The sequence below is a fragment of the Pezoporus occidentalis genome, unplaced genomic scaffold (assembly GCF_034315485.1).
Source record: "Pezoporus occidentalis ecotype Australia unplaced genomic scaffold, CSIRO_AGI_Poc_V1 ctg303, whole genome shotgun sequence".
NCBI classification, from domain to species: domain Eukaryota; kingdom Metazoa; phylum Chordata; class Aves; order Psittaciformes; family Psittacidae; genus Pezoporus; species Pezoporus occidentalis.
In genome coordinates, this window is record NW_026914975.1 from 10,507 (window position 1) to 137,413 (window position 126,907).

General features: G+C 40.1%; 4 protein-coding genes and 3 long non-coding RNA genes across 11 annotated transcripts in view; 5 read left to right on the forward strand and 2 right to left on the reverse strand.

Annotated features, from left to right (window-relative positions):
* The first annotated feature begins 26,256 nt into the window (after positions 1–26,256).
* Positions 26,257–69,798, forward strand: TRPC3 (transient receptor potential cation channel subfamily C member 3). Of its 3 annotated transcripts, XM_062627602.1 has the most exons (13): positions 26,257–26,880; positions 35,039–35,810; positions 50,486–50,671; positions 57,335–57,499; positions 59,959–60,175; positions 61,745–61,978; positions 62,557–62,821; positions 63,274–63,469; positions 65,246–65,455; positions 66,781–66,861; positions 67,827–67,902; positions 68,410–68,445; positions 68,857–68,996. In XM_062627602.1, the coding sequence occupies exons 1-12, from the start codon at positions 26,657–26,659 to the stop codon at positions 68,418–68,420; spliced, it is 2,637 nt and encodes an 878-aa protein (XP_062483586.1). In that variant the 5' UTR covers positions 26,257–26,656; the 3' UTR covers positions 68,421–68,445; positions 68,857–68,996. The 3 variants fall into 3 exon arrangements, with proteins under 3 accessions (XP_062483586.1, XP_062483584.1, XP_062483585.1); XM_062627600.1 differs by lacking the exon at positions 68,410–68,445 and having other exon boundaries at positions 68,857–69,798; XM_062627601.1 differs by lacking the exon at positions 68,410–68,445 and having other exon boundaries at positions 59,959–60,064; positions 68,857–69,798.
* Positions 69,799–69,933: 135 nt separating this feature from the next.
* On the forward strand, positions 69,934–90,286 carry BBS7 (Bardet-Biedl syndrome 7). Its single transcript, XM_062627604.1, has 19 exons — positions 69,934–70,027; positions 70,367–70,432; positions 71,382–71,444; positions 72,265–72,440; positions 73,018–73,204; positions 73,916–73,985; positions 74,899–75,015; positions 76,386–76,516; positions 77,041–77,125; positions 78,562–78,664; positions 79,225–79,417; positions 80,833–80,907; positions 81,973–82,038; positions 84,173–84,312; positions 85,417–85,581; positions 86,657–86,766; positions 86,870–86,973; positions 88,540–88,663; positions 89,635–90,286. Exons 1-19 carry the CDS (start codon positions 69,992–69,994, stop codon positions 89,769–89,771), a joined length of 2,148 nt encoding a protein of 715 aa, XP_062483588.1. The 5' UTR covers positions 69,934–69,991; the 3' UTR covers positions 89,772–90,286.
* Positions 83,275–89,252, reverse strand: LOC134168182 (uncharacterized). Its single transcript, XR_009966456.1, has 2 exons — positions 88,206–89,252; positions 83,275–83,374 (listed from the first exon to the last, which is right to left on the reverse strand). It is a non-coding gene; the product is annotated as an uncharacterized LOC134168182 (long non-coding RNA).
* Positions 90,287–90,521: 235 nt separating the features above from the next.
* CCNA2 (cyclin A2) lies at positions 90,522–98,091 on the forward strand. 2 transcript variants are annotated; one of them, XM_062627607.1, is made up of 8 exons: positions 90,552–90,825; positions 90,943–91,174; positions 91,518–91,633; positions 91,977–92,200; positions 92,778–92,982; positions 93,812–93,925; positions 94,403–94,536; positions 94,983–98,091. In XM_062627607.1, the coding sequence occupies exons 1-8, from the start codon at positions 90,694–90,696 to the stop codon at positions 95,032–95,034; spliced, it is 1,209 nt and encodes a 402-aa protein (XP_062483591.1). In that variant the 5' UTR covers positions 90,552–90,693; the 3' UTR covers positions 95,035–98,091. The 2 variants fall into 2 exon arrangements, with proteins under 2 accessions (XP_062483592.1, XP_062483591.1); XM_062627608.1 differs by lacking the exons at positions 93,812–93,925; positions 94,403–94,536; positions 94,983–98,091 and adding an exon at positions 93,326–93,603 and having other exon boundaries at positions 90,522–90,825.
* Positions 91,515–106,742, reverse strand: EXOSC9 (exosome component 9). Of its 2 annotated transcripts, none has more exons than XM_062627606.1 (12): positions 106,647–106,739; positions 106,401–106,495; positions 105,662–105,781; positions 105,383–105,485; positions 104,692–104,829; positions 104,153–104,235; positions 103,748–103,880; positions 103,239–103,327; positions 102,896–103,042; positions 102,337–102,533; positions 101,320–101,398; positions 91,515–91,548 (listed from the first exon to the last, which is right to left on the reverse strand). In XM_062627606.1, exons 1-12 carry the CDS (start codon positions 106,710–106,712, stop codon positions 91,530–91,532), a joined length of 1,269 nt encoding a protein of 422 aa, XP_062483590.1. In that variant the 5' UTR covers positions 106,713–106,739; the 3' UTR covers positions 91,515–91,529. The 2 variants fall into 2 exon arrangements, with proteins under 2 accessions (XP_062483590.1, XP_062483589.1); XM_062627605.1 differs by lacking the exon at positions 91,515–91,548 and adding an exon at positions 100,555–100,812 and having other exon boundaries at positions 106,647–106,742.
* Positions 106,743–109,808: 3,066 nt separating this feature from the next.
* On the forward strand, positions 109,809–112,462 carry LOC134168185 (uncharacterized). Its single transcript, XR_009966457.1, has 2 exons — positions 109,809–110,099; positions 110,307–112,462. It is a non-coding gene; the product is annotated as an uncharacterized LOC134168185 (long non-coding RNA).
* Positions 112,463–124,261: 11,799 nt separating this feature from the next.
* The window catches only part of LOC134168201 (uncharacterized), a 3,809-nt gene continuing 1,163 nt past the window's right edge, over positions 124,262–126,907 (forward strand). Inside the window, exon 1 of the long non-coding RNA XR_009966463.1 lies at positions 124,262–124,324. This is a non-coding gene — a long non-coding RNA (uncharacterized LOC134168201). The remainder of the gene's footprint in view (positions 124,325–126,907) is intronic.

Below are 126,907 nucleotides of genomic sequence, written 5' to 3' on the forward strand. Positions count from 1 at the left end.
GGAAAGAGTCAGTAAAACTTTGGAAAGTGTTACTTGAAGTCCCTATTCAGGAAACCTGTGTGGTTTTTTCCCAAGCAGCATGCGGAATATTTTCTGAACCTGGCACAGCATTGAGATGGATAGTTTGTAAAGGGAGCAGGGTCTCCAAGTTGTTTTCTTTCACCTGTGTTTAGGCCTTCCTCTTTCTCAAGCATTGCTCAGAAACATTCGTGAGTTTTTATGAATGCATCTACCTGGCCATGCATAGAAGTAAATGATACTATTCTTCCCAGAGATATTTTTTAATGTGCTTTAGATGACATTGCACAATGGCAAATGTAACATCAGTGTGATAGACATTAACACGTTTTCCCAAAAATGCCCAATAGTTAGCTAAAGAAATGCAACCTTTTAATATTTTGTGAGTTACTAAAACAAGCCAAAGCTTTTGAGACAATACGAGATTTACCATGACTTAAGAATTGGTAGAAAACTCTTCAAAAGTCTACAGATTTATTTCCCAATTGCTGTATGTTTCTTTGGTGAATTCCTGAAGCAAACTTCCCTTAGAGACACTAACAGAGGACAAGATGTGACATGAGGTTTTAGGGAACACTGCAGATTGTTTGGGTTTTTTCCTCTTTGAAAAGTGTACAGAGTTATTTATATTTATTATTTATATTTATATTTATATTTATATTTATTAATAACAAGGGACAGGGAAGGAGAGAAACTGAAAAGCAAGCTACTTTGAAAACTGTTGTAAGTATTCACTGTGCAGTATAAACAGCTCTACTCTTACCAAATTTTACAAGTATGACTTCAAATTCCTTAGACACTGGGCTTCTGCTATTCCTTTCTATTCCTTTCAGTTTGACCATGATAGGCATTGCTTTTGCATGCTCAGCAAAAATAACAGCTTACTCTAGCACTAGCACTTCCACAAAAAAGCAAACCTACTCTCTTTTGGTCTACTGCATTGTAGATGCCAACTCAGTATTTCAATCTACAACTATATCTTTGTCAGTCCAGAGTCAGCTCTTGCTGGCAGGGAGAAGCCCTGTTGCAGCTCCTGATGTATTTTTCTTGTTCACTGTCACCCACAGACACATCCTGTGAAAGCAAGCAATAGCCCAACAGTGATGCAGCAGATTGCTGAGCAGGGAACACCATTCAAGCATTGAATTCTTAGAGTTGCCACTGTTTTTAATCAGCTCTTTAAATAATTTGTATTGATTACAGGGAAAAATACCCCAATTTCCTTCCCCAAAAGGCTGTGCCTGGTACATAGTTGGTATGAGCACACACATGCACTGCAGCCCTTGACCTCATGGTTGAGACCTAATCACCGCAAGCAGATGAACATCCAGCTTCTTGGCCACTTCCTGATCTTCTGTAACGGTTAATTTGGCCTCAGCCCAGGCCTGTCTCTGTGACATGAGGAGAGCAAGAGGCAGCTATGCTTCCAAACAGGGTAGAAAACCACACGGGAATGGAATATTACTTTAGAACAAAGCTCCTGTGGTTTAGAGCAATAATTAGTTCTTCAGGTGTTTCTTCCTGGAAAAGTTGTTTTCTTTCTGCCTGGTTAAGACACTTATCTGAGAGTTGAAATTTAGAAGCGTCATGTTTACTTATAAGTATGAGAAGAAGGTAATAAAGGCTGCTAACATCTGTAAGCAACAGCAAAATTCAGTACATTCAGAAGGGCTGTTGTTGGGGTGTTGGGGGTGTGAGAGGGTATTTGTTGGGGTATTTGTTGAGGGTGTGTGCTTTGTCTATGTTTTAGACCCAGGCAAGAGAGTTCATTCCTGTATGTGGTGGTTTGTCTTTCTTGCCTGAACTGCAGTCTTGTGTATTTTAAACTCAGAAAGTAGAAAGCTCCAGCAAGTACTTCTAAAGATTATCACATATTCTTATTCATTCTGTGTTGGACCTGTAAGAAACACAGGTAAGAAAGTATCAGAAATTCTCTGAGCTGTGAAAGCCCTTCCTGAGCCCTCCTGGCTCAGTTCCAGTAACAAAGTGACTACCACAACCACCTGTTCAGCTAACAGCTTCCGGATGACCTTTTAACAACTTTTTGTCAATGGCTTCCTGTTACCCAGTTCCCGTAAACGACATGTAATATTGAATTAAACGTGCACGCTTCTTTTTCCTGTGCATGTGCCTTGCTAAATGACATACTCAGACAAATATTTTGCATAATTTCATTGACTGTTTCAGTAAGAGCTTTCATAATCTCAGTATTGATAGATCTACATTGCCTCAGATGTCAGCTTTGTGCTTTTCAAACATTTAAGATGTTGCTTCTGTAGAGTGTCTGGCTTTATCCAGACTGATAAGGAGTCTTTATAGCAACTGTTATTGATTCCAGTCTGCCATAGGTAGCCACTGGCAGCAGCATTTGGTGGCTGTCAGATGATCCATCTAGAAGGTCTCTCTAGTTTGACAGCAGCTGCTGTCTGCAGCAGTCACATCCCTACAGTTCAGCCAGGGAACAGACGACATGAGCTCTCCTCATCCTCTTCAGCGTAAAATCAGTCGAGTTACTACAAGCAGCCATGGCAGCAGTTCCAACTAGATGGGCTTACTTCTGTGATGCTGTTTATGAGGAGCACTCTGGTGATTTGTTCCACTAGTCAAACTGCTGGGGTAATTTCTGGAAGATAAGTTACAAGCAGTTGTAGATAGCGATGTCTTAAGCCACCACCACCCTTCCAGCAATGATTGTCAGATCATAGCTTTAGTATCAGAAATGCTTAAATTACTGTTATGATTTAAACCCCAGTATCATCCACTCAGGAGTACATGTTATCATCATAGTGCACCAGTATTTTCCAGAGCCTTCTCTACATAAATATTCCTAATGGTAAGTAGTTTAAAGGAGAAAAGGTTTGTGCAAATACCTTAAGTAGTAAAGGACTCATTGTCACTAACATTATTGATAGCACCTATTGCAAACCCTGATGCAAAATCATTATGTTTAAGTTGAAGAATGACACTAGAATCCTTACTTGTATGTGTAACTCCTATCACCTCAGTTTCTCCTGCAAAACTATGACTTCTCAGCAGATATAATCAGAACTAGCCAAAGTTAGTTTTTTCCATAACTGAAAGTTCGTAATAAACTCACATTATTTCCTGCAGTATCAGTAGTTAAACAGATCAGCTGACATTATTGCGCTTCCAAACAGCATGTGGTTCTCAGATACTACTATCTAGAAATGAGCTCTCCCGCCAGAGTACTAACATACCACGTCTAAACTTGACAGCAATGCACCACAGAAAGTAGATGGTTTAAATGGCAGAATTTGCTTTCTTTCCATTTTAATGGTTTGTAAATACTTCTAATAGCTTTTCCTGCATTTCCCAGTGTCACACACACCTCCAGCCCACAAGGCACAGCAGCCAGCATAGACACAGGTGTTTGCAGGGCCTTGGAGCTCAGCTTGCAACAGTGGACAATGGCAGCCTGGGTGCTATGGAGAGGGGGCTTTCTGCTAGCAGGAACTCACTGCTTTGGGGTGTAAGGCTAGCTACACCCAGGAAAGCTTTTTATCATCCCTTCAGGAGTGGAAAATCTTTATTATAATAATAGTTTTACCTACAACAGAACTTTGGTAGTTTTTCTCCCATCTGTAGCATTTTTCCTTTCTAACCTACCCTGCTCTTCCTGAATGCATCCTATAGGTTTGTCTTATTTTCCCTGCAGCCTATGAGAGAAAAGCACATGCAGAGTCCCTCATTTGCTGTACCCCAGAATTTCTGAATTTGATAGCTTTTTTAAAAAATTGATGGTAGTTTTTGCAAGTTCAGAGCAAATAAAATCTACAGTGACAGAGAAGAAAAACATTTTCCACCTTTTTAGATTTCTTGTAAGTTAATTACCAGTTTAAATTTAAAAACAGAAGAAGGAGGCCAAATCATTTATTGTTCGTATTGAACCACATACAAAGACAGAATTTTATTATGATACAAAAGGAAAGAATTTGTCATCATTAACTGTAATGTTTTCGGGAAGGAGGTTAGATAGGAGACTTAGAATCATTACAGGTTTTTATCTAAAGATTTCCTGCCTCAAGTAATTGTTCTGAAGAAGTAAACACAGAGGGATTATGCCATTAATTCTCTTTAATGAAGTTCTGTGCTAAGTGTTGTTTTGTAGGCTCATTTGAAGAATTGTAACAAAATCTCCAGGTTTTTATTTATGTACTCATTTTGCAGATTCTTTGCAAAACTGTGACCGAATAATGTATTTTGTTTTCACTCTATTGCCACTAGTTCATTGAGATCAAATAAGGCAGCTAGTTATGTGATTCCTTTTCATATCTACCAGTGACAATCTCAAGAAACTAACATGGATACACAAGCATGGTTACAAATATGCTGGGGTTTTTTATTTTAATTAAAACACAAATTTCCAAGTGTAAGCATCTGGTCCACTGACAGATATATCTATACACTTGTTATACTGTGTAGTCTATACAGACTATTTGCAACAGATCAGCTACTCAAACACTGTCAGCATCTGTTGCTGAGTTATTCTAAATACTCCTCCTGTTTTTTATTTTTAAATGTTATTCCCATTGGAAATAACATCTTCCATTCTGCAGGAAGCAGAATTAAACCAAGAGAAAGTGTGTTTGTTGCAGATAAACATGCAAAAGCACAGATTTGTGCATATACCTGCACAGGTGAGCCCTACTTCAAAAACTAAGAGCAGCACTATATTAAGAATATTAAACAGTTCTTATCAGAAAAGTCCATTGTCACCCATCTCTAATTCAACTGAACTGCTAACATAGCTTGTGTGTCAGGTAACAGGGCTCTTTGCTGTGAGAATTTCGTTTTGCTGATTCCCATAGCAGACCACAGGGAAAATGTTGCTCTTTGGTATCAAAAAAAAAAAAAAAAAAAAAATCAAGATAATCTTCTTCTTTGGAAAGTCCTGGTTAGCTCTCCATCCTGTGGCCTAAAGGTTTAAAATCCTCCAGGAATTATTCTTTGTGTTGTAGATGTGCCTTCTGCTTTTCATACAGAAACTGAGCTAAATTTCAGTGAGCTTGAAGGTTCCACACAGATGGTCGCTAAAGGCACATTACTAGGTGGCAGGGTTATGCGCCATCACCCTAGGGTACCTGAATGACCTTCATCTGCCTCCAAGCCTACCCATGACAGCCCTGCACTCCCTCACTTTAAGCCTTGTAGCAGGGGTCCCAGAAAACATTCCAATTTACAGCCTGAACTCTTCCCTGCTTCACGGGGTAGAAAACAGTTTAAAGCTTCCTGATGAAAAGATAGATCAAGATCACAGCATATGCACACAAAGGGACTGAATGAAGCTAGGCTCATAGCCTCAGAGGTTGATTTGGCAGTTTCTGACTTGGCAGTCTGCACTTGTTCTTCTCAGAGTTCACATTATGCACACAGCCATGCTTTTCTTTTTATTGGCTTCCTGTTGCTTGAAATACTGCAGTAAAATAAAAAACACTGCTTCCTTCAACATTTGGAATATGTGTATGCTCAACTTTTATGAGAGACTATAAAGAAATTTCAGTAAGTACTCTTCCTATAAGCAAATCTAACAAACAGAACTTCTATCTTTTTCTTTTCATCTGGTAGTACAACATTCCAATTGTAAATGCAATTTTAAAGAGTTTTCCCAAAGAGATTTCTCCTCAGATCCCTTAGGAAGATGTTTCTTTAGAGGAATCCCATGGGAACTTCTTATTGGTTCTTGAATGGCAGGCATGGTCTATTAGAAATTAATTTTAAATGTATTTTCCTGAATGGAGCTGCAGTTTAGTGGCTATTGGTGAAAGAAATATGCTGCCAATAATGAATTGTCTGATAACAGAATTTGGGATGTTCACAACTGGAGAAAATCACAAACACCAGGAGGCATGCATTGCTGATATCCTTGAAACCTTTCTGCCCCAACCAGCTACACTCTAGTAAGATCTCTGATTGAAAGACAAGACCATTTCACAAAGTTCTTTCTGTACTTGCAGAGGCTCATTCTGCTGAGAAGACAGTCCCTCACAAGACAGACATGAGAATTTCATGATCAGCATCTGTATTTCCTGCTGTGTTTTTCGTTCTTGTGGCATTAATACTTCATAGGATTGTCTGACAGCCTCTTATCACCTTCCCCTGTGCGATGTGAGTACCTTGCAAGGTATTTCATTCTTCATTTTGTGATTTGGTGTTCAGTACATTTGTTTGGTTTTGGGATGTTCAGCCCTTAGTCGATATATTATATATACTTTATTCATTATTATTATTATTTTTAATAATAATTATTATATATATAATCATTATATGTACTTCACTTTTAGTGAAGGACCTGATCCTCTAACAAAGTTTTGACCCTTCTAAATCTGCAAAGTGTTGTAAGGCTTTTCTTTACTGACTTAATTATGTCATTACTTCTCACCTGTAACTCTCAGCAAGATTTAGAAGCATGGAAAGTAAGGGGAAATAATCTTTTTTTTTTGCTTTCTGTCATTTGCTTTCTCATTGCATTCTCAGTAGTACTGAGTGGCATTGCTGGTAGGGAATCTGTAAAGCCAGTGATATCTCAAATGCTTCCATCTTCTTAAAAATTTTCATTGAATGCTTTTTCTTGCATATGCAGAAAACTGGGTAAAATTTGGTGAAGAAAATAAAATTATAACTATTTTTATAACTTGGGATAATACCTGTTTCACCTATTTGCATGAAAAATAAAAGCATGTTTTTTCTACAAATCAGCACAAAGCACATTCCTCCTAGAAAGTTATACATGCCTTAGGGGAATAACAACAGAGAATTATTTTCTTTACCATTTTTTTTCATCAGATTCTGCAAGAAATGTAAGGGGTCAGACACTGCAACACATGGAAATTGATGTCTTCAGGAGACCCCTGATCCCGCTGCACCAGAAGAAGCAGTGGTGTCAAAGCTGAGAGAGAAGCCTGAAGTCACAGCATCCAAATGGGTGCTGGTGTGGCAGGGGGAGGCAGTGACTGCTCCCTCTGACATTTTTTCTCCTACTCCCAAAAAACCTGTATAGCACCCACATCACTCCATTAGCAACGACATCACAGAAGAGACTTCAAGTGAGGCTGGTAAGAGAAGCTGTATAGCAATGGCTTCATTGCTCCTCCCTTGTGGAGACTGTAAGAGAGTGCTCCAGTTTGCCTGCTTCTTTGTTCCCGAAAGCACATTAGAAATGAGGGAGCATTTGTTCTGTGTCTGTTTCTTTCTCAATAATGAGCAGTCCTTCCTATTATCTGATTAGTGCTTGCTACTGTTCATGTTCATTAAAAATAAAATAAAAAAAAAAGGAAAATAATTATTTTATTAGCTGTAAGAGGAAAATAATTCTACACTGCTGAACACCTCAGACAGCACAGCTGCTTGACTGTATGGTTTGGGACAGCTTCTCTTGACTGATACAGTTGTGGACATGTGGAGTACAGTAATTATGGTTTTGAGCAAGATAAAAGCCATTGCTTGTGCAGTTTCTTGGGATTCTGTTTGCAGGAGCCAAAGTGCTACAGGTCCCTGTTCTCTGAGGTAAGACTCCTTTGGAAAAATACATACTCTGTTTGAGGTGTTTTGTTAATAGCATCCAAGCATGCAGGTAGGATGTAGCTCTCCTCCCACGAAGTAGAAATAAATGAACGATTAATAAAAGGTCTCAAATTCAGAGGATTATTCTGCCTGTGACTTAAGCCTGAGGAGGATCATTATCACCAGCAAGCAGAGGATCTAAAAATAGCCCATGGAGCTGAGTTTAAAGCATTAGTTTAGCCTCTCAGTAGAAATTCAGTGCATTGTCTAAGTGTGGTTAGAGGCAAATATTATCTTACAACAACTTACAATTTTACTTTACACTGGCAAGGAAATAAGCATTTCTTAGTATCAGGATGACTGACACTATTTCAGTCTATCACTAAGACTTGTGACAGAAAGGAAGAAAGAATGAGGCAAAGCTGCAGTTCCCAACAAGCACTTTTTCTCAGAAATGGGGAGGAGTGGATATGCTAATTCTGAAAAGCCTGACTAATAGGTCTGGAAATCAATTCAGTCTACCCCTTTACAGGCAGTTGGAGAAGAAGCAACAGTCGTAAAAGCATGGTGACCAGCTTACTCTCCACGGCATCAAGAACAGAACAAAAATTAATCTATTTTATTTACAGCAATGGCAAAATCCATCTTAAATATTAGGAATAACTTTCTAATTATATTTTAGAAGTAAAATAGGCTATTTTCAGAATTTGTGGAATCTGCATTGCTGGACATGCCTAAGAACAGGCTCTACAAATATCTGTGAGAGTTACTAGACTTGATACCAGAGAATGGAATTAATGCCTGTGGTTATACCCAGTCTTAGATTTCTACAGTTTCTGAGACATCTATTGTAGCAAAGTAAATCTTCATCTAAATGTGATATCCTATAATCAAGCCCATCTACACTATATTGTTACCTTAAATTGGTCATTGAATAGTTCCCTATGTAAGAAAGTTGAATGCATAATTAATAAGTTTTGTACACGAGTAATGGATGTATATTAATGTGTATTTTTCACAACCTGATTAAGAAACTTGTCACATGTGGACAGCCTACTGACCTCAGTGTTTAAAATGGCAGAAAAGAAAATACATCTAAAAGGTAGCCAGCACTGAGTGAACTGTATACGCTAAGTATTTTATAATCTGAAAGACCAGTTGTATTTACTGTTATACAAAAATGTATACCCAAAAGCATTCCCTGGAATAGAGCAGTGGCTGTTAATACAGCAGCAAAACGCCTAATCCAAATTGAAGGCAAAAGGAGCTGGGCAATGACCCAAATATATTTTCCTTAGTCGTGAATTGGTGAACGAGAAATGAATCTTTTGGTTATTTGAGATCAGCTCTCACACAGAATGTTCTAATTTCCTTATCCCCAGCCTTTCCTGATGTTAAATGTATGACAAAGTTATTTTTTATCCTAGAAAATAAATGGAAATAATTTCTTACACAGAGGAAAATATCTATGCATATTTTATATCAACTGATATTTTTTGCTTTTTGCCAATGTTTTACTTAAGAGATCATAAAACTAACGTCTCTGTTCTACTAAAAAGGAAAGCCCTTGAGACCTTGTATTCCGTGTCTGCACAGAACTGCACAGGTGAGGGCAAGCTTCTCATAAATCCCTGAAACCTGAAAGCTGTAATAAACCCTAGATTTAACTATGTTTGGGAAGACAGGAGGGGGTTGAAAGTATATGCAGCATCAAGGGATGTAACTCTGTTTACCTACATGGTCCCAAGAAACACATTCAGAAAGCAGAAGGCATCAGGTCAGGCGATTTAAGAAGCAACCTCTTCAAACAACTGCCTTGGCTTATTACTCGTGATCTTCTTTGTGATCTCCACTTTCATATTAGGATTTTCAGAAATGACTTAAGTTTCTGTCATCAGCATAAAAAGCTACCACTTTGCTCATCATTTTTCTCCTCTCCCAAAACCTTGCATATCCTATGACAGCAAAGTTGTTACTTGTGACAGCTTTTGCCTTTTCAGTGTCTTCTCTGGCTGCTGTAAAGAGAAGTGATCATCTTCTCTTTACAGCTGCTAGATATGACTACATTTAAAAGTCATTTCAAGCCTTTTGCTGTTGAGTAGATGATCTGGCCCTAAACTTCTTATGAACTTAGGTTTTGTTTATCATTTTGAGTAGTGGGCACACTATAGCAATTATTTATGTTCTTTAAGCTCTTTGAAAAGAATAAAGCACTCTGTAAGCATTAAACGTGTTTGTATAGCAATATTTCTGTTCCCAAGCTAATACATGCACAACGTTGAAAGGCCTAAAGTGAAAAAACACTTCTAAGAAGGAAAAAAATCAGATATACTCAGGTCTCCTTTTTGTACTTTGCTCAGGGTCCTTGCAAAGTAAGGCACTCTCATCATGTTTGACACTCCTCACAAGTGAAATTCTTTGGCTGAGTGTGGTATTACCTGGATGGAGGAAGCAAAACCCTGCAAGCTTTGAATAGAAAGGAGAAGTAACTCTGTATAGGTAAAATATGGAAAACTGAACCCAAAATAATCTTCTGCACCAAAAAAAAAAAAAAGGCAGCAAATAAAAGGAAAATTGAGATTCTGAAAAGAAAGTAAGAGAAAGTCTCTATTTGTTTCAGTAATTTCGTATTAAACAGAGCATTTTACTTTGAAGTCAGTCATCAACAAATGCAGGTGTGATCCCTTTTCAGTATGCATGCCCTGTAACAGGCAAGTACACAGGAATTAGTTTGGTGCAAAACCAGATTTTTAATAGGCTTAAAAACTGATTTCCTGATGCAGATTTCTCCAGGCAAGACTCAAACATACCTCTTTAGCACCTGAATTGAGAATAAATCTTGCCCATCATATATGATAGTCTCACAATTAAGCAAAGCTGTGCTTTGTTATCTCCATAAACTCTCATTTATATGAAGGAAAATTCCTTCATATAAATGAAGCAATTCCAGAAGGAAGCAATTCCAGAAGGAAGTGCAGCAGGAGGGCCAGGAGACCTCCTTGGACGGATAAGGAGCTCCTGAGGAAAATTCAATTGAAAAAAGAGGCTTATAATAAGTGGAAGCAAGGACAGGTGGCATGGGAAGAGTACAGGGATGTTGTCCGGGAAGCTAGGGACCAGGTTAGGAAAGCTAAGGCCCAGTTAGAATTAAACTTAGCTAGAGGTATTAAAGATAACAGGAAGGGATTCTACAGGTACATAGCAAATAAAAAACAGACTAGGGAGAATGTAGGCCCCCTCAGGAAGCTCTCAGGAGAACTGGCTACACAGGATTTGGAGAAGGCTGAGGTTCTGAATGACTTCTTTGCCTCGGTCTTCACTGGCAAAGGCTCTGACCAAACCACCCAGGTCTTGGAAGGCAGACACAGGGACTGTGACAATGAAGACCTTGCGACCACTGTAGGAGAGGATCTGGTTTGAGACCATCTTAAAAATCTGAACGTGCACAAGTCCATGGGTCCTGATGAGATCCATCCGCAGGTACTGAAGGAGCTGGCAAATGAAGTTGTGAAGCCACTGGCCATCATATTTGAGAACTCATGGCAGTCAGGTGAAGTTCCCAATGACTGGAAAAAGGGAAATATAACCCCCATTTTCAAGAAGGGGAAAATGGATGACCCAGGGAATTACAGACCAGTCAGTCTCGCCTCTGTGCCTGGCAAAAGCTTGGAGCAGATTCTCCTGGAAGGCATGCTAAGGCACAGGAAAATCAACAAGGTGACAGCCAGCATGGCTTCACTAAGGGGAAATCCTGCCTGACCAATTTGGTGGCCTTCTATGATGGGGCTGCAGAACTGATGGACAGGGGTAGAGCAGTTGATGTCATCTACCTGGACTTGTGTAAAGCGTTCGACACTGTCCCACACGACATCCTTGTCTCTAAATTGGAGAGACATCAATTTGATGGATGGACCACTCGGTGGATAAAGAACTGGCTGGATGGCCGCACACAAAGAGCTGTGGTCAATGGCTCAATGTCCGGCTGGAGACCAGTAATGAGTGGCGTCCCTCAGGGATCGGTGTTGGGACCGGTCTTGTTTAACATAGAATCATAGAATCGTTAGGGTTGGAAAGGACCTTAAGATCATCTAGTTCCAACACCCCTGCAGTGGGCAGGGACACCTTACGCTAAATCATATCACCCAAGGCCTCGTCCAACCTGGCCTTGAACACTGCCAGGGATGGAGCATTCACAACCTCCCTGGGCAACCCATTCCAGTGCCTCACCACACTAACAGGAAAGAACTTCCTTCTTATATCCAACCTAAACTTCCCATCTTTGTTGCTGACATTCACAGTGGGATTGAGTGCACCGTCAGCAAGTTTGCCGATGACACCAAGCTGTGTGGTTTGGTTGACATGCTGGAGGGAAGGAATGCCATCCAGAGGGACCTTGACATGCTTGTGAGGTGGGCTGATGCCAACCTCATGAAGTTTAACCATGCCAAGTGCAAGGTCCTACACCTGGGTCGGAGCAATCCCAGGCACAGCTACAGGTTGGGCAGAGAAGGGATTCAGAGCAGCCCTGTGGAGAAGGACTTGGGGGTGTTGGTTGATGAGAAAATGAACATGAGCTGGCAGTGTGCGCTTGCAGCCCAGAAAGCCAACCGTATCCTGGGCTGCATCAAAAGGAGCGTGACCAGCAGGTCGAAGGAGGTGATCCTGCCCCTCTACTCTGCTCTTGTGAGACCTCACCTGGAGTATTGTGTGCAGTTCTGGTGTCCTCAACATAAAAAGGACATGGAACTGTTGGAACATGTCCAGAGAAGGGCCACGAGGATGATCAGGGGACTGGAGCACCTCCCGTATGAAGACAGGCTGAGAAAGTTGGGGCTGTTCAGCCTGGAGAAGAGAAGGCTGCATGGAGACCTCATAGCAGCCTTCCAGTATCTGAAGGGGGCCTATAGGGATGCTGGGGCGGCACTCTTCATTAGAGGCTGTAGTAACAGGACAAGGGGTAACGGGTTCAAACTTAAACAGGGGAAGTTTAGGTTGTATATAAGAAGGAAATTCTTTCCTGTTAGGGTGGTGAGGCACTGGAATAGGTTGCCCAGGGAGGTTGTGAATGCTCCATCTCTGGCAGTGTTCAAGGCCAGGCTGGATGAGGCCTTGGGTGAGATGATTTAGCATACGGTGTCCCTGCCCATGGCAGGGGGTTGGAACTAGATGATCTTAAGGTCCTTTCCAACCCTAACGATCCTGTGATTCTATGATTCTATGATTCTATATTATACAAACACTGAGGACAGAAGCACTTTCTTAGTAAAAAATGGAAGCTAAAATCATTGGAGTGGTTCCACATGCTGTGATGTTCAGATGAAATGACAGCGATTTTCTTCTGCTCATCTAAATGACATTCAGCTACATTGTCTCTGCAGTTCTAAACAGCAACAGAACAGTAACTAGCAGCCTAAACTGAGGTTTGTAAATATCCAGAAACCAGGGAAAGGGTTTGAAAACAGTTTTAGTTTGCAAATGTTGTCTAATTTTGTATTAGAAAGAAGTCACATACTGGAACAACAAAAAATGCATGTGAGGGGTCTGATGGAAATAATTGCTGCTTAAGAGTATTCAAATTCCATGAAGAGCTTATGAAATAGTATGAAACCAGAAATTTAATTAAATTTCTAGACTGATCATTGCAAGCTTCCTTTTATTATCAGATTTAGGCAGAAATGGCCAACACCATTCTGGATCTTCCACTATTAAAAAAAAAATAATTTGGCACATCCCATCCCAGGAAATGCAATAATGCTGTTGAGCTTTCATGTATCTGAACCTGACAGATACCCTGCTCTGAAGCAGATGTTGAAGCAGGTGCCATCAGCATTTTCCTGACTTTTCTGTCAGAAGATGGTAATCTCATGGACCATCTCTAGAATATATATATTATTTTTCACTTTCTTCCTCACATCCTCTACTCATATTTTCCTCACATCCTTCTCCAAGGAAGTGTCCAAATCTGATAGGAGCCAGAACATTTTCTTGCAAATATAAAACTATATCCTCTGTCAAAGTAAGGATTTTCAATTCTTTTTAGAGCTTTCCCTTTCTGACTACAATGCACCACTTGACTTAGGGACCAAATATTGGTATCTAAATTGGAAAACTCTTGTTACATTCCGTAACATAGGTATTTAGAATGACTGTTTGGAAGAGCTGCTCCCTTTCTCCATTGATATATAAAGAGCTAGGAAGACAAACTCTTCATTCATTACTTATATTACACACCAGAAGTTAGGCAGTGTGATAGTCTCCTCTGCTCCCATTACTGCTCACTGCAGGATATTCACCTGAGCTCTGAAGTAATTTAATAATTATGATGTAAATGACTTGGAGGCAGGTGGGTTTTAAAGGATCTTTGCATTTATTACTGTGATAATTTTGTAGCTTGTGCCCTGAAAAAATGTCACACACAAATGACTGTATGGTGCTGTGTCACTGCATGCAGTCACTAGGCCACAGTGATGGTGTTCAGCAGGGAACCAGCCTTGGAAAACAAGTTATTTGGAGGTAAAGTTTTAGAATAGCTTTCTGAAACCACAGACAGGAGAAGCAGGTAGAACACCTAACAAGGACCAAGACATGTCCCTGTAAATTTAGGGGGAAGGAGTTTGGAGTTTGTAGCACTAACTGAAAGCCAGGCAACCACACCAGATGCGCTGCCTTGCCCTTTTAATAAGGGTGTGGACCTGCCTCAAAGACGACAGTGGAGAATGATATTCTGAGATACTTATGCATCCCAGCCCTGTCTTTGCCTGTGAGAAGGCTTAACTGGTTTTGATTTCTTATTTTTGGGTTAATTATGGTAAGAGCTTTAATGGCTGTGAGCTAAGTAGGTTTGTGCATTATACTTGCTGAAAGACAAAGGCAGTGATCACTGAACTGTACTTCTGGTTTCCCAAGACTATTCCCTTCATCTCAGCTAGAAATTCTTGTGTCACAAGACTGCCACATTTCTCAGCTACACAAATCTTAACACCTTATTTGCTTGTTTATGTGGCAATTTAGAAAACCAGCTTCTTCTCACATGATCTTGGTTCTAGCAAAGCAAGCTAGAAATGTGACATTAAATAATTCACCACTATTTTTCTTCTCACTCAGGCTCATCATGAATTATTGTTATTCTGAGGTCATCTGTAAATCAGAGTGCAGCACTGAAAAATCAGGCTACATAAAATTAGTCAGTTTCAACAGAAATCAGATGACTTGTAATTATTTAACTCAGGGAAGCTCAGAAGAACATACACATTTACTTTTAATACCAAATTTGTGTTTGGAATGATGCCATCCACCAGTCAGTTTTAATAGGAACATAGGATCTGCCATACTCCATTAAGCCAATGATCCATCAAGTCCAATATTCTCCACTCTGCTTGGCAAATGCAAGATGCTTCAAAGGAAGGCAAATTGTCCCTCATGCACTTGGCCAGTTTTTTAATTTCAATAGTCTGTTGTGCAAAGGCCATTCCATTCTTCATATCAAGTCCTTGTCCCATATGGTTACAAATGTTAAAGTAATCAAGTGGTGTGACTGGCCAAATGTACAGTTTAATAATATTTAAGACTCTGTTTATGCTCTGCTTGGGTCTGTTTCTCTTGAACTGTCAATTGGTTTTGTGTACAATGCTACTCACATTCATTCTCATTATATCTCTAATTCCAATTCAGCAGCTAAGCAAATTGGCAGTATTCACAAATCCATACAAGCTTATGTCAGTATTAAAAAATCAGTTACGATTTTATATCGACCTTAGCGGATATTTCTATTAAACTGCTAACTGGTGTCACAAACCAGCGTGTGCTGATCAGAGCATGACAATAGTGTTCCACTGCATTTCCTTCATTAGAATTATATTCTATTGTTGCATGGTTGTCTCTTCTAATTTCTGAGGGAGGTGAGAAAGGTTTCTAATTTATGTCAGTACTTTGCAGTTTTGACCCATGCATAACAATTGCTGATGAATTATTGGCTAAGGGACCCGGAGTGCTGTGGTTAGATACTAGAAACCACAGGAAGATATTTTTATTATTTTGATATATTTTGCCTATTTATTAATTTTTTGCTTTCTGGGCATAACATTTTTGTTTTCTTGTTCTCTGCTGTTTTCCTTAAGGATTTAATTTATTACTTGAGGGCCTGGGACATATTTTGCAAAGTTTACACCTTTCTTTCCTTTCACTGTCTTGCACCTGGGCTATAATTTAGGAATTGGGGTTTATCAAACCATTTCAGACACAATGGTTAGGTCCACCCACTAACATCAAGATTATCTCATGTTCTGGGCAATGCACAGATATCATAATGCAGAGCAATTGGGGAGGACTGGAAAGTAAAGTCAGAAGCATCACTATAGTGACTGGTAGATTTATATATATATATATATATATACATATATATACAGGATTAGGCTCCAAGGCCCTGCAAAGGGGAAAAGGGACTCTATGAGGTAGTGACTGTATATCTGTATAAAAAGCAGAAGGAAAAAACTTTCAAAAGTACATTAAAAGAGACAATTACTGGATACTATAAAATGTGGATTTTTCTTTTCTTATCTAGGCTACTTTCAGTAGAGCTCTTCTTCAGCACTGCATGGTACAGAATACCGGAGGGATCTGATAGCTCTAACGGACCATGGGAAAAAACAAATCTGAGAATATAATACAAGGAAAAGAAAAAGGTGGAGGACATAAATGGGAGAAAATGTTTCTAGAAAATAGAGTGGCTGAGAGGGCAGAGCACAGCAATGTCAATTTTGACTGAAGTCCGATAAAAAAATATGTCAAATGCAGCAAGGAGCAATCCAGAATATCCAGGTAACATTTCTCTTGACATGTCCTACGCCGACTTCAGGCAGAATCCGTGACAGTGACAGTTATTCTCTGCTAGGGCTTAGCTGCTGATCTGTCTCCAAATGCCTCAGTGAGAATTTGTTTACGCAGGAGACGATCAATGCGATCAAGTGATTGCCAAATTTATTACAAAGCCTTAACTCCTTATATACTGTTTCTTACATGCACTTACAGTGATTTGGCATATTATGATTGGATACATGTCTTGAAGACCCTTAGTGACTAACATATAATTGGTTAAGCACAGGTGTGAGAACTTGACCTCGAAAGCTTGCCAACAGTCCACAGTTCTCATTAACTCAGTGAATTCCAGCTTCTTATCTTGCTTGCTTAAGCTTCTTTGGGCCTCTCATGGCCTTGCTGCATCTTTCAGGATTATTCAGAGTTTATGTACCAATTATGCATTCTCCCATGAGAACACTGTCTCCACAAGAATTACTAACAGTTGTTGCTCCATTGCATGGGGGTGCCAACACAAGGGACGAGGGAAGATGGGCAAACTAAAGGAATATAAGTAGGGAACTTACATGGGAACCAAAAACTTTACATGCCTTGGTAGACAAAATTTCCCACTAATTTTTTTTCATGGGATGAAGAGTCAGGTTTAAGATCTCAGTTTGTCACATGGATCTTTCAGTTCCTGCAGAAGTCAATGACAGGCTAGTATGTTTTATCTGGATTAGATTTGTGGCTTCATACAAAACTGGATACTGATAACTTAATTAGCTTAATTTAACATAATCAGACAATGGGGAATCTAATGGGGCTATAGGAAGATACTATTAAGGAAAATGTTTAGCAGTATTTTCATGATCTAATGAGCTGTTTTGTATTAACTGTGGGGGTGTCACAGGGAGAAAAGGACCAAAATGCCGATACACTCATGCTTTCTTACTTCCATTCCATCTCAGTATCTACCTCATTTCTTCAGTGATTGCACCTCTGAAGATGACTGAAACAAACTGTTGCCTCCTCTCCAAAATCTCTTGTGTATATCACTGGTTTTGGACAAGTCAGCGTATCATTGTTGACCTTCTTAGAACTTTGTATTCACAATAATTTCCACCCTCCCCTTTTAATAATGCAAATGTATGTAATCTTGGGTGTCTATCATCTCATAGAGGTTCTTCATTACAAAATGTCAAGAAGAAAGAACAGAGAATTCAAGCTACATTTCTGTCACTCATATGACTTGAGACACCATTTCTATTGGTTAGTCATATATTCATGTGCAATCAATCATTTCCATTTGTGAGTGACAGACAGAAGGGGTAACATAACAGATTCATTTCTGCTAAAAAGTTTGCTGAAATTATGATGAATTATGTTAAGCACTCTCTAAATCTAAAAATGAACTGTTCAAAAATGGACAGAGGTAATAGCCTGGTTCAAAGTGAAAGTACTTCAACTGTTAAAGAAGTTAAAGGGCTCCTCTTTGATGATTTAAAATTTCAAAACTAGAAAGTTTGAAGTGAGGCTCTTGGACTGTTTTTTATCTAATACTGAAGGTAAGTTATTTTGGGGATGATTACATAAGCAAAAGAGATTTTTGTAATTTCAGAATCAAATTTTGGCCACATTTTTTTTTTTTTGCAATTTAAAAAAGAAAAAAACTTCTGTATGTCTTTTACCATATTCTTCTTGCACCCAGGATGTGTGTTTACACATGAGCTTTTAACATAAGCCGTTAAATAATCTTTGTACCTCTTCAAATGAATTCTATGCCAACATCAAAGTCCACAATGTGCAGATTCCTTATTTTCTGGCTTGCCAGACATATATTTCTGTCAGCAGCTGTTTCATCTGATAAGGAAAACATTTTCCTTTATAGCCTAATTTTGATGCTCAGTATTCCAGTTTCTGAGCATTTGCCTCCTGCTATTAAGATCAAGTTTTATTTGAGCTCTCTATTGGTATCAAATCCCTGTTAGTTGAAAGGCTAGGGTGGGGTGGGATTCCTAGACTTCATTATTGCAGGCAGTTTCCACACATCAGTAGTGACAGTGTAATGAAAAATATTGAGGAAGATGGAAATACCTCTATTATGGGGCATATAAATGCCTTCTGCATAAAAGATGTTTCCTTATGTCTGTCTGTCATATTATTGCAAAGTAGTCTGCCTTCTATGGCTCTTCTGCTGAATAAGCATCTCTGGTCTCATTTTCTGAGTTGTAATGGGAACTGTAGATGCTGTTTACTCCTAAAAACCAGGATATGGGTGTTTTAAAAATTAATGCAACTTCTGAGGGTCTCCTGAGATTTATTTTTTCTCCTTAATTTGGCAGAGATACCAACCCACCTATATTTGGCTATGTTCTGAAAACCCTGAGAAAATTTCTTCCATCTTTTCATGAACATGGGTTTCTGGTTTTATTAAAAGCCAGATATGGAATTCAGACTCTACTGAGATTGACTGCAGTGTTTTCATTGGCCTGAACTCAGGGTTTTGTTTTCCTGAAGTTGGAAAATGAAATTGGCAATGACCTCCTTATCTCTGTGTAAGCACCTGGTCACACGCCCGGGTACTACAGGGACTACTGAAAGACAAGAGCAGTGAGGTTCTTTAATCTTGCTTTCACTTCTACAACCATCTTCCTCCTCAAAACACATATTAATTGAACGAGACACCTACCTTTTACTGATCCTAGCAGAGTTATTCTAATTTTAATGGCAAAAGATATTGCATCACCACTATATTTTAAATTGGCATTCAGTGAATAATTTATAAGTACTGTCCTGTCTCCCTTTTTCCAAAGTTTTCCATTTTCCCTGTCTATGACTTTGAAGGTTGTTGTTACTAATAAGTGTAGTCTCTTCTCACAGAAGCATTCTGTTTGTTTTTTTCTTTCTTTCTATTGTTGAACACCTCCCAGCTACTAGGAACTTCAGCATTTCTTCACTCCCTTTTCTGCAAAGTGGCTTTTCTTACCTACAAGTAAGGAAAACTGTAACAAACATATATACAGGATTTTTAAAATTTCATAACACAGAATATGTATATGGGATCTCCAACCCTGAAGTTGGCAAGAGTCAGATGAGTTGCATGCTATGCAAAAGCAAGATGTTGGCATCCTGTGTCTGCTTTAATCAGACAAGTATATGCATATAAATAAATACACAAAAATATATATTTACTATGTCTCTTATATTGATTCTGATTAACTCCTAATGAATGTTTCTGAGCATATCTTACTTCAAAGACAAGATGTGACCTCTTCATAAGAAGTTTACTACCAAGAGGCTTAAGACTAACCCACCAGTTCCCACTTGGGAATAATATCTAAGTGCTCAGTGCTTCACTGTGCACTGAACAGCAAAACTTCTCAAGGGTAATTGTTATTTGGTAGAACTCGTACCATGATTTTTGCCATACTAGACACTGAACTATTTTTTCACATGGCCACAAATAACTCAGGAGCTCTCCAGGAGGATGAACTCCCACTTGCAGCATAGCTACACTCAGTGGGACCTTTTTTCAATCTCTTCTCCTTGTTGTTCCCCATTCCTGCAACATAAAAAAGGTTTTGGATGACCCACTGAGTTGCTTTCACTCAGATATTTAGTACCTGTGGTTGAGGGTTACCACCTATTCCGGAGCACCACGTGGAAGGAAAGATTACGTTTTCAATCAACACTGTGCTGTGGTACTTACTCCTCTTCCAACAAGAGGAATTTAATGTTTTAAGGTATGGCAAGCATTTAGTACCATATGGTATTTATCCAAGATTTCTGATGGGATTTAATAAAATTAGGCTCTGAACTATGACAGAATCAGGTAATCTTCCAGTCAAAATTGCCAGGCATCCTGGAAAATGGAGCTTTGAATGGTACAAATGAGGATGAAGGATCTTCTCCTCAGGGAGCCATGCTTGTCACTCAGACTCGTCTTTTACAGTGGTAAGCTGCTGTTTAAATTTCTCTCTGCTAAGGTGTTACAACGGAGAATGTGCCCACAAATTAAAATATAGTACAGTATCAATTCACAAAACAATGTGGGAAATCCACTTGTTTCTGGGTGTAAAAATCATTGTGAACTGTTTTAATTCATCACTGACCTGTTTGTCTCTTGGTATTATTTTTTTATGTCCTGTTTCCCCTATTCGGATCCCCACAGTGACTCAAACCCTGCTCTCCCACTTAGAGAAAGACTGAAATGTGTCCAAATATATTCAGACTTAATACTTGCACTGGGCAGAAAATGTTGCTAATTTGCTAAAATAAGAGGTAGTCTGCACTCCATGCATCCATTGCAGCTCTTGATCTCATTAGCTGAAATACTGAGTATGTCCATGTGATAATTTTTACTGTCAACCAGCCAAGGGACAGTAGGATGCATTGCATTCACCCACCCACATTTGAAGCACTGTCAAAAAGAAAATCTAGATGTTGAAGATGTTGTCTTGTGACAGTAAATGTTTTTATCACGTGGTTGCCAGCACTCCACAGTAGGCCAAGATTCACGTTTACATTTTCAAGGATTATTGACTGACAAAGGGACAGGGAAACTAAATTAAGGAAGAAAACCAGCCTTTTATATAAACAAGCAGTAAAGCAAATCTTATGAAAGTGTACTTTCTAAAGTTTATAAGCTCTATATAGTCCCCAGAGCAACGTACAGGCAAGGGAACTGATTCTGTAGCCCCTTTCCTAATAGCACTTCTGTTAACTTCTACCAGTATGAGTGAAAAGAGAGGAGTAAAACTTAATTGGAAGAGGCTCAGGATCATGTGGATTTGTTGAAAAGTGTGCAAATACATTGATTTGCTTAAAGACATATCTAGCTTGCCTTAGAAAAAGGGAAATAACAAGTGCAAACATATAAATGTACACACACAGCTGCCACAATGCAAAAAAAGAGCATTCGTCCATTTTGTCTAGACAGACATTCTGCAGATCTGTGAAAATGTAACTGGTATCTATCTAATGGTTTTATTGGCATGAGACTTCAACAGCCTTTTAATATCATATATTAGACCACAAAATACCACTGCAACACGCAGCTCTGAGGGCCTGGTTTCCACTAGGTGATTTGACAGCATTTTAGACCCACTCACTTTGCATGGGCCTGAATTGCTGCACAGTGTCCACGAAATTACAGCGTCAGGTCTCAGGAATTTGTATGTTCATCTCATTTAAAAGCCTTAAACCATAATATTAGTTCTGAGGCTGAGATGTGCTTACAGATCAGTGATATCATATCACCCCTCCTTTTTTCTACATGCTGATTAACCTGTTTAGACTTTATTAGAAGTCCTTGATGTAGGAGCTAAATGTCCTTGAAAACATTGGGTTCTTGGCAAGTAGGCAAATTCCCAGTATGAGGCAAAGAAGGCCAATTTTACTTTCATTACACTTCCCACCAACTTCCCAATTTTCATAAAAGTAGTACACACACGTTAGAGAAGGGTTCAGTGTACTGCATGGCCTGGATTCTATTTCTAGCATTACCAGGAGTGTCTTTTTTCCCCTCTCTTCATCCATCACCTCAAGCAAATAAAAACCAGTTTCGTCTCTTGAGAGAAGATACTCTTACTTTTTTATAAAGCAGGAAAAGAATTGTTTGGCATTATCACATACCATGCAAGGTTGTTATGCAAGGGAAATTGTTACTAAAGGTTCCTTGGATCTTGCTGATTTTTAAATGTAAATCACTTATAGTATCAACATTCCAATTTTTAACAAGCAGGTTAAATTTATTTTCAGACTAAAACTGTTGAAACGTACCTCTCAAGAAATTCTGGTAAGAGCAACCCCAGAGCACATTCACTACATGACTTTTTTTCCCCATTACTTGTCACAGTCATACTGATTTGTATATCTGCTTAGTCAGGTGCCTTGTAGATCTGGAAGGTATTCCTGCTTCTCTAGTGGAATCTAAGAATCTGATTATATTTCCTGATATTTTTGTATACTGAATGCCAGCTGTGCTGTTTGTTCCAATATTTCAGATCTTTACTCCATTCATCTGCCAATTTTAAAGAAGCTGAAAAAATGTGAAAGAGAAATATGAAACTCATGTTTTTGAAAATATTTCAAGGAAATTTATTGCTGTGGGTTCTTTAGACGCCTTATTTCAATTTAGAAAAGCAATTTTTTGATCGCTTCCTTCCAGCTGAAGAATATTGCCAATAGAAATTTTAAAATCAGAATTGTGTACTTCTCATGATTTGAGGAAGATGGATAAATTCCAACAGAGTTGTCAATCCATGTAATCAAAACCCTGTTCCATTCTTATTCCCCCCCCCGCCCCCATCTTGATCAAATCAGTCCCATGAAAGAAATGAGGGATTGTATACTGACTCCAATTCCAAGTCAATCATGAAATAGTTATGGCATTAAGTCCATGTCTTAATTAAAAAAAATAAAAAGAGCAGGGAGAGTAATCTGGCATCTTTAGTGATATAATACTATACCTGCTACATTTCTACATTTACTACTTGCTGTAAATCCTTCAGGCTTTTCTGTTCAGTCTCTGTCCATACAGCAGTACAGCTTTCAGTATTTCACTCCTGTCTAAGCAGCTTCCAGGAAGCAGTTTTCTAAATTAAAATGACATCACTTCAAACCCCTGTAAATTCAAGTCAGCATTCACAAAACATACTGGACTGGCAGCCTTTGACTGTAAAGTCTTTAACCAGTTGAAATAACACAGGACACAACGTTGTATTGCTCTGCCTGGTCTACTCATCCTTTCTCCCTTGCTTTTTGAAGTTTGGCTACATTGACATCAATCTGATACTTTGATAACGTTAAATATTTTTGAGAAGAATAATGATTCTGGAACATTGGCATTATTGACATTATGAATGTTTTCAAATACGTGTAAAAGATTTATTAAATGATTCATACCTTTTTGAGAACATTCAGCCATATCCAGAATTTTGTAGGTACAATTTCACTACTATTAGGTTTCTCATTTATTCTGCTGTTTCAGAAGTGTGGCTTCATGCAATTTGCTTATTTGAATATGGCACTTTGAGGCCTCAAGCATACCATCAAGACACAGCAATGATGTTTAAATTCGTACTGTCAAGTAAGGCAGTGATGGCTGAAGTTTAATCACACAAGAATTATCATATGTCTGTTTCAATACTGTGTTTTGGTAGCAGCCTGGTACTTCAGACTCCAGTAAATTTTCTATATATAATTTTATTGTGACTGAGATTGTTTCCCTACACATTTCAGTTGGAAATACAAAATATTTCTAAGACTATAACCATACAGAATATGTTCAAGGTTTGTAATGGATTCTTTTGTTGTCATCCTGGCTGTTTTTCAGGTAGAATTTCCTTCAAATAAACAAAGGGGAAAATTCCTCCACTATTGTTGTGCTGCAGAGTTCAAATGCAAACAAGTGATGGGCAAAAAGCAAGTAAAGCAGGAAGGACAGGATGAAGAAAAGCAATTAATCAAAAAGTGCATTAGGAACCAAGTATTTTGGCTTGATGGCTTTGTAATAGCATGGTGAGAAAGAGAAAATGTTTGGTCAATTTTTCTTACACTGTCCTTTTCCTTCAGTATCAAGAAGGAAAGCTAACTTCTCTGAAAATTTTGACTGACATTTCCTCTCTAACATAGGTGGTAAGGGGAATCGGATTTCTCAGAAGTCCATGTTGCAGGGATATTGTGTAGTAGAAAAAATGGCCTTCTAACCAGCACTTACAGTGCTATATTGTAAGAGATTTTTTCCACTGTCTCACACAGCATTCTCAGAACAGAAACAGTTCAATAGAAAGTTCTATGGCATGAAATACATACTGTAATATATAGTATTGCAATTACTTGGAGAGTTATCATTATTTCACCCCTCAAAATGGAGGGATGTATCACACAGGCTTCTGCAAGGGTGACTTGAAAATCAAGTATTATCAATACTTAGATAATGGAATAGGTAGTAGTCATTACCTTTCATTGTAGAAACAGCAAACCAATCTCTGTTTAGACAATACTCAAATAATGGAAAAAACAGCCCCTAGAACATGTAATTCCAGTTAGTGATGGGAAGTGCAACAAAAAAAGTAAGAATGTGTCTTTCTTTAAGAACCAATATTAAACCCCTCATTTATGTATCTCTGAAGAGAAAACAAACCTTCATATATGGAAGCCTTGCTCATTTGGGAAGCAAGAGCATTCCTCATTTACTTCCAGATGTACTTATATGTGTTGTTCTCAAGGGAAATTCTAGAGGCAATTGAAAGTCCATTCCTGTAGCCCACAGCAATAGTACAGGGGTTTTTGTTGGTCGGTTGTTTTTTGTTGTTGTTGTTGTTATTTTTATGTTTTGTTGGGTTTTTTTAAGGAACACAGCATGGGCAGTATCTTTTTTCAAATCAAAGGGCCTCTGCAAGAATACAAGGTATGATGCAAACAGATTGTTGCATGGCTGTGCTCTAAAATACCTAACACTGATACAGTATGTACAATTAGGTTAGACACCTAGATTGTCCTAAATGAGTAACCCCAAATATTTCAAAGCTATGGTAGCTACACAACGTATCGGTTTCTTAGAGAGCAAAACTTGCTGTACTGTGTACATAATTCCACTGAAGCTCAATAGGATTTTGCATGTGATGAAAGACGCAAGAAACTACTTCCCTAAATAGTTCAAGATGCAACCTAATTATAGTCACAAAAACAAGCCCCAATTCTTTCTTCAAAGCTGTAGCTGAGTAAATTATCTCTGTGAAACTCCTTGTTGATTTTTCCTGTGCTTCATGAGTACAAATATTGTCCACATAGAAAACAAAAAAGGCAAACCCATGGCTGACACTGAAAACAGTGTACAGTGTGAGATAATGAGCATTTTATACTAAGAGACTACTTAATGGTGCTCAGCAGTGAGAATTCTGTGTAAGCAGTCGTATGGGGATTTAAAGTCCACTTTCTCTGAAGTAACTGGAAAACTTACATCGGACTTGCCTTTGTTAATAGACTTGTGCAAATTTGTATTTATGCCACATAATGCTTAAAAAAAGGTTTAAAGCAAGAGAAAAATGGCGTCTCAGCAGTATGGAGACAAAGGAATAGTTTTGTTGTATATCTATATCAACATATAGTCTCCGCATACCTACTGTTCAGCATACTTTGTGTATAAACCCATAGATTCTCTGTCTCCATTTTAGTAGGGTTGCAGTTTTGTCATAGAATACTTTTACCTACAGCATAATGCACGGAAAATCTCACAGTAAGAAAAGATGTGATACATTTCCGTATAGCAAGAATCTTTGTGACAGGTATCAGTAGAGTATACCTAGCTCTGATTACACGCAGTGGGCGTCTTATCATCCTCCCACTGTTTTTTAGTTTAATACCAGTCAAGTTTAAACCAGTCAAGTCTAAGGCAGGGGCATCTGAAAAATTTTGGAACGGTGAGGAAGTGAAAAAAGTCTCTTTTTACCCGAAAATTTTGAACTTCAACTGTTTTCAGCGTAGGGATGAATATTTCTCAAAGTCATGAGCAAGCTTTATGCGGATTTGACCGCTTTTGTGTTTGGGCAGTTTTAAAGAAAACCACGCTGTTGTTCACGGCCACCGCCGCTTTCACCTGAGCTTCCCTCGGAGCTCGTACCGTGGCGGGCAGCCTTGTAAGGGCTCGCTGCCACCTGCGCAAGGACTGCTCAGCGGCGGGGTCCTCCCGAGGACTCCCCCACAGAGGCAGCGATACCCGCACCTGAAGAAGGGGGTACCGCGAGCAGGTTTCACCTCGGCGGGGGCGGCAGGCCAGGGCCGACGGAGGAACACTTGTAACAGCCCTGTGGTACCAGCGCCTCCCCCTCACGCCCCCCGCGCCGAGGCGGTGTTGGGCGGGCGGGCAGAGGGAGGGGAGGGAAGGGAAGGGAGAAGCGTCCTCTCCTCTCCTCTCTGGGGCGCTTGCTGCGGTAGGCGGCCGCTCCTCTTCGCGGTGGTTCGTCTCCTCTGCCTCAGTAACGATGGTGTCCTAGCGAAGGATGATGACAGGGAGAGAAGAGGGACACAGCCGCCGCCGCTGCCGGGAGCCCTTGTCTCTTGCTCGCTTCCTTGGCGCTTCCCGGCTCCTGCTGCCGGGCTGCGCATCGTGCTGCCTTCCTGACGGGCGGCAGGGGGAAAGGGCGGAGGGGCGGCGATGGTATTATGGTGAGGGTTTTGTCCTCTCTAGGTACTCTGTCCCCAGCTGGGCAGGGCTTTTCTCTTTCTCCTGTCTTCTTCCTCACCACGCACGCTGCCGGACGAGGCCGGCCGGGAGCGGGAGCAGCCACCGCCACCGCCGCCTGAGGGGTCCCTAACCATGTCGAGCAAGAGCAGGAAGAGCAAGGAGCAGGGGAGAGTGACCTTCCCTCCACAGAAGGAGGAGGAGGATGAGGGGGCAGAGGAAGAGGAGCAGCAGCGCCGGCGCCGCGGCTGGAGAGGCATCAATGGGGGGCCGGAGCCCCCTCCACCACCTCAGAGAGCCGTTAAAACGTTCCGGGAGCCCTACGGCTACTACCCGCCACAGCCCTTCGCCAGCACCATGTAAGTCGGGGCAGGGTTAAAAGGGTGCTGGCAGGCAACTTTCCAGGAGTAGCCGTGGGTGGCCGGCCGCCATCTCCCCGGCAAGTTGCGGCGCTCGACCCGGGGAAGCGACGCCGGCTGCGGGGCGCCTCGCACCGTCCTGCCGAGCCCGGGAGCTCGGCTCGCCCGGCCTGGCAGAGAACGGGGTGAGCGGTGGCGGCTTGCAATGGGCTGAGGTGCAGGGACTTCGGAGAAAGCGCCTTGAGGGGATAGTCCGGTCTCTACCTGCCCTCTTCCCCCCCTGCTGCCGCCTCCCCAACCTCTCGGCTTCGCTCCTTCGAAGCGAGGCGGTGACAGCACCTAGCGGGAAGCAGGTAGGGGTCCCCGGGCGCTGGGGCGTAAGGCATTACAGCTCTTCCTTTGTATTTTTTCCCCTTTTTCTTCTCCTGGCTACTACCATAGCTGCCGAGAAAAACTAATTATTGACTCGGCTGAGGCTTAGAGAGCCCACTGCACCCTTTTGCACTAGCAGTGCTAATGCATTTTTTTTTTTTTTTTTTTTAAATCCAAGCTGTGGGAATCCCACATTCCCCACAGAAATACAGAAATCAAGAAGGACACCTGTGCAGAAAAGCCTCAGTTCCTGAGATGTCTTGTCCTGTTTTATGTTGTCTTTGGAAATTTCAGTTTGTTGGTTTTTAAAATGCTGTTTATATACATATATATACACATAAAAATCCTGACCGATGTTAACTTTTTTTCTTTTTTTTTTTTTTTTTTGCCTCTGGCTTACAAAATGTAGGTTGTTCATAATTTATTAACCTGTTCTTGTAACACACTGAAATCTATCATAGACTTACTTCTGAGGGTCCCTTGAGGATTTTATACTTTCAGGACAGTATTTAGTCCTTCATTAAGTTTTCTAATTACCACATAAAAAACACTTTGAGTTTTAAGGTAACATATTCAGCATTTGTAGAAAAAGCCATCGTTAAAATTGCCCTAGAGACAACCATAAAGTATAAAAATAATTAAAGTAGTGCTTAGAATGGGGTAACCACAAATAAAAATGATTTTTACCACCCCAGGGTAGAAATTCTTCACATATATTCTGTACCCAGCAATCCAGACTTAAAGTGTGGGAGTCTTTCACATGTCTTCAGCTGTCTGAAAGTTAGCTGCCTTAAGTAATTTGTCTAGGCTCCCTGTGTAGTTGATGGGATGAGAGAGAAAATAACAGTAGGGAAGGCAGCATTGTCATTTGTCTTCTTTCTTGAGGTGCCTGCCTTTCTCTGTTCACCATAAAAAGAGCCTAGAGGATTAGTTTAGACTCACTTTATATTTAGACAGCTGAAGCTAGCTCAGATGAATTGTAACCTATGAGTCTTAAACTTCTGGGTCCCTTTTAGGTTAGTGTCCTCCTAGAACTGCTAGCATATTCCTGTCTTTAAGAAACAGGTGCTATGCCACCAGGGAATAAAACTGGGGTTCAGTTTGCACAGCTATAGGCATTTGAGCCTGGAGCAAGTTCTGTCTGTTGGAATTGCTTCCTGGCATATAATTCTTGTGACCCTGTCCTGGGAGTCTATGACAGCGGTGATTGCAAGACGCTTTTTGTCAGGTCAACTGTCAAAAGGGCTGACATTTATTCCTGTAAGAGGAGTGTATTGAACTGCCAGGTCATAGAGGGAAAAGACCCACAACTACTATTTCCCTTGTTATATGCCTGCATTCATCCTTGACATTAACAGTGGGTTTTTTTCTTCTGGAGTAACATTTTGTGTTTGGTGCTAATGCATAAAATCAGTGTATGTTAAAGAAATATGAGTATCAGTTTGTTCCATAATACACTCAGATTGACACATGTAAAGCTTTAGTGTGTGCAAAGTGAGTATGAGACTATTTGACTGGAAGAATTTGTAGTCCAAATATTCAGTACTGACAAAAAGTGCGAGGGGAAAGAGGCAGAAAGATGTCAAGTAGTGTGCACAAGAAGATGCACTTAGCTGGTATAGAAATGTCTTCATTCTGAAACCTGTAACCAGTGCAAGGTACCAGTCAATGTACAGCTGACTCCCACCTGTGCTAAATATTTCTGGAAAAATAATTAACCTCAGATTCCCACTAAGACTGCAGACTGGATCTAATACTTGTTTCACAATATGTCCCAGTGGGAAAAACATAGACAAAAATTGTAAATTAAATGTAGTAGGCATTGGGTGCTTGGTTTCCTAAGTCTCTGTAAAAATTGTAGCTTAGTTTCCTGAGTGGAATGACAGAACACAAATAAAGGACTGTAAAAGGAGCTTTAAAATTCTTTGCTGCTGCAGCACTGTTTGCTGTATTTGTTCTTTCCTGGTGAGATATTTGCCTTTTCTGTGTATAGATGTACTCATGTCACCAAAGTATAGCCCTTTTTTCCCACAGGAATTCAGATGCTCAGTATTTTTTGTTGAGGAGTTAATGAAGAGTAATTGTCGGAAAAAGATCTGCATAGTTTTTGGAGTGGGGGGGGGGGGGGGGGGGGGGGAAGGAACAAGCTAAGTGTGTGTACACCTCCCCCAATACCTCTTTGTGTTTTGTTCCATTTTTTGACTAATTCTTTCCAGTTCAGAGCCAGAGCTTCTGTGAGCTGAGATGAGGGCATTTTGGATGATGGATTATATCATTTCAAACCAGTGGGAGAGTATAGACTTGAGTCAGATTTTGCAGCTGGCCTGATTTATGTTCTGCTGTTCAGCTGAATTAGCCAATTAGCCTCTCTTCTGGAAAGCCCAGGCAGTTCTTCACAGAAGGGAGAAGGAAACTCGTTTAATACATTTTAGATTTGCTGCAGGGATTCCCAAATTGGGTGGAACATGCGCAAGCTTCCATGCAAGCATACATGAACGTGCACTATTTTTACCAGTGGAGAAACAAATTTACCAGCAGTCTCTTTGGCACTTGGTTGCAGCAGAGCTTGGAGGGATATCAAAGCCTTCATTTGGGAGAGTCGGCGAGGTTGGGGCGTGGGGAGGTTGCCCCTCTAACCCTGCCTGTCATCCTGCACAGGGCCAGGAGCTGCTACCTCCCATAGAACAGCTCAGTCTTTTCCTGTGATGGTAACAAAGCAAGTGTCTGAGACCATTTAGTTTAAGAGATCTCAGGAGTCATGAGCTAAAATGCTGCTCATATGTATGTGCATGTCTGAGCACTTACTTTTTTGTAAGGCTTTAATTTTAAAACTGGGACTTCAGAGGCTACTTTTGGCAGAAAAGGCACAGTCCACATCTGTGCAGCTGCTGACTGATGTTGTCACTATTAAATGTGTGTGTGCATCGCTGTTTCTGTGATGTACTTACCTGGCTATAATCACTGGACTGCATTTCCTTTTCAGGGCTAGAAAGGAATCAAGATCAATAGAGTTGTACTGCAGTAAACCTCACAAGTTTACTGCAGTGGGGTAAACTTGTAAGTTATTAATGCTCTCTTTTATTGCATTTAATATTTCAGGGAGAATAACAGCCTGTTCTTTAGTACAGATGTTAGAAAATTTCTCTATGGATCAGGGAAGGCCCAGAATGAAACCCCTGTTTCTCCAGCTTCTCTCCTTTTCTTTTAAAATTGCTTATGCAGTTTGCTGTGTTAAAAAAATTGACTTAGAAACAAGATTATAAAACTTTTGAATTGCTGTTTTTGAGATAATGAGCAGCAGAGCACAAGAAATTCTTAGGTCAATTGTTTGACCCACATTTTTGTCCTGCTGCTGCAATTCTGAAAGTTTGAATGTGAAAAGTTATAGATAGTGTAACAGAGTAGAAATCTGGAATTGAAACAATCCATGGTAGAAGCAGAGGTATCATTGTACTTATTCCAGTCCTTTGCAGCTGCAAGGCTGCTCAAATCTGTAGCCTTGTATGTAGGAACAGCTCTTCCCAGGCAGCAATATGACTCTGTGTAAGGTCACCGTAAGTGCGCAGAGTGCAAAACACAAGAAAGCAAGTTGCCATTGCTTGTTTAGTGGAAATTAAAAAAAAAAGTGTAATTGCACATACGAAGGTTATACATTTTAGATTAATATAAGGTAAATGTAAATATGTTATAATGTAGGATAGGTTTTTGTGTCTTATGACATCACCTGGTATGTAATGAATCAATTAGTTTTTCAGTGTGTATATAACATTGCTGTATCTGAAAGCTTGTGATACTACTCATTAGGTAAAGGTCTTGAAAGGTGGTGCTCTTTAGGAGCCGTGGCCTCACTAATATGAGAGTTCTCCCGTGCAAAGCTGAAATGGAAGTCTCCTGTTTTCATATTATTCTACAAGGGGCTGACTTAGGGTCATGTCACATCTTGGTTAAGTGTTAATTGTCTTGTTGTGAGTTACATTTGTTTACAGATATCACTGAAGTTTTTGAGGGTTTGCTTAAGTATGAGGCAATGAACTAAACTTAAGCTGGCAAATGGACAAAGGTAGCAGTACAGTTAGGAAATATAACTTGAGACCATCCTTGGTTTATACTGATGAATGAATGATTCTAAAGATAGGTGTTTCTGAAGTTCTTTCTTCTTGCTGATGAAGCTCTTCGGTTCCTCAAAAGAACTGCCTAACTGGTGCATGCTTAGAACCAAATGAGCGTGTCCAGATTTGGTGGAATTGGTGTACTTAAGTTAATGTGATTGCTTTTGTCCAATTCCATCCTTCTTATTTGTGTTGAGCAACAGAGGCTTGAGGCTCCTTACAGAGGCAAGGTTGAGAATATGAACTTTAAAGGCTTTAGGAAGTAGAAAACAAATAATTAATGCACTTTCAGTTCTCTTTTAATCATAAATCTAATATATTTAGAGATGTAACTCTAAATACAACAACTTGAGATTTTGTTGTTTTTTTTTCAGTTGGCAAATATTGCATATAAAATGTGCTGAAAACTGTTAAATAGTTTAAACTAAAATTTTAACAATATTCTTCATGCTTTTGGATAGTTAAAAAATATAATATGTAAGAAGAGGAGGGCAGAAAATGGAATAGGAGACCTTGTACTTGATGCTTCTTGCATGCGGTACTCTGACCAGAGCTGTGCTGGCTTCAAGGCCTTCGAATTAGCTGAGGGAAAAGGGGAAGAAGAGAGAAGGTATATGGATGAACCTAACAGTCTTCTGGCTGTGTGGTGCTGTACAAGATGTTTTGCTTTCTATCTTTTTGGGAGGTTTGACAGAATTTTCATCACTAAAATGCAGAGTCAATTTCACCTTTATTTTGAGAAGATTCTGCAGTCAGTTCAAATATATACTTTCTGTCACAAGATTTATAGCTAAGGATATCTTCCTTATTGGGAAGATATTCTAATGGAACACCTTTGGAAGGTTATATCTCTTTTTAAGGAAGTCAGATGAATCACCTCAGTCAGACAGTAGGTTTTGAAAGGAAGGTAGAGAAAACAGAAAGAAAGTGTTATATATTTTTATTTTTTCAGAATATTTTTAAGTATAAGGTAAAGTATATTGGTTTATATTTCATTAAAGATGAGGTTCTGGATAGCAGTTTAGAGTCTTCTTAAATCAAGAAGTCAGCATGAGTCAATTTGTTCTTTTTTACTTTTTCAATACCCATACTTTATTTCATAACATTACAGTAAACAAATATATCCTGTAGCTATACGTTTTTAGATGTGGAGGAAGACTAGAAATGCAACAGCGTAGCAGGCAACAATATCTTTTTTAAAAAGTAACTATGAAAAGACAGTACTTGTTGCTTTACTTACTATTTTGCTGGGGAATAAGGCAACAACCTGTGCCTGTTTACTGTGTACACTCTGGGCTCAAGTCTTTATGTCTGAATACTCCCAAATGTAAAATATGCCCGAGCTTGAAAACATTAAATCAATTTTGTGTTTAACAGGCTCAGATCCTGTCTGTTGTACAGCCTTTTTTCATGGAGTTAAAGTAGTACAATTTTGGCACATATTTCAAAGTAAATGCCAATTAGCATTGCTGACACTGCAGTGCCACCCAGGTCATTTCTGGTATTTCAGAAACACCAAGCACAGATCAAAATGTAAAAAGATCAAATGCTTCCTCCCAGGAGAGACCTGCCTTGGTAATAAGTATTACAAATCTCTTCAAGTGGTCTGCAACAGAACTGCGTTAACAGAAATGCTCAGAAGATGGACTACCTGTTAAGATATCTGTAGCTGTGATAAAGTGATTACAATTTTATGTTTGGTTTAATTTATTACAACTGATGCAGGTAGCTAGGAGGTCAGACATATTCTTACAGTCTCAGTGGAATTAGAAAGCTGTTAGGGCTGACACTGCTGCATATGGGGAAATTCAGTGATGTCAACGGGTGTATTTAGTGCAGTGGTAATATTGCTAAGATCATTGTAAAAAAAAATCACATGCACAAAAAAAAAACCACCTACATTTAAGAGGCTGTTGCTCTGGTGGTGGGTTTGAACCTGCAGCAATTAGTATATGCAGCTTTTGAAGCTGCCCATGCAGGTTCCACTAGGTTCTCTTAAACAAACAGCCTTTGTGTGTGTCAGAGGTGTGTGTGGCATTTTTCCCTTGGTTCTGTCCTTCTCCAGACTGATGGGGTTTGCTTAAAAAGGGCTGTTTAGTATTTTGCTTTGCTCTCAGCGTTCATTAGATGGACCCACATCTCTCCTAATGCACATTAACTGGCTTTTGCGTTGAGGGTAGAAGGATCAATTTCCTCTTCAGTTTTTCTCTAGCCTTCTGTTCTCGTTTCTGAGTTTCTCACCAAAGTGAATAAACTAATTTTCACAATGCTTTTGTGAAATGGCAGCAAACTGTCTTTTTTCTATAGATCATGGACAAAGGCTTATAGGACTTAAGGAGCAAATTTGAAATTTAGAAGGCCTTTTTTTTGTCTCTGTATAACATACATACATACATATATATATATATGTATTCAAAACACACCCTCCATTAACTCGTATATTTTTGATCAGCTGCCCTGGTATCTCTGTGCCCATCAAATCATCTCCAGTGATCTCTATCCCTTGGGGTACTGGATTAACTGATAGGAGCTATAGCCTGAGCTGGCTTAGAAAGTAAAGGGAGGTGGCTGATGTTTGCAGAAGGCAGTGAGGGAAGATTATGGTATCTCTTGTACCTTTCTACGCCTTTAGCCTCTGTTCTGATAGGCAAAATGCTTTTCTTCTTCACCCAGCTGTGACCACTTCAGCCTGATCCTATCTATTCTGTTGTTTCAGACCTCACCAGGCAGTTGTTTCTTGCTGTTTTCTTCAACAAGGTAGTGTCTGCTCCTCAACCTCTCATCCTAGGTCCGTTTTCTTTGTAATTCCTTGTTTCTCTTCTCTGAAGCTCATTTTCCCCCTCTAGTTTCCTTAGCTAGATCCATCTCAGCATCTGATTTCTCTGGTATTTCAGCCCATTTCTGTTTGCCTTCCGTTGTTCTCAGCCAATAGCTTCACTGGTTCATAGTTCCAGTTTCTATGTTTTCTGAATTAGCTTGTTCACTCTTTCTTTTCTCCTGTTCCCCTTCTCTTTCCTCTCTCTTTCTGCTTTTGAAACCAGTTTTTGAGGTGAGTTCACAGGCTCCCTGGCTCTCAGGACCTTTTCCAAATCTCTCTTTGCTACGCCTGTTTTTTCTTTGCAGCGCAGCCCACCATTCCAGTTTTCATTTTCATTCAGTACCTCTTTGACTTTCCCTTATTTTTTTTTTTATTGTATTACAAGAATGCATAAAGGCTTTTAAAAATATGTATATACTCATGTGATGACATTAGATAGCTTCTTCCTTTCAGTTCCTGGAATGGTAGATATATAATAGAGTATAGTACTAATTATTATTGCAAGTAGTATAGGAGATGTGATTTTATTTTATATGTATGCTGAAGTGAGTTGGGAGGGAGTTCTGAAGTGATATTTTGCATAAAGTAAGGAAAAAGGAAAAAAAAAAGTAAGATCTTGTCCATGCTAATGGACCAGAAATGGTCTGTGGCATTGAACCTGTAAGTGTCTTTAGACTGCAGACAAGCAAGCACGAAGGCAGAAAGATCACATTAAAAAATACTTCTTGTCAATAGATGAGTAAATTACACGGGACAAAAGTCATTATTGTTATAGCCACAGGAGAAGAGGAAGCTACAAATAACCAACATAGTGAAATTCCGAGAATTTAAAAAAAAAACCTTTTTGTTTTCTCATTAGGTACATTGAAGAAAGTCCATCTCTGAGACGTATGACTATGATGAGGGAAAAGGGAAGGCGACAGGCCATTAGAGGCCCAGCATTCATGTTCAACAACAGAGGCACCAGTCTTACGGCTGAAGAGGAGCGCTTTCTAGATGCAGCGGAGTATGGGAACATACCTGTGGTGCGCAAAATGCTGGAGGAGTCAAAAACACTCAATGTCAACTGTGTTGACTACATGGGTCAAAATGCCTTGCAGCTTGCTGTAGGGAATGAACATTTGGAAGTGACAGAGCTTCTATTAAAAAAAGAGAACTTGGCACGGATTGGAGATGCCCTGCTGCTTGCGATCAGCAAGGGTTACATTAGGATAGTGGAAGCAATTTTGAATCATCCTGGGTTTTCAGTAAATAAGCGACTGACTCTGAGCCCCTGTGAGCAGGAGCTCCAGGATGATGATTTTTATTCCTATGATGAAGACGGTACCCGCTTTTCTCCAGATATCACTCCCATAATTTTAGCTGCTCACTGCCAAAAATACGAAGTTGTGCACATGCTATTGATGAAAGGAGCAAGGATAGAAAGACCTCATGATTATTTCTGCAAATGTAATGACTGTACAGAGAAACAAAAGCATGATTCTTTTAGTCACTCTAGGTCAAGAATAAACGCATACAAAGGACTAGCCAGCCCAGCTTATCTGTCCCTCTCCAGTGAAGATCCAGTACTCACTGCTCTAGAACTCAGCAATGAACTTGCCAAGTTGGCCAACATTGAAAAAGAATTCAAGGTAATGGCATTTGGTGTTTTTGTTATTATTTTAAAGTTGCTGCTACTTCATGAAATCCTTAGATACTTTAAATTATTTCCTGTGTCTTTACTTCTTCCATTGCAAATGCTTTCATGATATTTATTGTCTCTTTTGCTCTTGAATATGAGGTTTTAACACGTAAGTCTTAAAAAAAGATAGTATTTAAATGAAATGAAATTGCTTTTGCACCTACTGTGTACAGGGAAAACTGGAAAAAGGGATAGTGTGTGTTCTGATAAACTCATAGCAGATGAAAACCAGTTTTGATTGCTGTAGCAAAGATCAGTTTTAGGTACAAATGCTGAATAATGTAAGTGCAATAAGCAAAAAAGTTACTCTTTCCTTAAGCATACTGCAGTATTGATCTTATTCCCTCTTTCATATTTGGACTAATTTTTAGTGGTGTCTAAATTGTTAAAAGTACAGGAAGTGGAGGTTTTGATTCACCTTTTAAAAATGTCTCTTATTCAAAGTCAGCTGTTAGACTGCTAACAGGTGTAGGTGCTGTTATCTGGTTTTGAGCTGTATCTGATTTTGTATGTCAGTGCCCTGACTCTTCTCTATATTTCAGCATCTCCATCAGACAATTAATGACTTAGTTAACTGTTGCCCAGTTCTTTTTTTAATGGTTTTGAAGTTTTTTTTTAATACCTTGAAGTACCCACCTTCTCTCTTGCCTGTCCTCTTCCCCTTCCCCCCTGTCACCTCAACCAAACCCTGCCAAGAAAAACCAAACCCCAGTATACTGCATGTAATAAGAAAAGCTCAGCTTGGGGAATGATAGATTGCTCTCAGTGGGCAGTAATGGTTAACAGCACTGTGTTCTGCAGTGTTGGGTACTACTTGTTTGTTTAATATCATCATAAACGATCTGAGAGAGGCAAAAGATGCGTTAACCTTTTGCTAACACTATGGAGTACTCAGAATAGGTATACCACCACCTGGAGAAATACAGACAGAAATTATTAAAGTGAACTATACGAAGAGAGGAAGGAACAGTTTTAAAGTCCTGAGAAAGAGCAGCTCCAGATCTGGCTGAGTGATTTAAAATGTGGTTTTAAAATGAAGTTTCAGTGCTGAGAAGGATTCATGTATTATACCACACACTAACAAAGTATAAAAGTCAGCTTAAACCTTTCTTCTCCTTCCTTTGCTGAAGGAACCCACTCATGCCATGCTCTGTATTGTGTAATTTGGCATGTGGATTGAGTACTTCCTCAATGTATTTATGTAGGACTGTAGGAAAAATGTCAGTTTTTAATTTTTTCTCTGCTGAAAATATACCATATTGAAAGTACTGAAAGTTCTGTGAAAGCTCTTTGTGAACATAAAATGGAAGAATTAGAAAATTTCACCATATGCACAGAGCCTGTTGGCTTGTGGGCTTCACACAATAACTACAGTTATGTTCCTCATTTACAGACCATTATAGAGGATTAAATCTCTGATGTATATAATAACTGTCTTATTTCCCACTGATTCCTTTTCAACTAGGCCAACAACCTGAGAATCCCAGGGTTTCCAGAATCTTGTGCCCAAGATGGAAGTTAATGTGTTTTCTAAATAATGTCTCAGTGGTTGTGGATACAAACCTTCTTTCTTTGTTTCTCTGCCCTTGTTTTCTCCTGCAGTTTATGGAAAGAACTTTTCATCTGGGTTGTACCTTAGAAACAATACCATCCTTTTTTTTTTTTTCTTTCTTTGTAATACTGCATAGAAATTTTGTTATTATACCTGTGTTCAGAAACACTGAAGGGCTTATGGACTCAATTTAAGCAGTACATAACTTCCTCGGAACCCAAAATACAATCTCTGCCACCAAAAGCTAAATTAAGGCAAGCTGTATCATGTTTTTATAAGGGAAGGATGCAGATGATTAAAACTCAATGGAAAAATTTCAGTAAAAACATAAATTCATGGAAAGCTTTTGTGACATGAATACAATTCAATCAGGGAAAAACAAAAGGTTGAAATTTTGCAGGAGAAAAGCAATGAGTTTTGCTTGAACTTTTCATTTCAAACCAGAATTGAAAAAAAAAAAAACCACCACCCCCCCCCCCCCAAAAAAAAAAAAAAATCTTCAGGTTTTTAAAATGTGAAAATATTCTGGTTTTCAATTTTTCTTTTCTTCATGGGCTTGTTTTGGTTTTTTGTTTGTTTTTTTTTTTTTCCCCTCTCAACTGTTTAGCCCCTAGTCTGGGATGACTAAGAACAAAATAAGAGAAATCTACTTTTTTCAGAGATTTGAGTATCTTTTTATAGTACTTATACAGCTGCTAACTGCATAAGATAATTTCATTTGGGCACCTATAGTAGAAATTGTTCCTGGCTTCCTGCAAGCATGGAAAGTCCAGCTTCTCATCAGCCTCAAAACATGCCAGTGAAAGATTTGTTCTCCTCATTGACCTCACATCTGTCTCTCTTCCTTGTGATTTTTATGTGCCTTCGGGAACTCTTTCTGTTTCTACCAAGCCTGGTAGGAGAGTTGCTTGTTTTCCTCTGGCATCAATGGTTGGTTGCCCTTCCTGGGGAGATGGAAGTGGAAAATGAGGGAAGGAGTAAAAAGAAGAGGCAAGGAATTTTTTAGCATCACCATTAAACAAAATCTGGGAAGGTCTGTAATTGCAAGTCTGATGAGAAGACCATGTATTCCACCGGGGCTGTGGGGAGGTACAATGGGGTGTTCATGGCATGGGTGTAATACAAGATGCTGCACTGAGGGCACTGAGGACTGTAAAGACAGGTCAAGGAGAAAACAAACAGCACATGTCTGTCTTACAGAACTACTTAATTGTAAGAGCTGGCCACATTTGATATAAATCTGATTTGTAACTGTCGGTTCAGAGCTTTCTTTTCTACAGGTATGTTATCTGAATGTGCTTTGTCATATCCCAGAGGAGAAGGCTCTAGTCCAACTTTTGCACTCCCTACAAGGCAGAATGACTGATAGACTTCCGGTGCACTTTGCTTTAGGATCACCCCTGGAGATACTTAAGTATTCTAATCAAATTCTATCTATATCACACCACCAACCAGAAATGTTTCAAGGAAAATGGACAAAACAGTTCATCTCCCACAAAAAACTGACAAATCTGTCTAAAGGAACTAATGGTGATATTCATGATTTATTCTTAGTAGCTATGGTGCATTAAGGTCTGTACATCTCATAAGCATGCTTGCAGCAATACACCTCCTCGGACGTGGAGCACTTATACAGAAAATACTTTCCTAGGTGGTTTTCCCACAGAGAAAGAATACACCTGAGGGCAAAGCTTCCTGGTAAATACTTGCTAAATTGTACTTCACATTTTTTGCATATGCAAAGTCCACTCTGCCTCTGTGACTTACGGTTTACACTAACAAATGTTTGTGTGAAAACTAGAGTTTACACAAGTGTATTAGAAATGTGGGAAGGCGGCTTAGGACATTAATTCATGACAATCAATTTCCTGTGAATAATAAAAAAAAAAACCTTGTAAATTGCATGGATTTTTTTTTATTATTATTTGTTGTTTTTTTTTATTTTTCCCTTAGGAGTGAGGAGAAAAGATTCAAAGAAATCAGTGAACCTTGATTTTTCCTGGAAGGTAAAAGTTGTGTAGCCAAGAATAAGTATTGAAAATGAGTACAAGTAGATGAGGAAGCTGGAGTCCTAAAGATCGTTTCGATTCCCTTTTCATTCTCAAGCTTCCTTACTTCCTACTCCTTTGTGAAATCCTTGTTCCAAGCTCCTCTTGCTCTTTTTCATCTTCCGTGCTAGCTGCTATCACACCAAATTTCAGTCTCTTAAAGCAGTTGATTAGCTTCTTTCCTGTTAGGTCTTTAGGGGTGGTTTTTTATGTAGTAGAGATAACTAGAGAGAAAGCAGCACTGCTGATGAAGTCCTGTGTCTAATATGAAAACTAGAGTTCTGCTTCACTCTAAACTTCTTCACCAATTTTGGTATTTACAAGGGCTTTTATAACCAACGTGTCTGATCAGAAAGTGTTTTCAAACTGTATTAAATGTGCTGGCTTGATTCCATTTTTTTGTTGAAAAGGACAAAACCTGTTAAGCTAGTGTCCTGGGTTCAGCAATAGCAGTCATTTTTCTCCTTCTTAGTAGCTGGTGCAGTGCTGTGGTTTTGACTTTCAGCCTGGGAACAGCACTGATAACACCGATGTTTTCAGTTGTTGCTGAGTAGTGTTTACTCTGTCTGAGTCTCATGCTCTGCCAGGGACAGGGGGAGGCCGGGAGGAAGCAGAGACAGGACACCTGACCCAAACTGACCAGAGAGGCATTCCATACCACAGCACGTCATGCCCAGTATATAAACTGGGGGCAGTTACCTGGAAGGGCAGATCTCTGCTTGGGTCAGGCTGGGTATTGGTTGGTGGGTGGTGAGCGGTTGTATTCTTTCCCTTGTTATTTCCCTTATCATAATTATTATTGGTGGCAGCAGCAGTGGTTTTGTGTTATACCTTAGTTACTGGACTGTTCTTATCTCAGCCCATGGGAGTTACATTCTTTTGATTCTTCCCCTCATTTCTCTGGGAACTGGGGGAGGAAGAAGGGAGGATTGAGTAAGTGGCTGTGTGGTTCTGAGTTACTAGCTGGGCTTAAACCATGACAGTTCTTTGTGGTGTCCAGGGTGGGGCTCAACAGGTCGAGGTAATGACAGATCTGGCCAGAATGTGTCTAATCATATTTGTGATAAGCATTCATTTTTTTTGGATTAATAGCAACTTGTCACAACGCTGATTTATTTGCTCTCAAAGTTTTGCTCTTGATTGCTCTCAAAGTTTTGCTCTTGATCTCAGTTTCAGCATGTTGTCCCTTACTTACAACTGGTATTTGCTGTTTTAGTGTTTATCAGCTGGGGGCCCTAGGCTAAAGTTCTCGTTTTGCTGTACTTTATGATAATGACTTGTAATACAATAGACTCATTGGTCATGAAACTGGTCTGGCTTGCATTCCCAGTGTGGTCATCACCTCTATACTTTGGGAGGTATATAATGGAAGTGTTCAGTAATCGTGCATCTTTTTTTCCCTCCTTGGGTTGTCAGCTTGTAAAGGAGACATACCCTTACGCCCCCTGCTCCCCCACCAGACTATATACAACATCATTTGAGAGTTGTGAAGATTTTGAATGGCCTTTGGATACCCTCTGTGTGAACTGAAGAAGAGAACAAAGGTCAAGGATGATCATCCCATGAAAGCTGCGGCTTCAGTCTCTGGTGAGCAGGTTCCCAGACGGACTGGAAGAAATTATTTTACTCCAGCTCGTGTGATAAAGAATACTAATCCCTTTCTACAAGATGTAAGTGACCAGTATTGTGATCACTATTAGAGGGGCCCTGCCTTCAGCTGGGTGGAGGTAGGGGACAATCGGATTGAACTGTGTGGGTCAGATGGCCTGGCACACCAGTCCCACAGAAGTATAAAGCTCTAGTAGATACCGGTGCACAGTGTACCTTGATGTCATCAAGCTGTCAAGGGTGGAATCCATTTATATTTCTGGAGTGACAGAGTTGACTGAACGGGAGGCTGAAATCAGCCTGACTGGAAGGAAGTGTCAAAAGCACCCTATTGTGACTGGTCCAGAGGCTCCATGCATCCTTGGCATAGACTACCTCAAGAGAGGGTACTTCAAAGACCCAAAAGGGTACTGATGGGTTTTTGGTATTGCTGCTTTGGAGACAGTGGAGATTAAGCAGCTGTCTACCTTGCCTGGTCTCTCAGAGGATCTTTCTGTTGTGGGTTTGGTGAAGGTTGAAGAACAAGTGCCAATCATGACCACAACAGTGCACTGATGGCAATATTGCTCCAACCGAGACTCCCTGATTCCCATCCATAGGCTGATCTGCAGACTGGAGAGCCAAGGAGTGATCAGTAGGACCCACTCACCCTTTAATAGCCCCCTGTGACCAGTGCAAAAGTCTAGCGGAGAGTGGAGACTAACAGTAGACTATCGTGGCCTGAATGAAGTCACACCACCATTGAGTGCTGCCGTACTGGACATGCTAGAACTTCAGTATGAGCTGGAGTCAAAGGCAGCCAAGTGGTATGCCACAACTGATACTGCCAATGCATTTTTCTCAATTTCTTTGGCTGCCAGAGTACAGGCCACAGTTCACTTTTACTTGGAGAGGCATCCAGTACATGTGGAACTGACTGCCCCAGGGGTGGAAACACAGCCCTACCATTTGTCACGGACTGATCCAGACTGCACTGGAACAGGGACAAGCTCCAGAACACCTGCAATACATTGATGACATTATCATGTGGGGTGATACAGTGGAAGAAGTTTTTGAGAAAGGGAGGAAAGTAATCCAAATCCTGCTGAAAGCCGGTTTTGCCATAAAATGGAGTAAGGTCAAGCGACCTGCACAGGAGATTCAATTTTGGGGAATAAAATGGCAGGATGGACGTTGTCAGATCCCCACAGCTGTGATCAAAAAGATAACAGCAATTTCTTCACCAACTAGTAAGAAAGAAACACAAGCTTTCTTGGGTGCTGTGGGGCTCTGGAGAATGCACATCCCAAATTACAGTTCAATTGTAAGCCCTCTCTATCATGTGACTCAGGAGAAGAATGATTTTAAATGGGGCCCTGAGCAACAGCAAGCCTTTGAGCAAATTAAACGTGAGATAGTTCATGCAGTAGCCCTTGGACCTGTCCAGACCGGGCCAGATGTAAAAAATGTACTGTACACTGCAGCTGGGGAGAACGGTCCTACCTGGAGCCTCTGGCAGAAAGCTCCAGGGAAGACTCAAGGTCGATGCCTCGGCTTTTGGAGTTGGGGATATAAAGGATCTGAGGCCAGCTATACCCCAACTGAGAAAGAGATACTGGCAGCCTATGAAGGGGTTTGAGCTGCTTCGGAAGTGATTGGCACTGAAGCACAGCTCCTCCTGGCACCCCGGCTGCCCGTGCTGGGCTGGATGTTCAAAGGCAGGGTCTCCTCTACACATCATGCAACTGATGCTACATGAAGTAATTGGGCTGCACTAATTACACATCGAACTCAAATAGGAAATCCCAGTCATCCAGGAATTCTAGAAGTCATCATGGACTGCCCAGAGGGCAAAGATTTCAGAATGTCACCAAAGGAGGAAGTGATGCATGCTGAAGAGGCCCCACCATATAATCATCTGTCAGAAAGTGAAAAGCAGTATGCCTTGTTTACTGATGGGTCTTGCCGTATTGTGGGAAACCATCGGAGATGGAAGGCAGCTGTATGGAGTCCCCAGCGAGAAGCTGCAGAAACTGCTGCAGGAGAGGGTGAATCAAGTCAGTTTGCAGAGGTGAAAGCCATCCAGCTGGCCCTGGACATTGCTGAACGAGAAAAGTGGCCAGTACTTTATCTCTATACTGACTCATGGATGGTGGCAAATGCCCTGTGGGGGTGTTTGAAGCAATGGAAGCAGAGCAACTGGCAACGCAGAGGTAAACCCATCTGGACTGCTGCACTGTGGAAAGATATCGCTGCCCAGGTACAGAACCTGGTGGTGAAGGCACGTCATGTAGATGCCCATGTACCCAAGAGTTGGCCCACTGAGGAACACCAGACCAACCAACAAGTGGATAAAGCTGTTAATATTGAAGTGGCTCAGATGGGCTTAGATTGGCAACATAAGGGTGAATTATTTTTGGCCTGGTGGGCCCAAGACAGTTTAGGCCATCAGGGCAGAGATGCAACAGAGATGGGCTCGTGATCGAGGGGTGCACTTAACAATGGGCACTATTGCCCAGGTTATTCATGAGTGTGAAACATGTGCTGCAATTAAGCAAGCTAAACAGTTAAAACCTCTTTGGTATGGAGGATGATGGCTGAAGTACAAATACGGGGAGGCCTCGCAGATTGATTATATCACACTCCCACCAACCTGCCAAGGCAAGCACCGTGTGCTTACCATGGTGGAGGCAACCACTGGATAGCTGGAAACATACGCTGTGCCCCATGCCACTGCCCGGAACACTATCCTGGGCCTTGAGAATCAGATTTTGTGGTGACACAGCACCCCAGAGAGAATTGAGTCAGACAATGGGACTCATTTCTGGAATAACCTGATCGGTATTTGGGCCAAAGAGCATGGCATTGAGTGGGTATATCACATCCCCTACCATGCACCAGCCTCTGGGAAAATCAAACAGTACAATGGGCTGTTAAAAACTACACTGAGAGCAATGGGTGGGGGAACTTTCAAGCATTGGGATACACACTTACCAAAGGCCACCTGGTTGGTCAACACCAGAGGATCTGCCAATAGGGCTGGCCTGGCGCACTCAGAACCTTTATGTACTGTAGAAAGGGTGCACATAAGGAATTTGCTGGGGAAGACAATCTGGGTTATTCCTGCTTCAGATAAAGGCAAGCCCACTCATGGGATTGCTTTTGCTCAGGGACCCGGATATACTTGGGTAATGTGGGAAGATAGGGAAGTCCGATGTGTACCTCAAGGGGATTTGATTTTAGGGGAGAACAGCCAATGAACTCAATTATATGCTGTTGCCCGCTACGTAGCAATTTTATAGCCCACCAGCTAGATGTCTTCAGGTCACCAGTGACTGGCTCTGACTTCCCTCCAACCATCATCCCAAAAAAGAATGAACTTTAACGAAACCAGAGGAGCTCAGCAGTGACCAGACGAGTTCTGCGATGTCATCAGCAAGCAACAACCCCACACTGCACACTGTCTCTCCTGCTCTGAAAGACTGTTACAAGAGACGGAGCCTGACATCATGAACCAGATGAACTCAGCAGCTTTATAGGGATTGGTCCATGGACTAAGGAATGGTATCTCTCTCTTTGTGTGTGTGTTTATGTATATATATATGTATGTATATATATATGAGACAAGAATGATGGTATTGCAAAATGTGGGATCTGAGCATGACATGAATGGTATGGAATAAGGGGTGGATACTGTCCTGGGTTCAGCAGTAGCAGTCATTTTTCTCCTTCTTAGTAGTTGGTGCAGTGCTGTGGTTTTGACTTTCAGTCTGGGAACAGCACTGATAACACCAATGTTTTCAGTTGTTGCTGAATAATGTTTACTCTGACCAAGGACTTTCTGAGGCTTAAGCTCTGCCAGGGAGGAGGGGAAGCTGGGAGGAAGCAGAGACAGGACAACTGACCCAAACTGACCAGAGAGGTATTCCATACCACAGCACACCATGCCCACTGTATAAACTGGGGGCAGTTACCTGGAAGGACTAGATCGCTGCTCAGGTCTGGCTGGGTATCAGTCAGCAGGTGGTGAGTGGTTTTATTCTCTTACCTTGTTATTTCCCTTATCATTATTATTATTGGTGGTAGCAGCAATGGTTTGTGTTATACCTTAGTTACTGGACTGTTCTTATCTCAACCCATGGGAGTTACATTCTTTCAATTCTCCCCCCATCCCTCTGGGATTAGGGGGAGGAAAGGCAGGGAGTGAGTGAGTGGCTGCGTGGTTCTGAGTTACTGGCTGGGCTTAAACCATAACAGTTAGAAAAAGTTATGGAGTGGTGTTCTACTGGTGTCTGTCTTTATGACAGGTTAGAGAGTTGTGAGTTGTACTGCTTTGTACCTCATAGACTGGCTAGGGAAGCTCAGTCTGGACCTGTATCTTATTTTAATGTAAAGAAAGTGGTCATTACCATAGTTGGAGTACCATGTTTTCCAGTCGCAGTAGGACCACAAAATACCAATATTCCCTACTTTTATGTTTTCTTCTTCTACTTTTTAGCAGAGCCTGATCACTGTAGCTGCTGTGGGTAGCTAAAGTTAATTGATATTTACCCTCCTCCCTGAGAACTTTAAAATTGCTACTGCATAGTGATGGGAGAATTTCTAGCAGTCAGAGCAGCTGATGGAACTTTCCTTTGGAGTTGCCATAGAAAAAAAACAGGTCAAGATAGCTAAAAAGCCACATGACAGTCTCCGTATACCAGCTTTCAACCAAATATTGTTCTGTTTAGGCAAACTCAGTTCTCACAGTTGAAATTGTGCTAGCTGATACCATGTCAGTATTTGGTCCATTATAGAAGGATCAAAAAAGATTGTCATCCCGCTTTATATAGGATAAATCCCTGTTCCCAGTTCTGATAAAAGCTCCTGCCGAAACCAACGGAAGAGGAGGACGTGCATCTAAAAGGGGAATCTGTCACTGTTCCAAGTACATTTACATAATGCTATCTCAGCTGAACTAACAAAGAGTGCTCAAGCTTGATCTACGGTTAGATCTAACCTTTAAAAGGCAAGTCCCATATCTATAATTGTTACTGCAATTATGTTCTTGATTAGCATATACAGTTTCTCTAGTGTTATATGCTGACTATATACATGATCTCAAAATGGTCATGTAATATGTAATACTCAACATAAATCTACAACTGTATATAATGTGTGTGATCTAGTTATGCAGTTGTGCATGGTCACAAACTGTGGTGCATACAGGAATGTGGCTCTCCTAATAGAAAACAGATCTATACATTTTGTCTGCCTGCATGTGATTGCTCAGTACAAATTTTCATTGGAATAGTTAAAATCATCTGAGTGAAATCACTTAAAGTTTTCTTTGTTCATATGATTTGTTCTTTGCACACAGATTGATAGGTTCTGTAAAATTCATAGATAAAGTCACACGGGAGTCTTTAGTGTTGTGAGTGAGAGCACATTATGCTGAGTTGAGCAGGCTGAGGTCCAACAACTGATGTGTGCCAGAGTCCTCCTGTGGGCTCGTGAGAGACAGTTCTGCAGTTCCAGTCATCCTCAGTTGTCCATTAGGTACCGGTGTCAGCTACAGTAGCTGTGAAACATGGAATACATGCTGATATTTTTGGTGTTAACAATGTATGCATAACCGATAATTTATTTTTGAGAGAGATCATTTAAGATGATATAACCAGTGAAATCAGTGGAATTAGGTTGTGAATTAATGGGAAAAGGACTTTGCTCAAGGAGGTGGAGTATTATGACAAAAACTAGGCTAAGAACCCTACTTCAGACCTAAAGTCTATAGGTGCCTTAGCCTGGTGTTCCCGGGGGGGGGGGGGGGGGGGGGGGGGGGGGTGGCATTAGCCTTTTTTAGGACATAGAAGATATGAGTGGTCTGGTGGCTTCATTTGTATGTTCTTGAGAGCAAGCAGAGGTGTGTGTGGATGACTGAGACCACAGATTCTGTTTTCTGGTCTTCATAAAACACCCTAGAGGTAGAAGATTGAAAATTGGGTCCCATGGTTACAGTGTGGGTAGTGTTTGTCTGTTTCATACTATAAAGCAATCAAATAGAAATAGACTGAGATAAACTTGATTTCCTAATACATAAGTCGGTTAAGACCTTGAGAGGCAAATCTGACAAGTTTTCCTAGAGTAAGATTCAAAGTCTGAGTTAGATTTTAACAGTGCATGTGCTTATTTTCAGTTCCCATAACAGCATTTCTAAGTAACGTAGCCTATATTTAATACTTAAATTAGAAAGAATAAAACTTAATCCATGGTATCTTTAATCTTATCTGGCAGTAAGCATAACTTTTATAAGCAAGTGCTCTATCCACCTATTCAAAAATGTGTAGCGCTGTTAATTTTCCAGTAGAACGTGGATGCGTCTTGGGTAGTAGAGAAATAGTCCATGCAAAGCAGTCTGTCCTTCAGGAACTGGCAGGGCTATTTGCAGGGTGGATGGATGTAATTTTCAGGATGCCAGTTAATACCATGTGAGCTGTGGCGGCAGGAGCTTTGCACCCTTTGCCAGTATCAGTCAGGAGCTCTGACACACTCATGGAAATGAATCTCCATTAGTGAGAGAACAGCAAAATCAAACCATCTGTAGTGTGTTGAAATAGCAGTCTTTATGTGATAGCACTACAGTCACAATTTGCCTCCCTTTTGCCAAAGCGAGGTGATTTTACACCACTTTGCCATTTGTAGGCAGTATTTCACAACTGCTCTTCTTCCTTAGTTTGTACCAATTGAGAAAGCTATGTTAATTGCTCTTTTAACCTGTACGGGTGACTATAGCAGAGACATACTTGAATGTTCACATTTTATGAATCTCATGCTAGGCTGTACTCTGCTTGCATGTGTGGTGTGGGACTTGGTTACAGCTTACACATGGAGTATCACCATTTAATTTTCCTGACTTTTATATTGAAAGTTGTTAGAGAAGTAACTTCTTAGTAATGTAACTTTTGCTATCATGTTTCTGTGTTGTTTTCAGGAAAAAAAGAATAGTTAAATAGTAAAGAAAATGGAGTGAACCCTTAGCAAGTGTAACTTATTTTCTAGATAATACAAGTCTACTATTTCTCCTTCTCTTTCTTCAGTTAGAAAAAGAATGAGAAAAGATATTGTAAATGAAGCCACTCCCCACAACTGGACTGCCTATGTTCATTGATGCAAGGACAAAATTTGGATTTTGTCGTAAAGCACTTGAATAATATACAAAACCATCTAAACTTTATTAAACTGTAATATAGTATCACCTTTGAGCATAGGATAGATAGAAATAATACTAAAACAAAGACTTTCCCCCCCCCCCCCCCCGTAAAGTTACAAGTGCCTGCAAATTCAGGCATGAAAAAATTTAGTTTCTGTTTTAGGAATATAGAACTATGATTAAATTCATTGGAGTTAGTGTATCCACTCATGTGCTGCAAACTGCAGATTTACAGCTACTTCATAATGTTGAAAGACAAATTGATTGCCAGTTGTATTCCTTTTGAACTAATATTATGCTGTATCTGATGTTTAGCATAGTTTTTGCTCAGCCATCTCATTAAATAAATGCCTTTCTTTTGCTGTAGTGAAATGTATAAGCAACTCTCGCTTGAAATTGGAAATTTAAGGAAGAGTGTTCAAGTTCTCACAGATACATAACAATTTTGTTGGGAAAACAATATAGACAGTGTCAAAAACATAGGACTTCATCTGACTGAAGGCAAGGTATTGTTTTAGGCTTCACTAGAGTTATCTTCAGTCTCTACCCTGCTTGCACTGAAGAAAGTCCCTACCTTCATTTTACCCTGCCTTACCTCATTGTGCTTTGCTTAATATCCTTTACAAGCCTGAATTCTAGCAACTTATACTTTCAGTTCTTGGTCTCTAGGTTGTCTAGGACTAGGTTGTCAAGAAAAACTGTTTCTGTTTATTTGTCTTTTTTTTAAGACTACTATTCTAGCCACCATTCTGGAGTCTTCCTCTCCAAGGCTTTTATCTTTGTGGGATCTAATGTCTCACTTTCACATCTTTTACTTTAAAAAGTACTTATTTCAGTACTTTTTACTACTTTTTACTTATTTCAGTGCTTTTTACTAATTTTAATTCTTTGCAGTTAGACCTCCATGCTTATGTTTTACTCCTTTGACTAGCTTTCTTATGAGACTGTCTTTTTAAAAGTTCTAAGTCTTAGTCATACAAATGCTTGCTCATCCTTTAAATGAATTTAATCATATATCACAGTATTTTTATAATTGGCTCTTCTGTACTGTTTTTCTTGGTTACCAAAACCAAATCTACAATAACTTACATCCTGTCGTTTCACTGGCAACCGTATTAATTTGTCCTCTATGACTAAGGGAAATGACAAGGTGCTGTTTAGTTCTATGATTATTACTGGTTGTTTCCAAGCCTGTACCTAGGATGCTGATCTTCCCTAATAAAACAGTTCCTAGTAGTATTTGTCTGTGGTAATGTTTCAGTTTGATTCATAGCTGAATCTGACCTGTGGGATTGATAACCATGATTGATTCTTGTAATTATCCTATGCAGCTTCTTTTCCATCTTTTCCCGGAATAAGTTGAAACTACTGAGAGCATGTTAGTTTCTCAATACCATTTTACAGATGTTGAGTTGAATATGTAACAAAACTAGCAGTTCAAGGACGTGAAAGTTACTTAGGCAAGGGGGAACAACTGAAGGTTTTAGGAAAAAAAAAAAAAAGACATTAAATGAGAAAACGGCAATGGCAGCAAAGCCATCATTAGAGAACAATTTGAGAGCCTAGTAGCTTTGAATGGTTCTTTGAACAAGCTGTTTTTTGTGTTGCCTATAGAGGCAATTCAGGGTATTTTGCCCATAACACTGGTGTCCAGGTTCACACCACAGTTACTCACTGCAGTTACTTTGTAACCCACTCTACATGTTGTTGGTCATGAAGTGTTCCAAGTATAAGCGGGAAGCAGAGTGGGTGGGAAATGGACGGAAATGATTACGGTATACAGCAGAATAGAGAGTAAGCGGCCATTTTAGCAGTGTAGAAAGAGCAGAAATATATTTGTAGCCTGGGAGGCAACCCTGTAAGAATTACTTCATTAATTGCGAAGTTTTTGCAAGGGTGAGGTTAGTATTTCAAGAGTTCTGGTCCCGGTTTGTTTGAGCAATTCTGATTTGTCCATTCAACTTCCCCTTGCTGCCCATCTGGGTTATTTTCATCACACTATTATGTAATGTTCCAAATGCTCTGTTAAACACCTGCCATCATCTTCTGTTCAAGTGGCTACTTTGTGTCAGAAGAGAAATTATTCAGCTGTACAAAAATTCTGTCATGTCTGATATGCTCCCACTTGACATAGTATGTAAAAGTCAAACATTATTCATTTCTAGCAACTTGTACAGGTTCCTTTTTCCTTGCCATTGACTCTTAAGCACATTCATCATGGGCTGTTTTCTCTAACCCTTCTGTTTCAGAATGACTATCGCAAGCTGTCTATGCAGTGCAAGGATTTTGTGGTGGGTGTTCTTGACCTCTGCCGAGACTCAGAAGAAGTGGAGGCCATTCTGAACGGGGATTTAAACTCCGAACCAGTTGAAGCGCAGAGACACAGAGCATCACTGAGCCGTGTGAAGCTGGCCATTAAGTATGAAGTCAAAAAGGTAATGTCCTCATAGCAAGTGCTTTCAGACAGTGTAATCAGAATGCAGTGTTACCTCATTATCCCATGGGTGTTATGGACCGGCGGTCAGATGCATTAATGAGACATAGTGTACGTAACCAAGATTCTCACAAGGCTGAAGTGGACTACAGCAAAGGAGTTGTTTAGTCTATTTTCTGCAGCTGAGAATTGGCAGGAGATTTTAATGACATAAATCAGCTGGGCTAGTAAGGTGACACACAGTTGGTCAGATCCTTCTCCTGAGTAATCCAAAAGAAGACGTTTTAGTGTGACCATGTTTTCACTCAGTGAAAGCAAGCATGAGTCTTGTTGCCGGTCTGTGTGATGATACCTAATCCAAAGAGAAGGCTGTATTGGCGAAAGTATTGGTTTCAACCAATGAAAAGATCTGGTCTGTTCATTATTTCTTTTTATTATCTTTGCTTTCTAACTGAATTGGACAAGTAAATTGTGGGAAGTAAGTCTTGCAGCTATCTACTAGCATTTTTATCATCAGAAATGTTTGTTTGTTTGTTTGTGGTGAGGTTTTTGGGTGGTTTGTTTTTTTTTTTTATTTTTTTAAAGAAAGGTCTTTTAATACTTTGAAAAAGGAAGAGTACATCTAAGTTCTCTCTAAGTATATCATTTTTTGATTTATTTTAAAGTATGACAGTAAGTCATATAGTTTATTTGCAGCTGTATGGTTTTAGTGAGAAATCCTACATGATTTACCAGAGTGTTTCTTTAAGATGTATTTTAAAATTCGGTCCTGGAAATGTATGGAAGATATTTGTGGCTAATCAATTTGTAGTTAATTAATTGATTTCAGTTCTTCATCTTTGCACCTGTATTCATCAATGTTTTGTAAAGTACAATGTGGTTTTGGTTAATGCCTCTCACGGTAATTTTTAATTACTTGTTATCTTGTGAATGAATGTTATGTGTTGAAAAGTGTAGCTGTGTATCACACACTGGACATATCCATTAATCATGGAAATTCCCAATATATCGGCACATTTTTCTCTTCAAGATCCCACTACTCTAGCACAGAAAATAGTTAATACTGTGTCATACTGTGGGAGGACTCAAGAAATACAGCAATGCCTATGCATTATTTTCAGCTACCTGTTTACATGGTTAGCATCTTTTCCATTCTTAACAGCCATTAGGTTCACCATCTCCACAAGATGTGTCTTGTGTCTCTCAGAACGAATAACACTGCCTTCTGTGGCCACCTATTGAGTCAATCTGCCATATAAAATGAATTGAAAGCAGTCTGCCAGAACAACTGGGACATACTGATGTTTATTATGTCCCCAACAGATGGTTAACAAAAATCGTGAATGCATATCCTAAACAGCAAAACACTTTTTCCAGTGTAGAATTGGTTTAGAGCAGATAAGTGCATATTAATTACCAAAATTAAAGGTAAATATATACAAGTATTAAATTAATTAAAAATAATAAAACAGGGAGAGAATCAAAGTTTATGAGCATGTTATCATACCTAAATAACACATGAATTATTTATGCTATTGCATTTTAATATGTACCAAACCCTTGCAGAGACTTATGTCTCTGCTTTCTTTCTGAAGACTGTAATTTTCTTCTAAGAGGTCGTGGTCACTGATGGAATCCATTCCTGAACAAAGGATCACACAAGTCTGTTAAGAGTAACAATAATCTATGTAGTAAAAAAAAAAACAACAACAATTCCATGTAGCAAATTTGTTCTCTCCTCTTGCAAGAGATTAAGTATTTGTATATAAACTCAAGGTTTTGGCTCCAATTTGTGACAAATACAGTTCAGAACCTGTAAGACTAATGATCTTGGTGCAAAGAAATAAATAGATGGTGCACAGTTGTTACCATATTCATGCATATGCTGCTCCCTATAAATGGCCATGTCAGGGTCCAATTGGAGAAAACCCCAGTGCCGGACCCTGTTTCAGTTCATGATCCAAAGAGTGAAATTAAGATGCTAACAAGGTCAAGTACCATAATTGACCAGTTGGTTTATTAGGAAAGGGCAATTATTACAAAAAAGGGAAATTATTGTAATAAAGGGGATAGTGATAGGACAGATTGGAAAAAAGGCAGAAAATGAAGCAAGGATTCAGGGTGCAGGGGGAGAGAGAAAGTCACCACCATGGATCCAGCAGTGTCCCAAGGATCCATTGCCACCATCAGTGGTGAGAGTTCTTCAGGATTCATAGTCGGTATTGGAGCAATGTCCCTCAAGAGTCCATCGGAGGTGGGTGGCCTTGTGGAGGCGTCCTTCTGGAGTCATTTCCTTGAAGGTACCCTGTGGAGTGTGTCTTCTGGAGTTGCCATCATAGCAGTGTCTCATGGAGGGTGTCCCTCAGGGTCCGTAGTAGTCAGAGGAAAGTGTCCTCACAGAGGTGTCCTTCTGGAGTCATCCTCATGGCCTCATGGCAGTGGCTCCCTGGTGATGTCTCTCTTGGTGATTACCTTTTCCCCCTTTTAGAATGACTTGAGTGGAGTACCTCTGTTCTTCCTGTCATGTATTACACTTTCCTGGTGGACCGGTTTCCCTGCTCTTGCAGCCAACTTTTCAACTGCATGCCTGCGGCAATTCTTGGGCTTTGGGTAGCAGTTCCTCACATCAATCCTCTAGGTAATGGATGGAAGAGGTTTAGCTCTTTCCCACTCATCCCTCAGGCAATGGATGGTGGAATCCCAGTTCAATTCCTCACACCCTTTTCCCAGGCAATGGATATTGGAGTCTAATCTCAACTCCTCCCACCCATCTCTGAACAAAAGATAGGTGGAATTCCATCTCAGCTTTCTCAGGCCAATCTTTGAGACAATGTACAGTGGAGTCTGATTTCAGATCAGTCTCTCACAGGCCATTAAAGAGGGCATGGCAAGGACTGAGCCAGGAAATGTCTCTGCCATGGTGGTCCTTTGATGCTGGGGTCAGCTCTGTTACAACTGTGGCAGATTCTAGCGATATTTTGACTGCAGAACAGATTCAAATGTGGGAACTCCACTCAGAATGTTTTCAACCCTATAGCTGTAGGAAGCAGACAAGGATGTGGCTTACGTTTCTTACCTTTCAGTATTTCTACCTGGGTTTCTGAGTCAGCTACGTTAAGGTCAGTTTGCTGTTACAGACAGCACAGCCAAACAGAACTACAGGTCCATGAAATGGTTAATGAGCCATATGCCCTTTTCAGAGGGAGAAGAGAGAGGAAAAAACAAATGACAAGTGAGCATGCGTGCTCACAAGTTCACTGCTAGGGAAACGGGAAATTTTAATTCCATTAGTAATGAAACTCTTGCACTTACTATCTTAGTCACTGCATTAAAGTGTAGCCCACCTTGTAAGCAGGATATAATTTTGAAGCTAAGGTTCAGACTGAAAGTGCAGTCCCAATAGCGAAGGACTAAGGGAATTAATAAATAGAATGGGGGGAATAAAAGGAGGGGCAAAAAACTAACCAACCAATCAAAACAAAAACCCCCAAACAAACAAAAACCCCCAAACAAACAAAAAGAAACAGCACCCCTCTTTCTTCCTTCCCCTCCCTTCTCCCCCCCGAGAAACTAGTTAGAACAAGCAGGCTCATGCAGTATGCTGAATTGCTGCAGCAGTAGTGCTTTCAGTATTGTATTTTAACTCTGTCCTTAGGTTGTCAACCAAATTACAGAGAAGTGCTGATGCTGCCAAGTTCTGCATTTCTTGCCGAAATAAAAATCAAAATGGAATTTCCAAGTGAGTTTGAGCAAAATCACAGAATTTAATTTTCAAACATTGAAGTTTTGAATCAATAGATAACAAAGAAGATTCAAAATTCTCTTTCTACATTGTATGTTTGTGTACCAAAGTATGCCAGGATCTCTTCCTGCTAGGTCTGAACTCAGTCATTAGGGTGTTAAGAATAAATAACATTATGATCACTCTTAGTCATAAAAATATTTACATACTGATGACTTGGTTTACAGTCATGAAATGTGAAGTGTTATAGCCAATTATGCCCAGAAAGGCAGCATAACTAAGAATTAGAGCTTTTAGTGACTAGATACTGTCCTTCTGCATCCTTGTTGTTCACTGGGGTTTTGATTGGATCCTAAAATGTTAAATAAATGTGATCATGAGTTCAACATATGTAAGTAAGAAACCGCATGGAAAGTAGGATGAGAGAAGAGAAATGCAGAAGGAACAAGGTTGTACGATGGTGTGATTCGTAGGTGAAATAGGATGTGAACCTACTGTCTTTGGAGGAGATGAAGCTGGGGGGAAAGACAGATACACAAGGCAGGGAAACAGCTAGGGGAAAACTGTTGCTGAAAATAAGGATAGTGTAATCATAAATTCAAGTATTTCAGTGAGCTGAAGAGAAGGATGAATTTCAGTGCTTTTATGGATGAAAGAAGTGACATAAATTTCTCTGAGGGCTTGGAAGTGGTGCATATTGTGCAGTTGCCAACAGTTAAATAAGTTGCTAAGATCTCTAGAGCTGTTAGACTTAGTGCCAGGTATCTTGCCATATCCACTGGCATCTTATTCACGAACTTCTCCATTTTCTGGGGAAAATTATAGCACAGGCAGATCTTCTCTTGCTGTCAGATCAAAATGTTGATAAACCAGGAGGAATAAACCAGCACACGTTGGATGAGATATGCAAGAAGGCCTGAGGGCTGATTTATACCCCTAGGCAAGCTACCTTAAATCTCCTTTGCTGTTTCTTACTATTGCTTCTGGTAACAGGAACAACGATGTGGGTGTTTCTTCTTTTTCCTCTTCAGTACAGCTTTAAGTCTGTTTTTAAAAAATGTCTTTGTAATTTGAAATAATTGTTTACTTTCATTCCTGACTTTGGCCACAATTAACCTGCTTTGTCCCTTGATGTCCTGTGTTGAGAATGAGATCTATTTTAGCAAAAGAAGAGACCGGGTGCATAGTCAGAATACACGAGTATACAAAATCCAGTCTCTTTTTCCAATGGGCCAGGTTGGCAGCTTCAAAGATGACAGCCTAATAAAAAGAATACAAACAATTTAGGTTGATATTTAAAAAAAAAATCTTTAAAAATCTTTTTATGTATTTTTGTTGGCCATTCCACTATAGGTACAAACTGCATTAATATATGATCTAATTGGTCATGAATCACACACCAAAATACTTTGGGACTTACCATTTAGAGCAAAATAGGTTAAAATATGAAGGTTGCTTCCCTTTTTAAAGTTTCTGCAACAGCTTCAGATTCTTCCTCTTGAGAGTTTTAAGGTTGTCTGTTTTCATTGCCAAGGATTTAATTTTACTTTTAAAATGAAATCTTCCCTGTTGTACTACTGAATGTTCTTTTTAATGAGATTTGGCACATAAATGGCATTTTGCAGGCAAGACCTGGCTAACAACAGTATATATAGTACATTATGATCTCAATGGAGTACAAAGGATGATAAAATGGATATCCAAAGTTTACAGTTTTTAAGTGTAAGAAACTTGGATCAAATCTCACTCTTAGACCAACAAGGATTATCGAAGTTATCAGAATTATTTTTAAAACATTTTTTGTGAAACTGCCTAGCATTCTTTACTCTGATTTACTAGTTATTGTCAGCTCTTGTGACAGCTACATTACCAGATTTCTTCAGATTGACATAATAACTAGGCTGTTACCTTTGTGTTTAATTGATGTCCCAAGCGCTCTCGTGATGTCTCACAGGACGTGGTATAATAGTGACAATGATAAGTATGATAGGACTTCAGAAATGGACTTAACCAGAAATGTAAGTATAATGGGCAAAGAACATAGGGAATACACATGGCCTTCACATTCCTGGTTACACAACATGATCATGATGGGGTGGTAGCAGAGTCTCCTCTGTCCAAGTTGCTGAAAGTGGACATCCTAAAGAAATACAACAGTGGTTTAAAAATAGAGCAATACATGCTCACCCTTCAACAAATTCGCCCAAAAGTGATTTTAGTAAAATGAAAGTTAAAGCATATTTAGACAAATGCAGTTGTTGGCAGCAGCTCATTTTATCATTCTGTAATTAATTTTGGAATCATTCCCTTTCCCTGTGAACATACTAAAATCTTACTGAAGCTAGGAAAATAGCATTTGCACATACCTGCTGCATAGAAGAAAGATGGAAGTTGACTGGTTCCTTTTTTAAGTGGCTACTACATCCTTAATATGTGCCTGTTTAATACCTTAATGATTCAATCTCTCTGCTCTTGTTCAATTTTGGGACACTTAAGGAAGAATTCATGGAAGATTGGGATGAATGAAATGGTTGATTATGGTCAGGCTGAAATATTCAGTCTCCACAGAAATTCTGCATGTACCTTGCATCAGCCTGATTTGCTGAGAAATTGTTGGAAGACTGAGATTCAACTCTGACAGGATGCAGTTGGATATGGGAAGCTGCTCTAATAATGCATTAAGAGGCTTCTATCAATGATTGCTGTCCAACATGTGCAGCCTTGTCCCCAAAGTGCTGTTTTAAATCAGCTCTGCAGTTTCTTCTTTATTAATTAACCTTTAATTTAAAGGAAAGGAAAAAAGAACATGTTTTTTAAGGTCTAAATTAAAACCAAGTATTTAAATTAATCATGTATGTAGCAGTTACATAATTCTTGTTACAAATAATAATATGTCTTGGTTTTCTTTCTTTTTCTTTACAGTTTGTAGCCCATCCAAACTGCCAGCAACAGCTACTGACTATCTGGTATGAAAATCTCTCAGGATTGCGGGAGCAGACCATAGCTATCAAGTGTCTGGTTGTGCTGGTTGTGGCGTTGGGCCTTCCATTTCTAGCTATTGGTTATTGGATTGCACCGTGTAGCAGGGTACTGAATTTTATAAATTACATCTCTTGTACAATTCTGGAAGCTGGTCTTCAATTTCTGGCACTCAAAATGCAATATTGTACCTCCAATTCTGCTGCTTACGAATTTTAACTAATTAAAGGTATTTTTAGTAACCTTTAGTCTTGAGTCAAAAAATGCTATTTGTTTTATTTGCACCATAAAGAGGGGACCGTGGTGATGAAGCATGAAAATACGTTGTCATTAAGTTTAAATGAAATCATGCTTACTTCACAATCTCTACTATGTATTTGTATTAGTAACATATTTTTTTTTTGAAACTCATCACTCAGATTCTGTATTAGGTCTCCTCTGATGGCATCTTAAGATCTGATGCTGTTCCAGTATAAACCATTACCAGAGCATCTGTTGGATTTGTGGATGCAGAACTGAATCTTAAGTAAAATATTTGTTATTCCTGCCGTAGATCTGTTTACCAGGTGAACCATAGAGCAGAAATGAAATTAAACCCAGTATTCGGACCATGTGGTAGGGTGTATTCTTAAAAGAGCATAACTGTAAACTGTTGCCCCATTATGGAAATAGGTGGGTGCTTCCAGCTTCCCTGGTGATCTCACAATGAAAATAACAGCAGTTTCTTTGAAATACTTGTAGACTGTAGCATGTGAATTGTCTGCAAATGAAGCACATTGATAGATACTTGGTAAATCAGAAGGAGGACAATTTCTCTGTTACATTACCTTTTTTCAAAATTTTAAGTAAATTTGCTTTGTGCTGAATGTGGTATTTAAATTTTATTTCCTTAATGAGTTAAATGTGAGTTTTGCTCATTTGTATTTTGCTCTTATAATTCACCTCAAAAGGATAAGATTTTGCTGATTGCCTGCATGTTTCACGGGAACCTGTCATTTTCTGTAGGTTGAATATTTATTTACTTTAAAGATAAGCATTAATGAAAACAGTATAATTGTTACTGTCATTATTATCTGAAATGTCACTATCTGTCAACATCTGTAGTAAAGATATTCCTCATTCACAGCTCCATATCACAGAAACATATTAATATATTTTTAGCTGGTGTTTAATATAGGAAAGTGACATTTGTCCTTGAGCTTTAATTCTCAGTACCAGAAACACCTGACATTTTTCCTACTGTTCATGTCAAATAAAAGTACTGTACATCCCTATCAGCAATTTGATACTGTCATTTCCAAATACTTTCTAAAGGTCAGGAGCAGGAAGGGAAGCTGAGATTGTTTGCACAGGTAGTAAGTGCTGTTTAGTGTGTGCTGCTCTGTGTAGTTCATAGTAGCTGACCCCAGTTTCAGGAAAACAATTCCTTGAAATGAGGAAGCCCCCCATCTCCTGAAATTGATTTTTCTTCTTATACAATACTGCTGATTGTATTTAGCAGCTCTTCATGGGAAATTTTGGAATGTTGCATAATATTGGCGATGTATGTGATAGTGTATCATATTATAACTGTACGTTAACATCAATAAAGGTTGGACATTATGTACAGAGCAGTATATCATTTGTTGTAGTGAAGGAGACAGGAGACCTGTGACCTTAAGAGGTGTGCAGCAGCTAAGATGAAGAAGTCTATCTAGTATCCACCTTGCCACAGCTTGTGCAGATAGGACAAGCATTGTCCTCCTCAGGCCACAGGAAGGAGGTGCATTCCAAAGGTACTGCTCCTCCCAACAGGAAGTAGGCTGGGAAGGACAAGTAAACCTACATGTGCATTCCCTGAAGATGCCTCCAAAGAGGGTAGTTAGGTAATCTCAGTTCCACTTCTGTGCTTTAGCTAGTGCACAAATGGCTGTCTGTGGTGCAGCCTCACCAATACCTGCGGTTTTTTTGAGTATGTGGTGGGGAGTTGCAGCAGTGCAGGCCATATGAGACCTTTACTGCCTAAATACAGCTTACTGGCAGTATTGGCCCCAGAAAAGTGGGTTTATAACATGGCACTTTTAATGCTGGCTTGCAGGCTAGTACTGATGGGATCATAGACTTTTTCATACAGTGAGTAACTGTGACAGGCCTATTGCTCTTTCCTGTCTGGTCTTCTGGAGGCAGATGGTCCTCTCTTCTGAGGCAGATGGACTGCCTCTGCTGTTGCTGTTTTGTACTTCTGCCAGGTACAGATATGAATGAAATCAGCTGATTTTATGTGAAAATAGTAGGATTTTTGATCTTACTCTTCTTAGTCCATTCTGAGGGAACAGTCATTATTTTTAGTAGACAAGAGTTATTTATTTGGCACTTAGCTCTCTGAACATATAGTCTCCTAAAGAGACAATGTACTCCATGAGGTTGCCTTTGGGAGACTTTTGTCTGAAATGGTAAAGCATCACAATTCAGTATCCTTTAAAAATACGGTTTCAGACTGTCCTGAGCTTTGAGTGCCCATTTACACTTCTGGAATGTCTGATGAAAGAGTTTGCTCCTTTGAGAAAACTTTCATTCTGCCTTTGCAGCTTGGAAGAATTCTTCGAAGCCCATTTATGAAATTTGTGGCACATGCAGCATCCTTCATTATTTTCCTGGGCCTACTGGTGTTCAATGCTTCTGACAGATTTGAAGGTATAACAACGCTACCGAATGTCACTGTTACTGATTACCCTAAGCAGATCTTTAGGGTGAAGACTACCCAATTCACCTGGACAGAAATGCTGATCATGGTGTGGGTACTTGGTAGGTATATAGCCCCTTCTTTTTATGTCAGCTGTTCTCCTGCAGATATAAATTGTAAAATAAAAAAGTCCACTCCCAGACCTTCGCTCCTGCTGTTGCATGGTTAGAATAAACCCTTAAGACAGATAACAGTACATTAGAACTGGTGAAAGCATCAGATCATCTCTTTGCTGCCCCCTCTTGCAGCATGGGGTAAATTTTTTTTTTCTGATTTGCCGCACTGTGTGGTAATTCTGGCATTTGTAACGGGACAGCAGGTTTGCAGAAAACATGCTTTATTGAGGTGGCTTTCTTAAATAATAACAGCGTGTGCCAGAAAGCACATCAGTGCTTAAGTGACATTGGTGCTGACATAGTATGTGGGGAAATCGCAGTATCTACCAGCGTCAAGTGGCTGGAGTCAGTTATCACTACTCTGTTGTTGTTATAGATTTGAGAGGGTGTTTGTTTGGTTGGTTTTTTTTTTGGGGGGGGGAAAGGGGGGATTGGAATCTGTGTGGTTGCTTTGTGTTGTTTTGGTTGGTTGGTTTTGGTTTTCCTTCTTTTCTTCACAAAACTGTTAGCCTGTTTGAAACTCCGTATAGCAGAAAATGCAGTCTTGTAGCATTTCATCCAGGTCAAGTGCTTTACATGGCAAAATGTCAGTTAGCTGCATGATAATGTAGCATTCTTGGCTTCTACAGGCTGTGGGAGAGAAAAGAGGTAGGTGTAGCAGGTGGCTGCTACATGACAGTGCCTCACACTGCCTTTTGAATCACCTATATGCCTGGTTTAAGTCCTGCTTTGTCTTAAATTATGTTAGAGTAGGGAGATGCATATCTGTGTGCTGCCTTCTGGTAGTCCCAACATACATTCCTGGGGAGCAGCCTCGTTATTTGACAAGAGGCAAGGACAGAGATTTTAGTGGTCTTTAGGACTTGGGCACTGTGAGAAATTTCTTGGGCGCTCAGGGACAACCAGCCTTAAGCCAATTCAGTGCATGGCTGCTGTGCATATATTTGGAATGGCAGCAGTACCCCCTCTGAATTGCTGAGCCAAAACTGAACTACACATAACCAAGTTCCACTTGCTAGGCTGAAAGGCAATCTTCTTCTGCCAAGTGGAGAACCAGTAGTTCAATTGTGCCCTTTGTATTTGGTCATCTGTGTAGCTGGATAGTTGAGATCCTCTGTAAATGTGAACCCTTCTGATTCAGAAGTGGTTTATGAACATAAATGGTAAGGAAGTGAGAAGAGTTCTTTTTCCATATTTAACATTCTTCCTTTAGAAGTACAGCATTCTGTTTTTTATTTAGGCCATAATGCTTTCACTGCAAAGTCATGGCTCTATGCTATCCTATGTGGAGATGTTTGAGCTTTATCGCCACGTATCAATTCATAAATTGCTATTTGATCAACCCTGTTGAAACCAAAAGGGCCTTACTCAAGGTGTGTGATGATGCTGTGACACTGCAAATAAGTGAATTTTTGCTCCACTGGTACCACCTGGATTTCTGAATTGGAATGCAGAGAATGTAAGTGAAAAGATTTTGGCCAACATTGCAATGTGGTTTGTCACCTTTTGTTGCAGGTATGATGTGGTCAGAATGCAAAGAGCTGTGGCTGGAAGGACCCAGGGAATATATTTTGCAGTTATGGAATGTTTTGGATTTTGGGATGCTGTCCATTTTCATTGCTGCTTTCACAGCAAGGCTTCTGGCATTCCTGCAGGCCACAAAAGCACAACAATATGTGGACAACTACATTGAGGAGAATGACCTCTCTGAGGTTACGCTTCCTCCAGAAATAGAATATTTTACTTACGGTGAGTTTAACTTTTCTTCAACACAGATCTGAACATAGAAAAACTGGTAGGATGCACTATAAAGCATTTTGAAGCTTTAAGATGAATGCTTGCATGTGTTTGTGGTGATCCTACTTCCATTGAGGTAAATGGCATAAATCTTCATGATTTCAAAGGGAATTAGGTTATATCCTGAACTTGTACCAGTGGGAAAAGCTGGTGTGATTAATAAATTAAATTGTTCATTATCCAACACTGTTACCTTCCCATCAGTAACAAAAAATACAAATAAATTTCTGTCTTTAGCATAGTGCTTATTCAGATAAAACAGTTGTGTTTCAGAGAAGCAGTAAGGAATTATGTATTGTTACATATGTCAGGTTAAAATGCAAACTGCAGAAGAGAACATCATGTTCTTTCAAGTACTAGTAGAAGGTGATGTAACTTAGATTTATTCCTTGTGACTAAGGGAACTGCTAGACTCTTTGAATATTTGTCTCAACTAAATTCAGACTTGCTCATGGAAAAATCATATCAAGACTTGATTTTCAGCATTGTGATAAATGAGTAACTCTACCCCTATATTTTGTATCTTCCAGCTAGAGATAAATGGCTCCCATCTGATCCTCAGATAATATCCGAAGGCCTTTATGCAATTGCTGTTGTTCTTAGCTTTTCTCGTATCGCATATATCCTGCCTGCAAATGAGAGTTTTGGGCCTTTGCAGATTTCACTTGGAAGGACTGTTAAAGACATCTTCAAGTTTATGGTCCTTTTTATTATGGTATTTCTTGCATTTATGATTGGAATGTTCATACTGTATTCCTACTACCTTGGAGCTAAACTAAACCCAGCCTTTACAACGTAAGTATGAAGTTTTGTTTAAGTAAAAAGCTAATATAAAACTTTCAGGTTTTTCACTAAGGTAACAAAGACTGTGAGATACCGTATGCTCTTTCCTAGCATTAAAATAAAACTGAAGAAAAAAACAGTTGAAGTCAGTGGGAAATCAGGTATCTCATCAGAACACAAAATTCTGTCCTGCTTGCGTAATGGAAGATTTTGTTGCAGTTTGAAATAATTTTACCTTGTGTTAATCACACAGATTTGTGGGAAACCAGTTGGTGGAGCATAGTGGAGAAACTGAATGTACCATGAACTTTTTTTTCCTTGTTTGTTGTTTTGATCAGTGCTCTACAAACCTGATTCACAGACAAACTGCTTGAGATTGTTTATCACTTACTGTAAGCACAACTCATATATTTATTTGTGTAGATAGTTAATAGCATCTTCCTCTTTTTTTTTTTTCCCTTCAGAGTGGAAGAAAGTTTCAAGACCTTATTTTGGTCAATATTTGGCCTGTCTGAAGTAACCTCTGTTGTCCTCAAATATGATCATAAATTCATAGAGAACATTGGTTATGTTCTTTATGGCATATACAATGTGACGATGGTGGTAGTTCTGCTCAACATGCTGATTGCTATGATCAACAGTTCATACCAAGAAATTGAGGTGGGCTCTGTTCTCAAGTTGTTTTATGTTGAGAAAAGGCAGAATTACTAAGAATTATTTCAGTGAGCGCATCTGGATTATACAGGAGTAGTATAGTTATCTCCTTTACTGAGGTAATCTCAAAAAAAAATACCATGTTCCTAGGACTGACTTTATCTAACAACCCAGCCAAGCTGCATAATCATACAGAATCTGAATAAGTAGTTCATCTTGGGCCATGTGTACGCATATAAAGAGATGTCATCCATTCAGAAATTTTAAAATCTAAAGTAATACTAAAACAAAGACTGCTGTGAAGTAGAAAAGAAGGTTACTGGGCATAACATTTTAGACATGGGTTATTGTTCCCAGTTTCCTTAGGATGTTTATTTCATGATTCTTTAATGTAGTACACTTCTATCTCTGACAAGTCATTAGAATACAGATGCTGTTTTGATGTGGGCTTTAATGGAGATCTGATTTTTAGTTCCAGTCATCATACTTTTTAACAAAATAGGCAGGAGTTAGACACTTGTGTACAGCAGTGATTCTTGAATATACTTGATTATATTTATATGCCTCTGTAGGTGAAATATGGTACAGGTACCATCTTTAAGATTGTTGTGACTGAGTCACACTTTGCAATGCTTATATGCTTTGTTTGTAATATGTGCTTTTTTCCACTTTAGGTCCGATATCAAAACTTGGTTCTATGTTTACTGAGCTTTGCCATATGTCCTGAAAACACAGTGGTAGTATTGCTCCAAATCTGCCAAAAGGCTCAGTTGAATGAACACTCTGATTTCACACAAATTATTAGCTGCATTGCTTACTAAATGACATATAGTTTATTTGAATTTCATTATGATAACAAAGTATCTCCACTTTAAGAGACAACTAATTATAATATTTAGCATCCAACTCCAATAAGAAATTCAGAAAATTTTAAAGTACAGAAGATACTTTGGTTTTAAAAGTTAAGTTACTGAAATTAAAGTATATTTATATTGCCAGATTTTCAGACCATGAGTTCTGATATTATTAGAATACTGCATTCTCACAGATGCAGGTGCACACCCATACTAGCAGGATAAAAAAGATTGTTTAAGACAGAGTATAAAAATAGATAAGTAATTTCCAGTATTTTCAATGATTCTAGGGTAATAACAGAGAATTCTGCAGGAGAAAAATAGTTACAATAAATCAACTTTTCACCTTTGGAATAAACCAAATCTAGCCTTTGAGTACTTCAGTAAGAATGTGTTAGGACAAAATCAGTTTGTCATTTTTAACACAATTTCTGTATGGCAACAAAGTTTGTGTTTTCTATATTCCATTATAAATTGGATTCACTTTTTATGTAATAAGCTAATGAGTACTACCATTTTTAACCATCTGCCTTGAGGCTAGTACTTCATCACTTATGCAAGTACCAAATTCATGTGACCAGTTTAAGGAGAAAAATGAGACTTTAAAAACCCCCAAAAGTTCCACTTTAAATTGCAAGGAATTTATATGTTGGCTTTCACTCAATGCAGAAATAACACTTATTTAAATGGTTCATATGCTTCAACTAAGCATTGTCAATGAGGTGTTGCCATAAAGAGACAACTGAAATTTAGTTAAAATGGACTTAATAAAGTGGTTGCCTTTTTGCAAATCTACTGGGAGTTTTATTAGCAAGCAACATTTTTTATGTAAAACAGAAAGGGTCAATATTTAACAGAAGTGTCATGTGGAAAAAGTTTTGTATTTCCTAAAAATAAAGCACGTACCTGTTTTTATATTTTTACACAGGATGACAGTGATGTAGAGTGGAAATTTGCTCGTTCTAAACTGTGGTTATCATATTTTGATGATGGAAAAACATTACCTCCACCATTCAGTCTTGTACCAAGCCCCAAATCTTTTTTCTATTTCATCATGAGGATCATTAACTTTTCTAAGTGCAGAAGGAGACGACTACAGAAGGATATTGAAATGGGAATGGGCAATTCCAAATCTAGGGTAGGTACTGAAATCTTTTCATTGCAATGAAGATCTGTAAAAAGCATTTTGCTTTTCTTTATGTTCTAGGATATAATCTGTGCTTCCAGTGATGGTATGGTAATTAGTCAAGCATTTGTCTTCATAGATCTACATTGCAGACTGCCTAAATATACTCTATCAAACAATAAAATAGCTTTAAATTTTCTTAGGATAACAAGGTCCAATGACTGGAAAAACACAATAAAAATAAAAAATAACTGAGTACTTAAAGGTGCAAATAATTCACACAAGGAATAACCTGAATATTGAATAGGGATGTTTTCAGCCTCTCTTACAAAGATTTTTAGTTCAGGGTAAAAAGAAAAACAAAACCAAAACCCAAAACCAGAAAACAAAAAAAAACCCAAAACACCCAAACCTGGAGGGAATAAGGGGAAATAACTTTTCCTTTCACTAGGACAGGAGACAAATGAAGTGTGGTCAGTATAATACTCACTTCCCACTGTCAAAAGCTGTGTTCTCAACAGAAGACAACAGGAAAGAGGAAGGGATCAATAGTAGTAATCTTCAGTGCATTAATGGCATTCTAAATTTGAGTATCTAAATATTCTTTACAAATATAAATGGAATGCAGTGTCACTAAAAATTAATGACAGATGCAGGTTAGGGGGTTTAATTTTACCTGTGGATACACATTTTTTACGTAATCCTTATTAGTGTATCTGAAAGGAGAGTCTGGTATTTGATTTGGTAGTAACAAACCTTCTGCATTTGTCACAAAGCTCTCTCATGAAAGATGGCTTTTTTTTTTCCTTCTATTTCTAACCCGCTGTTACAAAAATCTTGTATTGTTTGGGATCTAATGGCTTTGTGATCACTGAATGGTCGAGCAATCACCTTTTTTAAAAAAATGCAATACTATTCCTGAAAAGAGCGCTTTGGAAAAACACTTGAAGCTAAGCAGAAATAGTTTTGAGCATGTATTTGTAGTTAAAAGCAGGATTATGACTGCAGATCCATAACAGATCTTTGTTAAAGCCAGTTCAAAGAGTCTCTCCTTACTCTGGCCACTCATCGCTGCCTCCAAGTCATAATTCATTATTTCCTCAGCTGTGCAAGCACATTTGCTTTGGAGCTGTGCTGTGAACAGGATAGCTTTAAAAAAAAAAAACAAACACGAATCCAGCAAATAAGGCTATCTTGTTGGGTTTGGTTTTTTTAAAAAATAATATTCTGATATAGTGACAGACCAGACATGTCTCCAAGAAAAAAAAAAAGAAAAGGAGCTGAATGCTTACTGTGAATTCCATAACAGGTTTTAATTTTCTCTTATTTCTCCCTAGTTAAACCTTTTTCAGTCAAACTCCAGAGTTTTTGAATCACACAGCTTCAACAGCATTCTCAATCAGCCGACACGCTATCAGGTAAACACATGCAGTGATCACTGTTCTGAGTAATAGAACTGTGTGAAAGTACTAGCAGAATTTTGTGTTTCAAGTACATTTTGTCTTCACTAGATAAAGAAAACCTCCTGTAGAAATCAAACTCTGGAGTGCTACTCTAAAATAGAGTTTAAAAACTAGCCCATGCAAGACTTAGATTTTCCTTTGATGGCCTGGGTTGGAAAGTGTGAGAAGCAAGTATCTGAAACTGATTTCTGAGGAAGCAATGTGAAGGCATTGAGCTGAGTAGATTAGCACTACTTTCCCTTTCTTTCTTCACATCTGAAGTGTGACATTCAGCATCACTGCAGATAGGAACGCTCCTTTCTGGTAAGAGGCTTCTGACAGATACTCCCTTCCTGACATCTTTCCAACTCAGAAATAAAAGAGTAGATAGGAGCCCTTGTGAAAATGTTGACAGTATGTAATCTACCTGTGCAACCCCTGTTAGACGACCTACATTAGATTGGAAAGTGTAACACACTTCAACAATATTATTACATACAAGGAACACTGGCAGTTACAGTATAAAAATACAGATGCCATCTTAATGAATCCTTCACAGCTGACATTGCATTGTCATAGTGTAAAATCTTAATTTTTATTTTTAAAAGATAAATATTTATATTTTACACATCCTTTCATATGTGAACTGAGTTCAACAGAGTTGAACTACAGCCTAAATTATGTGTGTTTAAACATATTTTTCTGTTGTCCTGTTCCCTACAAAAAGTTGTGTTGCTCTGTAAATAGGAGGATAACAAAGGTGTTTCATTGTAATGATGAATCTCAGCATGCCGCCAAAAAACCCATATGAGGCACCTGCTTTATCTGAGGCTGTTCATTTATTCACTTACACAGATATGAGGGAGATAGGTGGGAAAGAAAAGTGAATACTGTTTAATTGTATATGCTCATCTGATTATTTAACTGTTGCAATTTGGCAGCAAATAATGAAAAGACTGATAAAACGTTACGTTCTGAAAGCACAAGTGGACAAAGAAAATGATGAAGTAAATGAAGGTAAGAAAGAGACTGCAGTTGCAACAGTCAGAGACAATTTTTGTCACGTTGTAGTAAGAATTGGCATTACAGTGGTGTGTGGAAGTTTCAGGTAAAGAGTGTTATTTTCACTTCTAATGCACAGAACTCAGACAGTAGTGTAAGTATACCTGTGACAACAAAAATGGACAAGTAGGATCACAGAAGTAGAGCTGAGAAATATTATGGGACCCATTTTACAGGTGGAAAACGAGAGCACAGAAGTAACAGTTACAGTAGAAATTTGTGAGGAAGCCATTAACTGTATGCATACTTCCAGAGTCCTAGTCAGAGCTGTAAGAATTCACATACCTCACTCTTTGAAAAGTTTAAGAAGCTTCTGCTGTTGAGCTGAATATTCTATGATGGAAAGTATCCTGTTGCTTGTTATAAGCCTGGCCTTGACAATTGTTTTCATTTAAGTGCGGTTTTGTGTTCATGTCAAATCGTAACACCATTTTAAATTGGTTGACTTTTTCTAATTCAAAGGATATTGGTAAGGAAGAGGAGAGAGACTCAGAAGCTGTGAGTTTTACTGCCAGCTCTGCCACACTTTTCCTGTGTGATCTTGCACATCACATCAGAAAAAAAATCTCTGCCTTTTCTCTCTAAAAGGGGATACTAATATTTACCAGCTGCTCAGCAGTGTTGTGTGATTAATTCATTAACCTGTGTAAAACCTGTGCTTTTTGATGTCCTGTCTACGTCTGGAGCACAACATTAGGGTACAGTGGGCTATTAAAATACTCTTGGTACTATATAGGGGTGGAGACACACTTGCATTCCCTTGGGAATGAGAAGAGGTAAAGCCTTTCCTGTATCTGCTCTCATGAACATTTTGAGATGATCACCTGAAATACACACTGATGTGATTTAACAGTATTTGAAGGAGTATTAAACTTTGCTAACAAGTATTTCTTTCAATGATTAATACAGGTGAATTAAAGGAAATCAAACAGGATATCTCCAGTCTTCGCTACGAACTTTTGGAGGATAAGTCCCAAGCAACAGAAGAATTAGCAATTTTAATACATAAACTCAGCGAGAAACTAAATCCTAATATGTTGACATGTGAATGATTCAACAAAGGAACTATGGTTTTGACGACAGCACAACTACTTATTGGCAATAATATTTCAGTATCTTATACTTGAAAAATGTATTGTAGATTTTTAGCACTAAATAACTTCATGTACAGCTTCTCTGGAATTTATCTTAGGAAATTTTATTAACTCACCATGCAAAGATTGCTCTCTTCATTTTACTTGTCTAAAGGCAAAGAACTATTTTTTTCTTTTTTTGTTCATGCATTAAAAGGTATAATGGTATCAATTGCTGATCTTTTAACAGGTTTATGAATACATGTTGAGAATTCTTTCCACTAAATTTGCAAGAAAAGAAAAAAAAAAAAGTAAAATAACAAATACAGCATAGTACTGTGTTCCTTGCACCCATGGGGTCCAAATAGGATTTTTCTTAGTACAACAAATCAACTCTAGATCTGTGCGGGATTACTTGAAATCTTTGTTCTTTATTAATGATGTGTTTAAGCTAAGGCCTTATGGTATGATTTCAAAGAAATAAGGAACATCGGCCAAGTGTGAATGTAATTGTAGCAGCAGCATTTAACATGGATGTATATACATGTACCCACGCATACCATTTATTAATCTAGCATCTTTCCTTTCACGAGTGAGGACTGGACATCTTATTTTGTAAAACCCACCATCGGCAGGACACCGACCTCAGTCCGCAGCTACTCTTTATGCGGTAGAAAAGATTTTTTTAACGTTCTTACTTGCCGCAGGGCTGGTATTTTGTTACACTGTTTCAATGCTGCCGCCGTGCTTGGTTGTTCAATAAAACATTCCTACTTTACTGACGCTCCCTGCGGGCCCACTCCTTCCGCAGCGCCGCGCCGCGACCCGACCCGACCCGGGCCCGCCCGCGCCCTCTGCCAATTGCGCCGCAGGCCGCGCTGCGGACCCGCCCCTCGCGGCGAGGGGCAGCCGGCTCGGTTGCTGCGGTAACGGGAGCTGTGGGAGCTCCGGGGGTGCGTCCCGTCGGCGCTATGGAGCTGAGCCTGGCCCGCGTGGACTACCTGCAGGTGGGTCCGGGCAGCGGGCAGCACCGCTGTGCCGGTACCCCGGGGAGCGGGCTGGGCGAGCGCGGGTGGCCTAGGCCACGGGGTGAGGCGGTGGCTGAGGGGAAGTCGTCCGGCGGCCTCACGATAGGGTGGTGGGGCCGGTGAGAAGCCCGAAGGAGGGCCACGGTGCTTTCGGGGGGGGGGCGGGTGTGAAGCGCCGGCCTGCGGTCCCGGGGCCGGGCAGGCCTCCCGCTTCGGCCCTAGGATGTGCGGCTCCAGAGCCGCCTTAGCGGGGCTGGGCCCACACCGGTGTCGCGCCTCAGCCCCGTTGCGTCCTGGTGACAGCGTGTCTGCTAACAGGTGGGGGTGACGGCGCAGAAGACAATGAGGCTGCTTCCCGCGTCGGGGCGAAAGGCCACGCAGAAGGTAGCGCCTGTCGCGACACTGTGGAATGTACCGCGAAAATACTCTTAATCGTCTCGTGAGGTTCTTTAGGTAGTATGCCATGGAGGTAGGTCTAGATTAGCTATTAGGAAAAAGCCTTTTCTCTATGAGAGTCTGAGACACTGGCGCAGGTTGCCCAGAGAAGCTGTGGCTGACCCATCCCTGGCAGTGTTCAAGGCCAGGTTTGGACAGGGTTTGGCGCAGCCTCATCTAGTGGAAGGTGTCCCTGCCTGTGGAAGGGGGTTGGAATTGAATGATCTTTAAGGTTCCTTCCAACCCAAACTATTCCATGATTCTGTGATAGGAAAAAAACCTCTGGAGCCGATGTTTTTGGAACATTTTGGAGAAAACATCAACAATAAAACCCCAAAACAAAACAACCCAAAAATCTGAATTTGGACTTGAAAAACTTTCAGGACCACTAAGCAATTTTTAAAGCTTAAGGCATTGCTCAAACCACAAGGGAGTTCTTGTGTATTTCTCTATTTCTGTTTTGCTAACAGTTAATATAGATGAAATATTTATTTTAAATTTTTCCTTAATGTAAGTTCAAGCTTAGGAAACTTAATTAGGAAAACTCAATAGAAATAACAGTGTATGTTTGGTTTTAATAATACATTCTCAGTTTGAAAATACAGCTATTCCCAAATATGCATTTTCTGGAGTATTCCATATGATGGTTGCTGGTGTTTGCAAGAAGAAGCAGGAAAAGGATTGGAAATGCTTTTGCTTAAACCACTGTTCTTAGGCTTTAGTGTCCTATGTGTAACGGTTGACCTAGCTTTCCAATGCATACTCCCATAGAGCTATGTAAAATAAGTAGTGTAGAATGCAAAGTACTTAAATACAGAAAAATATTAACATAGGAAAAGTATTATTTGAAAATATCTATGCATGTAGTAAAAAATAACAATGTGTTATACTTTTGAAGGTGGTTGTTGGAGATCAGGATGGGGTCATTACATGTTTTGGCATAAAAAAAGGAGAAGCTGTGGTAAGTGGAAATGTTCCATTCCAAGTTTTACTTTTTAAATATTCTTCCTTATGAACTTTAAAAGCCTTGTTTTTATTGACATGGCCAATAAGATACCTGTAGAAGGTGTCTAGGTAGAGCTGTGGACTGATTGCTAGCCATGATGAGGGCATGCTGATTTCATGCCTGGACAAGCACACGGTCCTCTACAGTTGTAGAGTCACGCATTACCGTGTATCATCACCGAGAAGGTCAGTTTAACACCTTTTGTTCTGCAGCTCACTTGGGCTTAAGTCTGTATGGGTAGTCTGTTACTGTGACTGGACAAAAGCCCTCAGTGAGTCACTAAATCACTCACCTTAGGGGATTTTGCCAAACTGGTTGCTTTTTATGAGACTAGACCTTTGCCCAACTTAATAAAATTTTATCATTTCCCCCCCTTAAGGGAACACAAAGAAATCTATGTAGTCTTCTGGAATAAAAATGCAACATATAAGCGGAAGGGAGTGAGTCACTGTTATTTAAAAAAAAACAACAAAACAAACCAAAACCAACCAAACAAAAAACTTACAGCTACCTGCAATGCTGAATTTTTCCTATGGATGGATAACACTGAAATAATAAAGTTTTAATTTATTGTATTTTCAGCATTTTATACTTACCAACATATAAAATGCTTGATTGCTTTGTGATTCTGAAATGTACAGATTATTTTTGTCCACAAATAATCCATAGTATTTTAGTTTTGCCAAAAATTGTAAAGCAAATTTGTTATCCTTTATGTTAAAAGATTATCATAAATACAAAGTTGTGATGATGAAAACTATTTTTCTGTTTACAGCCAGTGTTCAAGACACTGCCAGGCCAAAAAATTGCAAGATTGGAATTGGGAGGGGCTCTTAATACACCACAAGAAAAAATCTTTGTGGCTACAGGATCAGAAGTGAGAGGTTTCACAAAAAGAGGGAAGCAGTTTCTTTCGTTTGAAACTAACCTTACTGAAAGCATCAAAGCTATGTATGTGTATTTTGCAATTTTTTTCATAGCCACAGCAGACAGTTTATAATTTTATTAAATGATATTTTTCACTGTATTGTGTGCTTGTAAGTAACGCTGAGTGTCAGTCCAGCTTTACTTGTGCCATGACATGTAGGAAGGAACTTAGAAAATCATAGGGAAGCTTAGATAGAGTAGGGGACTTGGGAGGGGTATGGAGGCACCCACATCGGTACAGATGTAGGTGAGCACAGCTGGGTTATTTTATCACATACACATACCCTTCCTCTGGCAGATGAGGAACAAATCTTTTACTTTTCTTTTTGGTTTGTGTTGTAAAATGCTGCCATATATATAAACTGGCTTGGGAAGAATTAATACCATCAAAATATAATAATTAAACTTCTATTTGTAGGATTTTGCATTGAGACAAACCTATAAGAATCATGTGTGTTTAGCATTCATAAGAAACTTTTTAATAGCTGGAACAGCTTGTGGGGCCCCTGATGCCTTGAATTTACCAGCAGTAGAAAGGCTAAAAGACTATCACTGCAACTATGTTGGGAAAATGCTACAGAAAGTCTTTTCTTCTTCTCAGGCATATTTCAGGAGCAGATCTCTTTCTTTGTGCAAGCTACATCTATAACCATTACTGCGACTGCAAAGACCATCATTACTACCTCTCAGGAGATAAAATCAATGATGTTCTCTGCCTTCCTGTACATAAAGTGAATTGCATTACACCAGTACTTGCGTGTCAAGATAGACTCCTGAGAGTTTTACAGGTTAAAATACTTATGTTTTGTGTATTGATGCCATAGAATTGGACTAATTCTTGAGGAAATCAACATATCAGCATGGCTTAAAACACTGTAAGGATAAACATATTGTATCTTATTTGACAGTGTTGCTGTCTATAATGCTGGTACATTTATTTATTTTTTAAAGGAAAATCATTATTATAAACTTGCAGAATGAGGATTAATAAACCCACTATAAATAGGCTTTGGAATTCATAGGAAGAGGTAAATAAGAAATTGATCCCTTCAAACTGAAAGTGCTTACATAAGGGAATTTAATACCTAAGTAAGTCTTTATCAGTTTGGAAATTCTTACTTTCACAAGTTAATTTTGTGACAGGTCTAAGTAATATCAAGTGGTTTAACAAATGTATTTGCCAAATTCACAGATTATTTTTAACAATAGCACATTTCAAGAGTCCTGGATTTTTATTTATATAAACTTTACCCTGTTTTGGCTTAGAAATGGTTCTCCCATTGGTGTGGGGATTTTGTGCAAGTGAAGTATATCAGTTACTACTATCCATAATAATTTTTTCCTTATGCTTTGGGTTATTGTTTTGTGGTTTGATTGGTTGTTTATTTGTGGGGGCTTTTTTGATGATGTTGTGGGTTTTGGTTGGGTTTCTGTTTGCTTGTTTGCTTGTTTGCTTGTTTTTTACAAAATTCTTTCAAGATAGCTCTTTTTGTCTTTAGGGATCTGATTTACTGTATGAAGTGGAAGTTCCTGGACCACCTGCTGTTCTTGCTCTAAATGGAAATGGGGGTAACAAGATTTCGAACATACACATAACTAAATAATATGATTTTACTGTATTTTTAGGATTTTACTGCCTTGTTAATTACATTTTGCCTTAATGTTAAAAATGCTGCGGAAAACTGACTAGGTGATGGAGTTTATTACACATAAATAAATATCAACACACGCATATATGACTGGTTTAGTTCTAAATTATGTTCACAGTTAATTGAAAGCCTCTTACAAGAGCAGCGAGATATGAGGTAGTCTCATTGTGTAAATACAAACTGGGCTCTGGGGGGCCTTGTCAAAATTGAGGTTTTGGATTTCTCTTGCACGTGGTTTTCCAGAACTAGAATCACTAGCTGCACCTGTCCATGGATGGATGAGAGTATTGAGTAGACTTCATACAAACTAAGACTGGAAGGATCAAGCTTAAAATAGTTTGATTATCCCTTTTGCTAATCTAACCTAATCGAAATCGCTTTAGTGTGTTAATCTGGTGCTTAATTTAGTTTCAGTTAAATTGTGTGGCAATGACATCAAGAGCTTGGAAAAGTAGTTCTTACTTGTGCTGAAGTCTTGGCACAACATTCACTGTTGGATGTGTGTTCTGAATTTATCTCTTTGTTTCCTTTCTATAAAGGCATTTTGATAGCTGAAATTTAAAGTATTGGATTATGAATGGGTTTTAGGCATAACTGCAGTACAGGGGGGGCATTCACACACAGAAGAGTGATAGCCAGGAACAAGTTGTCAGAACAGGTGCAGTTTGCATATATTAATTTTTGGTTTTACAGCCTGACAGTTCTGTTATACAGCACTAATGTTAGCATTTTCCTTTTCCTTTGGGCTATAGAGTGTAATTAAACAACACTTTCAAATTTTTGAAACTGGTGTACTTGATTTTATTGATTGTTAATTCAGTTTATGTGTTCAGGTGATTCTGGAGAAGAAATTGTGTATGGAACTTCTGATGGTAAACTGGGTCTTACTCAGATTACTGGTACCAAGCCTGTACCCAAGTGTGAAGTTGGAAATGACAAAAAGAGAGGAGGTATGTGTCTCAGTCTCTCACTCTTTAGCTTTCCAGCATATGTGAGGCCTTATTACAAGTCTAATAATCAGGAAATCTTATTCATCGATACTTTTGAGGGAAATTGTAATTATGTCAGTATTTGCTATTAATATGAGTAAGCTCTCCCTTTCATTCTTCTGATTTTCTTAGAAATGATTCTGATCGGTTTCTCTTCCTTTGGGTTTTCTGTTCATATTATTTCCAACACTTTTGCATACTTTTATTTTTACACTACCCTGGCATTTGTAAAGGAGCATTGATTCATACATATTTACTTCAGGGTTTTATCATTTCATGACTATTTCTAAGTGCAAATATACCTGCTGGATTTTTTGGATGTTCAGTGGTCTTAAAGTCTCTTCAGAGGGAAGGTTAGTATCTTTCCTGCAAGTCTGTCTTTATTTGTTTTTTTTTCTTTTTTTCTTTTTCTATTAAAAAAAAAAAAAAGCCCCTATAAGGGAGTTTTGTCTAAAGATGGAATAAGGCTTTCATTAAAGCTCCAGAATAAGGCTTAACAAAGCATAGTACAACACTTCCCCTGTTTTAGCCTTGGTATGCTGCTTCTGCAGCATCTATTAGCCCCTACACCTTTGTGAAGGAGAAGACCAAGAATAAAACAGATATAATATTTTTAAATTTAAATATATCATAAAAGCTATTGCTAAATTATTTTCCTAAAATGCTTTCTCATATGTCCTTACTCTTAATATGAAATACATATGAGTCATAAAAGTTACACTGCATCTTGATTTTCATATTCTTGTACAAACTGTCTCTCTGCTGCTTTTCTTTCTTCCAGACCCTCTCTCTCTTTCCTGTCCAAACAAGATTAGCTGTCATAGGCTGGTTCAACATGTGCTGGTAGTGGGTTTTTCCACTAACGTGTTGAGTAGCAGTACCTAGTCCAGATCTGGCACAAGTCAGATCCCTCTTTCTGTCACCTTAGCCAGAACAGTCCATTTACCAATAGCTTTAAGTCAATTATAAGAACTCAAGAATGCTTGCTTCTTCAACTGACAAAGTTACAGTAGTGTGGACAGAAAAATAAGTTCATCTGAGGAAATGTTTGATGAGGAAGAGTTAAACCCCTCAGAATTAAGCTATTTGAACAGCAGAAGGGGTCTCTCTTCAGTAGTTTTGGTTTGGAATTGGTTGCTGTAAAACTCACTGTACAAGCTTAAACCTCAGGCATAGGTGGGAGACTTCAGCCCTCTAGTGGACTCATCCAGAAATAGCATTAATAAAAACCAGCTGACCAAGAATCTTATTTCTATGTAATTTAATGTGGCCTATGTATCATTGTGTCACAAACAAATAAAGATGAAGTAAATAGTTTTCTTTTTCATTAGGTATATTATGTATTGACAGTTTTGACATTCTGGGAGATGGAGTTAAAGAATTACTTGTTGGACGAGATGACGGAATGCTAGAAATCTATAACTTTCAAAGTGCAGATGATCTCGTCCTTCAATATGATCATGTAAGCCCATGTTTATCATATTCTTCTTTGCTGAAAAAAATGAATTAAAAACCAGCCATGTGTTACAAAACTTATTTACAAGATCATTACTACTAAAATGTGTGGCTTGTATTTAATTTGATAAGCTCTATAACGTTGACAACATGAACTTCAAAGCAGTATAGTAAAATAGTCTTGATCTGAGGAAAAATCAAAAGAGTAGATTCGATCCCTAGTGGTTATTTCAGCCTTCAGTCAGATTGTTAGCTCCTGCTGGAAAAATGTAATCCATGAGCGTTTTGCTTTAAACTGCTTTTTAATGCTTTTGTTATGCACAGTAGAATTGGAATGCATTTGTTAAAACACACCGATGTAACTGACAGTCATCAGCTCACTTACTCATTTGTAAGTCTAGATATTGTGCATCTCTGGAGGTGTCTTGTGATGCAGGTAGGAGAAGGAATCCTAAAAACTCCACAAAACCCCCTAAACTTTTAAAATGAGTGCAGTAATATTTCCCTCTGCTTGAATGCATTTATTTGAAGGCTTTACCGGAGAGCATTACGTCAATCCAGGGTGGCTGTGTAGGAAAAGATGGATACGATGAAATTTTAGTATGCACATACTCGGGTAAGCTTTGTATCATTTACTTAATAAATGTCACATAGGGTGGGTGATGTGATAAAAATTAAGCAGATTATGTTGTTAATACAGCTCACTTCCCTTAATTTTTTTGTACTGATTGGAGCCAGGATAGTGTTTTGTTGAAAAGATCTCTTCTGATTTAATATTCACACTTAAAACTATTTTTTTATATTCTAAGATATTCATTACGTGTTTTGCTGTGTAACACACCAGATGGTTATTTTTTGGTGTAGACTGCTGCCTAACTGGTGAAATAATATGTTATGTCTGAAGGAATTATGTATGACTTTTTGGATTCAAAATACTGAGACATAGGCAAGTTTTGTTGTTGTTGTTTTCCTGTCTTTTATGTAATTTCCTTCCTCTTCAGCTTCATAGAGCTTTGAATAGGATTGATTTTGCTTTCAGTAGATGCTTTTCAGCTTCCCTGGTGAGTGTCTCAGCAGCCCCTCTGTAGGATTTGACCTATTGGCCTGACTCTTAGAGAGGCCACAATAAACATGCTGCATGTGTTAACTGCTGGGAGATAAAATATTGCTAATTCTCTATCTTTGGTTATTTTCAGTGCTGAAAAAACAGCCTACTGAAACCTCTCATATTCAAAATAATGTATTGTGGCAAGTTACAATTCTCAGTGGGTTATTGAGAAGTAGCAGTGTTCAAGTACACCTCTTTCAAATAGTCTTTCAGTGATTAAAAGACTCTTATACCTCACCTCATATGATTGTTTTGGTATGATAGGCTGCAACCATACTGTGGTCAAAGTCTTTTGTGGCTTCTTTTATTGGGAATGTTATAAAGATCCATGAATCCTAGAAGAAAGAAAAAAGCGAAAGCTTGGGTTCACCTGTGGGTTTTCAAAGGTGTAATCTCTGGTAGGATGTGCAGTAGACTGAGCCTGGCAGAGTAGGAAAAGTAGTGCTTTAGAGCAGTAAAAATGACACGTGAAGCCTGGCAGTAAATGACTTCTGTGGTGTAATTACGTAAACAAAAAGATGATTTGTGGTTTTTCCCTCCAAGGGGCAGCATTCAGCCTGAAAGCACACAGTTGCAACATACACTTTGCTATGAACGCATTACACAGCTCTTTGGTTTGTTTTGCTTTCAGCTGTAGTACTGCAAAGAACTTTAGCATAAAATAGAGGTGGGAAAAAATGTAAGCACTCAGTTAAAAACTGCTGCAGAGGGATTTACTGCTCGAAGTACTTAATGAAAAGAATAAGTAATGTTAAAAGTTAAGAATAAAATCCATAAAAACCCATGCTCAGTGCCTAGATCAATCCTCCAACGAAAGGATTAAGTTCAAGACTTGGTTTTCTCTACCCAGTATCTGGAACAAACATCACTCCACACATACAAAAGCTGAGTGTAGACTTTTCTTTATAGCTTATAAGGAATATAAACTTCATATATTGGTTTAGGCTGGCTGACAGGACTGACTACAGAACCTGTCCATAGAGAAGGTGGATCAGGTGAAGAACTAAAATTAAGTCAAGAAATGCAGAGCAAGATTTCATCCTTAAGGTAATTGCACTAGAAAGAAAATTAAATAGAAGAATTGAAATGTTAAAAGCTGAAATGTCATCTTTACTTCCTATCTGACTGGATTTTCTATTTAATGTATCTAGAAGTAGAAGCAAGCCTTTTTAAAGCAGAAATGAGTATCAGCTTCATTTCAGTCTCTTTCTATCTTGCCTTCATTTGCTGATGTCTTAATGCCTTCTCCCTCAGTATCAGCAAGATAAGATTCCCTTCTTCTATGCTGCTTATAGCTTCTAAGTGATGGGAGGAAAGCAGGCGCTAGCATGTCACTCACAATGTGTATTACTTTTGAAGGAAAAAGTTGTCCTTTCCTGTGACTTGTAGAAATCCTTTTTGGCAAGGTACAGTAGAAACTACATTTTCATCTGATATTGTTTATATTTTGTCTTTGTTATATATGTGGAAGGAGTGTACCAGTCACTGCTTGGAAAATTGTGGACAGAAGATAAACATGACTGCCTTGCAAGCTTAATCTACTTAATTTCTAGGATAGTTTTTCTAGTTGCTTTTTTTAGACATTATATATGGTTTCCCTTTTCTAGGAATGAACTGCAACACTTGCAGATGAAAGTACTTCAGGAACGTGAAAAGTATCAGCAGTCTTCTCAATCCAGTACTGCTATTTCATCAGTACCTGCATTTAATGTGAATGATAAGTTTACATTGACTAAGGATGATGCTAGTTACAGCCTCATCTTGGAGGTGCAGACAGCTATAGATTATGTCCTGGTGCAGGTGAGTGTGGAGACTTCCTAGTTCAAAAATCCAAGTTATAGTATCAGAAGTATATGGATTTTTAAATGTCTGAATTGTTATAAGAGAGAAATAAAGTGTAGAGCCTTGCAGTGGTGAAGTACCTGTTGTAAATGCTTGTTATGGAACAAACACAATTTAAACTTTTCTTGAACACAGCAAGGTTGCCCTACCAAAGTAGACTAAAATGGCTGCTGTACTAGCAGGTTTCTGTGTAATATGTTGTTTTGCATGTCCCTCCTTATTTAAATAGCAACTAACTCGCTCATCTTAATGAGGTACAGATTCTCACTCCTCAGTTAAGTACCCTCTGTTGTGGAAAATTAATTTCAGAATGGTATGGGCCACCTGTGCACTTTCAGTGTGGAACAGCATCTGATTTGTGTGCAGTTGATGATAAATACTCCTGCCAAGTAGAGCAGCCTTAATTAATAATTTCTCTTACTTCATCAGCTGAAATTAATGGTATCTTTGGTAGTCAGAAGGAGTAATGGTACTGAATTACCTTCTCTGGTGATATGCATTGGGAGAAAAAATAGACGAGGAATTTGCCATAACAAATGGGAGACAACTACTGTAAGATTTTATTTTTCAATTCTTAATCAAAATCTATTTTCATTAAGGGTGTTATTAGAGCAATGCTCAGCTACAGCTCTATAGTATCTTCTGTTTCCATACCTAAGTGAGGAATAATGAAATTGTTTAGTCTTGCCCTGAATTTAATGTAGAATTTAGAACTTATGGCCTTTTATTTAAAGAAATATAAACCAGTATCTGATATTCTTTTGCTGTGAAAAGACAATAGAACTGTTTTTTTTTAATTTTTTTTAGGAAGTATGTTACATATTTATCAGCATTTCCTGGTACTTCTGTGAAGATATAAAGCATTACCAAATCAAGCAATGAATCATCCTAATACCTTTTAATCTCATTTTTAAAACAGTATTAGATTTAATTTTAATTCCAGTGAAAACACATCTAGGTAAGAAATGGTCTGTGTCAGAAAGGTCACTGTAAGTGAAAGGATCTTTAATCATTATGTATTATGATCCTTGGTTTCTTGAATATTGTAATCCCCCTATTGAAATAGGGAAACACTTCAATCATGAATATACATCATGCATATGGATTAAGTATATTTTCATGTCTGAAAGATAGTTATACATCTTATACTGAAGTTGTTTAAGTCAGCCACACAAGAGTTTGGGACTCCATAAGAGAGTAAGAGAAAGATCATCATCTTATGCCGGGATTAAGTAGTATGTTGTTAGACTTTTACCTCATGGATGAAGCAATCATTTCCTCTCCCTTATTAAAACAATTGATGACAGTTGGAAGATAAATGCATTAGAAGCTACTCAGGAACTTAAGCTCTTTATTTTTCTTATGTTCTGCAGAGTGATGTCCCAGTAGACTTGCTGGATGTGGATAAAAATTCTGCTGTTGTTAGTTTTAGCAGCTGTGATTCTGAGGTAAGTGAAACAAAAGAGATGATATTTATAGAGATTGCATGATGAAAACTCTTAATAATGTATAGTAAAAATACGATTTGGGTTTATATATTTGTCATTTTAAATACATGCAGTTAAACTTCCTATTTGGTAATTTTGGAGAGCTCAGCTTCATCAGAGGTACTGCAGAATTAGGAGTTAGTAGCAAGTTCTGACATAAGGCAAATCTTATGTCTGCAAAAGGATCCAGGAGAGGAGGCAACTGCTCTCTTGGGTTTTTTTCCTGTCTGATCAGGGATATGAAAGACACATTCAGTTTTGGTCTCTTCTCTGAATTTGCCACTATCACTATCTATATACTTCAAAGTAATTTAGGTGAAGGACATTATATTTTTACTTAGTTCGTCTCTTAAAAATCACTTAAGAATGTGAAAATTCTGCTGCATAGGGAGTCATATGTTTAAGTTCATTTTTTTATGTAATAATTATAAACTTATACGTGCAGAATTACTAATGATGTTTAGGGCCAGGGAGAAGATGCAGAAACTGTCTTAGCATTATCAAAATCTTCTGTGAAGTCTTTTTCCTTATAACAGTCCTCTGGGTGTTCTAGTTTTAAGAACTAAGTTTGCACATCATTGGTCTACCCTGAAGCTTTCAGAAATCAACTTTAAGTTTCTTGTCATTTATGATGATTAATTTGGCTTTTCTGGGTGCGTTTTCTTACCCATCTTGCTTCAGCTTGTGGATGTTGGACTAATACTACAGATGAGTGGGGCAGGCTGACATGCATTCTTCAGATGAAAAGTAGATATCTGTGTAATTTTAATGGTAGTATTAAGAGACTTCAGTTGATTTCTCTTTATACAAAGATTTTTTTTTTAATTCTACTGTAATTAAAATTAATGGGAATAATCAAGAGAACCAAAGATTACTTTTTTGTATTTAACTTTTGTAAAATAGCTGTACAAAAACGGCAAAAACTTTACTGTACATGTAAAACAGACCAGTTAAAACAGGCCAGTAGAACTTTTGTGAATCCACGGACTGTTTTGTGTTATTTTTCTGGTTTTCTGTTCTTTACAGCCAAATAGCAACTTTCTTCTTGCAACTTACCGATGCCAAGCAAATACTACAAGACTTGAACTTAAGGTAAAATGCTCCAAAATATTTTTTACAATAAATTCATGGTTGTGTAGATGTCTGCTTTGGAATGGAGGGATCTCCACCTGGACTGACTGCCTAGCCGGGGCAAATGATCAGTCCAGTTTCTAGGGCTGGCTGTTTCCTGAGCACCTTCTAGTCTGGGGCTTGTGTTCCTTTATATTTGTGTGTTAGGGTTTCTAAAAGCTTCTAAAAAATGTGTTCCTTCAGAGGGGAGCCTGGGGTCCTTCATAAATGTCCTTATGATGAAAGGAGTGGGGAAATCACAGATTGTGAAAATAATTCCACACACCATTGCCAGAATCAAGTAAAATGGAGAGAGGCGTGGGAAAGAAAGCTCTGGCACTGTTTGGCCTCAGAAGCATTAGAAGGAAGTTACACTGGGAAGTAACAAGGGAATATAGACTGGATATTTATTTTGGAGAGGAAGTGAATCCAGTCATTCCATGCTTACTATACTAAAGGCATGGGGGTGTTTTATTTTTAAAGAATCACCAAATTCCCATGTTTTGTGACTACCACCTGGAGAAATAATGAAGGAAATCACAATTAGGAAAATCCTCAACATGCCCACAGCTCAGGCTCTGGGTTTTCTCTTTATTTAGTTGCCTAACACTGAAGCCTCCTAATCTGCGTTTACTTATCTAAAACTCTCAGTCAGAATATTGTCATTAGAAATTTAAGCCTTCATGAGTTGCATCAAGGGTGGGGAAGTTGGGGGTGGTTATCTGTTTGTTGGTGAGGTTGCAATAATGGACCTAGTGTACAGAATTAAGAGTCTTATTTCCCAGGTCCCTTTCTTAAGAAATACTGTTAGTGGGTTTATTGGTTCTGAGGAGGTCACTTGATCTTCCTGTGTCTCAGTTCTCATATTTTAATTTAGGAATATGACCTTGGCCACCTTTAATAGGTACCTTTTACTAGGTAAAGAGTAAATAACACAGGAAAAATGAATCAAATGCATTCATGATAAAAAGAGGGTATTTTTTACTCTCCCACTAAAAACATTTATAAGCTTGCTGTTGTGTGTCATCATAGTGCCAAGTGTCATCAGACCCTGTGGATTTGGATCCTGATGTGATGGATTTGATCTGTACAGGTTCTACTGCCACCTCACCACAATGTATTCGGGATCTCCACTGATTTACACTTGTCACGTGGAGTTCATTCTCTTTTTGTACTTCGCCTATGCAGATGCAAGATAATACAACTTTTAAGTCTTGGTGCTTTTATTTCCAAAAATAACTCTTTACTAACTTATTTGTATTCAAAACATTTAAGCAGATGTCTTCCTGCCAAATGCTGCTTTTTGAGTTCCAGGACCCTATAAAATAGGGGATATGATCAAGATTATAAAGCAAACCTTTACTTGAACTCCAGTCTCCTCTTTTGTTTGTATAAAGCTGTTTCAGTAGCTCTCCTGCCCTACTTTTACAGTGGTGTTGATGCTACAGGTGGGACACTCCTATTTCTGTCAGTTCTGCTTGAGGGGCAGACTTCTTAGTGCAATCTGTGTAGCTGAGAAGTGACTGATGCATTGGTATGTTCTGCAAGGTATGGAGAGGGTGTCCTGTGTCTTGAATGTGTTTATACACCCTGCTTGTTGGGTATTCCAAGACTCAAACTTAAACTTGGCCACTTACTCTTCCAAAAATAGCTCAGGAAGAACTTTGATTGTTATGAAGAGATGAACTCATATTTTGAAATTAACTTTTCTCTCTTGAATTTCTTAATGTATCCTTTGCTGCCAGCTGCTACAGAATGTATCTTTTCCTTAACTAAAAAAAATATTAAAAAAAATGGTGCCACTGCAGAATTAGAAGCAAGTCAGCAGACTTTTTAATTTAACTGATCAAGAAGCAAGTTAGAGGGTTTTATTTTCTTAACAGCTCATTTATCTAAATAACAGCACTTCACTGGGTGCTACTTCGTATGGTTTTAAAGCATTCTTGTAATGCTTTATTTATAGTGGCACTATCAAGTAAATAGAGTACTATAAATATTTCTGAATTACATCAGTATTTTTTTAACACATTTTGAACATCCACTGATTTTCCAAATCATGGTAAATTAATAATTTCCCTTTTGTTCCTTTTGGTGGGTTCTGCTTTTATTTCTGCAGGTTCGGTCTATTGAAGGTCAGTATGGGACACTTCAAGCATATATAACTCCAAAAATTCAACCAAAAACTTGCCAAGTTCATCAATATCAAATTAAACCACTTTCACTTCATCAAAGAACTCATTCTATTGACCATGACAGGTATTTGCAAAGAAAAATCAATGCCACCTTCTCTTGAAAAACTGACAAAATCCAATTGAAACAATGTTTTACTCTATAAACTTGAGTGCATCATTTCTAACCTCTAACTTACAATTTTGAGCCTGTTGTTCCATTTTGTGGGTTTTCTGACACAAAATGTGGGTTTAATGGGTTCCTTGTCAACTTTTACCCTTGTTTACAGGGTTTGGTGGGAGGGGTTTTGGTTGGCTTTTTGTTTTGTTTTTCACTTTATTGACCTGGGTTATAGTGCAGCCCCATGTGTTAGTAGAGCTGAGGGTGTGGTAGAAATGAAACTTAAGTGTTATTAACCATAGGCTTTAGTAACTATAGTTACTTTAGTAACTTTAGTATAGTAACTTTAGTAACTATAGGTTACTAACCATAGTCTTTTCAGTTTCAGCCTTATTCTCCCCTCCACCCTTTTAATACAGTTCTTTCCCATAGCTAATTTGGCTCCAAAACTGAGCCAAGATATTTTTTTTCCTTATCTCTCTGTTAAGATCCTAGTATTTTATGCAATGTCTTCTTGATTTTTTCCCCCACCTCCAGTTAACATCTTGTATTGTCACCAAAGTGTTGCTTGCTTCAGAACAGAACATGAAGATTGAAGGAATGATATAAAATGCTTTTATGTGTAAATGCTTCAGCGCGCAAATGAGCCCCATTATGCCTCATTCTTGAAATAAATGCTGTGTCTGTGGTTTATGCCATGGGAGGTTGTTGAGGCTGTTTGTCATATATACTGTATTATCAGATATTTACCTTTGTTGTAAGTTTCAGGTTGAACAACTTGAAATGAGATATGTCAGAAACTTCCAACTAGTGTCTTGGCCAGTTCTGACATGCCTGCTAGGAGACCAAATTTGAATGTACTCGTAGATTTTAGTCTTGAAATACATAAAAGTAGCTGTAATCTACAAGATGTAACTACTTAGCAAGATACCTGACATTTCCCAGGGTGTAGATTAAAAATAAACCACAATGTGAAACTAACCTTTTTTTCGTATGAGTAACTAGTGCACTAGCAGTGCCCCTCCTTCATTAACTGCTTTGTTTTTTGTTGTTAATTTCATAATGTCACAGACCTATGAATACACTGACGCTCAAAGGCCAGTTCAGTTTTGCTGAAATTCACTCATGGGTTGTGTTTTGCTTGCCTGAGGTGCCTGAAAAGACTCCCGCTGGAGAGAGCATAACCTTTTATTTTCAGAACACCTTCCTGGGTACACAGCTTGAAAGCACTTACAGGTAAAATACAATTAATTAAATGCAATGTGACTATGCTGTGGGGTTTGCTTTTTCATTCTTGACCAGTCTGCAAGTACCATTTCACACACATACCACTCTACCCTCAATCCCACCCTACTAAAGAGAATAGGAATCTTTCTTAGAAAGGCTTGTCAAACATTACCAGGGTGTGCATTATCCAGTAATGATGCACTCTGTATCTCAAATAGGGTTTTTCTTTAAGTTTGTCCAAAAAACCAAAATTGCCAGGGAAGAAAGGCTTGATATATTGTTAAGATGTTGGCTTGCTTTTAGAATTTAAAGAATAGAGCTAACTAACATAGCCCTGAAATGATTGTGTAATGCCTATTGTTTTCTAACGTCTTTTTTTTTTTTATTGAGCAGCAGAAAAAGGCATTTAATGCTCATGCAAACAAAAATGTGATGAACATTAAGCTAAAATCCTTTTTTCTGAAGCTTTAATTAGGCAAATATTATTTCTATGTTTCAGATTAATACTCAGTTCTCAACTTAGTTATATCTTCCTTCAGCAAATTATATATATCCACCTGAAAATGGAACTGTTATTACAACACCCGTTGTAATTATTTAGATTCCAGCCTACTCCCTACCTACCATACATGTTGCCTACTCATAATGTAAAAAGCTGCTGGGTGGTGGTTTGCTAGGGAGAAGGGGAAGTTTTAATACCCTTCTGGGACTGAAGCTTTCCTGCTTGGCTTCAAGGTATGGCAATGATAAAACTTAGGAGGAATATATACAGTCAGAAATCTTACTTGTGTAACCTTAGTGCCATACAGTAAAAATAACTGCTTTTTGTATACCTGAGATCTGTGTATACTGCTTTGTTTTATTTATGGAACAAAGTGTTCTCTGTGAAGATTACCCTGGGAAGGACGGAATAGCATAGATGTGTATACATACGTGATACATGGAGAATCATTACAACCTTTATAGAGGTTGCCTACTTTGATAGGGACATTCACTTACAGGCCTCCTATTTTAACGCAGGGACAAATCTACTGCACCCATGTGTGTTTAAGTTTGTTCATTTAAATTTTTTCTTCCTTTATAGAAAAGGTGAGGGATGTTTTAAGTCTGACAATATTTCTACAATATCCATCCTAAAAGATGTGCTTTCCAAGGAGGCTACAAAAAGGAAGATTAATCTCAACATAGCATATGGTAAAACTTTCCTATTTTGTTGTCCTTGACTTCAATTTTATATTCTTATACATGGAATATTATATATTTATTTGCTTGTTGGGTTTTTTTCACTCCCTGCCAGACATAAATGAAGAATCTGTGAGGCACACATTAAAGCTTATCCACCCAAAATTAGAGTATCAGCAACTGTTGGCCAAGAAGGTTCACTTAATAGATGCTTTGAGAGTAAGTATCTGAACTCCTGCAGGAAGGATTTTTTAGGGGGAATTATGCTGTCAGATACCAAGCTGTACAGCTCAAGTCAGATGTGTGTCATTCTGGTTTCCATTCAGTTTCTGTTCCCAGGATATGTATTTTAATTATCTAGGAGACAGACTTCTTCAAGGAAAATTCCCATTTATACTATGCAACTAGTGAATAACGTGTAGGATTACTGACTGATGTTGAAGATGCTTAAACTGGACAGTAGAAGGCAGACAGCTTTACCACCTAACATTCTCCTTTTACCTGCTGTTATTTTCCAGTTCCTTTGTTTCTTTCCACTAACCTTTGAAGGTCTTTTTAGATCTGGGAATGAACATCCAGGCCAGATGCAGCTCCCTCTCTTTGGAACTTTATCCCAGTGTGTCGTAATTTATGAATTATCTGCTTTTAAATCTTTTGCTTAATACCTCCTCCTCAACAGTTTGTCTTTGGAAGGTACCAGTTAGGTAGCTTGTCTCTTGGCCTTTTTCCAACAACTGGAAATTCAGCAAACAGGATTTTACTGTCAAAGACTTGCTATCATCTCTGTTGGTATTTTTTTGTGGTTTTTGAGGGAGAGCGGAGATGAAAACAGGCAACCGATTCTCTCTGGTCCTTTGGGGGAATCAAATACTAGTTGCCAGAACTCTTCAGTTAGTAGAAAAACTGACTACCAGTGAGAATAGTGTGTACCTTTATTATCACTAAGAGTATTTTACCTTAATAGGGTTTAGATGTGACAAACCAGGGGGTGAGAATAATAGAGAATTTATTGTTAATGCACATTATGTTTGTGCAGTGATAATGATGATGCACATCTTGCTTGTTTTAAGCTTTTTTTTCTCTTAGCAGATCTTCAATAACTCTTTCTTGGTTTTTTTTTATGTGTTGGGTTTTTTTTTAGTCTTGTTGCTTTTTTTTTTTGATAATAACTTATTGATAGGCAGTAAAATAATCTGATGATTGATGAAAGCTATTATCCTAGCAGACTCATGATGCACAGCATAATTACCTTTTGTCTGGAAAAGAACAGTCTTTCTGTGGAGAATAAAAAGATCTGTACTATTGATCATCTTAGATTGGTCTGATGGTAAACTGGGGCATTTAGAAGAGGTCTTTAAAACTTTTTGCTGTCACAATTTGAGTGATGCTTTCAGAGTTTACTTTTACTCTCAGACTTCAGCATGTGCTACACCTTTTAGGCATTTACTTACTCTAGAAATGAAGACATGATGAAGGCTTTGAGCCTCCACTAGGCTTGATCCTGTAGGTGCTGGGTGGTGGTGGGATCCTGTTCTGGCAGTACTTGTAGCTGGAGGCTGTAATACACAGGATTTTGAGAATCCAGTCTAGGAAGTGACAGGTGACATCTGGCATTTCATTATAAGACTAGAAAATTAAGCACTTCGAAAGTAACTCCTGCTAGTTTGGAAGGCGATTGTCTTTGTCTCTGAAGTACTTCCTCCTGTCAGACTCCTGTCTTCATACTTTTATGCTTTCATGATAATTAAATGCTGATAATTTTTAATGATTTATAATGTCTTTGAGGAATTACAAGTTCATGAAGGAAATGTGGACTTCCTGCTACCAAAATACCGCAGCATTTTGGAAGAGGCAGATGAGCTGCTCGAGGAATACAAGAGACAACCTGCACATCTTGAGAGACTTTATGGTTTGTTGATCAATTCAACTTTTTATTTAAATGTAACTTGATGTCCAGAGAGCACACTCGATGTGACTGTAATTGTTACGAAGTAAGAATTAGTAGAGTTGAAATAATTTGATAAGTGTGTACACTTGGTTAGGTTCAGGACTGTCTGGTCATACAGGCAAGACTGCATATTTACATCCTGGTTTTGATCATAAAAATCTAAAGTTAAACGTAAGGTAGTAAAAAAGCCTAGCAAATACTGGAAATAGCTTGTATGCTACTACAAACTTCGAGTAACTCTCTAAAGGTACTCAAGAATTGTTCACCCAAGAATTTTTGGGCATCACAAGCATATTACTGAGAATGAAGATACCAGGTTTATTTGCAAGTGGCTTTTCTTAACAGACAGCTTATTTTATTCTTGTCATGTATCTTATGTTCCATGTCTTTATGGACATAATTAAGGATCATATTCAAATTCACAATGGCATTTAAGAATGTGTATGAGCTAAATGACTGGTTAAATTTTGCAAAACATCATAAAACCAGAAAATTAAACATGGGGTGGGAAGGGAGACTTGTGGAAAATGATCCAAGTTAGTGAAGGAAATTCTGTAACCTTCTCTGGTGTTCCCCAGTCACCTCTCAGCTCAGAGATTCTCTGCCAGATGCCAGGTGTAATAAGCCTAAGTATATACAGCATAAGCAGAGTCCCCTTTACCCATCCCATGATAGTTCCTCACTCTTTTATGTTTCAGATGTGGGTAATTCTAAGTCAGAAATACATGCTTTGGAATGAAGCTGGAATCTGTGATGTCATAACTGTTTTGGGTCTATTTATAAGTAAATCATGGTTTAAAACATGAGGTTTGAAAAGAATCTCATCTCTAAGCCCAAATTAAATTAGAATAGTTGGTACATAATAGTGACTTAGAGATACGTCAGCTAGAGAAAACAAGGCAAATAATACTCCTCGAATTTTACATTTGCAGGTATGATCACGGATCTCTTCATAGATAAATTTAAATTTAAAGGCACCAATGTGAAAAGCAAAGTTCCTCTTCTCCTCGAAACTCTGGATGGCTGTGACCAAGAAGGACTAATTGCTTTCTTTGACGCTGCAGCCTGATAAGGGAAAAGCTGGGTAATTTTTCTTTTTTTTTTTTTTATTTTACTCAAGGCAGTTCAGTATTCAGTCCAAAAGCACTTTTTAAGAAAAACACTATGTTGTACTTCAGCTTCATTTGTATTTATTATCCTACTGAATGCAGTAGTCACCTTTAGTTTATATCAACTGTTAAGTGCACGCAGAGTATCTACACCCACGATGTTCCTGAGAGCTAAAGAAAACCTAGAATCAGGTATAAATACCCCGTTTCCTTCTTGCAAAAACTTTTTCCACCTGTAAGAACATCTGGAGAAACTGTTTTTCACAGACCTAACTAAAGGTAGAAGAAATCTGTGTGTTAACCTGTACCTAACTATGGTATTTGCCTGCTGCGGGTATTTGTGTTGTCACACCTAATGTCACTGGGGTGCATGAAGAAGGGAGAAACTGTATTTTAGGGTCAAGACAGCTGCTATTGGAGCTGCACGTTCACTCCTGGTTGGAGCGTGGCTCGCATTAAACTTTCTCCGTGCTTCTCCCGTGTCTTCGTTCTTCATTTCAAACCCCCGCCTTGCTTGTCGCTCGGTGTCCCTCACGGCTGGGAGCGCTGAGCCGGCTGTGCGCACCGAGCGCGGCTCACCCGCCGTCCCCGACGCAGCGCCGCCATCACTGCGGACGACGCGCGCTCCCGCCGGCCCGTCCCTGCGCCGCCCGCCAGGCCCCGCCCCTTCGCCTCAGGCGCTGCCCGCCGCTCGCCCCGCCCGGATTGGCTCCTGCCGCTGCCCGTAGGCCGCGTGACGCCGTGCGTCGCCGCTCCCTCTGATTGGCTGATTCAATAGTCGCGGGCTACTTGAACGGCGAGAGCGGCGCTCCAGCGCGAGTCTCGGCGGCCGCTTTGGTTTTTCCTGGCCGCCCTCTTCCTCCGGCGGCCCCTCCCGCGGCCATGTTGGCGGAGCAGGAGAACCAGGAGAACGTTCCTCCAGGCGCCAAAGCGCCGCCGCCAGCCGCCGGCGGCACCCGCGTGGTGCTGGGGCTGCTGAGGAGCGCCCAGCAGCGGCCCGGGCTCCTGCCGCAGGTGAGTGGGGCAGCGGGTGTGGGCGAGCGCGGTAAGGGGTGAGATGGGCTGGGGCGGCGGAGGGTGTCAGTGCCGGACCGGGCCCTCCACGGCGCTGATGGGCCGCTCTCCACACAGGCGGGGCGGCGCGGCTGCGAGAGCCATGGCGCGGCGGCGGGGCGGCCGGGCGGTGGGCAGCAGCCCTTCGCCATCCATGTGGACGAGCCGGATGGGGAGCAGCAGCAGCGGCGACGGGGTAGCCCGGCGACCCGAAAAGAGGAGGCCTCGCTGGGTCTTCGTGCGGCTGTCTGCGCCCTCGGGGAGCGGCGGCCTCTGGCACCCCTGGGCAACGCCATGGAGCTGAGCTTCGGTATGTGCCAACAATTCCCTCCCCCCCCCCCCCATCCCGAGGCTCCGGCAGCCCTGTTGCAGCGCCCGGGTCCGCAGGGCCTTTTCCCGGGCAGCTCGGGGGCGAGCGTTTCCTACCCAGGTGTGATCTCGGGAGGCGTTTCCAGAGCAAACTGGAGGCTGTAGGGGACAGACACTGGTTTGGTTCGACCCAAAAGATCCCTTTCCGGTTGCTGAAACCAGTTTTGTTTCTTTGGACATGCTGTTACAATACAGCAATTTTTCAATCAAAAGGGTAGTTCCCTCTGCTGTGAGAGAGTGGTCTTATGGGCCCCCTTTTAATATGGCTTTTATCTTCTGCTTAGATTCTCCAAGTATTATGGATATTTCAATAACCTCAGAAGCAGAAGAGAAAAAAACAAATGTTAATAACATGCCAGACTATATCAGCGATATCCATGCATACCTTAGGGAAATGGAGGTGAGCTGCTCTCTATTTATTTGTGTACAGGTTATGGGGGAGAGATTCGAGGCTGAGAAATGGATGTAAACATTAGTCACTACTATAGTGACTAAACTAGAACTTGCTAGAAATGGAGGAATAAGTTGCTGTGTCCACTTGTATGAATATGAGATTTGTTTCTTGCGATCAAGTTGATTGATTGTGCCATGAACTGAAGTTGGAAAGCCAGATTATGGAAATGTAATGTACTGAGCCTAATCTTGTCCTTGTTTACTTCTGGTCTGCTTAAATTGTGGTAAATAGTTGCTCCCCTACCAGCACATAGTCCAAACTCAATCTTACCTGTCTTCTAAACCTACAGGTGAAGTGCAAGCCTAAAATGGGTTACATGAAGAAGCAACCTGATATTACAAACAACATGCGGGCCATTCTTGTGGACTGGCTGGTGGAAGTTGGAGAAGAATACAAATTGCAGAATGAAACCCTGCACTTAGCTGTAAATTACATTGATAGGTTTCTTTCTTCCATGTCTGTTTTGAGAGGAAAACTTCAGCTTGTGGGTACTGCGGCTATGCTGCTTGCATCGTAAGTGAGATTGCTGAATTTAAAATTCTACCTACTGGCCTTGTACAGATGGAATCCTTTGGCTATGGCATGTCTGGCTACAGGCATCAGAAATACTATAGCCACGGGAGGGCTTCACACTAGAAGACAAATTGGGAGTTGTCCACCTAAAAGTTTGGTAGTTTATATGAAACTTTGCAAGCAAGGTTCTAGGGTGTCTTTGTAGACGGCCCTCAGGTGAGGATTCATAATTTCTAGGTGCAGCAGCAGGCTTCTGAACAGTTACTTATGCATGCTTTGCATGCACAAGGCATGTGAAAGAAAGTTTTGCTTACACCAAATGTTAGTTTCATGGGTTGTTCTGGAATTTCTGTAACTGAGTGCCAGATACCCTGATATGTTAGCACTAAGCAATTGTAGCTCTGTAATTCTGCTGATTCAAGAGCTACAGAATCAAGTGCAGCAAACTCGTTCAGTAATAGTGGCCAGCTACTTCACAGGTCAGAATTCAAAGTAGGATGCTGGCTTTCATTATGTGTTGCTACTTATCTGGCTTTCTAGTATTTGATTATTTGCTCATAACTACTTCTCCTGGCAGGAAGTTTGAAGAAATCTACCCTCCTGAAGTAGCAGAGTTTGTCTATATCACAGATGACACCTACACCAAGAAGCAAGTTCTAAGAATGGAGCACTTAATTTTGAAGGTTTTGTCATTTGACTTGGCAGCTCCAACAATAAACCAGTTCCTCACTCAGTATTTCCTACATGAGCAGACAAATCCTAAAGTGGAGAGCCTATCAATGGTAAGTAAGAATTACTAACTTGACCTGTGTGACTACAAAGTTCACAAGCTCTGTTCTGTAGTCCCAGTAGAAAAGAAATGCTGAAGGATTCTCCAGCCCAGGCTTCTCTGCCTCCTCCTTTTAAATGTGTAGTCTCTGGGAAAGCTCTGGAGAGCTTGTACAGTTTGATACATGCTCCTCCAGCAGTGGTGCCACACCACTGGAAATTAATGCTCCTATCACCATGCACTGTTTGAAATGCTCCATTCCTTTCACAGGCTTACATTTGCCCAGCTCCAGCATGCCCACTTACATCAGAGCAGGCAGGCATTCAACTTTAATTTGGGGTTTGTTTCACTGCTAGATGTTTCTGTCTTTATCTCAAGCTGCCACACCTACTCATCCACTTTGGCAAAAAAGGACTTGTGCTTTGGTTTCCCCTTCAATAAGCAGTGAGCTTTAAATCCAGAGGCTGGTTTCTTAAGCACAGCACAGGTAACATTTTAGCTACAGTTATATTAAATCCTAATTGTGTGGCAGGTACCAGAGCTCCCAAATAGAAGCCTTTGTCTCGCTGTGTAAAGGTCAGGCCTGACTACAACCTGCCTTCTGGATTAAAAAATACCTCTACATATAAAATGTGGTATTGAAAAAATATAGGTTGGGAAAGCTTTTTGACAGTAGCCAACAGTCAATGCTAAAAGAGAAAGTAAGTGGACACTAGTAAAAGCTGTGCTCCATCTAATAGCAGGATTGGAAACTTAAATGAGGGTTCTAGTGCAACTATTTAAAGGCTCTTCTACTTCCTTTTGGAAGCAGATGATTCCCCTTACTCTCATTTCTCTTGCAGTACCTTGGGGAGCTGAGTCTAATTGATGCTGATCCTTACCTGAAATACTTGCCATCAGTTATTGCTGCTGCAGCGTTTCATCTAGCAGGCTATACTATCACTGGACAAACTTGGGTATGTAACACTGAACTCGAGCCTCCACACAACTTTATGTGTGTCTAGTGTATTCGGAGGTTCTGAAGGCTTGGGCTGCAGGAATCGCTGCCCCCCTGCACTCTTTGGCTGTTAATTATGGATTGTTATTTGTGGTAATTGAAAAATGGGAGGCACATACATCCCTTGGAAGAGACATCTACTGATGCACTCCATTCTGTCGATCATTCTCAAAGCTGTAAGCAGCTTGCTTGTGATGAGGAAGTGGGTGGTTATAAAGCTGAAGCACTGGAGGCAAGGAATACTTGTTTACAGTATGATAGTTTTCAGGATTACTATAAGTCTACATGAACTGCTAAAAATCTGATGAGTATTAAACTACTTAGTGCTTCAGAAAACAGTGCTCTGGAACAACAGTTTCACAAGCAAGCTAAAATCTTCATCAGTGGCTGTTGGTGTAAGTGAGCAGAATCATTAAAAGGTTCCTTTTTCCATCAGCCTGAATCCTTGTGCAAAGTAACGGGCTACTCCCTTGAGGACATCAAGCCTTGCCTCCTGGACCTACACAAGACCTACCTCAAAGCAGCACAGCACACACAACAGTCCATAAGGGAAAAGTACAAGGGTACAAAGTGAGTATCTGTAGAGATGCGTGATGAGTTGGTATGTATACCCAAGTTATCCTAGCACATAACTGCTTAATGGGGGGGAGGAGAGGGGTTGGGTGTATCTTGAGTCTTGAGATTCAACTAACCAAATCTACTATGTCAGCAAGATGGTGACAAGACTCCTCAGGTTTTTGCAGTGTTCTGTTGAGCAGTACTTGGTGTTCACCAGGGCTGCTATCACTACCCAAATTGTCAGGTAGAAACTGGAGCAATTTTCTTGATGTTCCCACAGTTGGTAGGCAGGAAATGGTACCCAATGCACCTAAAAACCTGTGGCAGCATTGCAGCTGACAAGCCCCAAATGTTTCCTGCCTTGTGAGCAATGTGCTTTGCTGCAGTACTTAGCTGTTCTGTCTCAGAGAGCACTTGAGCAAGATGACATCCTGCATCTTTCTTTTCCCCCTCTCTAGGTACCATGGAGTATCGCTTATTGACCCCCCAGAGACACTAAACGTATTGTAATAATCAAGAGACTGTTCTTACTATGTATATTACAAGAAAATAATGTACAGTTTTAAACATGGCTCAAAATTGCAGATGTGATCACTCGGAATATTAACACAGGTTTTCATGAGCTTAACTAAAGTTAGCTTTACATGTTTTTAATGTAAATCTTTTGTACATGCAATCTTGTTAAAATATTTAGCTGGGGTTTTATACAAATGTTCTCTTCATGCACAGAATTAACCATGCAAAGTCTGATCAAGTGAAGTCTGAGACAGCTTATGTAATTATAGACTAAACATTAACATTAGCAGTGCATTATAATAATAGGGCTTTGCCTCATTCCAAGTAAGAATGACTTGGACTCCACAGCAGTATTTATAGCTTTTTTTGTATAGTGTCTAGTTTAAACTGAGACTTAGTATAGGGTCCAAAACGTGGTTTAATGGCTGTAATACTGGAAGAAACTGTATACCTATGAGGAGAAAACATTGCCGGAATCGACTCTGGTGAGACACTTTAGGATGTGCCAGCCACCGGAAGTATTTATTGCTGTGTAATGTAATGTCAGATTTCCATCAGGTGAAAGTTTGAATGCTTTGCTGGAGGGGACTGCACAGCTAGAACTGCTACATCAGGTCATACTTCTTTCTTCCAGTAGAAAATGGTCTTGTAATAGGTATTTTTTTGAGTCAAACTGTAAAACTAATAGTAATTTAAACTCATGGAATTCTCACTGCTATGTTAGCTGTCCTGAAAGCCCATTAATATCTATTAAAATTAGTCATTGGTCTGCTTACTGAGTGCCTCTTTAGGGGCAGTGGAGGGGTTAAACTGCATGAGGTTGAAATACTGCTCCATGCCCTCAAGAGGAGGGAATGTTTTCTGGTGTGGATGGGCTGTGTATGGAATGGTACCAATTCTGTACACTTCTCTTGCTTGGAAAGGAATGTTCCCCTGTAGCATGCAGCAAAAATGTAGGCCAACTGGTCTTACTTTTCCTTAGTTCTGGAACTGCTACAGGAGCAAACTAGCATCTAATTGGCATTAGATCAAGTGGATGTTCAACTTCAGCCCATGTAAAGGGAGTGGTGCTGCCCTGTACGTGCTGTTCTTTGTGTGTAAAGCAGTGAGTACATGTAAGTGGGTTAACTGAGCCACTTCCAGGTTTGCTAATAAACCTTTTTTTACATCTGATGTTAATGGTCTTGCCAATACCTTAAAACCAGTGAGGGGTAATGCTACCATCTTAAAACTGGCATTCATTTTTAAAGTTTTTTGTCAGGGGCTGCCCTGTGAAACCTGTGCCCCTTCAACTTGAAGTTGATTCTACACTGTCTGGACACCCAGCAGGTGCTGGGATAAACTCTTCACAGTTGTTGAACAGCTGTTATGGTGCAGGCTATTGAAAAGAAACATTAAACAATCGTAATTTCTCTGTCAAAGCTGAGAAGCACGTGTTACAGTGAGACAATTTGCACATCTCGACTTGAGAACTAAAAACTTGCTGTTCTGCCCCTACCCCTGTGCTGCAGTTTAAGCCCTCCACAAACCACCTCTATTACAAAATTGACCCAAGTGGTGGTAGCTTTCCTGGTCCTAATAAAAGAATGCAGCAGAAACTGCCTTTTTTGGCCAGCCTGAGATTTTAAGGATGCACTTTGACTTTTAGAATGTTCTAATGTTTAATGAACATGTTTCGTTGGTCTGTCACGTTTTCCAATAGCCTTTCAGTTTAATTTCAGTACATTGTCACTGAAAGGCTAAAACTAGTTGGCAGAAAAACGTGCAGTAGATCCTGTGTGGTGCTCGGTGTTAGAAATGCTGTAACCTTGCAGGAGAGGGAGTCTGTATATGCAGGAATGTGCTTGCCACAGTTTGTGAACTTGGAAGGGCAACTCAGAATACTGACTGCCCATTATGCTTTGAAGATGACAGAGCACAGCACTATTCATGGGAAACCACTGGGTTCTGCCTTCCCCTCCTTTTTTTTTTGTGGCATATTACTGAAAACTTTCCACGACCACTGACAAATATGAACATTGGAAGAGGAGTAATTTATAGGAAGCTAATCAATTCTTTTTCCCCAGAAAAGAGTAGTAACGCTACTTAAATGGCAGAACCTAAGTGGTTTTATTGTATTTATTACCGCTTAATGAAATGCCTCCTTGCTCCATTTTCAATGGAAGCTGTTCTGTTACTGTTTCCATAGCCCAAAGAAATGTTCTCTCTTGCTTCTGAGCTCTGTTTTCAGGTACACCAAGACTTCAGCCTAAAACAAGGCTTCAGACATGGGCTGGTGCCTCTGCCCCCCTTGTTACTGACATCTCTTGCAGCTGCACCAAGCACCATCCTCTCCCACCCTCTAATTTTCTGAAGTTAATATAGGCTGGTTCCAGCTCTTGCTCTAAAACTTTCAATAAAATACCCCAGGTTGTACTGTACTACTGTTTCACTTATCCAGTTTAACTCCTCCTACTCCCTTCAGTGTAAAGCCTCTAAGCAATGTAGGGTATGAGACGTTGTGTGTAAAGAGAAACAGCAGTACAAAGAAGTTTAAGGTCTCATGGCACTGCAGAAGTAACAAGAAACTGAACCTTCCCTCATTCCTATACTCCCAACAGCAACTTTGGGTTGGAAGAACCAACATGAGGAAGACGCAGGGATTTAGTTCTGGTTTAACTCTCGGAGGAACAGGGCTTTCTAGTTTTATTCCTTTCTGGAAGAGCACAACTGGAATAAAGCTCTACTTGGCCAGGAAGCATTCTTTTTTATTTTTTAACATTAAATTCTAAACCTGATTTAGGGAATGTAACATCCGCAACAGTGACTCAGCGCACGTTTCTATGTCATGAAATGCTACGGTCACACGTGAAATAGGCCCACTTGGCTCTTGTAAATATGTGCACATTCCCAGCTAGACTTGCTTTTTGAACAAGAGTCAGATATGTTGGACACTTCCTTGTCTCTTTGGCTTCCACAACTTACATCCAGAGCAGAATTCTTCGAATAGAGCTCAAGAAGCATTCTTGTCTGTTGCATGTAATATTTAATTAAATTTTCTAAGAAACTCCATTGCTGAAGTATGATTTGCTTCTCTATGAAGGCTTTGTGGAAGTTTGATGTTATTTTGTTAAGTACATGCATTTGTTCATTTGTTGTTTTTTTTTGTTGTTTTTGCTTTGTTTTTTGTAATATGAAGCAGTGAAAGCTAAGATATGGAGTGACATGGCATGGGCATTTAGGACTTAGCCATGGCATGCCATTTGCACCTTGAAGAACACTCCAAAGTATGAAATGCTTCCAAGGGCTGACAATAGCTATCAATCCCATGGGGAATTTTAACCACAAATCCAACAATTTTAAGAAAAAATGAAAGCACAGCTCAAGACCAAAACCCTGTGGCTGCATGGCAATGACAAAAGGGAACCGTTCGGAAAGAGTGGAAATGCCCAGGTAGCCAGGCTGCCTGTGAGGAACTGTTAAATTATTTTACCAAACTAGGGAGATCTAAGAGCGTGGGATGGTGTTGCTATGATGAAAAAAGAAAAATGTGAGTTGAATGATCATGGAATGGAAATGTAATGAGGGAAGTCTGATAGAAAACAGCGAGGCAAATTGGGACTCTGTGTGATTGATTATGGCCATGTTATCTCCATTTCAGTCCATGGCTAAGGCACCTTGGTGTTGTATTTGGGATGGAATGAAAAGGAAAAGTGAGTGCCCTGTAGGTGTGAAGAGGTATCTAATTGTAATTGCACTGATGTGGTGATCCAGGCTAGTAGTCCTCCTTTAGCTGCTGCTTTGAAATATGGCTGTTTGCATAGGGGCCTTAGGAACGACCTCAAGTTGACTGAGACATGCATTCCCAAAAGAGGAATGCTTCTTAGCTGCAAAGAAATCTGCACTGCGCAGCCCAGGCCACTTAGCGCAGATGATGGGTGATGGCACCTGGACAACTCGTTTCCCTCTTAGGTGGTAAAGGAAGAGAAATAACGTGAGGCATGCTGCCTCCAAGTCCAAGGTGGGGAGCATTAGAAACTTGAAAATTGGAACCGGAGACCTCCTGGCACTCCCAGCTGCTGGAGCCTTTTGCCAGGCACTGGGAGCGGCCCCCTTTTTCTTTGGGGAGGGGGTTGCGGGTGGGCAGTTGCAGGAGGAGGGGCAGCTCCGCACAAGGGGCGCATGCGTGCCACCTTGCTGGGAGCCTCGCATGCCCAAGTAGTAATCCCAGCGCTTAGAAGGAGGGAAAGCATACAGACAAACCAGACAGAATGTCCCTGCGGAGCAGAAGCATGAGCGGCCCTTTCAAAGAGACACGCAGGATCAGCCCAAATGCTAGAAAGAGCAAAAGTGGCATCTGCAAACCGTGCAACAGGTTCGAAAACCATTCTGCTTGTAAAGACAACGTTTCAAAAGGGAATCCTGAAATCAGGAACGGAACCGGGAGGCTCTCGGCAAGTAGATTTTTCACAAGTACCTTGGCAAAATGGGGATGGGTCCATTTTGGTCAGGGTTGACACTTTTGCAGGGTGGCCAGAAGTCTTTCCCTGTCGGAGTAATCAAGCGAAAGAAGTCCTTAAGTGGCTGTTGCAGGAACTTCTCCCAGGAATTGGGGTGCCTATCGGAATATCTTGGGCTAGAGGTCCACATGTGATTGCAGAAGTGGTTATTAGAGGGCGTTAGTAAAAGGCTGGAAATGACTTGCAACTTCCATACGCCTCAGAGGCTGCAATGGAGTGGAAAAGTCAAAAGAATGACCCAACCTTTAAAAAGGCAGATTAGTAAAATAGGTGAGGAAAGTAATTCGAAATGGCCTCAGGCCCTCCCGCTGGCCCTTTTGCCATTGAGAGAGCTAAGTCGGAAGCATGGGAGCACTAGAGTAGGATGAAGAAAGCCCCATGGTCATGGCGAATTGTCAAGAGGGATGTGACAAGACGTCCAAATTGACTCTGAAATAGGTCTAATTTTGTGTATCCTTTTCAAACCTGGGGAGAACGGAGATCGCTTTGGATGTTAGTGGGAGCCAATTTTGTGGTAAATACAGAACCAGAGGAAGAAGTAGTAAGACACAGAAATCTCTTGAAATGGGGATGGACTTCTGCTCCAATTCCAGACCTCAATCCTGACAAGGAGATGGCAAGCGATCAGGAGGAAAGAAACGAGAAATGAAAGGCAAACAGAAGCAGTGGAGTTTTTTTCTGTTTCTATCTGCCAAGAAAAACACAGGATGAAAATTTGGTGTTAGCATGAATGAGTTTGCCAATCTGCAAAACGTGTCACAAACGACTGCTTGTTTACCAATCCCAAGAGCAGTGGGTGAACTAAAAAAATAAAAATAAAAATAAAAAGCTTTTTCCTGGCATTAAACCAAAGCCATAATTCCTTTTTACCACCTGAACTGTGACCGGGTGCAGCTCACTCCAGTAATGGCACAGGCAGCTTTGTTAAGAATAGCAACACATCTTACCTCTGCCGTTCACGTTGCAGATCTCAAATGAGCAAGTTTACTGGTGTAGCTGTGTGGTAACTACGGAATTTCACTTTCATGCTTTTTATTTATGTATTTAAAGGTGTGTACAATTTTATAACATATACATAAAAGCAGAACTAGATATGGGTTGGGAGGATGTAGAATTATCTACAGAACTAAGTTCAGTAACAACAGACCAAATTACGAATTATACAGCACTTCTGAAGGAAGGATGATGGCTCTAATGAGCAGCTCTCTTCTTTTTTCTCCTTTTGATAAATGCTTTCTTACTTGTACTTCCTTTTTTCAGGTTGGTCTGTGCTCTATGAGGAAACAACACTTTTATCATAGAAGTGTACTGAATGGTTTTACTTCAAGAAAACACAGGCTGATCGCCTGTAACAGGCAACCATCCACCATGCTCAGTGCAAAACACAACAAGGGTTTCCATGGCTAGTGCAGAGCTACTGTAATCTATCTCACTTCTGAAACATAAAATTTAAGATGCAGTACAAGATTAAAATTAATTTAAGAGGTAGTAGGATATCTGCAGGATATCCTCTATGGAGCAGCTCCTGCAAATCCTGCTCTCGCTCCCTTTGGAACCATTAGTCATATAAGCATTTCATCTGGCTGCAGGGCAGCCAAGATGAAGATGACTGCCTTCCTGGGACAGGAGCAAACTAGCCTAGATTTAGAATTCCTCACTCTCTGCTATCTTTGTAGTCCCCTTGATCAACTGAAACTTTCCTTGGCCTTGCCAAATCCTATGCTACCTGAAAATACTCTTTATGAACCTTTTTCCCCTCCTAATTTCAAATAGTGGTTACCTTGTTTTCTTTGGTAGTTCCTGTGGTTGTAGAATGACAACTTCTTCCTCTTCACTGTCCGACAACAGAATAGGTTCATCTAAAACAAATCAACCAACCACAAACCTGTGATCATTTTTGTACACACAACTTCTGTAACAAATAACTAGGAAGAGCACTGTCCTGGGTTCAGCTGTAACAGTTGTTTTTCTCCTTTTTAGTAGCTGGTGCAGTGCTGTGTTTTGGCTTTAGTCTGAGAACAATGCTGATAACACACTGCTGTTTTGGCTGTTACTAAGTAATGCTTACCTTGATCAAGGACTTTTCAGTCTCATGCTCTGCCAATGAGGAGGGGCATGGGAAGCCGGGAGGAAGCAGAGACAGAACACCTGATGCAAACTAGCCAAAGGGGTATTCCTGCCAAAGGACATCATGCCCAATATATAAACTGGGGGCATTACCTGGAAGGCCCAGATCACCGCTCACATTAGGCTGGGTATTGGTCAGCAGGTGGTGAACAACTGCATTGTGCATCACTTGTGTTGAGGGGTTTCTTTTCATTTTCCCCTTTTAGTTCTATATTCTCTCCCCTTGGTACTTCCCTTATTATTAGTGGTAGTAGTAGTTTTATATTATACTTCAATCGTTGGACTGTTCTTATCTCAACCCGTGGGGTTTGCATTCGTTTTATTCTCCTCTCCCATCCCTCAGGAAGCTGGGAGGGATAAAGATGGGGAGTGAGCGAGTGGCTGCATGGTTCTGAGCTACCGGCTGGGCTTAAACCATGACAAGCATTTTTCAAGAAACATTCAGAGTGGTTACTGTTTAATTTGGAGCCTTCCATATACTACAGAAATCAGTATCTACTTTGAAGAAAACAAGTGACCTGGTGAAGTGAGAGTAGCAGATGTGTGTAACACAGGTGGAAAGTGGCTACAATGGTTCTCCTTCCTTACTAAGGACTTCTTTCACATTTTAATCCTAGACTGTTAATAAAATGATATAAGAAGCACATGTGATAACAAGATAAACATTTACCCATCTTAGTTTCCTCCAGCATACTTGTATCCTCGGTTTCCATTTTCTGGCATTCAAAGGCAGTAGCATCACCATCACCTTCACCTTCCTCTTCTGCTGCTTCTTCCCTGTCCGATTCTTCAAAGTCACCCCAGGAGTTCTCTATTCCTTCCCCAATTTGGGCTGTCCCAGGTGTGTACAATACTGGATTGGCAAAACTGAACTAGTTAAGAAAAATCTCTGTGTTTGCTGGTAAACTTGACAAATTCTGAGAGCAAACCACTTGTTTTTTTCAAGCTGTATCTTTTCTCCCCAGGGTAGAACATCCTTAAAGGAGAGGTGAGAGAGAGTACAACTTCTCCAGCTACTGTAACAACTGATCACTTCAGACCTTAGTGTTGCATTTTAGGCTAGGAATGAAGCTAACTACAAGGAATTAGAACCAAACCCAGTGTGCTGTTGATGTTTCCTCTTAAGCTGCCTAAGCCCCGAGGAATCTTGGATGTGTGTTTAGTTTCTAGTGCTAATGCAAGGGACAGGAAGCCTGGCTTCCCCCTGAATAATACAACAGAAAAGATACACTTCTGAAGGAGGGTCAGCTTTAGTGATGATTTCTTCTGCTTGTTCTTCCACATTGTTAGTATCCACAGCAGCACTCTCCATTTTGAAGGCAGTGATCTTTTGATTCGGTATAGATTCTGCAAAGCCAAACTTGCCACCTTCTTTCCTAGTCATTCAGTCAAAGACATTAATTTTTTTCAGGATGCTGCACACTTAAAAATGCTTTCTCTTTTCAAGCTCAAATATACACTTGCTATTTAAAACAAATACAAGTGAAAGCAATTAGATGCTCAAACTACAGGCTGACTTTTTAGTATGTTTCTTAAAAAACACCCATTTCCCTTCCTTCCCAAAACACTCACCTAACTTTCTGGTCATTCTCCAATGCTTTTTGAATGAGTTCTGTTATTTCTGCAACCTTAACAGCTGTTATTTTACTGCATCTCAGAACCTGTTTGTTATACATATAACAACAGTTTACTATCATGAAAGCAAGATGTTTTTTAACTAAAACTGTAGAACATCATAGGAGTCACAAACACTTGAAATAAAAGACAGCATCCTAGTAGGAGGGACTTGGATATACTATGAGTTGATGCAGAAGGTTAACGTAACAGCCTTCAGCTATTCATGAGAGTGCAGTCTGAATTGATTTACAGACTCCCACAGGGGAAAAAAATCTGACCCAACAATCTGCATGATACATAGTACTATGCTCTTCTACTAGGACTAAAAATCTGTATTTTTTTCCAATTGAATCAGAGAGGTAATTGATTTCTTAGCTTCCAAATGTCAAGGATACTTCAATATCAAGATTACAGCACAGGAACTAGTTTATATACAAGAGAGACTGGCTAAGGCAAAGATTTACCTGATTCTTTACTAGCACAATCCCTCCACTAGAGTCGATGGTACAAATTTCTTGATGTTTATTCATGGCAATTACAAGGAGACCATCCATTACACGTTCCTCACGTTCACTTGGATCCACTAATAAATAGGTCCTATAATCGAGTTTTTAAAGACAGGGCAACAGTAAAAGCTTGAGGCGAATTACTACCCTTAAAACAATTAAACAAAGGAATTGGTTTATGTATTAGAAATTATAGGTATACCCCCTCACCCCTCAAAAAAAAAATTCCTATGTCGTGTCTATCACTTCAGAAAGTGTTTTAAGAAACTGGCTTGTCGATATAAATATTTTTAGGACTCTTCTATGTTTAAAATTCAATTCTGCAGAGTAAGTTGTTTCTATCAAAAGACTGAAAAATCTTACCCTTGCTGGAAGAAGGCAAAGCTGACACAAATAGGCATGTGGTGGATACTCAAGGGGACAGGATCACGTTCCTCAGGAGTATACTTTAAAAAGAGTTTGCCCAGAAGACAATTACTTACAAAACACACCTAATTTTCAAATCACATACTGTACAAAGACGTTTTAAAAAATAAGAAAAAACAAACAGAAATGCTAACAAATGTTTTGTCATCAAAATATTTCAAAAATTCTTTCTATGCTTTTTGTGCAATTCTTGCCCTTTACTACCCACGCAGGTAAATACAGCATCTTCATCATCTTATACCTGGTTGAAATAACTGTAAATACTTGATTTTTTACAATTAATATTCCCATAAACTGATATTGCTAAAATTCTGTATTCAGCAGGCTTCCTCACTACCCTTACAATTCTGGAATAGCAACATATCTATCCTAAAACTTAAGTACCTTGGAGTTTATCTGCTTACCCAAACATCTAATTCTCCCCTTTAGAAACGAAGAGCTGCCCGAGATTACACATGTAAACCAGTATAACTTACCACAGTTACTTCCTCTCCTTGCACAGACACATCTGGTCTGCGAAAATGACACAGAGCTACAATCCCTGCTATGCTGGCAGCATCAATAATGTTACCATCATGATTTAACAGGTGCATGTCCAGGCGGATTTGCCAAACCTGAGAAGAAACCCATACGTAACTGGTTGGTCGTGTGTGACAGGATTCTACAGAAGTTACTGTTTTTTTCCAAACAATTTCATTTTCTGAACCATAAGAACCACCATCACATGTTCTTCAGGTCTTTGCTTAAGAAGATGGAAGATCTGAGGAAACTGGTCTAGTGTGAGGCATCCCTGCCCATGGCAGGGGGGTTGGAACTGGATGATCTTTAAGGTCCTTTGCAACCCAAACAATTCTATGATTCTATGATTTCAGTATATTCCAAGATAACCAGTGGGCCAGATTTAATTATGACAAAATATGTAACACTTAAGCATAAGTTAAACTTCATTCTGCAAAGAAAATATTTGAGTGTGCAGGGTCCCAACTACTTCAGAAAGACTCTGTAGACATGCAAGTGGAAAATGCCTGTAAAGTCAGATATGTGGATCTTCACATTAATCTACAATAGGAATTTCTATCTTCCAAAACAAGGACCATCTAAAAAAAAAAAAAAAGAGTATATGCACCTTTTAGTTTAAACCCACTTGAAATTCATGGGTTTTCATACCTTTTCACCAGCAACAACGCAGAGAGATTCAGTATCTATACATCTGGAATTTCTCAGGCATCGCTCTATTTGTCTGTTTAGTTTCACCAGTAAGTCAGACTGCCTGTCAAAACAAAATTAACCCCAACCGAGTATGATTACACTCTATACTTCCTTGTATCATAGAATAGTTAGTTGGAAAGGACCTTACGATCATCTAGTTCCAACCCCCTTGCCATGGGCAACCATGCCAGTGGCTCTTCTGTCACACCTGCCTAGTCTCTTTAAGACAGTACATACCTGCCAGGCTCAAGACCAGGTGCAGCCATTGGTGAGAGCTCAAGATTAACAAAAAGTATACCTTCTGTCGGCCTACTTGGCTTGGGGGGAACAAGTTCACATGATACTTGTGCAAGAACCCTGCAAAGGTAAACAAACAGCTAAGTCACAGAAGTTAGCTGGAAAAAAAACCCTATCACTAGAAACAAACTATATACTTTGAAAAAGCATGCAGTTAGGGTTTTAGTTTGTATTTCTCACTCCTGTCAGTTTCTTGTTTAATGCCTGTCATACGTATTTAAACTTTGGTCAATAACTCACAGCAGGAAATGCAGGAATCCGAACATTTTACTGTCTCTGAGGATTAAAAATAAACTCAAACACATGACAACCTACACCTAAACGCTTATGTAAGCGCATGTATTCCACTTCCCCACATATAAAAAAGGCAGTTTGATTCGCAGAATACATAACATGAAACCAGCAACTAAAGAGATGAAAAATTATAATTTTGTCTTATATACACTATTTTTCATCTACAATCATCACAGAAACCCCATCCCTTCCCTCTTCCTTCCCCTTCCCCCCCTCCTCTACGGCCTTTAAGCTCTGTTTACTGTGATCTCTCTCGGCAGGCTTTCGGACACCTCACACTGAACGCCACGGAGGTTTTGCCTCCACACGTTCGGAAACACAACGCCCAAATGCCTTTCCCTCCCTCAGGCGGTACGCTGTGCCCGCCCGCAGCCCCGCTCACAACCTGGTCTTGCCCAGCTCCACGATGCAGCAGCCATATTCGGTGCCGAAGGAGATGCGCACGTTCCGGTAGTCATAGCACTGCCGCCCGTCCAGGCGCTGCGGGCCCAGAGACACACACCCACCAGGTTAACACGCCATCCCCCTGCGGTTCGAGGGGCCGGAGGGGCAGCGCCAGCCCCCCGCGGGGTGGGGAAGGGGAGGCCGGGGCCGCTGCAGGGGCTGGGGGAAGGGGAGGCCGGGACCGCACCTTCCCCTCCTCGATGGCGCGCAGAAGGAAGCGCCGCTCGCAGTTGGAGACGGGCGACGGCTTCATGGCGGACCTCGGGTGGCGCGACGCGCCTACGTCATCACCGCGCGGCGGCCGCGATGGGCGGTGCGTGAGGTACACGAGAACCCGCCCGCCTTTCCCTTCCCGCCCGGGGCGCCCGCCGTTGGACTTGGCCGTCCCCGGAACGGTGGGCACAGGGGTCTCCTGCTGCATCTTAGGGGCCACCCTTAGGTGGCCCGCGGTCCGAAGGCTAGCTGCCCAGAACGCGGGCTGGAATCGGGGATTTTCGCACGTCTTCCGGCCGTGACGGGTCGTGCCGAAGTGCGGTCATCATGGAAACTGCCCGAAATTAACAAACGCAACCGCATCCCAGGCATTTTGAGAGGTTAACGCTGTGGTAGGGCCCAGTCTCCAAGATGTGCGTGCTCCTTCAGTCCCTAGGAAACGGCCAGGGTGGTAGTTGGAGCAAGGCAGGCAGTGCTGTAGGCTAAAAGGGAGAAAAAGCTTCAAATCCGTCAGGAGAACATCCTTTCCTGTTGGTCTGGCGCGTTGTCTGTAAGTAGAAACTCAAGTCCTGTACAAGGGGCGTTTATGCTTAGTTCGAGTTCGGTGATTCAGAGAAATCTCTGGGGACTCGCCAACAAAGTTTAAATTGACAAGCAGGTATTCTTTATTGTGGCGCTGGGAGACACGGGGGAGCTCTCCTCCTAGTTTGTCTCATCCAAGCATCAACCAGGCTGTGATTATATTGTCCTTAAACATACATACTCATTAGATTACATACATTACATCATACTTCTAGAGAATGCCTCCCGCATGTACACTAAAATGTGGTAGTGGTCTTTGTTTCTTCATCACTTTGTTTTAGCATCGTCATATCAGTAACCACCAGAGGGTTTTGGCAGAACTTATCTTAGTCATTTCCTTTTCTCTATAGTTGCTAACAAAGCCTAACATCCTTGAAGTTACTTATTTACAACCCTATTCTTCAATCCACCCCATTCTTCACCCTATTCTTCTATCAACCCCATTCTTCAGTCCCCCCTTTTCTTGTCCTATTGCAAATTCTTTTGGAACTGAGTTATATCCAAGACCAGATACTGGCCGATGCAGTCTTGTTAGCATCGAGACAAACACATAACCACCAGGATAGTTATATGAGGTGCTTTATTGAGGCGCCGGGAACCAGGGGTACGCACCCAGATCTGGTTCCGACTCCCGTCACATCGCGTTCGCAATTTATACACTAAAAATCTCATAACTAATACATATTCAACACAGATTACATCATTGACTAATACATATGCATCAAGGATTGCTACATCAGTCTATTACGACATCAGCCTCTTCTGCGCTTGCGCAGCCCCCTCTGGTGGTCGCCCTGATGAAGTAAGGAGTCTTCCTTGGATGAAGTAAGAAGTCTTCCTCAGGTTGTCCTCTTCACCTTTTCTCTACTTGGCTAGGTCCCAATCGTCTTCCGTACGTTAGCATTCTCTTATCTTCACCAGGATGCTTCTGGTATGCCCTTTTTGGCTATCTTAAACTTAGGCTCTGCTTGGATAGAGTGTTACAATACATACACCCATACTCCCCTCACCATATACAGTTATGTTAGCTCTTGCTACCAAGCCTACCATTGTAACATTTAGTTATAGAGTAACTATGATACAAAACGGCAAAGTTATGATGTCTTCTAATATACAAAGCCTCACTATTGATTTATAAATTTCTCAAATATAATCATTTTACTATTTTATATGATTATTTTATTGTAAAAACTTCACCCTAACAGTCTCACACGTGTGGGTCCTGAAGACTCAGCTTGCCATATCTTCTCTGGCTCTGGTGCTTTCTTGACCCTTGAATAGTGTATCCAAGCAGGTTGTTTGTTTATCTTCACTGCTGTAAAGGTAGTTAGTAATACTTGGTATGGTCCACTCCACTCCTCTTGTAGGGGATCACCTGCAAAATTCTTAATATAAACCAAATCTCCTCACTTAAAAAGGGTAAATAGGACAATCTAAACCTCTGGCCCTGGTCCCTAACACTCTGACGTTTATTTCTTCTGTTTTCCGAAGTTTACCAAGAGCTGTTTTAGGTATCCTCCTACTTCTTGAAGGCTCTGTCCTTTAAATTGAGATTGATATGGCCTTACATGTAGAATCTCAAAATGGGCTAATTTCTTCCTTTGACCGAGGTTTTGTTCCGAGTCTCAATAAGGCCAGTGGTAATGCTTGATACCAATATAACTTAGCCTCTTGACAAATCTTCCCAAGCTGTTGTTTATTGAAGTGGTTCATTTTTTCCACTTGCCCACTGGCCTGGGGCCTACATGGAACATGTAATTGCCAATCTATTTCCAATTTCTTGCTGATTTCTTGTAATGATTTTGTGTACTGTGGTCAGAGGAGATAGTTGCTGGTACCCCAAAATGAGGTATTATTTAATTTAATAGCACCTTAATCACTTGTTTTGCATTATTTGCCTTGGAAGGGAATGCTTCTGGCCACCCTGAAAAAGTATCTCAATGCCAATAAATATCAATAACCTCCTTTCCTAGGTAATTTAGAAAAATCTATTTGCCACTGTTATCCTGGGTAATTCCCCTTTCCAGTTGTCCCTACCCGATTCCTGTTTTCAGTCTTAAGGTTATTTTTCAGACATAGTTGACATTGTTTGGTCACTAATTGCACTATGGTATATAAATTTCTTCCTGTGATCTGTTTGTTTAAATGTTTATACAAGGCGTTACTTCCCCCATGAATTTTGTTATGTTCTTGTTGTATCACCTTCCATAATTGATTATAGGGGATCACTACTCGCCCATCAGGTCTTTTTATCCAACCCTTTTCATTTTCCTGTCCTTCCAAGTCTTCAATTAGTTTCATATCTTCTTTAGAGTACCTAGGTTTATTTTGCTCAATTACCAGTTTAATGTCAGGAATTAAGGACATCACCTCATCTCTTTCTGTTTCTGCTGCCTGTTTAGCATCAAGATCAGCCAAATTATTGCCAATCTCTTGATCAGTTACCTTTACAATGTATGATAGGCATTTCACTAGGTACTTGTACAGCTTCTAACAATCGCAGAATTTCTGTTGCATGTTTAATTTGTCTTCCCTGGATATTTAAAGGTCTTTCCAAATTGCTCCCTGTGCATGAACTACACCAAATGCATATTTGGAATCAGCTCATATGTTTATCCACTTGTCCTTTGCCAACTCCAAGGCTCTAGTCAGGGCTATTATTTCTGCCTTTTGTGCTGAGGTGTTAGAGGGTAATGGTTTAGTTCTGTTAGCTTTGAAGTTGTAGTTATGGCATATCCTGCTCTTCGTTTACCATCTTTCACAAAGCTGCTGCCGTTGGTGAGCCAGGAATCTGCACCCTCCAGAGGCTCCTCCTTCAGGTCTGGTCGACTCCAGTATACTGTCTGTAAGTGACCAAGCAATTGTGAACCAGCGGTTTGGTAGGGGTTTCCTGAAGGAAAGATGCTTTTTGTTCCAGGACTGTTGCTACTGCATGTGACACTAACACGGTGATCTTTTGTCCTAGTGTAAATTTTCAGGCCTCTTGGATGTTTGAGATAACTGCTGCCACTGCTCTCAAGCATCCAGGCCAGCCTTTACTTGTTTCATCCAGCAGAACACCATAATCATGGATCCAGAGTCAACACCATCCTGTCATTCCCAGAAATGTCCAGAGATCTTTAACTGTGGGTGGTCGTGGTGTCTGACAGATTGCTTCCTTCCTAGCTGCTCCAGGTTCTTCTTGTCCTCCTGTTATTTTGGATCCTAAGTAAGATACTTGAGTTCAAATTAGTTGAGCCTTCAGTTTAGATAGATACCTGGTTTTCATTTAGCCCTAGAAAGTTTAACCGTTCTACAGTCCATTAAACACATTCTTTCTCGGTTTTGGTAGCAATTAACAGGTCATCAACGTATTGTAGTAAAGTGCCTGTCTGGGTGGGTGCTTCCCAGGATTCTAATTCTTGTGCCAATTGATTTCCGAAAAAGGTCAGACTATTTTTAAAACATCTCAATAAGGATTTCCATGAATTTGGAATGTATAAGAATTTATGCACACCAATCTTTTTTCCCAATTTATATTTTAATGGTCTAAGAAAGAATGTTTTTTTCCCAGCAGCCAGTAGCTCCCACAACTGTAACAAATTCTTGTCCAATCGGATTTAAATTTTAATTCACTACTGAATAAGTCACCTCTGTATCTATCAGGAATTCTATCTCTTTTTTTCCTTCCCCTAGCTTTAATTTAACCAGTGGATCCGCTAGGGTAGATTCCCCAGGTCCCTGTCAATCTAACTTTAGTTCAGTTACTGGTGTTTCCTATTTCTGTTGAGGACAGTCTCGTTTCCAGTGTCCGAATTCCTTGCATTTTAGACACTGATTAGGTTCTACCTTGTGAGAAAAATTTGCTCTCTCCCCTTTATTGAACATTCCTCCTCTGCCTCTGCTATTCCTCTTCTTCTGCCCTGTCCTCTGCTTCCCCCACAGGTCCCTGTGTGCCCTAAAGCAGCTACTGTAGCAGTTGCTATCGTTCTTCGTAGCTTTTTCTCTTTTATCTGTTCCTGACTTCTATAAACTTTCCATGCCTCAGCTCCTAATTTTTCTGTATTTCGACTGTCAGGTCCTGATTATTTCTGAAGCTTTCTTCTAATATCTTCTGTTGTCTGTCCTAGAAATAAGTTAGCGATTTGTAATTTCCCTTTGGTAGAAGAACGGTCTAAGGTAGTATATTTTCGCATTGCTTCTCTTAATTTGTCTAGGAATTCGGTAGGTGTTTCTTTTGGTCCTTGTTTTATTTCAGATAGAACTGACCAACTTATGGCTTTTGGTATCGCATTTTCTAGCCCAAATTTAATCAGATTCCGATATCTCTTTAAAGCAGCATAAACTGCCGGATCATCATAGTCCCAGTCTGGTATAGTCAAAGGAACATGTTCTTCCATTCTTCCTGCTAATATACCAGTGATTACTTGGGCATTAACCTGAGCACAAGCTGTTTTTATCACCAGTTGCTTTTTGGTTTCAGTTAATGCATCTAATATTAACTCTATATCTCTCCAATCAGGATTCTGACTTTTGACAATCAATTTGAATTGTTTTGCTACTCCTATTGGATTGTTTTGATAATTTTTCACAATCTGTTTCTAAGCATCTAAGTCTCCCACTGAAAAATTTACTCTTATTCTGGTTTGTCCCTCTGGTCCCATTGCTTTCCCTAGAGGTGCCTGTGTCGCAGGTCCTGTTTTACTACGGACATGAGCAGCGATTGAGGTACCTTTAAAATCTTTTCTGCTATTATCATTACTGTTCATTCCTTCCTGTTCATCAGAATGAGGAGGACTTGCAGCAGGGGCTACAGGATTTATTGGACCTTGCGGATTTTGTGTCGCAACCGTCAGGGAGACATAATCTATCCTATCTTCCTCGCTTTTTCTCATTTTCAGACACATTTCACCTATGTCACATCCTGAACAACATCTTTCTAATTTGGGTTTCAGCCTTTTTCTATCCTTTTCTAAAGTTAGAATCAGAGGAGCAGGTGGCGCTCTATTTATTTCACATTCTTTCTGCCACTCTGTGTAACTTCTCAATGTGAAAAACATATCTGCATACATCACTTCATCCCATTTTCCTTGCCACCTTAAAAATAACATTAATTGCAACAACGTATTATAATTCAAAGTCCCATTTTTGGGCCATTTTTCCTGATCCTCTAGGGTATACAATGGCCACCATTGGTTACAATATTTAATTAAAGTCTTTTTATTTACCGAGCCCCTGGGGAATCCTCCTAATTCTTTCCAGTGAGCCAGAATACGTCCTAAAGGGCTCTTTTCTATCATTTCTCTGCTCTATTTCCCATTATTTTTGTATACACACTATACACACACTCACACGGAATCCCAAAAAATTCCACTCACTTGTTAACAATTTTGAAAACAAAACAAAAAACATACACCACGTACACAAATACTAATTAGCAGCGCAATAAAAATAAACATGGTTTGCCATTCATTAATTACTCAAGCACAGCATCAAATACTGGTTTTCAGAAATTGGGTCAGACACCAGAAAAATACAACTGCGTTCCCACAGGTGACATCTCCTATGCCTTATGGAACTATTCAGAATGTATACCTGTATACCAAACATACTCTAGCAGCCGGGTATACGCCTTTACCTATGAGATTTTTCTATCCCGATTTACAGAAGGCTTTCTTATTCCTGCGTACACCTTACGGAATATTAACCACGCTCCTGTGTTCCTGCATTGGACATCTCCTACACCTTATGGAACACTAACCGGCATTCCTGCATAGGGCATCTGCTATGCCTTACGGAATGCCATAAAATAAAATAATCAAAAGAATACCTTTACAATGATGGTGATGGTCCTTGTCTGCTCCCGCAGTGATCCGAGTGAATCGAGGGGTCCCTCCAGGGAAATTTTCTGGGGCGCCTTAGGGATTGGGTATTTTCTTTGGAGATCAATTGGCAGTCTTTAGGTAGAAATTCTGCCTGGTTTTGCCTGTTTTGGTGTTTAAGTCCAGTGATAATAGTATTAATTAGTGAAAGCTTGGGGTTAAATTCCAAAACTCTTTGGTTACAGTCAACAACCTCGGAAGCATTTGTATTGTTTGTAGGAGCCTTCTAAATGATGTTACTCCCTATCAATTACAAAAATGTCACTTTAGGCATATGCTGAGATTTGTGCTTGGGGCTAAAGTGGGAAAAATCCCTGTCCCAGCTTCTCAGAGTGATCTGTGGTGTGCCTTGATCTGACAGGCTGGCAGCAAATGCCCTTTTTCATCACTCCTCTTGACATAATTGGGTGACTGAGTGTTTGGGCTGGTGAGGAGTTGTAGTCTTGTCATGTAGCAAATCGCAGCAATAGCCTTTTTGCAAAAGAAGTTCTTACAAAACAGTTTTGATGAAGTAGTATTTTTAAAGGAGTCACACTTCCGCACTAAACCAGAACATTCAACAGTGTTGTCAGTCATTTGCATTAGGTTTTCTTGCACCAATGTGTTCTGTCAGAAACATTTCCAGAAGTGCTAATTATACCTTTATTACTGGGAAAGGAGGTATGGTGGATTTTGCTTCTGATGCTGGTCCTGTTCAAGATCAGTACACAGAGAAGTTGGTGGTGAACTTCAGGAGGAGGTGGATAGGTTTCCGAGGGAACCGGGTCAGGGGAAGTGTAGGCTTGAAATCAGCTGTGTCATTTGATTCCTGCCATCTTCTTTGTGGAATTTGGGTGTGCACATGTGCTAGAAAGGGTAAAGAATTTCATGCACAAATCAAGCAGGTGTAAGATTGCAGCACTGGAAATCTGAAACAGGCTATGTGGAAAATAAGGTCAATATAAAAAGTTAATGAAATAGAAGTTGAGCAATTACTATATTTCTGTACAGTGAAAGGCAGAGTTACAATTGTAATCAAGTAATAGAAATACTCAGGGTGTTTGAAATCAGAAAGAAAAAGAATGAGTGTATTACACTGCAGAGTGAATAAATGAGTGAATAAATCACAGGCACTCATGCTAAAGGAGGAATTATCAGAAAGAAAAGCCTAATGATCTATTGTGCCCACATTTCATTTGAGATAAATGCTCTGTAGGCTGCAATGCTTGAATTGGATTATTTTACCAAACTGAGCCATGAAGGAAAATCACATTCAAGGACTGCAGCAAAAAACCAAGCTGCATCAGAATCTCAGCATCTTGGCAGCAAGCTTCCAGCAACCATGTTTGATGGTAGCCTTAACTGCAATGTACCTTTGCTCATAAGCTGCAAGCCGTGCTGTCCAGTGCCTCCAGTATACACACTTACCCCTGTATGCACAGCATCCTGCATACAGTATCTCAGTTCATAAGATTATTTGGGCAGAAAGGCTCCACAGATATGCAGTAATATAATTCATCATTTGATTTTACAACAGTCTTTAAGGCTTTGAAACAGATCCAGTTCTCTTTGTGTGTGAGGATAGGTGATCACTGGATGCAACGCAGCTGGCAGAACTGAAGCACAAACAGCTCAGCATGCATACCAGCTTGCTGCAGCAACATGCAAGGTTCTCTGACCATCATCCAGAGAAGCACTTGAACACACTCTTATCTGAAGCACATCTGTAAGCACATTTGTCTTTTGCTTATTAGAAGGAAGGTGCCACAGCTTGTATGGCTAAAATTTAGGAAAGTAGTTGCCTAATGTGTGTATTTATGCTAAGGTAATTTTATTCCAAAAAAGAAACCCAGAACTGTCAGTTTACCATCCAAACACCATCTTAAAACAAGTTGGTAATAACTTCTGATTCATCTACTTGCTGGATGTTTGTTTGATCATCTTTTATACTCTGGATTAATGGGTAAACTCCAAAATATTTTTGCTGTTTCCACCCATACTTAGCCTTCATATAATCTCCTGGGTTTTATTATTCTTGTGAAAGAAATTGTTTGCACCAAAGAGTCCTACCAAGAGTCCTGATCCTCTAGACAGTGCTGCATTTAGCACTTCCCAGCTCCCAGCAATCTTTTTGGGAAAGTGAGATGTATTTGCAAGGCTGAATTCTATAAAAGCAACAAAGCTGGGGGAAAAGAAATTATACCCCTTCTTTTTTTTTTTTTTTTGCTGCTGCTGCTGCCTGCTTCACTCTGTAACATTCCTAAGAGCTACTGAAATAGTCGAAATGCTGTTCTGCTACCGTGTGAGTGCAATTATTTAATGTGCACAACAGCTAAATACAGAGGTCTGCTGTCTCCACATCCCACAGCTTCTCTGTCTCCAGACAAACTGTGTTCATGATTTGTACTGATTCAAGTGAAAACTGTTGTTAAGTGTCATGTTAAGCCAAAATTGTTACAGCTAGAGTTGAAGACTGTTAACATACAAAACCAATGTCTGGATTAACATTTTAGTGTTGTTTAAGATTTAATTTTCAAATCTTTTTGAAGCATCTTCAAATTCTCTAAAAAGTAATAAATGTTTGTTTTAAATGAGATAGTTTGCTTTCTTGTAGAGCAGGCAGTTTTTAAAAAAGCGCCCTTTCTCATATCCAAGTGTTAAATATAACTTGTCAGCTTAAATATTGTCTTGATACAAGATTTCAGGAGTGTGAAACTGAAGTGAATATCCATTTGGAAACTTTTTTTTCTATTTGAAAAGAAGACAGAAGATGTTTACTTATACCACGTATGTGTGACCTCATCCCACATACTCATACTGTACAACACAGAGGAAATCTGGAGCACTGAAAGGCTTATGGGTCACGTCTGAGTGATAAGAGCTGATAGCACATTTAATAAAATTGGGGGATAATTTTCTCCTTTGAAACCTGGATTATTTTGAATAATTTAATTCAGTGTTGTGCCACTTTTCTCACAGTTTACTGTTCTCAGATAACGTGATCTGAATTTCTGCTGCCTATAAATAGAATCTGCCCAGCTCTGCCACTCTAACAAACCAGTATCGTCCCCACTCCCAGGTTCTCCAATATGCCATCATGACACTGAGTGATAACTGAATGAATATGAACGTTTGGATACAAACATGCAAGGAAGATCTGACTGCGCACTTGCAGCATTGCCAACTGTAACCGTGTTGGAACAGCGTGTCTTGGTGCAATTACAGGAAAGGTGGGATCAGCCCCACGATAAGCAGGATAAATGATAGAGTTAAACCATTAAATCAAAATGGCTCTTTTCAGTTATTTCAGCTTCCAAGTATTTGTCACAAACCAGAAGTGAATCTCTAGCACGTAGTGCTTGAAACGCTCAAAGTCAGAATATTTTTGAAGCAAGTATTTTTTTTATTCTATGCGAACAACCTCTTTTGAGGCAAATAGATCTTGCTACTAAAATATCTCTTTTGAATCAGGAGTTACATTTTAGAAAATGTATACATATGCCTCTTCTGAGTAATTGTCTTGCCATTGCTCTGCAGAGCCTGTTTCTTTACATGAGGAGTAAGGAATGGGAAGGAATTCTAGCATACCTGCCTGTTTAGGTTGTGTGTTGTACTCAGACTCTAAGAAGCAGCCTGTATTACTTTTGTACGGCTTTAAGATATTTCAGGATTTGTTTTGATCATAAAACCCACAAACAACCTCCAAACCAATACATCAATTCAGCTGATTTTAAATACAATTTCCCATTTACAGTTGTATCTTAAAATGCAGTCACTGTTAAAGCTTAAAACCATAGTTTAGAAGGTACCTGCTATTGCAACAGCTACACAGAGGGCATTGTATCACCAGTGTCTCATAATAAGAGCAGACTGTCTGTCACAGAGTTTCTGATAATCTGTGCGTATCAAGTGCAAGTGTTAATCTTACCATATTTCCCAAAGATCTTATTTCCTTGCAAAGAAACACTGATAAGAAAACTGTGTCTTGAGTAGTTCAATTCCTAGCTAATAATGCAAACAAACTGGGGAAGTGCTAATTATAGCACCTGAGGGAATACAGAGCTGGAATGTGTGAGTGCTGGGGTACAATGGATGCTGGCTTTTTCTGCTTCTGACAGATAATGTTTTCTGCATTATTGATGAAGATGTCTGAATGAAGTTTTGCTACTTCAAGAAAAGCTGGAAGAACATTTTTGCCAAATGCTTCAAATTGTTTATTGAGCATTATTATGAAGTAGTATTCTAGAGGTCCAATAAGCATAGAAGATTTGGTGTAAAACAGTAACTCAATATGTAGTTATCTCCTTAGCTCAAACTTGCCATGATGCTGTGCTTGCTTTAAGAATTTGGGAGTCTTTATGAAGTAGAATTTATGGGGTGGTTTTGATGTATTTCCTCAGGAAGTAACACACTTTCTATGGCCTTGACAAAATTTTCAATATATGCAGCCATGGTTATATTGGCTCTATGAAACTTCACTTTCTGTGAACATTGGCCTGAGCCAAAAACGCAGCCACCCTCCTCAGTACCTGTCTGTTACATCTGGAGGCTCATGAACTGAGCAGAACATTTCCAAAAGTGGGAGCAACCAGGTCAGCCACATCTAACCCCGTGTGTTTTCTTGGCTCTGAGGACAGTGGTTCTGTTATCTCACCAACAGCTAGATGGTAATGATACAGTACGACAAGTGGCATTTGAGGTTCTGAATGGGTTTTTTATTGCCTTCAAAGCAAAAGTCGTGGCATGTTCACCACAATTACATTGTTCACTGAAATCTGAGTCAAGTGGCTAAAAATCTGAGTCACTTCTGTTCCCATGACACAACTCGTGTTTTCATTTCTGGCCAAGGGGATGGTTCTCAAAGGTCTTCAAGGAGACGGACATTTTCTAATATGAACGAAGTTCAAAGCTGGTTTGTGGGCAGCCTGTGCAGGTGGACGGCTATGAATTGTGGGGTGAGAAGGACGGGAGGCTCAGTTCGGATGCGAAGCTCAGCTTCAAAATGAGCCACCACAGCGAGTTTCGCTTGGCGGCGGCAGGTCATCGTTTCTGTATCCAGGGTCCTGTGCCCATTGAGCACGGGCAACGTGCTCGGACCACGGGCTCAGAAGTCGCAGCTGCCGAGTGCGGGGCGGCCCCGATGCCCTCCTGCTTGCCCGGTGCAGTCCTGCCCGGACCCGGAGGTGCCGCAGAGGCGAGGTCTGAAGGCAGGAACGGCTTCGCGGGCGCCCGGCCGCAGCCCCTCCGCCCGGTTCCCCTCTCCAGCGGCCGGCCAGGCGCCCTGCCGCACGGGAGGAGGCTCCGGGCGGTGAGAGGAAGGGCGGCTGGACCGGCATCAGCATCGGGTGGTCAGCGGGGAGCCGTGCCGAGCTGAGCCGCTGGCGGCATGGAGTGGGAGCTCAACCTGCTCCTCTACCTGGCGCTCTTCCTGCTGCTGCTGGTCCTGCTGCTGCTGCTGCTCTGCCTGCTGCTGCGGCAGCTGTGGGGCTCGGCGGGCAGTGCCCCCGGCGCCTTCCCGCGCCGCCGCCCTCAGCCGCGGCAGCCGTGGGGTGCGTGCCGGGAGCTGTGAGCCGCCCGTCGCTTCACCTCGGGCCGTCCCGCAGGTGAGTCCTCAGGGACGGACGGCTCCCGCTCTGCCTCCTTCCCCCGCTGAAGCGCTCCACCCGTCCGCCCTCCGGTACCCCGCTGTCCCTGGGGCGGCTACCCTTGCAGCGCAGAATCCCGGGAAGTTTGAAGGTGAGCTCACCCTACAGCTTTTACTCTGCAGCAAAGTGTTAGAGAGCCGCAGCCGCTATTCCCAGGGTACTGCCTGAGGCCGGTGTCCACGTGGTGTGGCGGGGAAGTCCTGGGAAATGATGCGCCCTCCAGCCGGCTGCCCCCACCTTGTGCTGGGTATCGGGTCAAGGGGGGCATGGAGGAAGTAACTCGGCTGCCGGCCTTTAGGAGACTCGTGCTTGAGGCAGACCTTTGATTGCCCTCTCTCAGCACTGGTTTTGGTACCTGTCTAGTACCATAGTGGCTTTTAGAGAGATACAGCTCAAGCAAGTATATTCCCTGTGCCCTGACGCAAGTTTTCATCCAGTCGTTTATTTATGAGACCCTCTCACCATACCAGTGTTTGTCAGTAAAAAAATCTGAGTAGGGTTTAGGAATGACTTTTGATGGTTGGAATGGCACAGACCTGCTAGGTCTGTGAGGCAAAGCAGAGCTGCTTGGTAATGCACTGTGTTAGGCTTGAGGTTACTGAGCCATCAATGTGGCAACTGGCATACACCAAAGTGAAACCCCTTGCACTTTTGTGGGGGAAGGAGGTGAAGCTCTCAAGGGAGTTCCTGCAAAGAGTAGACACAGATTTGTCCTTACAGGAAGTACACGGGGAGAAGTTAAGGATAGGTGCTAGCAGCTGTGCCATAAGCTTGGTAAAAGGTAAGTATTTTCGAAGTACTATAGAGCTGGTGTTCTTGTTCAAATGTGTGGGGCTTGGGGGTTAAATTTTGAGTCATTACATTAGATGGCAGCTGTTGGGGTGGTCTGGCTGTGAAAGCATTGCTGTGAGGTGTATTTTGCAGGGCAGAAAGCTGCTAATTCTGGCAGGTGCCTGTCAGTCAGCTGCCTTCATGCCTGCAGTGCATTGCTCTGTTGCAAGGCAGTGTGCTGTGAGGAGGAGGCCACTGTTGGAGGGTGGAGTGCACATATGATATTCTGGCTCCCCAGCCCTTGCTTGTCCATTACCTTTATTTGGAAAATGGAAACTAATAGATGATTTTCCTCTGACATATATACATTTTACGCTAGCACAGTGCAATATAAATTTTGGGGGTGTTACTTGGTTAAACATTTGGAAGGTGAAAGATTATCAGCTCTTTGCTCTGTCTTGTTTTGGTACTAGTACTGCATCTCAAATGTCCTAATTTCACAAATACCTGCAGTAGGAATAAGTATCCCAAGCTTCCAATGCAAATAAGGTGAGCACCCCATATTTCAATGCTGTCACCTGCAGCGTAATTTGAAAGGACAAGTGGGGAGTTGTTTAGCACACAAGTGACATCCAACATCTATGCCATTCCAATTAATTCCCATTTCCTGATATGGATTTTAGGGCACAGCTGGAGTGTCCTAAACACCTTCCCATCTGGTAGCATGGTCACAGGACAGAAAGGTGAACAGAGGTCAAGCTCTGCTGTGCTGATGTTGTACCTGATTATTTTTCCAAATGGAGATTGATGTTGCCAACAGCTCCTTGATCTTTTGCTCAGAGAGGAGGGCAGGCCGCCTCTTGCACTAAAAGTGCCTGTCCCACTGTCCAGAGCTCTTCTGTATCCAACTTCACAACAAAAGACATTCATCATTTTGTTTAATTAGTGATGAGAGTCAGAAGTAAGCTAAAGGCTAAAAGATCAGCCAGATTAATCGTCTTGGGAAGACAAACAAATAAACTGCAGGGCCTGAGAAATACAAGATATGACCATTAGCAGTAAATTAATCCCAACACCTGTGTGTTGCTGCAGTGCATAGGTAGAGGCAGCCTGTCCCTATGAGGCCTGAGGACTCCTTGCTGTTCAACCCTAACATGCTAGGCACTCTCATGACACCTCATTACTAGGTTGTTGACAACCAGAGGGCACTCAGATAAGAGCAATGAAAAGTTTTTGGGGTATTCTAAAGAAAACAGTAAAATAAAAATTATGTATGCTTTTGTTAGCTGGCAGCTATAGGGGGATGCATCATCTGCAAATACTTGAAAGATATAGATACCTAGAAAGAACTTACTTAGCATAACCTGTAACTAGGCATAATGACACAGAGTGCAGATAGAGATGGGTAAAACTAATAGCAGGAGACCAAGGTCTCCTTGTATTCAGCAAAAAGGTCTGTTAAGTCAAGAAATAATCTCCCAAGGCAAACGCGCAAAGCTCAGTGGTTGAATGTTGAAAACTAGATGGTGCAGAAGAGGAAATAAAGCTGTGCTTTTATGAAGAGGCAGTGACTCTGTAAGCACCTCTTTTCCTATTACTAGATGACGAGACACAAAGGCACAGTGTACCAAAATAATTTCTGATGAGGCCTGAAGGATTATGCCAGAAATTTCCTACTTTGGGCATTTGCAAATACTCTAAAACAAATACAGCAACCTGTTTCTTTTTCTGATGCTTAATCTGGTATGAGTATTTTCCCAGTGTCATGGAGGGTAGCTCTACTCACAGGCACAGCAGTGCAAGACCTGCTCAGTAGCTTTAATTTCTCTGCATTCCCAAGAAACTCTTTATCCTTTTGCTTCACTTCCAATATTGCATCTCTCAAATTTTACTTTGACAATATGCCTCTGTGGAGGGCTACCAAAACAGTCATTTAAGACCTATTTTGAGGTGCCTTGGTGGAACTTCAGCCACACAGGTTTTCTGTTCAGGCATACTAGCATGTCTGGGCTGAGTCACCTGCTCCTGTGGCTTGTGCTACACTCAAAAGACTTGGCTGAGAGGCCCAGCTCCTGGACTCAAGTGGGTGGATACAAACCTGTTCCCATTTTCAGAAAGCTCACTAGATCTCATGAGCAAGGAAGAAGTTTGAAATGGAAGAAGGTCATCAGTCAAGGTCTTGTGGTTGTGTCTTACTCCTTGTGCAGAGAAGTCCTGATAACGTTTTTTCTGCTTGCTGAAGATACAAGGTGATAAATAAATTACTTTTCATTCCCATCTTTGTACACAAGGCTTTACCTAATATTTATGTTAGTAAATGGAACTTCTGTTCTTCCAGTAAGATTCAGTATAATGTGTTCAATATCTTTAAATGCTGAATTAACTGTGAGACTGCTGTGATCACCAAGGCATACTTGCACCTGTTTAACACCTGGGAATTGGTGTGTGCTAGCATGCATTTCCAAATGAAGTGAGCCTGCATACACCTGGGTTATCCTTCATACAAATTAACGTTACTGTGAGCTCTGTTTCTTTATCCCAGTTATTAACATATCTGAATGTAATAATCAATGTGCCTGATAATACAGTACATGTCCTGATTTTGCAATTGGTATAGTACTATTATTTGTAGAAAAGTTAAAAATAAGTCGGTTATGTCAAAACTTTTGTACAAAGTGATCCATAACACACAATATGTCAGGATTAAAAACAAAAGCAAAATGCACAAATACAGTGCTAAAAATCAATTCAGTGTCTTGGCTGCAATATCTGTGTATTGACCCAACAGGCACAGAATGACCTAGAGTTTTTCTGCATATCTCCTTATCCTGCCAAATACTGTAGAAAAAAAAATTATCCATTGCTTCTGACAATACCGTTCCTTTTTAATAGTGTTTGGGGTATCCATTTAATGAATAAAAAAAAAAAAACCCACCCTGACTTGGATTGTCTGAGCAACTGTGTAGCAGCTGATGTGAGACAAGTGGTTATTAGAAAGAGCATGATGGACGTAAACTTAAAGCCAGGCCTGGAGCCTGTGCATGCAGGCTCCTGTTTCTCCCACGTGTGATTAGCAGGAGAGATTTTCAGCTATACCTGGACAGGAGGTGAAAAGGAGTCATAGAGAATTATTTTCTTAAAGCTCATCAGAGTCTGGGACCTGTGTTGTAGCTAGTCGTTTGTGCACACCTTATTAAAACTTATGCTGCCCGAGGCAACTCTTTGTTTTAATGACAGTGATGAAGTTTTCAAAGGTATCTGTTCTTTTACAGATGATCATTTATCTTTGGTAGAACAGGTTTTGCTGGGGCCTTGAGTGACTGCTGAAGACAAGTTTAGCTATTCTCCTTGGTGAGAAAGGATCACTGGCATATACTTCTGTTTTCTCTTTCTTTGAGGTGATTGATACACTCAGACTGGTCCTTTCTACATGATGTGAATGCCATGTAACATCAGACATGTGATGAAAACTTGATATTCCCATGCTGAAATTGATAAAAGCCTCTGAAAGTCCAGCTCAGACCTTCATATTGTGACAGTGTTGCTGGCTTGCTGATTCTTTGGAGTAGTCCAGGGCTGCTTCTGTGAACCCTGCAGGATGTTGCTGGCCAGAGGGAGCCATGTGGGGAGCAAGGGGTGGGCAGGAGCTGAAATACAGGTGTTGCTGGTAGAAAGGAGAGCTGGCTTGTTTACTTGCAGGGAGGAAAGCATGGAAATAGTTAAGGGGGGTGGGATGGACACCTGACTGGGTTTTCTGGAGAGAGGTGAGGCCTAAGAGGGATGTCTTGCCTTGCTGATGATGATGCCCTTTAGAATGCCTTGGTGGGTGTCAGTAGAAGCAGGTGAGGATGCAGGGAGATGGAGGGGCTCAGGGCAGAGTAGATCCAGGAAAAGCAGATATCATGTATGTGTGTTTTGCTATACTTAGTTGCTGTTGTGTAAGAAAGAGTAAAGGCCCTATATGGTGAAATACCTCTATGGAGGGAAGGAAAATGTGTTTGTCGGTGTGTAGTTTTTTGTTTTGTGGGGGTTTTTTTGTTTGTTTGTTGGTCTCATTAATAATGACTTATGGTAACTTGTCAGTAGTTGCAGTGATGTAAACCACTTCGGTGTTAAAATGCACACTCGATAAAAATATGTCTTTATGTTTTTTAACTGATTTACTGAAGTCTGCTTTCACTGACCTGTCTGTGTCTGTTGCCCTGTTTCAAACATGAAATCCCTGGAGACTCTCAAGTTGTCAGAAGATTATGGATGTTTAGCAGCAGAATTAGAAGTCTGCAATACATTATTGTGCAAGAAATAAGCATGGAGGGAAAGATGATTCATCACTGCTCTACACCAGCCCTGTATTCATGTAAGTCATTCAAACTTGGCTGAATTCAGTCACCTTGTACATAGCTAAAATAGCCAGGAGGGAAATGTGCTGCTCATCCTTTCCTGGCTGCCAAGTTTGGCAAAACCCTGCTAGTCTAATCCCTCATATGGGGAAACTGAGGCATAAAAGAATCCAAATGGGCTCAGAGCTATGCCTGCGTGCATTTTTATCTGTGCTAAAATGCTGGTCTGAAACCTAAGAGACTGCTAGAAAATGTTTTATAATGCCAGGTAAAAATGATTGCAATTTGGGCTTCAGCTCAGGAAAAACCACAGCATTTTTCCCCCTTGTCCTGTGTGAAAGGCAGGTGAAACTGCTTAGAGGAAAAGGAATGTTTACTGAGATGCAGGCTTGTTTTGCCCATGGCTGGTTACTAGGAGATGCATTGAGGAAAACTTCCTTCATGAACCCACAAAACTTCCCCCTTTGCTCACAAGTTGGTGGCTTTTACTGGTAGTGCTAAGACCCCACACAGTTTTGTTTCCAACCTCCCCTTTCTGCTTCCAGCATTTTAAGTGAAGTCAGGCTCCATGGAAAACCTGAAGGTGACAATGTTTTAGAAAGTAAAAGACCTCAAGCATCAACAAATGCTTGTGACAGAGCAGAGTTGTTTGATGATGTGCAACAAACTAATCTGTCTGCTTGTCTCAGCCTGCAGCTCTGTGAAATGGAATACTTACCTGGGAGCTTCTGGGGGAATACTTCAACTTTTGAAGTAAATGCATAATCCTGGAACTGTGCAATGTCAATTTAAAGAGAAATAAAATTCAAAATTGTCATTTTTAAATCTGGCATCTCCAATTTAGTCCAGTCCTTTGAGCATAGTCAGTGCTTGATAGGGTTTCTCGTTCACCATTTGAAAGCGTTTGCTTAATATCAAAATGAAAAAGGTTTGCTTGACTGGCATCTGCCTCAACTGTACAGACAGTTCATTGTTGTGAAAATCCTTCCACTTTCAGCTTCCCTTTGAAGGGAGCTACTTGAATGCTAGAAGGTGCTGAAACTTTACTCAGTGCTAGTGCAGAGGAAGAAATGAAATGTGTTTCTGAATTGTGGTGGGTTTGGTTGCCAGCTCTACTAAAGTAATCTCACTGATCTACATGCTTTACTCTTATCTCTTTATTTGTTCTTCATTACTGTAGAATTTGCTGGTATGCAGTTTCTCAGCCATGAAATATATTTCCTCAATGTGTAACACACAATCCAAACTTAAATGCAGAGTCTTGATGACAAAAAAAAAAACAAAAACCAAACAACAAACTTCCCCCCCCCAAAAAAAAAAAACAAAGAACCCAAACCAACCCTGAACAAAAACCCCAACTTCAGGATTTTTTTTTCTTTTTTTTTCTTAACTGCATCTTTATTGGGTCCATTTCCAGTTTAGAAATTGGTTTTCCTGTGTTAAACTTTGGCATGAGATTATTTATCAATACAGAGCATTTTACTTACTGAAACCTGCTCACAGTTTCATACTGAAAAGTGCAGAGCTAGCAGAAGATCTGCCTACAGCTGCTGGGAATGCTGAGTAAAAACAAGTATTCTGGGATCAAATACTAGGATGTGTGGGGAGATGGTGTAGGTAAACAGAGCCTTTCTTTTTCCCCAACACCAGAGCTCTCCACTTGGATTTATTACAAATAACGGCAAGCCCATGGTATTTTGACGTGTGAATCCATAATTCAGATGCAGTGGGATGGCATAATGTGAACATTTGGACTGGTTTTGGGTGAGAAAGGGAAGCAAACATCAAGTGTGTGATGGAAGAAAGTCCCATCCAGTGGAATACCTGCCTGATCACCTGGTGGTATTTTTTGTTATTATTTAAAAAGGGAAATTTTTGCATGAACTCGTGGATAAAATATTACCGTGTGTCAGGATTTTTGACGAGTCATATATTGTCAATGTTACCCCTCTGTATGTCACAGTCTTCACGGAAGGGGGTTTGAGAAGCCTTTCCTCCGTGCCGCAATTCCCGGTCACTGCCACTAAACGCCGCGTTTTCTTTAAGGTTTCAAAACCGTTGGTGTTCCTTCATGTTGGAAGTACAGGAAGGGATTTCAGCAAGTCAGATTTTACATTATTAGGTGTTCACTTCCGCTTTGACTATAACGATAGCTGGTTTTGAAAATCTGCCTCTAAGAGTGGTCTAACATGGTTTAGCAGGAATTCCTGCAGCATCTATGGCCACAGACGGGGGTCTGACAAAATGTAGGCATCCTTCTCTGTCACTGTATTCAGTAGAATAACTTGTGATAATTCGGTTTTGAATTGCTTACAGCAGCACTGTAAGTGCTGCAATATTGCAATACTGCAACATACATCTGAATGAACTCCCTATACAAAACCCAAGCTCTTGGCTCTGTAGCTACTAACAGTGGGAGGTATTTGGCATTAAGTACATTTTCTGTGGATTTCTTTGGTTTAAAAATAATTTTGAGGCAAAGCTGTGTATGAATCGTGCTGTGTGTTGCATTTCTGAGCAGGCCTGAGCAGCATTATTTATCTAGATCTCTACATACAGCATTATATAGAGCAGGTTTCTCTGTGCAGCATTATAAGAATTACACTGTGAAATACCACCAGTGCACATTCAGATGGTGGCATTCACCACTGCCTTCATTCCAGTTATATACACCAGGGCTCCAAAACTCGGTAGGCACAACCAAGAGAAGTTTTTGGCCTCTAGATCCCAGAGGACTGTTTCTTGATCATCTTTCTGTAAGACACTGGAAGTTTGTCCCAAGACCCCTCATGGTGAATGCTGAAGTTGTCTCTGCAGCTCTGACCCACAGAACCACAATGTGGGGCAGGAGGAATCTCAATTACCCTTAATGACTCTGCAGATGGGGGTTGGTGTTGCTATGAAGTTTGTGTGTTTACTGTTCTTCTCCTGTGGTTGGAGGCATAGCAGTTGCTACCCATATCTGGGATGTATGGCTGCTTGCCCTGCTTGGCTCAGCCTCTCTGTGTTTGCACTTACTGCAGCAGTTCATCCAGGTGAACACTCAACGGAGGAAAG

Excerpts from the sequence above, each read along its gene's own strand:
- TRPC3 (XM_062627600.1), top strand. The coding sequence starts at position 26,657 with ATGTCGAGCAAGAGCAGGAAGAGCAAGGAGCAGGGGAGAGTGACCTTC. Across the intron at positions 60,176-61,744 it reads GATCATGGTGTGGGTACTTG|GTATGATGTGGTCAGAATGC; the intron begins GTAGGTATATAG and ends CTTTTGTTGCAG. Across the intron at positions 62,822-63,273 it reads CTAAACCCAGCCTTTACAAC|AGTGGAAGAAAGTTTCAAGA; the intron begins GTAAGTATGAAG and ends TTTTCCCTTCAG.
- BBS7 (XM_062627604.1), top strand. The coding sequence starts at position 69,992 with ATGGAGCTGAGCCTGGCCCGCGTGGACTACCTGCAG. Across the intron at positions 73,986-74,898 it reads TGCTCTAAATGGAAATGGGG|GTGATTCTGGAGAAGAAATT; the intron begins GTAACAAGATTT and ends TTATGTGTTCAG. Across the intron at positions 88,664-89,634 it reads ACATCTTGAGAGACTTTATG|GTATGATCACGGATCTCTTC; the intron begins GTTTGTTGATCA and ends TTACATTTGCAG.
- CCNA2 (XM_062627607.1), top strand. The coding sequence starts at position 90,694 with ATGTTGGCGGAGCAGGAGAACCAGGAGAACGTTCCTCCAGGCGCCAAA. Across the intron at positions 90,826-90,942 it reads GGCCCGGGCTCCTGCCGCAG|GCGGGGCGGCGCGGCTGCGA; the intron begins GTGAGTGGGGCA and ends CTCTCCACACAG. Across the intron at positions 92,983-93,811 it reads AAGTGGAGAGCCTATCAATG|TACCTTGGGGAGCTGAGTCT; the intron begins GTAAGTAAGAAT and ends TTTCTCTTGCAG.
- EXOSC9 (XM_062627605.1), bottom strand. The coding sequence starts at position 106,712 with ATGAAGCCGTCGCCCGTCTCCAACTGCGAGCGGCGCTTCCTTCTGCGC. Across the intron at positions 105,486-105,661 it reads CCTGGTCTTGAGCCTGGCAG|GCAGTCTGACTTACTGGTGA; the intron begins GTATGTACTGTC and ends TTGTTTTGACAG. Across the intron at positions 102,534-102,895 it reads GCTGACCCTCCTTCAGAAGT|TTTTGCCAATCCAGTATTGT; the intron begins GTATCTTTTCTG and ends TAACTAGTTCAG.